We start from the raw sequence: 118,558 nt of genomic DNA on the forward strand, positions 1-118,558 counted from the left end.
TACAACAGCTCCAGAGACAGGGGATTAGATACTCAGCTCAGCAGACAGTGTCATACATGATAGGAACAAATAAAGATGGTCAGTCAGGAAAGGCAGCGATGCCCCCCTGAATACTGCTAAAAAAAAATGTTTTCCCCCCCACACATGATAGGATTAGATACACCAGTCCGGCAGACGGTATCGCACATGATAGGATTAGATACACCAGTCCAGCAGACGGTATCACACATGATAGGATTAGATACACCAGTCCGGCAGATGGTATTGCACATGATAGGATTAGATACACCAGTCCGGCAGACGGTACCAGGTTTGGATACATCAGCTCTGCAGACTCAACGCCAGGGATCGGGTACATGGCGACGCTCGGCACCTGCCCGCATTGTGTGGGTTTCACTATGGAAGGTGATTGGTCACTGATTGTATCTTCAGTCCTTTCAGGTGGTGTCCTCATTCTAGGACCCAGCAGCAGCTGTTTAAATCCCCTGCAGCGCCCCCACAGGGGAGAGAGAGTATTACACCGTTCCCACTGAGCTGGGTGAGGAGTCCGTGTGCTGCTCAGACAGGTCATGTCCTCCAGAATAAGAGCCCCTCTGTAGTCGCCCTCTGTTCTGGGTCATAGATAATGGGGCCCCTAGACCCCTCTCCCCCAGCACTGAGGGGGCCTGGAGCGGTGGTTCAGTACGCGCTCTGCCACCTCACACAATGTACAGGAACTGCTGAGTGTGCATGTGTGGGCGCGATTGTTGGGGTCCCGCAGTAACCCCCCACCAATTCAGTATAAATCATCTATTCAGCCAGCAGCTGGGGGAGCGCCCCCTAGGTACTAATAATAGTACAGAAGTACTGGGGGCTCAGCATTCCTTCCATCATCATCACAGAATCCTGAGGCGATGGATCATCACAGACGGGTATAAATAGCCCCCAGAGACCCATAGGATGAGATGACAGAGCGTCGCCATAATGCTGCTGCACTGACGTCGCCCATCGCTGCCCCTTCTCATAGGATCTCATTATAAGCTTTAAAACCAAAGGAAATGAGATTAGGACAAAGATGAGGAGTGGCGCCGATCAGCGACCAATCAGGACCGCCGGATAAATCATCTGATGTCCATTACTGTGACAAACTGCTCTGACAAATGGCGTGTGTGTCAGTGTATATGTGTGTGTGTCAGTGTACACGTGTGTGTGTCAGTGTATACTTGTGTGTGTCAGAGTGTAGTGTCAGTGTATGTACGTGTGTGTCAGTGTCAGAGTGTATGTACGTGTGCGTGTCAGAGTATATGTGTGTGTGTCAGTGTTTATACGTGTGCGTGTCAGTGTATGTACGTGTGTGTCAGTGTATGTACGGGTGCGTGTCAGAGTGTATGTGCGTGTCAGTGTATGTACCAGGGCTCCAGATGGCGACCAAAATGGTCACCAATGCAACTTAGAATTTACAAATGGCGTCTAGACTTTTTAGTCTTGTCGTCATTCTTGACTAGACCCGCCGCAGCTCTGCAGTTGAACACAGCGGCGGGCACGGGAGATGATAGTTCTCTGCCCCGCCACCGATGTTCTTCTCAGCAGCGCAGTGGAGAAGGAGTCTCTCCCTCCCCCCTGTGCTGCTGCCGTGCGGCACCTGAGGGGTTAACTGCAGCGGATCGCAGCTCCCTGTCATAGAGGTATTTGTATTAACAGGCCAGTTATCTTCATTGGTGGCGCAGTGGCCACAGCCCCTCAGTATTAAAGTCATTGGTGGTTCAGTGGCAGTTCCGATCAGAGCCCCAGAAGTGTAATCGCGGGGCTCCGGTCGGTTACCATGGCAGCCAGGACGCTCCTGAAGCCCTGGCTGCTATAGTAAGCTCACTGCTGCCGTGTGCACAAAGCCCAGAGCAGCAGGGACAGTGTGAGGTCCTCTATAAGGGTGAATAGGTCAAGGGTTCCAGCTAATAGTAAGTAAATGATCTTCATCTAAGTCACAACAATAGACAATCACAGTCGGCTTAAACTAATAACACACAAAGAATTAAATGTTACCATGTTCTTATTGAACACACCATGTAAACATTCACAGTGCAGGTGGAAAAAGTATGTGAACCCTTGGATTTAATAACTGGTTGAACCTCCTTTGGCAGCAATAACTTCAACCAAACGTTCCCTGTAGTTGCAGATCAGACGTGCACAACGGTCAGGAGTAATTCTTGGCCATTCCTCTTTACAGAACTGTTTCAGTTCAGCAATATTCTTGGGATGTCTGGTGTGAATCGCTTTCTTGAGGTCATGCCACAGCATCTCCATCGGGTTGAGGTCAGGACTCTGACTGGGCCACTCCAGAAGCGGATTTTCTTCTGTTTAAGCCATTCTGTTGTGGATTTACTTCTATGCTTTGGGTCGTTGTCCTGTTGCAACACCCATCTTCTGTTGAGCTTCAGCTGGTGGACAGATGGCCTTAAGTTCTCCTGCAAAATGTCTTGATAAACTTGGGAATTCATTTATCCTTCGATGATAGCAATCCGTCCAGGCCCTGACGCAGCAAAGCAGCCCCAAACAATGATGCCCCCACCACCATACTTCACAGTTGGGATGAGGTTTTGAGGTTGGTGTGCTGTGCCTCTTTTTCTCCACACATAGTGTTGTGTTTCTTCCAAACAACTCAACTTTGGTTTCATCTGTCCACAGAATATTTTGCCAGTTCTGCTGTGGAACATCCAGATGCTCTCGTGCAAACTGTAAACGTGCAGCAATGTTTTTTTTGGACAGCAGTGGCTTCCTCTGTGGTATCATCCCATGAAATCTATTCTTGTTTAGTGTTTTACGTATCGTAGATTCGCTTACAGGGATGTTAGCATATGCCAGAGACTGTTGTAAGTCTTTAGCTGACACTCTAGGATTCTTCTTTACCTCATTGAGCAGTCTGCGCTGTGCTCTCGCAGTCATCTTTACAGGACGGCCACTCCTAAGGAGAGTAGCAGTGGTGCTGAACTTTCTCCATGTATAGACAATTTGTCTTACCGCGGACTGATGAACAGCAAGGCTTTTGGAGATACTTTTATAACCCTTTCCAGTTTATGCAAGTTAACAATTCTTAATCGTAGGTCTTCTGAGAGCTCTTTTGTGCGAGGCATCATTCACATCAGGCAATGCTTCTTGTGAAAAGCAAACCCAGAACTGGTGTGTGTTTTTTATAGGGCAGGGCAGCTGTAGCAAACACCTCCAATCTCATCTCATTGATTGGACTCCAGTTGGCTGACACCTCACTCCAATTAGCTCTTGGAGATGTCGTTAGTCTAGGGGTTCACATACTTTTTCCACCTGCACTGTGAATGTTTACATGGTGTGTTCAATAAAAACATGGTAACATTTAACTCTTTGTGTGTTATTAGTTTAAGGCTTCGTTCACATCACCGTTCAGCCTTTCCGTTCTCCTGCTCCGTTTACTAGTAGGAGAACGGAAAGGATGGAGAAGGCACATAACGGAGCCTAAGGACCCCATAAACTATAATGGGGTCCGTTATGTTTTCACTCAGAAGATGATTTTGAAGCGGAGACAAAAGTCCTGCATGCACAACTTTTGTCTCTGCTCCAAAATCATCGTCTGAGCGGAAAGATAACGGACCCCATAGTCTATGGTGTCCTTAGGCTCTGTTATGTGCCTTCTCCATCCTTTCCGTTCTCCTGCTAGTAAACGGAGCAGGAGAACGGAAAGGCTGAACGGTGATGTGAACGAAGCCTAAGCAGACTGGGATTGTCTATTGCTGTGACTTAGATGAAGATCAGATCACATTTTATGACCAATTTGTGCAGAAATCCATATCATTCCAAAGGGTTCACATACTTTTTCTTGCAACTGTAGTGCTGCATCCGAAATGTCCAAACTATTTAATTATAAAAAATATCTCCTATGCGGTGAGCGCCGTAACAGAAATAAATAAATAAAAACCATGCGATTCGCCATTTTTTAGTCACCTTGTCACCCCAAAAATTAGGTTCGGACTGTTCTATTATGGGCCGAACGTTTCATAAAATGCGGAATGCACGCAGCTTTTTTTGGTGTGTTTTTTTTTTTCCGTGTGGTATTGAGTATCGCAATACTTTTTTGTGGTGTCGAAACCGAATAAAAATTTTGGTATCGAAACAACCCTACGCCGATCTGATCGATGTAGAGTTGTCACGTTGTCATGATACCAAAATTGTGATTCGGTTTCAATTTGTCGACTAAAAATTTAATTTGGCTCCTACATTTTTCAGTTCAGGAGCCAATGGATACTAGGTATTTTTTTTAGTCTGGAGCACTGTTGTGTCAGAGTGTATGTACGTGTGTGTCAGTGTATGTACGTGTGTGTATGTGCATGTCAGAGTGTATGTACGTGTGTGTATCAGTGTATGTACGGGTGGGTATCAGTGTTTGTACGTGTGTGTGTATGTGCATGTCAGAGTGTATGTACGTGCGTGTCAGTGTGTATGTGTGTGTGTGTCAGTGTATGTACGTGTATGTGCGTGTGTGTATGTGCATGTCAGAGTGTATGTACGCGTGTGATTCTACACAGTCCATCATTATACTGACCACTTCCTACCACGTGGAGCTCATGAAGGCATTCCCGTGTGCTGAGCTGGCTTGGTGGGTATATAAGGTATGCCAAGCTGGCTCGGTGGTTATATAAGGTGTGCTGAGCTGGATCGGTGGGTATATAAGGTGTGCTGAGGTGGCTCGTGGGTATATAAGGTGTGCTGAGCTGGCTCGGTGGGTATATAAGGTGTGCTGAGCTGGCTCGGTGGGTATATAAGGTGTGCTGAGCTTGCTCGGTGGGTATATAAGGTGTGCTGAGCTGGCTCGATGGGTATATAAGGTGTGCTGAGCTGGCTAGGTGGGTATATAAGGTGTGCTGAGCTGGCTCGGTGGATATATAAGGTCTAGTGAGCTGCCTCGGTGCGTATATAGGGTGTGCTGAGCTGGCTCGGTGGGTATAAGGTGTGCTGAGCTGGCTCGGTGGGTATATAAGGTGTGATCTGGCTCGGTGGGTATATAAAGTGTGGGGAGCTGGCTCGGTGGGTATATAAGGTGTGCTGAGCTGGCCCGGTGGGTATATAAGTTGTGCTGAGCTGGCTCGGTGGGTATATAAGGTGTGCTGAGCTGGCTCGGTGGGTAGTGGGTATATAAGGTGTGTGATAGGCTGTCTGTACACATGTCCCTCGGTGCTGTCAGGGGTAATAGAGGCGATTTATCAGAGTTGCAGGAAGGGATGATTATTGGCTTTCAGGCCCCGGGTGGCGGTATTTCTGACACTGCCCAGTGTGAACTGTTCTCTGCTGCTGTGGTGAGAGTGTCTGGTGAGTGGACAAATGGCGCCATTGTGAATAAGAGACGTGGAAACTGCGGAGAACCACGTGCCACTGATGTGAGAGGTGAATGTCGGTTACGAAGGTGCTCGAGGGTAGAGGACGCTACAGAATGATCCAGGAGCACCAGACGTGCGTCTAACACAACAGGTCAGAGAACTCGACAACGTCTGGGGCTCCGGAGCAGACGGACGGCCACTGCTCCTCTGATAACCAAGCTGCATCGGCAGAAAAAGCTTCAGTTCTGGCGGCGGTATCGGAATCGGACCCCCGCTGATTGGTGAAGGGTGGTCTTCTCTGATGAGTCACGTTTTCTGCTTCATGGAACTGATGGACGTTGGCTTGTCAGGAGAGAAACATCAGAGAGGGAACGCCCTGCAGCCATTGCTGGAAGAACACAAGATGGGGGAGGCAGCGTTATCCTGGCATTCTGTGGGCCACTCATCCATGTGGAAGGCGCTCTCCACCGATTTGGGTGTGAATCCCTCCTTGCAGATCACATGCACCCATACATGCTGATTGTCTCCTCTGGGATGGTTGGGATCTTCCAGCAAGACAATGCGACATATCCCACGGCTAGAAATGTCCGACATGGGTTGGAAGAGCATAGCCAAGACCTCCAAGTACTTCCCTGGCCCCTAATTTCCGTGTGCTGTCCGCATCCGTGGCTCCGTTCCGTGGCGCCACTAAAAAAACATAACATGTCCTATTCTTGTCCGCGCTTTGCGTACAAGAATAGGCATTTATATTGCCGGTTCCGTTCCGCAAATTGCGGAAAGCAACACTGGCGCCTTCTGTTTTTTGCGGACCGCAAAAAATGGAACGGTTGTGTGCATGGGGCCTATGTGTGTGTGTGTCAGTGTTTCAAAGTATGGATGTGTATTACTGTGTGTATGAGTGTTTATCAGTATATGTATCTTTTTATGTATGAATGTCCATAGGTGTGTATTAGTTTCTGTACCTGTGTGTGTATGGGTGTATATTACTGTATGTGCATGTATATATAGGTGTGTATTACTGTATGTGCATGTATATATATATATATATATAGGTGTGTATTACTGTATGTGCATATATATATATATATAGGTGTGTATTACTGTATGTGCATGTATATATAGGTGTGTATTACTGTGTGCATGTATATATATATATATAGGTGTGTATTACTGTATGTGCATGTATATATAGGTGTGTATTACTGTATATGCATGTATATATAGGTGTGTATTACTGTATGTGCATGTATATATAGGTGTGTATTACTGTATGTGCATGTATATATAGGTGTGTATTACTGTGTATATATATATATATATATATATATATATATACAGGGAGTGCAGAATTATTAGGCAAGTTGTATTTTTGAGGATTAATTTTATTATTGAACAACAACCATGTTCTCAATGAACCCAAAAAACTCATTAATATCAAAGCTGAATATTTTTGGAAGTAGTTTTTAGTTTGTTTTTAGTTTTAGCTATTTTAGGGGGATATCTGTGTGTGCAGGTGACTATTACTGTGCATAATTATTAGGCAACTTAACAAAAAACAAATATATACCCATTTCAATTATTTATTTTTACCAGTGAAACCAATATAACATCTCAACATTCACAAATATACATTTCTGACATTCAAAAACAAAACAAAAACAAATCAGTGACCAATATAGCCACCTTTCTTTGCAAGGACACTCAAAAGCCTGCCATCCATGGATTCTGTCAGTGTTTTGATCTGTTCACCATCAACATTGCGTGCAGCAGCAACCACAGCCTCCCAGACACTGTTCAGAGAGGTGGACTGTTTTCCCTCCTTGTAAATCTCACATTTGATGATGGACCACAGGTTCTCAATGGGGTTCAGATCAGGTGAACAAGGAGGCCATGTCATTAGTTTTTCTTCTTTTATACCCTTTCTTGCCAGCCACGCTGTGGAGTACTTGGATGCGTGTGATGGAGCATTGTCCTGCATGAAAATCATGTTTTTCTTGAAGGATGCAGACTTCTTCCTGTACCACTGCTTGAAGAAGGTGTCTTCCAGAAACTGGCAGTAGGACTGGGAGTTGAGCTTGACTCCATCCTCAACCCGAAAAGGCCCCACAAGCTCATCTTTGATGATACCAGCCCAAACCAGTACTCCACCTCCACCTTGCTGGCGTCTGAGTCGGACTGGAGCTCTCTGCCCTTTACCAATCCAGCCATCTGGCCCATCAAGACTCACTCTCATTTCATCAGTCCATAAAACCTTAGAAAAATCAGTCTTGAGATATTTCTTGGCCCAGTCTTGACGTTTCAGCTTGTGTGTCTTGTTCAGTGGTGGTCGTCTTTCAGCCTTTCTTACCTTGGCCATGTCTCTGAGTATTGCACACCTTGTGCTTTTGGGCACTCCAGTGATGTTGCAGCTCTGAAATATGGCCAAACTGGTGGCAAGTGGCATCTTGGCAGCTGCACGCTTGACTTTTCTCAGTTCATGGGCAGTTATTTTGCGCCTTGGTTTTTCCACACGCTTCTTGCGACCCTGTTGACTATTTTGAATGAAACGCTTGATTGTTCGATGATCACGCTTCAGAAGCTTTGCAATTTTAAGAGTGCTGCATCCCTCTGCAAGATATCTCACTATTTGTGACTTTTCTGAGCCTGTCAAGTCCTTCTTTTGACCCATTTTGCCAAAGGAAAGGAAGTTGCCTAATAATTATGCACACCTGATATAGGGTGTTGATGTCATTAGACCACACCCCTTCTCATTACAGAGATGCACATCACCTAATATGCTTAATTGGTAGTAGGCTTTCGAGCCTATACAGCTTGGAGTAAGACAACATGCATAAAGAGGATGATGTGGTCAAAATACTCATTTGCCTAATAATTCTGCACTCCCTGTAGGTGTGTATTCCTGTATGTGCATGTATATATATATAGGTGTGTATTACTGTATGTGCATGTATATATATAGGTGTGTATTACTGTATGTGCATGTATATACATATATATAGGTGTGTATTACTGTATGTGCATGTATATATAGGTGTGTATTACTGTATGTGCATGTATATATATAGGTGTGTATTACTGTATGTGCATGTATATATAGGTGTGTATTGCTGTATGTGCATGTATATATAGGTGTGTATTACTGTATGTGCATGTATATATAGGTGTGTATTGCTGTATGTGCATGTATATATAGGTGTGTATTACTGTATGTGCATGTATATATAGGTGTGTATTGCTGTATGTGCATGTATATATAGGTGTGTATTACTGTATGTGCATGTATATATATAGGCGTGTATTACTGTATGTGCATGTATATATATATAGGCGTGTATTATTGTATGTGCATGTATATATAGGCGTGTATTATTGTATGTGCATGTATATATAGGCGTGTATTATTGTATGTGCATGTATATATAGGCGTGTATTATTGTATGTGCATGTATATATAGGCGTGTATTATTGTATGTGCATGTATATATAGGCGTGTATTATTGTATGTGCATGTATATATAGGCGTGTATTATTGTATGTGCATGTATATATAGGTGTGTATTATTGTATGTACATGTATATATAGGTGTGTATTACTGTATGTGCATGTATATATAGGTGTGTATTATTGTATGTACATGTATATATAGGTGTGTATTACTGTATGTGCATGTGTATATATATATAGGTGTGTATTACTGTATGTGCATGTGTATATAGGTGTGTATTACTGTATGTGCATGTATATATATAGGTGTGTATTACTGTATGTGCATGTATATATATAGGTGTGTATTACTGTATGTGCATGTATATATATATAGGCGTGTATTATTGTATGTGCATGTATATATATAGGTGTGTATTACTGTATGTGCATGTATATAGGTGTGTATTACTGTATGTGCATATATATATAGGTGTGTATTATTGTATGTGCATGTATATATATATAGGTGTGTATTACTGTATGTGCATGTATATATGTGTGTATTATTGTATGTGCATGTAAATATAGGTGTGTATTACTGTATGTGCATGTATATATAGGTGTGTACTATTGTATGTGCATGTATATATAGGTGTGTATTATTGTATGTGCATGTATATATAGGTGTGTATTACTGTATGTGCATGTATATATATATAGGTGTGTATTATTGTATGTGCATGTAAATATAGGTGTGTATTACTGTATGTGCATGTATATATAGGTGTGTATTATTGTATGTATATATAGGTGTGTATTACTGTATGTGCATGTATATATAGGTGTGTATTATTGTATGTATATATAGGTGTGCATTACTGTATGTGCATGTATGTATATATAGGTGTGTATTACTGTATGTGCATGTATGTATATATAGGTGTGTATTACTGTATGTGCATGTATATATATATATAGGTGTGTATTACTGTATGTGCATGTATGTATATATAGGTGTGTATTACTGTATAGCTGTATGTATGAGACGTGCATAGAGCTGTGTATGACTGTGTGTGTATTGTCCCAGTCGGCACAGAAGCTCCTGCTCTAGCGGCCGGTGTGAGATCTGTGATATCTCATGATTTTTTTTTTATGTGAATAGTTACATAAAAAACTAAAAACATATACAGGTGAAACTCGAAAAATTAGAATATTGTGCAAAGTTCATTTATTTCAGTAATGCAACTTAAAAGGTGAAACTAAGATATGAGACTCATTACAGGCAAAGCGAGAAGCTCAGCGAGAGTTCATTAGTGTAAGAGGCTGAATGAATAATATAAGGCGCTCCGCATATGGCAGTATGTCCACCGCCGAGCCCCCACACTGACCTGCCAGAGAGCAGTGACAACCGCCCGCCACTAATGAGCATCGCCTTGGAATAAATGGACTGGAAAAAATGTCAGCACTGAGCGGGAAGCGAGCGATGGGCCGGGGCCGCCATCCCATCCAAAACACGGATGTCTGAGTTTGGTTCTTTGTCTTTCTCGGGCACCTAAAGGGTGTGGTCTCCAAGCTGTTGGAAAACTACAATTCCTATCATCATGTTGGGAGTTGTAGTTTTGCAATAGGTTGTGCTGTAGGCATCCATAAGTCTCAGAATTTATGTTTTACTGCCTAAGGGCTCATGCACACGACCATATATATTGTGCGGTCTGCAAAAAATCCGGATGACGTCCGTGTGCATTCCGTATTTTGCGGAACGGAACAACTGGCTCCTAATAGAATAGTCTATAATGCAGACAATAACAGGACATGTTCTATCTTTTTGCAGAACAGACATGAAAACGGAATGCACACCGAGTAACATCATTATTTTTTTGCAGACCCGTTAAAATCAATTGTTCCGCGTATGGTTCGCAAAATAAGGCAGAAAATGCGGTCGTGTGTGTGAGCCTTTGGGGAGATAAACAGCTGACAGATTCTTCTCCGTTTCCGTATGTCCTTTCCGCAAAAGAGTAGAACATGTCCTATCATTGTTGTGGGGCCCCACTGAATACATTGAGGGTAGGGAAAATCCTTTACATTAGCTACGTATTATGTGTTTTTAACCAACGGGGCCTCAACCAATCTCGATCTGTCCCTGACTACTTCAAATTGTCTGAATTATGTGACTGGGGGTTGTCAGGATCATATATGACAGCACAATATCTCTTCCGCTCTGTTTATTCCATAATTGTTAATAATTGTAACATTTTCCTGATTTCACTCTTATTTTTCTCCAGGTTTCGCTTCTGTGTATGAGACCCCTGACGATCCCCCCTCACATCATTGCATCCCATCTGTCCATGCTGAAACACAGGGGAAATTTTATAGCGGTAAATAAAGCAGATGATGTCACAAATCGCTACATTTTGTGACATGTGCTAATGATCAGCCCCGTCCCTCCCTCGTCCCTGGCACTGTACACAATGTGGCGATAACACTTGTCACGCATGAAATGATTCCGTGTACTACATTAAATCCAACAGCGTAACGGTCAGGATCAATACATCTGATCAGGATCAATACAGGCCGTAGAAAACAGCAAAATAAACCAATCTGTCCGGGAGCAGCAACCAGTGAGCCGTCACCTACCCAGTAACACGTGGTGACATCACTCACAAGAGGCGAAAGCTGCCCATATGCTATGGACTCAGGAAGACTCAATCCAATCGTTTCAGCAGAATCAACCAATGTTCAGATGTGAAAGCCACAACGTCTGGGGGACTAGGAATCAGCATATAGGATTTCAGCATACTGCCCTGTGTACATAGCAGTATTATAGCAGTAATATTCTTATACATAGGAGCAGTATTATAGTAGTTATATTCTTGTACATAGGAGGCAGTATTATAGTAGTTATATTCTTGTGCATAGGAGGCAGTATTATAGTAGTTATATTCTTGTACATAGGAGCACTATTATAGTAGTTATATTCTTGTACATAGGAGCAGTATTATAGTAGTTATATTATTGTACATAGGAGCAGTATTATAGTAGTTATATTCTTGTGCATAGGAGCAGTATTATAGTAGTTATATTCTTGTGCATAGGAGCAGTATTATAGTAGTTATATTCTTGTACATAGGAGCAATATTATTGTAGTTATATTCTTGTACATAGGAGACAGTATTATAATAGTTATATTCTTGTACATAGGAGCAGTATTATAATAGTTATATTCTTGTACATAGGAGGTAGTATTATGGTAGTTATATTATTGTACATAGGAGCAGTATTATAGTAGTTATATTCTTATACATAGGAGCAGTATTATAGTGGTAATATTCTTGTACATAGGAGCAATATTATAGTAGTGGTATTTTTGTACATAAGAGGCAGTATTATAGTAGTTATATTCTTGTACATAGGAGCAGTATTATAGTTATATTCTTGTACATAGGAGGCAGTATTATAGTAGTTATATTCTTGTACATAGAAGCAGTATTATAGTAGTTATATTCTTGTACATAGGAGCAGTATTATAGTAGTTATATTCTTGTACATAGGAGGCAATTTTTATTGTGAAAACAAACAAACAAAAATACAATAAAAATACATTCTTACAATACAAAACCCAAAAAATAACAGGCATTGTACACACAATGACTACTCAGCTAGAATGCCTATAAAATTATATTAAACTGATAAAGTACACATTTGCTGGGGAGGAAAAAGAAGAGGGGGGGAAACGAAAAACAAAACAAACACAAAATAACATATTTTCTGTTTTAAACCAAAGACACATTCCTCCATAATTTCCTATTATTCAGGTTACTCCTTATCTCTAATGACTTAACCCACTGGAGCTCAGACATTATTTGGTTTACGGCTGTGGTGTGGTGGAATGGCTCATTGTGTATAGACACGCGGGTTCTCATGTGCCAATGGTAGTATTTTATGACAGAAATGATCAGGTACATTGTCCCCCTGTCTACATTACTATTTCTGGATGGAACAGCATAGATGATGTCAGGATAAGTCAGGGACTGCAGTAATGGGATGTTTAGCTTTTGTGACACCTCTTCCCATATTCTCCTCCCACCCCTGCAGTCAGATATGAAGTGCTCCATCGTCTCCTCCTGCTGACAACCGAGAGGACAGTTCCTATCTGAAACACTTAAAAATTTTAGGTTACCCCTAACAAATAGCTTTCCATGTAATGACAACCAAGCTATGTCAAAGAATTTGGCGGGGAGACGTTTCCCATTGAGGAGCTTCAGACTTTCTTGTAAAGTGCTAGTCACACAATCCCTCAAGACTAGTGGAGAACAAAAGAAAGCCCTACAGATCCTCACATATAGATCTTTCCTTGGCTTACCCTCAATGTAGGACTTCTCTATCTTCCACCTTCTCACACACTTCAGCCCATAGTCCAGGTACTGGGGGAGGTAGTCACTCGTCCATCGACCCCTCTTGAGACTGCCGCCTCGCACCCAAGATTCTGCAAAAGGCAATATCCAGTCCCTGACACTGTTCACCCACAGGGAGCTGTTCTCTGAGTCCAGGCAACCAAAATTAACTTTTAGAAACATGGAGTCAAAGAACACCCTTGGATTCAGCATATCCAACCCACCCTCTCTCCTCTGTAGGTAGGTGATTCCTCTTTTTATCAGGTTCAACCTGTTCCCCCACAACAGTTGGAAGAACAGGCTAAAGAGCCTAGCGGAGAAAGATTCCGGCAAAGGAAAAACGACAGAGACATACAAGAAGACAGGGACCAGGTAAGTCTTCAACATTTTAACCCTTTCTCTATAGGTCAGCCTCCAGTTCTTCCATCGCTGAACCTTTGCATTTCCGGCTTCCAACTTCTCTTCCCAATTTAGTTTGCCGTTATCATCCCTCCCAAATTTGACCCCTAGGATTTTAATATAAGTGGAGGCTCTCACAAATTGTGGCAGATCAAAATCTGGATCACTGTCTGATATCCAAAGAGCTTGACTCTTCTCAAGGTTGACCAGAGACCCTGAGGCCTCCGAGTAACTTCTGATGGCTGCAGACAACATCTCCACCTCACGAGGCTCAGATATCACTACAGTCACATCATCCGCATAGGCAACAACACTCAGGGGCAGGCAATGGGGGACCGGCACCCCCTGAAAACTACACTCCTGCAGTGACCTCAGGAATGGGTCTAGGGCAAATACATACAGCAGTGGACTCAGTGGGCAACCTTGTCTCACCCCTGCCTCAACCCTGAAGGTATCACCCTGCCAACCATTGACCAGAGGAAAGCTCTCAGCCTCGCAATACAAAGTCTTCAGCCAATCGATGAATTGCCCCGGAATACCGTACTTTGACAAAGTGGCCCATAGATACTCATGATCTACTCTGTCAAAGGCTTTAGCCTGGTCAAGACTCACGACATATCTCCCACACCTCAGAGCTTTACATCTCTCAAACATCTCCCTTATCGAGAGGACTGCTCCAGAGATGTTCCGCCCTTTTACTGTGGCAAACTGACAGCCTGACAACAGTGCTGAGGACAGACAAACTAATCTAGAAAAAATAATTTTTGCCAGAATCTTTCTGTCGACATTCAAGAGGGCAATCGGCCTCCAGTTCTTGATGTCACTCGGCTCTTTACCTTTGGACAGCAGAATCAGCGAGGACACTCTCATTGATGGAGGCATCAGGTGACTTTCTAAACAATTTGTATATACATCCACGAGGATTGGGGCCAAGAGGTCTCTGAATGTCTTATAGAATTCTGCTGTTATCCCATCTGGACCTGGTGCCTTCTTCAGATGTAACTTATCAATGGCCTCTTTAACCTCCGCCACCGTCAAATCTGCTGTCAAAGGAGAAAAGTCCAAATCATTAGTATCAGGGAGCGGAGTTGCCTCCAAGAATTGGGTCATCTTGTCACTATCCAAAACCTTCCTCTGAAACAAGTCAGCATAGTAAGATCTCACCACCCCCAGGATACCCTCCCGAGATTCTTGCAAAACACCCTGGGGGTCAGTGAGACCGGTGACAGATTTATTTGCCACTCGCTCCCGGCAATTCTCAAAGGGATCAGGAGACCCTAAGGTCCCATAATCCCGTTCAAGAACCAGGGAGGTATACCTGCTGTACTGATACTGCCTCATCTCAGATTTCAGCCGGTCAATCCTTTGTTGGTCACCCCCTCCCGCCGAATAGAGTGACTCCAATTCTTTCCGCAGCTTGAGATACTGGCCATACTTACACTTCCCCTTTATAACTGACAGTCTCTTTAAGAGGGATCTGATCTCATCCTTGACATCCTCCCACCAGTCGGCCATATTGCCATAAAAGTCCACTCTCTCTAGCTGACTCTGTATAAGAGAGTGAACATGACTCTGAACCGAAGGGTCTTCTAATAGACTGGAATTAAGTCTCCATAACCCTCTACCTGTCCCAGAACACTTTGTGACACCCAAACAGAAATATAAGGCCAGATGGTCTGAATAAGGGACGATCTTCTCATCTTTCTCACCAATGGTCTCTGTAGGACTCACCAGAGCTAAATCTATCCGACTTCTTCTTTCACCACAAAAATAAGTAAATTTTGGTTTACGACCACCCTGCACAAACACATCTGACAACCCGGCCTGTTGAATGATTCTGTTTAGAACCTTGGAGTCTCTGGTAAGAGGCCTATTAGAGGTCCTGTCACTCGATGCCCTGGTGGCATTAAAATCTCCAGCCATGATGACAGGGATAGATGTGAAGAGATATGGCTTCACTTCATTATAAAGGTTAATCCTTTCAGTCACTGTCTGCGAACCATAGATATTGATGAGACGGAGCCTCCTACCCCGAATAGTAACTTCCAGAATTAGGCACCTTCCCATCAATACCTCTGTCAACCTATGTATAGTTACATCATTGGTGTTAAAGAGGATAGAGACCCCGGCACTTGGTTCTACAGCCAGTGACCAAAAGGATGGACCAGACCGCCATTCACGCTCGGCTTCCCGTAAGAGTCCTAACGTATTTAAACGTGTCTCTTGTATGAAGAATATATCAGCATCAAGAGACCTTAGATGTTCATAAACCGCATGCCTGGTCCTCCTCACTCTGACACTGTTCACATTACTGGAGAACACTTTAAGGTTGAAGTCAGCCATCAAAGCAAAGCAAAGCACAAGTAGCAGAGATATTACCCCCATCATCATAGATCTGAGTCTGAGTCCACCTGCCGACCACCTGTCTCCATGTCTGATTCGGACAGACGTTTAGCTCGCGGGGGTTTCCTTTTTGTGGGGGGGTCGCCCTCTTGGTCCTCATTAAATTCATCTACCACTCTCTTTAACTCTCTCTCCATCTCTTCCTCAGCGTCTGACTCTGATAGGACACCGTACCTATTTGTTATGGTCATGACACCTGACCCGGGGTCTACTTTCTTTTTGGAAGGTTTTTGGACAGTGGTCCATTCCCCCTCAGGCTTACGGCTGGTTTTGTCCTTCTTCCGTCTTTTCTGTGGATTTATTGATGCTGGGGCAGAAGACGACGTGCCCACAACCTGCTCAGTGACCTCCCCGTTCCCCTCAGTGGCTCCTGGCTGGGACTGGTCAGCCACTATGTCACCTATATTATCACCCATATTGTGCTGAGGCTCGGGCGGTGTCACTGCTGACCCTGACAACAACATCTCCTCCTCTAGGTCATCTGCCCCTTCCAGCAAGTCCTCATCAGGGAAGTCCTTACAAACATTATGCCAGGCGTCTGGACAGTCCCTGTGGGAGTGACCGATCCTACCACAGAGGTTGCACCGGATGTTCTGGCAGGTGGCGCTGACATGGCCGATCTCCCCGCATAAATTACATTTTACCAGGGTGCACACACTCGCAATATGACCGGCCTTTCCGCATTTAAAACATTTTCTAGGCTGACCCGCATAGAAGCATACCCCTTTCTCCCGGCCAATAAAGAATGAGTTGGGCAGATGTTGGGTAATGTTGTTAACCTGCCGTAACTTTACCAGGACCTTCCACCCCCCAGTCCATATGCCATCCTCGTCCCTAGTCTTGGTGAGATCTGACATTAGGTCACAGTGTCTTTTTAGCCATACAACAATATCCTGGTATGGTACCGACTCGTTCCAGAATATTATGGTGACGCTTGCTGTGTCTGGTCTAGAGATGGGGATGAGGCTGAACTTATTCCAGCCATCAGCATCTCTCACCCGGGAGAAATGAGCCCAGAAGCGGTCCAGGTCAGACATGAGTTTAAAGCTGACGTCATACCCCTGCCTGTCAGGAAGGTTTATCACTGCCAGGATGTTAGATGGCAGGAAACCCATTTGGTGGCACAGAAGTTCACGGACCACAAACCTCCTGTCAGGCAACTCCTCCTTGGCCCCTCTATGTCTGAACCTGACCACGTTCCTCCTCTTAAAAGCCTGACCTGTATAGTTCACATTAGATGTGAAGGATGGTGACCCACGGCTCCAGGCATTACCAGAGGAGACACCACCAGTTCCACCCTCCTGCTGAACTTGGGGGCGCTGTGGTGGCTGCTGACCACCTGCACTATGGGGGTCTGACACTTCTGGTGTAACTAAAGGGGGGAAGTGCTGTGCATCAGACTGTACAGCCCCCTCCCCACCACCATCCTTTATACTCTGCGGGTCACAAGCCTCTGAAGGCTGACCCAATGGTGGACCCGAGTCTAGAGATGACCCCAAATCCCACACAGACTGTGAAGCGCTCCCCTCTGCAGAAACATCATCAGTAACATCACATGCAGTCATATCAATGCAGTCACTGGCAGTATGATCCTGCTGTACAAAGCCCCGACAGTCCTGCTGAGCCATGACCTGCGAGCTCTCTGCTGCACTGCTGCCTTCAGGCGAGAGTCCACAGTCCTGCTGCTCTCTACTGCCCCCCAGGACTTGTGGTGACTGCACTGCTACTGCAGAGTTACCTTCTGGTTTCAGTCCACAGTCCTGCTGCTCTCTACTGCCCCCCCAGCGCTTGTGGTGACTGCACTGCTACTGCAGAGTTACCTTCTGGTTGGAGTCCATAGTCCTGCTTCACAGTACAAACTGCTGGAACTTGTGGTACCTTTTGAGGAGTCTCTGCAGGTCTTTGCTGGTGCTGGACACTTTCTTCCACTTCTCTGTACAAATTCCCTTTTTCAAAAGGGAAGCTGGCTGGTCTGAGGACTGGTCTTGCACAGGCCTGCTGGGTGTCATCTGGACAGGTTAGAGACCTGGGTTTAGATGGAGATGGTTCTGGCGCAGGTCTTTTCTCATGTCTTTGCTGGTTCCTGAAGGATTCAGCGACTGGTCCCATCTGCTCCAATACAGCCTCCATGTCCTGCACAGTATCAGCGAGCTGCACAGCGAGGGAGCTCAGCTTCTTGTCGTGAACAGCCTGATTGTTGGGGTTTGCTGCCTTTAGTTTATAGACACAATCTATCTGTTTCTGCAGCTGTAGTTTAGTCTTTTTTAATGTCTCTAGTCTCTTGACCAGAGCTGGGATCCGCTCGGCCAGACATAGTTCTGGTGCACGCTGAGTATTGGGGGGCTGTGTCGGCAGTGTACTCACAGAATGGCTCCTTACAGGCGTCCCTCTGCTTGGTCCTTGCACTGGGCTTGGTGCAGCCGTGGTCACTGCTGCGAGGTCACTATCTCCAGATTGGTGACTGGGCCCCTGGTTCTTCCCAGTGACCGCACTTGTGGCCCCATGAAGCCTTCCTGCAGTATTCCCTCTGGTCTCATCTGTCGTGTTGGCGACTTTTGCGCTGTTCCCACTTCCATAACGTGTGCGGTCAGACCGCATCAGGACAGACTGTTGCAGATTCTCCTGCATGGTCTGCTTCTCCAGGGACGTTCTCCTCTGTCTGCCTGCGGGTGGGGTGGATTGCACACCTGCAGCCATGCTCTTACTCACTGATGTCTCCTTCTTTACTTCTAACACTTTCTTTTCTTCTTTGCTTCCTGCTGCACTGGGACTGGCAGCACTCGGAACATTCCTTCCTTCCAAAGAAACTTTTGGATAATTATCCATGGTGTGAGAGGTCTGGGAATTGTTTCCCAGAATAGGCCTTGAAGCCTGGGCCTTGCTTGGGGAGCATTCCCACCCAGAGTGGCCCCGCCCTGGGCTTTCTCCAGACATCCAAAGCCTCAGGAGAGCTACTGACACACGTCCTCACAGCTAGGAGGCAGTATTATAGTAGTTATATTCTTGTGCATAGGAGCAGTATTATAGTAGTTATATTCTTGTACATAGGAGCAATATTATTGTAGTTATATTCTTGTACATAGGAGACAGTATTATAATAGTTATATTCTTGTACATAGGAGCAGTATTATAATAGTTATATTCTTGTACATAGGAGGTAGTATTATGGTAGTTATATTATTGTACATAGGAGCAGTATTATAGTAGTTATATTCTTATACATAGGAGCAGTATTATAGTGGTAATATTCTTGTACATAGGAGCAATATTATAGTAGTGGTATTTTTGTACATAAGAGGCAGTATTATAGTAGTTATATTCTTGTACATAGGAGCAGTATTATAGTTATATTCTTGTACATAGGAGGCAGTATTATAGTAGTTATATTCTTGTACATAGAAGCAGTATTATAGTAGTTATATTCTTGTACATAGGAGCAGTATTATAGTAGTTATATTCTTGTACATAGGAGGCAGTATTATAGTAGTTATATTCTTGTACATAGGAGGCAGTATTATAGTAGTTATATTCTTGTACATAGGAGCAGTATTATAGTAGTTATATTCTTGTACATAGGAGCAGTATTATAGTAGTGGTATTTTTGTACATAAGGGGCAGTATTATAGTAGTATATTGTTGATAATAAGTAATTTTCTCTGTACGGTATAGCCATGATACAGTTTGGTGACCATTGTCCATATTTGCAGTTCAGGGACCTAAGACGTCTTGCTGATCAGTGTCCCTTCCATATATGATATCATACTGAGGGAAGTGAATGTGGTGGATCCACTGTTATGATGAAGCCATGTTCAGTATGTTCAGTGTAGATAATACATTGCTGCATCCAGTAGTAAAGAGGATCATGATTCCAATAAGACTTCTTCGTGTCTGGAAAGTAATCCAGCACTACAACCCCCTCCCTCCTTCCCCTCCACCCCCTTCCTCTCCAGCTGCCTGCGTCATTGCCCCCAGCAGGTGACGTTGCAGACGGGGAGGGAGCTGTCCACAGGACATAGTGCTGAAACTGCAGCAGCAGGAACTGCCAGCCCTGTGCCCAGCTCCTCCACCCTGTCCCCCAGACACTGGTGCACCGCACCCCAAGAACCCTCCAGGAATCCCAGCAGTGCCAGGCACCCAAGAGCAGACTTCCCTCTGCAGACACAGGACTCAGCCCTTCTACAAGGATTCTTCCTCCTCCATCCCAGGAAGGTAGCAACAGCAAATTACACATCATCGTCAGCATCATGAGCCGCTAGGAAAGAGGCCAGCATCCTGGGCAGGACTGGCATTGTACTGAGGGACTGCTCTGGACATGGTTGTATGCCATGCCAAGACAAGACAGCACCCTCAGCAGGGATGATCCTGAGCTACATGGGGGCATCCTGTTCCCTGGCATTGAGGTGGGGTAGGGACTTGGTCTATGCAGCAGGGTTGTTGCTTCTGGCTTGGTGTTTGGGCTCCTGGTGAGGCTGCTGCTATTGTGAATGGATGAGATAGAATTAAGACGTTAGATTTCCTTCTTCTTCTTGGAATTCTGGGAAGTTACAAGCTCTTCTTGATAAGATCTTAAGGTGGCGCAATCTGATGTTGTCCTCTAGTCCTGCAAATATTAAGCAATTTACCCTCAAATGGTTTTAAAGCAGAAATTAGGACGATAAGGAGAACTCTTTCATTCCTCCTATCACTGTAATGTGAATGAACTTGCTTTTGATAATTGATATTTTTTATTTTTTTGCTGTGTACTTTTTACCAGTCTCCATCGGATTTAGGCTTCTGGTTAAGAAGCGATCGATCACCTTTTGCATCCACCCCATCATTTTTTACCAGTGCCCCCCTCTTTGTCAGGCTGATTCACTTTTCCTACACGTTGGGGGCTTTCCATAGGGTTTCTAGGAAGGCTTCTTAGTATCCAGTGAGCACAATCCAGCAAGGTGACATCAGAGCACCCTTCTGGCCTCAGACCTTGGTCTGGCCCTTTTCCCTCTTGTATTTTGGAGTGAAAAGCCTGCACATGTTCTTGAGAACCGTTCTGCTTCTATGGTGCTGTGGATTATTGTGTCCAAGACAGATGTTGCGCCATCAGGGTCTCCTCAAGTGCCGCTGCCGCATGCTTTTCAATGACTTGAAGGTCTTATTACTCCGGCGCCCCCCACAGACGCCTAGTTTGCCCATGAACAGCTCAGAATGTGAGGTGGGCGCCGGAGGCGGCTTGGCAGCCAACAATAATACATTGACAGCTTTGGGTCGAGCTTGGAGGGTTCCAGCAGGTGGGACGACCACTCCAGAAGAGAACTGGTGCTATCCAGCTACAGCCCCTGGACTCCAACACCAGCCGACGTCCATGGTCAGTAGCACCTCTTCAGATGAGTTCTGCAAAGGAAAAGCTGAGGATAGGTACTCTCTTGGCAGCCTGGATAGTGGGATGAGGACCCCTCTTTGCAGGATCTGCTTCCAAGGACCTGAACAGGTAAGTCCTTAACCTTGTATTTGTGGTGTGCTCCTGAACCTTGTACATGTGGTGAGCTCCTGAACATTGTACATGTGGTGAGCTCCTGAGCATTGTATAAGTGGTGAGCTCCTGAGCATTGTATAAGTGGTGAGCTCCTGAGCATTGTATAAGTGGTGAGCTCCTGAGCATTGTATAAGTGGTGAGCTCCTGAGCATTGTATAAGTGGTGAGCTCCTGAACATTGTATAAGTGGTGAGCTCCTGAACTTTGTATTTGTGGTGAGCCCCTGAACCCTGTATGCACCTGAACCTTGAACGTTTGGTGAGCTCCTGAACCTTGTACATGTGGCGAGCTCCTGAGCCTTGTATAGTCGGTGAGCTCCTGAACCTTGTATTTGTGATGAGCCCCTGAACCCTGTACGTTTGATGAGCACCTGAACCTTGAATGTTTGGTGAGCCCCTGAACCCTGTCCGTTTGATGATCACCTGAACCTTGAACATTTGGTGAGCTCCTGAACCCTGTATATTCGGCGAGCTCCTGAACCCTGTATATTCGGTGAGCTCCTGAACCTTTTACGTTTGGTAAGCTTCTGAACCTTGTACATGGGGTGAGCTCCTAAACCCTGTATATTCGGTGAGCTCCTGAACCTTGTATGTTTGGTGAGCTCCTGAACCTTGTATGTTTGGTGAGCTCCTGAACCTTGTATGTTTGGTGAGCTCCTGAACCTTGTATGTTTGGTGAGCTCCTGAACCTTGTACGTTTGGTGAGCTCCTGAACCTTGTACGTTTGGTGAGCTCCTTAACCTGGTACATTTGGTAAGCTTCTGAACCTTGTACGCGGGGTGAGATCCTGAACCCTGTATATTCGGTGAGCTCCTGAACCTTAGATATACAGTGAGCTCCTGAGAGATTTGGTGAGCTCCTGAACCTTGTACGTGAGGTGAGATCCTGAACTTATATGTGTGGTGGGCTCCTAAACCTTTATATGCAATTAGCTCCCGAACCTTGTATTTGTGGTGAGCTCCTAAACTTTGAATATGTGGTGAGCTTCTGAACCTTGCAGTTGTGGTAGGTTTGTGGACCTTGTAGTTGTGGTAGGCTTGTGGACCTTGTAGTTGTGGTGGGCTCTTGAACCTTTTAGTTTTGTTAAGCTCCTGAACCTTGTAGTTGTAGTGAGCTTCTGAATCTTAGATACGCGGTGAATTCCTCAAACGTAGGGCTCATTCACACGAATGTGTGCTGCCCGTTGCCGCAATACACGGGCTCCGTTCTGTGTGCATTCCGCATCACGGATGCTGACCCATTCACTTCAATGGGTCCGCAAATCCGGAGATGCGGAACGGAAGCACGGAACACTACGGAAGCACTACAGAGTGCTTCCTGGGGTTCCGTTCCGTGCCTCCACATTGCTCTATCTTTTTGTGGAATGGATGGATCGTGGACCCATTCAAGTGAATAGGTCCGCGATCCCCATGCGGCTGGGCCACGGTCGTAATTTGCTGTCCACAGCACGGGCTTCCCTTAGGGCTCGTTCAAACGAATGTTTTTGTGCGTTCCGTATACAGAACCATTCATTTCAATGGTTCCGCAAAAAAACTGAATGTACTCCGTATGCATTCCGTTTCCGTATTTCCGTTTTTCCGTTCAAAGATAGAACACGTCCTATTATTGCCCGCAAATCACGTTCCATGGCTCCATTCAAGTCAAAGGGTCCGCAAAAAAAAACAGAACACATACGGAATGTACTCCGTATGTCTTCCGTATCCGTTCTGTTTTTGCGGAACCATCTATTGAAAATTTTATGCCCAGCCCAATTTTTTTCTATGCAATTACCGTATACTGTATATGCCATATGGAAAAACAAAACGGAACGGAACGGAACCGGAAACACTACTGAAACAGAAAAACGGATCCGTTAAAAACTGCCCGCAAAACACTGAAAAAGCCATACGGTTGTGTGAGGGTACTTTCACACTTGCGGCAGAGGATTCCGGCAGGCAGTTCCGTCGCCGGTCGCAAACGGATGGCATTTGTCAGATGGCTCCGGATGCGGATTCGTCTGACAAATGCATTGAAATACTGGATCCGTCTCTCCGGTGTCATCCGGAAAAACGGATCCGATATAATTTTTTTCCCCATTTTTAAAGGTCTGCGCATGCGTTTTGCCACAACACTTAATGCCGGATCCGACACTAATACACTTCAATGTAAATTAATGCCGACAAGTGATCAGTATTTTTGGCCGGAGATAAAACTTCAGCATGCTGCGGTATTTTCTCCGTCCAAAAAACGTAAGAGGGACTGAACTGATGCATCCTGAAGAGATTGCTCTCCATTCAGAATGCATTAGGATTAAACTGATCAGTTATTTTCCGGTATTGAGCCCCTAGGACGGAACTCAATACCAGAAAACAAAAACGCTAATCTGAAAGTACCCTGAACGAGCCCTTAGGCCTCCTGCACACGAACGCGTGCGCCCCGTGGCCGTGCTGCAGCTGCGGGGCCGCAATGCACAAACACCGACAATGGGACACCCGCAGCGGATCGTGGACCCATTCACTTTAATGGGTCCGCGATCCGCCCGTTCCACAAAAAGATAGGACATGTTCTATCTTTTTGTGGAATGGAAGTACGGGACGAAACCCCACCAAAGCACTCTGTAATGCTCCTGTAGGGTTCCGTTCTGTGCTTCCGTTCCGCACCATTGCCGATTTGCGGACCCATTGAAGTGAATGGGTCTACATCCGTGATGTGGAATCCCCACGGTGCGGCGCCCATGTATTGCGGATCCGCAAATGTAGTCCGCAATACGGCAACGGGCAGCACACATTCGTGTGCAGGAGGCCTTATGCGTGAGGTGAAAACCTGAACTTGTATGTGTGGTGGGCTCCTGAACCTTGTATGTGTGGTGGGCTCCTGAACCTTGAATGTGTGGTGGGCTCCTGAACCTTGGATGTGTGGTGGGCATTTCTATAAAGGGCCGTCCGTTCCGCAAATTTCGAAAGGCACACGGGCGGCATCCGTGTTTCACGGAACCGCAATTTGCAGACCGCAAAACATGGCACGGTCGTGTGAACAAGCCCTTATGTAAAGGCCTGTGCCTCTACATAAACTTTGGCGCATCCTCCACCAGCACATGGGGATTAAGACCAGCATGTAAATCGCGGTCTTAATAAATGTCCCCCAAAGCATTTTAGAGACCTAGCCTGGACATCACCTTTAGGCCTCATGCACACGGCCGTTGTTTGGGTCCGCATCCGAGCCGCAGTTTTTGCCGCTCGGGTGCGGACCCATTCACTTCAATGGGGCCGCAAAAGATGGGGACAACACTCCGTGTGCTGTCCTCATCCGTGGCTCCGTTCTGAGGCCCCACAAAAAAAATATAGCATGTCCTATTCTTGTCCGTTTTGCGGACAAGAATAGGCATTTCTACAATGGGCCACCCATTCCGTTCCGCAAATTGCGAAAAGCACATGGGCGGCTTCCGTTTGTTGCAGATCCACGATTTGCGGACCGAAAAAAACTGAACGGTCGTGTGCATGAGGCCTTAACTGCATGACATATGATCCTCCAGGTGACCCTGCTTTGTGGACTTGGCCCTTAAAGGGATTCTCCACAACTGTATAAATAAATTGCTCGGTTTGTAATATATCACGTAGCGTTTCGGTCCTCGTGCTCTGCTGTCAGGGACTGTGATCGCAGGGACCGCGCTGCTGGTTTCTATGCAGCACAGTCTTCAACAAACTCTATGTTCGGTGATGGACGACACCTTAAAGGAGCCACACGCAAAAAACAACTTGAATTCAGGTTTTAAAATGTGAAAAAGATGACTAAAAACAGTATCTAAAAATATAACGGGGGCCTTACAAAAAGATAAAAGGGGTAATCCAGCTCAATCAAAAAGAGATCCCATTCTGAGGATGCCAGGGTCTCCGCTGTGCTCCACTTCCTGTTCCTGTCCTGAATTGGCAGGAAATGGCTGAGATTGCCGCTCAGCCAATCACTGGGGGAGGCGGGTCATTGCTGCAGGCCGTGATTGGCGCCATTTGTAACCATTGAAAAATCAATAAATAAAAATAAAAGGCTGGTAAACCACTGTGAGCGCAAAATAGTTAAAACGTGCTGGTGGTTAACAGGTTAAAGCCGGTCCTGATCATATCCCACAGATACAGCAGCAGAGCCCGGTCAAGGAGGGACAGTTTCCATTCACTGACAGCATGCAGAGATCTTGGGCATTCTCTGTGACAGGTGAGGTTATACATTTTCTCCAGGAAATGTTATGGAAAGAGGGCATTCACAGAACACGTCCTGAAGGGGTGTGGGACGAGCGTGAACGCACTTGTCAGCGCCTCCCCTCCCCCACACTCTGCACACATTACAAGATCGGCTCGGGAACCTCTCCTCTTCCTCTGCCCTGAAGAAAACGGCGGCAGCTTCGCTTGTTTCCCAGATCAGCCCTGGTTCCAGGTCCAGGATCAGCAACCCCCGCACTCCAGACGTTCGGAAACTACAACTCCCAAAAAATGGAAGGTACTCTGTTTGCCTTCCGTATTTCCTTTTTTCCGTTCCGTTCAGAGATAGAACATGTCCTATTATTGTCCGCATAACGGACAAGGATAGTACTGTTCTATCAGGCGCCAGCTGTTCCGTTCCGCAAAAAACGGAATGCACACGGACGTCATCCGTATTTTTTGCAGACCGCAAAATACTGAAAAAGCCATACTGTCGTGTGCAAGAGGCCTAAGCAAGTGATGCCCGGTCAGTGATCCTGCCGCCCAAGACCCTGGTCAGACGGCCATGGATGACATGTGCTCAGCACAAACCCACAGTCTGCAGTCCACCTCATGTCTCATGAGAAGCCCAGGCAGCTGCTTTCTCATTCCTCCATGATTTACACTGCAGCATTAATTGTTCGCATTGGCTGCTGTGCAAAGGCACAAGCTCTGCAGAAAGTCCCACGTTTTTATATAAGATGTCGGTGACTCTGGGTTTCTTTATGTTTTATACTCTAGTCACATCCAGAGCTGCCCTTGGAAACAGATTAGGCTGCTTTCACACTAGCGTTCGCTGGTCCGTTCGTGAGCTCCGTTTGAAGGGGCTCACGAGCGGACCCGAACGCAGCCGTCCAGCCCTGATGCAGTCTGAATGGAGCGGATCCACTCAGACTGCATCAGTCTGGCGGCGTTCAGCCTCCGCTCCGCTCGCCTCCGCACGGACAGGCGGACAGCTGAACGCTGCTTGCAGTGTTCGGGTGTCCGCCTGGCCGTGCGGAGGCGTGCGGATCCGTTCAGACTTACAATGTAAGTCAATGGGAACGGATCCGCTTGAAGATGTCACCATATGGCTCAATCTTCAAGCGGATCCGTCCCCCATTGACTTTACATTGAAAGTCTGAACGGATCCGCGCAGGCTACTTGCGCACTTGCGAATTTTTTTAAAGTTATTAATGCAGACGGATCCGTACTGAACGGAGCCTCCGTCTGCATTAATATGAGCGGATCCGTTCAGAACGGATCCGCCCGAACGCTAGTGTGAAAGTAGCCTTACACATTGTCTGTGATTTGTACAGATTTTCTATTTGACCTGAAACCTGTGAGCTCAGCGCACTGATGAGTTCAGCTTTGGAGGTGACTGGAGTATAAGATGTGATGCATCTGCTAGACCAAGATACTGTATAAAGTGTCTGTTCCGCTGATTTATGGGGGTCCGGTGTCCCTCCATATCAAAGGAGTGGTGGCCGAGCGTGTGCGCCGCCTCCCCATTCATTTCCATGGGACTGCTGAAGAGAAGTCTAAACACAGCGCTGCGCTATGTCTGCAGTCCCATAGAGATGGAGCAGCAACGTGCATGCTCGGCCGTCACTCCTTGTATGCACCAGGACATGATCAAACTAGGCCCCAGCAGTCCGGCACTTATCTCCTTACTCAGTGGATAGCTAATAAGTTTAAAGAGCATCTGTCAGCATGATCAACCCTAACACATCAGGCACAATGCATGGTTGGGTTGGTCATGCTGAGTAAAGGGATACCGTGTTTGTGTCTGTATGATGCACCGTTCCAGAGAAAACTGTTTTAATGAATATGCTAATTAGGTACTTGGAGCATCGAGGGGCCGGCCGGAGCCCTTGAGCACCCCTGCAGCCTGAGCCGCCCCCCCATCCCCTGGATTGCTGGATGGACAGGGCTGGATATCTCACGGGATGGGGGATGGGGAATTGGCAAAGGCTGCACTTGCTTGGCTGTTCTCAGAACTCCATAGAAATGAATGGAGCACGCTGGGAGTTGTAGTTTCACCGCAGCTGGAGTGCCGGAGGGGAGCCATCACTGATCTAGGGGAAGCATGGATCAGATGTGATGGATTCTGTCTTCTCCCCAGTTTTCTGTGTTATTGAGGTATCTGGACTAATAATAAGTTTGGTGACTGCTGATCGGCAGGAGGAGATATGCGGCTACTAGATCCGGCGCTGCTTATCTCTATAGGAAACAATAGTGGATGTATGGGAAGGCTGGGTCACAGTCTCTTTAGTGGTAGATACATTCAGGAACCAGAAAGTAACGGTATACTGAAATTGTCCTGAACGGTAATTGTTAGTGAACTACAACCCCCATGATGCTCCGGATCACGACTTGTCATTAAGCCTAACGATCAGCCCATTCAGCTTCTGAGCTGTAGATGTAATTCATGGATTAGGATCTGAGCAGAGGACCCCTGTATGATGCCCACGTCAGTCCCCGGCCGGCTCCCCTCTGATCCTCCGGGGTTCAGGCTGTGGCGGAGCAGCCGCGCGTCCTTGCCACGCACAGCCATGTTTTCCATGTATTAGGGATGAGTCACCCCGAGCAGCAGCAATTAAATAGCCGCAGCCGAGGAACGTTCGGAGGAATCGGCGTGGAAAATATCACAATCGCTCTCAGCTTTAGCGAACAAAAGGCTGTTAATTATTGAAGGAAATGTTGAAACGTAATTAAATTATTTAGCTTGTAATCGGAATACAGAGCGACCCAGCGAGCGGCGTCCTCACCTGCCGGCAGCACCTCACCCGGGGCATCGGAGAACGGCATAAACAGCAATTCCCTAAGGTCCAGGCGTTATCGGAGCCATCGCTTCAGACGCAGATAGGGCAGCGGTCCTGGAAATCCTCCACTACCCCGAATCTATTGGCTCCGGCGACCTGGACATTAGAGCCTAAAGATGGCGCAGAATGTACTGGCCACGGGGTGGAGAATGCGGCCCGGCCCGGCGGCTGCCCTCGGATTCTGATGAGCAGCTGCTCTTCCTATAGCGCAGTGTACAGGAGCAGCTTGGGTTCATATCACATTTCTAACATCCGTTTAACGTACGCAAAAAACGTATACCGTAAACGGATGGCGTACAGTGGCATCGCTTCACCATACAGTTCCATTGTTAAAAAAAAAAAAAAAAAAAAAAAAAAAGTGGATTTTTTTTTTTTACCGGACTCTGCAGGATACTAGAACGTGGTGTGCTACGTTTTTGGATACATCAAGCGGAGGCATAAAACATGACGTGAACCCCTTCTTATTGGATCAGGTTATTGCGGGGACCAAGAATGAGAGGGGTATCGGCACCTATAGGTTTCTGCAGACTTCGGCCTCATGCACACGACTGATTTTCAGGTACGCATCCGAGCCGCAGTTTTGGCGGCTTGGATGCGGACCCATTCACTTCAATGGGGCCGCAAAAGATGCGGACAGCTCCCTGTGTGCTGTCCGCATCCGTTGCACCTTTCCGTGGCCCCGCAAAAAAAAATATAGCATGTCCTATTCTTGTCTATTTTGCGGACAAGAATAGGCATTTCTACAATTGGCCACCTGTTCCGTTCCGCAAATTGCAGAAGGCACACGGGCCGCTTCCGTTTTTTGCATATCTGCGGTTTGCGGAGTGCAAAAAACAGAACGGTCGTGTGCATGAGGCCTTCTCGGTAGATATGTATTTTGGGCAGATGCTAAATGCTTGGACAGGTCCTCACCTGAAACAACTTGACAAGAGATTACCCATGCTGAGCCCAATTCATACCGCCACACTGTGCCCATAAAATGCTTACCTAATGCAAGCAACAATATCAGTGTCGCTCCTCATATTAGAACTAAACATGTCAGTGCCAATACAATAGTGCCCGCCATAATGCCCATATAATAATGTAATAGTGACTTATAGTGTGCATATATAATATCGCCACCAGTAAAAGACCAACCAGATCACTGCCCATACTGCTCTAACCCTAGCTTCCATACAGCAGCGTGTCTATATGGAGGCTCACATAGTCTCTGTAAACCATAAGCACTCTGTGTACCGCCATATAGTGCCTCCATCTGGCACTGTATTACCAGGATACTCTCCACTAGAAGCATTGTTATGGGATCCAATGGCTCAGGAACTCAAAATGTTTATGGGGGTACAGGAGGGTTTCATGGACTTCTGCGTATGACAGTGTGGACGGTACAGAGCGGTATTACACTCCTGTGCATGCTCAGCGCCTCATTAGTGATAAAGGTGCAGGATGGTGTCGTGTTCGAATGAGGGAAACATCCAAAATCTGCATGAAGGTTGTAGGTGACACTATAGTAAAGGCAATTCTATGCAGAATACCTAAACTATAGTGTGTGTGTGTATATATATATATATATGTATATACTGTATATGACATGAGGAATTTAGATTGTCAGCTCCATGGGTCACAGGGCGGATGTGAGGGCGTGCTCGGTACAGATATGCAGACTATGTTGGCGCTATATAAATAATGGATAATATTAAATAAATGATGATCCCAGCACATTATACTGCAGATGGAAGATTGTTATATTGGCATTATTAATACCGCACTGCACCTGATAGTCCAGCAGCAGAATTCACATTAGATTTTTTGCTGTAAACGTCAGCCGCTAATAAGGCTGCAAATCTACAGCAAAATCTGAAATTTGCATCATAAAAGTCATACTGCCGACAAGAAAATGGAGCAGACCGTGCTCACCTACGTTGTGCTGCGCTATGTGGAATCCACAAGAAATCCACTGTGAACACAGACTATATTATTGCTATATTACGGTTATATTATTACTCTATTATTGTTATATCATTACTATATTACGGTTATATTATTACTAAATTACTGTTTTATTATCACTTTTACGGATATATATTACTATATTATTACTATATTACTGTTTTATTATCACTATACAGTGATCCCTCAGGATACTATTTTTTCACCATACCTGACCCATCGTAAGTTGAAACCAGACTACACATACAATGTCTCAGACTCAGACCCAACCAATCGAGGCCACTTCTCTGGTAAAATAGCTGGATTAGTTACTAGTTAGCAGCTATTCCTGACTGTTATACTTGTTTTATCCGTCTTAGTTATCTGCTTATTCATTTTCTCTTATCCTGCATGACATTTTGGGGTTTTGGAACGGATTACTCAACATACAATGCTCGTCCTGGAACCAATTAATATTGTAACTTGAGGGACCTCTGTATTACGGTTATATTATTACTATATTACGGTCATATTAGTACTCCATTATCGTTTTATTATGACTATATTACGGGTATTATCAACATATTATGGTTATATTACTCTATTAGGCTGGGTTCACACAGGCGTGTCCGGATTAGGTCCGGATGCGTCCCGGTGTATTGCGGCAAACCCGCGCCATTAGGTACGCAATTGCAGTCAGTTTTGACTGCTTTTGCGTTTCGATGTTCAGTTTTTATCGCGCGGGTGCAATGTGTTTTGCACGCGCGTGATAAAAAACCAACTGTGGTACCCAGACCCGAACTTCTTCACAGAAGTTCAGGTTTGGGTTCGGTGTTGTGTAGAAAATGGGGAAAATAATAGCATTCTGAATACAGAATGCTTAGTAGGTGATCAATTGAGGGTTAAAAAAAATTAAAATGATTAACTCACCTTCTCCTCTTGACCGCGTAGTTCCCGGTCTCTTCTTTACTTCTTTAATGATGAACTACCGGCTAAAGGACCTGTGGTGACGTCAGATCACATGGTCCATCACCACGGTGATGGACCATGTGATTGGAGCATGTGATCTGACGTCACCACAGGTCTTCAAGAAGTAAAGACGAGACCGCTGTTCTGCCAGATTTCTATAGCTTGCCGAAAGTCTATAGCGGAAGTCACGTGGTGCGCTGCGCAAGCGCACAAGCGTACTTCAGCGAAGCATTCCTGCTGCCTCCACTGGAGTAGTTCGCACATCGCGCGTGCGCAGACTTAAGGGTATTAGCTTTCTTAAAGTGACAGTCATCTCCATTAATCTACATGAATTTGTACCCTCGCGGGCTCGCTTCGCTCGCCACGCATCGGGCTCGGCCTCGCTGCGCTCGGCATTTAGTAAAACTAGCTCTATGCCGCCATTGATAGTAAAGAAGGAAACGGATGGTAAAGAAAGAGATGGATAGTCTCTTTCTTTACCATCCATTTCCTTCTTTACTATCAATGGCGGCATAGAGTTAGTTTTACTAAATGCCGAGCGCAGCGAGGCCGAGCCCGATGCGTGGTGAGCGAAGCGAGCCCGCGAGGGTACAAATTCATGTAGATGCTGTATTTTACTGGAGGTGACTGTCACTTTAAGGCAATGATTCGGATGATTTATGGAAGTGCGCTTGTGCGCTTGCGCAGCGCACCACGTGACTTCCGCTATAGACTTTCGGCAAGCTATAGAAATCTGGCAGAACACCGGCAACTACGCGATCAAGAGGAGAAGGTGAGTTAATTATTTTATTTTTTTTAACCCTCAATTGATCACCTACTAAGCATTCTGTATTCAGAATGCTATTATTTTCCCTTATAACCATGTTATAAGGGAAAATAATACAGTGAATAGACTGTCTCCTAGCAACCATGCGTGAAAATCGCACCGCATCCGCACTTGCTTGCGGATGCTTGCGATTTTCACTCAGCCCTATTCACTTCTATGGGGCCTGCGTTGTGTGAAAAACGCACAAAGAGGAGCATGCTGCGATTTTCATCACTATATTACGGTTGTATTATTACTATACTATTATTAGAGATGAGCGAATTTCATATTTTAAAATTTGTTCACACTTCGTTTGGCGGTAAAAGCAGAATTGCGTTATGCATTCCGTTACCACGGACCTTAACGCAATTCCATGACAGAATGCCTTTAGAGGCATTCCGGTATTCATTTCGTCATATTAGAAGTCTATGGGCTGCAAAACGGATCCGTCCCGTTTCCGTTATGCATTCCGTCATAGAATTGCGTTATGGTCCGTGGTAACGCAATTCTGCTTTTACCGCCAAACGAAGCGAAAATTCGCTCATCTCTAATTATTATCATTGATTACAGTAGAGTCATGTGCCAGCCAGGGTTAGTTATAGTGACTGGCCACCATTAGATGGCCTCTTGTAGGGGGGAGGGGGATTTTTGGACTTAAGAGGGGCCAAAAGGTCCTGATATGAGGAGAGCAGTACAGGAAATGATACATTATATTTGGGTGACTTGTTAGAGATTTAGCATTTTGTTCAAGGAGCGTCTAGTTACCGCTCCGCCCTCGTGGATACGTAAATGTCATCCTCCTCCATGTTGCATTGTTAGAATAATAAAAGCCTACTTTCAGGCATCATTTTCATGGGAGATTTATTCCCCACCACATTGTACAAACCCCGTCCCTCTTGAGGTCCAGTTCTGGGGATTGTCCCAGGAAAATCCGGACTGTTGCCATGTTTGCAATACCGCTTAAACCCATCCCCCGGAGCTGCGGCGGTGCGATGGTAGAGATCACTGCTCCTTAGATGCATCTTTGTAAAAGAAGTGGCTCATAAGAAAACGGTGGGCTATTCCCTTAAAGGGACCCCGGCACCAGGACCGTCCCTTTTACATGTACTACAGATACCAATAAAGACAGAAATAAAGGGGCTGGAAAGCAGACGTTCATCTATTCCCCCCCCCCCCAATAGACTCTTCGGCCCCTTGCAGACGAGCGTGTCCGGATTAGGTCCAGATGCGTTGTGAATGCGTTCAGTGAAGAATGCGAGATTTCGCAGGCAAAGTCAGTCGGTTTTGCCTGCGATCGCATTCGGTTGTTCAGTTTTTTCCACGCGGGTGCGATGCATTTTGATGCGTTTTTCACGCGCGCGATAAAAAACGGAATCTACACAAACAACATCTCTTAGCAACCATCAGTGGAAAACGCATTGCTTCCGCACTTGCTTCCGGATTTTCACACAGCTCCATTCACTTCTATGGGGCGTGAAAATCGCAGAATATAGAACATGCTGCGATTTTCATGCAACACAAAAGTGATGCGTGAAAACCAACGCACATGTACACAGCCCCATTGAAATGAATGGGTCCGGATTCTGCGTTCACCTCCCTCGGATTACTCGCTCGTCTGCAAAGACGTTAGAGAGGGGCTCACTTTGCGCCCCATGATTGGCTCTATTGGGCAGCATTTACAGGGTATGCAAACTTTTGCAAAGATATATATATATATATATATATATATATATATATATATAAATTTTTTTTATTTATTTTTTAATGCATGTAAAAGGAAGAAACAACTTGAAAAAATAGTATTTTGTATGCAGCCCTCCTGCCAGCCTATACGTTTCCATGGTTACAGCCTGATCCTGCAGTCATGTACTACTCCACTACCTCTGTCCATAATCTGCAGACGGATCACTCCATACAGGGATTGTCTGGAATCTGTACCCATGCGGTCGCATAGGTCTGCATGGGTGCTGTGCACTCAATGCGGTAGGAGATTTTTAATCAAAGGCCACTTACAAACTTGCTTCATTCTTTCTTTTAGATGGAGTGGAGCAATGAAAGAAATTGGTGGCCAATGTGTACATGGGTTGAGCTTGAATGGGGCGTCATACCGGTGCCCTGATCTCTGCGGGTCCGCTGGGTGCACGCTGCACTCTACCAGTCAGCAGCCTCCTGTTTACTACATTCATAACAAAACTAATCCCCATCATGCATTGCTCTGCGCTGGCTTCGGGAGGATCCTATAATCCATTTAATTCCCCTTATTTATCTCTTTTCTGCCCTCTGCATTCACGAGATATCAGCCCGTTCAATAGACGCGGCCGCTCCGCTTTGTGCTGCGCTCTATCCTCTTTAGGATCCTAAACACTGCTATGATAGCTTTCCTTAATCTCCTTTTCTTCTGGGCTGAACATGGCCGTGGCGTCTAATCCTTCCTTGTAGCGGCCGCAGCTCTCCAAGTGGTAAGTCTCCTTTTAAAAAGCAGCCAGTTCCCCCCCCCCCTTCCCCCGGGACTCGATGGCACAGGGTTCGGCAGATCAATGGAAGCCACTGGGAATAATGACGTTGTGTCCGCGTCTCCAAATCAGGGCCAAGAAAACTCTGCTGAATGATTACAGGGTAGTGTTCACATTAGGACGACTGACCTCAGCCGGGAGCCTCCATTAATATACAGATAAAGAAATAAGTGAACCCTTTGGAATTTCCGTGATTTCTGCATTGGTTACTAATAAAACAGAGTCTGATTGTATCTGAGTCGCAATTATAGAAAGACACAATGTAACTGAAATAATAAGGCCTCATGCACACGGCCATTGTTTGGGTCCGCACCCGAGCCGCCGTTTTGGCGGCTCAGATGAGGACCCATTTACTTCAATTGGGCCGCAAAAGATGCGGACAGCAGTCCATGTGCTATCCGCATCTGTTGCTCCATTCCGCGGCCCCGCTAAAAAATCATAACATGTCCTATTCTTGTCCGTGCTTTGCGGACAAGAATAGGCATTTATATTGACGGCCGCCCGTTCCGTTCCGCAAATTGCGAAAGGCACACGGGCGGCTTCTGTTTTTTGCGGACCGCAGAAAAACGGAACGGTCGTATGCATGAGGCCTTACACAAATAGTTGTACCTCTCATGTCCTGTATCAAGGGCATTGAGTAAACAACCGCAGGGCAGAAAAAGTAAGTTGAGTGAACTTTTATGACCTGTAAATCCGTCTTTAGCAGCAATCACTTCTACCAAATAAGATTTGCACTCATTGTTTCCTCAACAATCGCAAGGTGTCTGGGCCCTGTGGAGCAAAGCAGCCTCAAACCATGATGCCCCCTCCACAAGCCTCAAACCATGATGTACCCCTTCATCAGCCTCAAACCATAATGTACCCCTCTATAAGCCTGAAACCATGATGCCCCCTTCACCAGCCCTAAACCATGATGCCCCCTCCACCAGCCTCAAACCATGATGCCCCCTCCACCAGCCTCAAACCATGATGCCCCCTCCACCAGCCCTAAACCATGATGCCCCCTCCACCAGCCTCAAACCATGATGCCCCCTCCACCAGCCTCAAACCATGATGCCCCCTCCACCAGCCTCAAACCATGATGCCCCCTCCACCAGCCTCAAACCATGATGCCCCCTCCACCAGCCTCAAACCATGATGCCCCCTCCACCAGCCTCAAACCATGATGCCCCCTCCACCAGCCTCAAACCATGATGCCCCCTCCACCAGCCCTAAACCATGATGTCCCCTCCACCAGCCCTAAACCATGATGTCCCCCTCTATCAGCCTCAAACCATGAAGTCCCCTTCACCAGCCTCAAACCATGATGCCCCCTCCACCAGCCTCAAACCATGATGCCCCCCTCTATAAGCCTCAAACCATGATGCCCCCTCCACCAACCCTAAACCATGATGTCCCCTCTAGTGTGAAAGTAGCCTAAGTTATATTAACACAAAACCAGACTGATACTTACAGGGGATGTTCTAACATTTTCATCTATAGGGGTGGCAAAAATTCTGTGTCAGACTGTAGGGTATCGCCGATTGGCAGCAGCTTCTTGCTATTAGTAAAGTGTGTGGTAAGGGAACTGACAACCAATTTCTTGCCCAGACTGGTTGTCACGTCTTTGGCCTCTGCAGCACCACCTGGAGGTTGGGGGGCATACTGCAGTTCAGTGTCTGCAATGTGCAGCAAGTAAGACATTCCTTGAGCTGCCGCGTTGTGGACGGTGCTGCTATTCTGACACCTTCTCATCATTATCCTCGCCTTTCTCCATCGTAGAAGGTGCGAGCGTCTGTTTTCCAGCCGGATAAGCTGCACTAATGAACCATCAGTAATCTGGGGTCAGACACAGAGCATGGATTTCTTGTCCGAGCTCTGAAAAGTATCTCTGGAGCCTAGGATCAGCCTTCAAGAGCAGAGGTACCGACATTTCCAGCAGGATCCCCCTACCGTGTGCACGTTCACACTAATAGGGGCGTTTTTGGACAATTGCTTATAAGGTAATTCCCTGCTATGTCAGATGAAGTCCCCATTCACACGACTGTATTTTTGCTCTGCATACGATCTACATTTTTTGCGGCTTGGATCTGGACCCATTCATTTCAATGAGCCTGCAAAATATGTTGGTCGGCTGTCCGCATCCATGTCAGTTCCGCAGTCCCGCTAAAAAAATAAAACAATGTGATATTCTTGTCTGTTTTGCGGACAAAAATAGGCATTGTTACAATGGATCTGCAAAAAAACGGATGTAACACAGATGTTTTTCCAGACTTGCAAAATACAGTTGCGTGAATCTACCCTAAGGCCTCATGTACAGGACCATATTTCTTGTCCGTTCTGCATTTCTTGCAGATTGTACACGGACCCATAAGTTTTTATGAGTCTGCCCAAAAAAATTAAAAATAGCACAGATGGCATCCGTGTGAAATTCGCATCCGTGCGGCCGGACTGCAAAAGATAGAACATGTCCTATTGTCTGTTTTGCAGACAAGAATATACTTTTTTACAGTAGGCTCTGTGAAAATTGTGAGATGCACATGGACCGCATCCATGTTTTGCAGATCCTTGATTTGCGGACAGCAAATCGGATACAATCGTGTGCAGGAGGCCTGAAGTCTGTGATCGAGATGTGAGCTCGTATACTTGGGAATAGACATTGGGATACATATAGACTATATACATATAGGCATTCTTCTATACACTGGGTGTTTTATTGGGGTCCTGTATACTGTATACAGGGGCGGTAACACTTTATACATTCTTATATACACTATTCATTAGTGAAGACCTAAGACTGGGGAGTCCATACAGGGGGCCGCCACCTTCTGTTCAGCTTTGCTCTAAGGAAATGTCAGTGTAAGGGCTCTTGCACATGACCGAATTTTTTGCGGGGTCGATGCGGACCCATTCACTTCAATGGGGCTGCAAAAGATGCGGACAGCACACTTGTGGCCCTATTCTTGTTCTCATTACAGACATAGATAGGCCTGTTCTATAGAGGGCAGGACGTTCCGTTATGCGGAATACACACAGCCGGTATCTATGTTTTTTGGATTAGACCCCTTGCAGACGAGCGTGTGCGTATTAGGTCCAGATGTGTTGCAGATGCGTTCAGTGAAAAATGCGTGATTTCGCAAGCAAATCCATTCAGTTTAGTATGCGATTGCGTTCAGTTGTTCAGTTTTTATCACGCAGGTGCAACACGCGTTTTGCACACGAGTGATAAAAAAAACAGAAGGTATACAAACAACATCTCTTAGCAACCATCCGTGAAAAACGCATCGCATCTGCACTTGCTTGCGGATGCGATGCGATTTTCATGCAGCCCCATTTACTTCTATGGGGCCTGCGTTGCTTGAAAAACGCAGAATTTAGAACATGCTGCGATTTTCATGCAACGCACAAGTGATACGTGAAAAACAACGCTCATGTGCACAGCCAGATTGAAATGAATGGGTCCGGATTCCGTGTGGGCGCAATGTGTTCGCATCACGCACTGCACCAGCGCGGAAAACTCGCTTGTGTGAAAGGGGCCTTACACAATAAGCCCTAAGTGAGGGCCCCTGAGGTTCTGGAGGCCAGAGGCATAGCTTAAAACTCCTGAGCCCCAAAGCAAAATTTGCAACAAAGTCTCAACTACAGAGGTAGCAATCATTAACTTGACACTTAGGCCTCATGCACACGACCGTGTGTATTTTGTGGTCCGCAAAAAACAGATACGTAAAAATGTAGATGACATTCGTGCTCATTCCGTATTTTGCTGAACAGAACAGCTGGCCCCTAATAGAACAGTCCTATGCTTGTCTGTAATGCGGACTATAATAGGACATGTTCTATTTATTTGCGGAACGGACATACGAAAACGGAATGCACACAGAGTAAATTCCGTTTTGTTTGTTTTTTGCGGACCCATTGAAATTAATGGTTCCACACATGGTCTGTAATAAAAATGGAACAGACACGTGAAGAAAACACGTTTGTGTGCATGAGCTCGTAACACGTTACATACCCTGGCCCAGGTTTACTAAACCCCTGGATAGTGACGCCTGTTCAGACCTGCACCACATACAGTACAGACCAAAAGTTTGGGCACACCTTCTCATTCAAAGAGTTTTCTTTATTTTCATGACTATGAAGATTGTAGATTCACACTGAAGGCATCAAAACTATGAATTAACACATGTGGAATTATATACATAACAAAAAAGTGTGAAACAACTGAAAATATGTCATATTCTAGGTCAGTGATGGCGAACCTATGGCACTGGTGCCAGAGGCGGCACTCAGAGCCCTCTCTGTGGGCACCTGCGCCCTGGAAATAATCTATGGTGTACCAATATGCTTTAGACTTTTCCTGCCATTCATCAGCACAGGACGCACTATGTACGGCACAGGCAGCGCACTGATGTAGGCAGGCTATTATCACTAAATGATAAAGTACATGAAAGATACACTACGTATATTGGTATTCAGGTTAAATTGCCGTGTTAGCACTTTGCGATAAATAAGTGGGTATTTGGTTGCAGTTTGAGCACTTGGTCTCTAAAAGGTTCACCATCACTGTTCTAGGTTCTTCAAAGTAGCCACCTTTTGCTGTTATTACTGCTTTGCACACTCTTGGCATTCTCTTGATGAGCTTTAAGAGGTAGTCACCTGAAATGGTCTTCCAACAGTCTTGAAGGAGTTCCCAGAGATGCTTAGCACTTGTTGGCCCTTTTGCCTTCACTCTGCGGTCCAGCTCACCCCAAACCATCTCGATTGGGTTCAGGTCCGGTGACTGTGGAGGCCAGGTCATCTGGCGCAGCACCCCATCACTCTCCTTCATGGTCAAATAGCCCTTACACAGCCTGGAGGTGTGTTTGGGGTCATTGTCCTGTTGAAAAATAAATGATGGTCCAACTAAACGCAAACCGGATGGAATAGCATGCCGCTGCAAGATGCTGTGGTAGCCATGCTGGTTCAGTATGCCTTCAATTTTGAATAAATCCCCAACAGTGTCACCAGCAAAGCACCCCCACACCATCACACCTCCTCCTCCATGCTTCACGGTGGGAACCAGGCATGTAGAGTCCATCCGTTCACCTTTTCTGCGTCGCACAAAGACACGGTGGTTGGAACCAAAGATCTCAAATTTGGACTCATCAGACCAAAGCACAGATTTCCACTGGTCTAATGTCCATTCCTTGTGTTCTTTAGCCCAAACAAGTCTCTTCTGCTTGTTGCCTGTCCTTAGCAGTGGTTTCCTAGCAGATCTTCTACCATGAAGGCCTGATTCACACAGTCTCCTCTTAACAGTTGTTCTAGAGATGTGTCTGCTGCTAGAACTCTGTGTGGCATTGACCTGGTCTCTGATCTGAGCTGCTGTTAACCTACGATTTCTGAGGCTGGTGACTCGGATGAACTTATCCTCCGCAGCAGAGGTGTCTCTTGGTCTTCCTTTCCTGGGGCGGTCCGCATGTGAGCCAGTTTCTTTGTAGCGCTTGATGGTTTTTGTGACTGCACTTGGGGACACTTTCAAAGTTTTCCCAATTTTTCGGACTGACTGACCTTCATTTCTTAAAGTAATGATGGCCACTCGTTTTTCTTTACTTAGCTGCTTTTTTCTTGCCATAATACAAATTCTAACAGTCTATTCAGTAGGACTATCAGCTGTGCATCCACCTGACTTCTCCTCAACGCAACTGATGGTCCCAACCCCATTTAGGCTACTTTCACACTAGCGTTCGTCGGTCCGCTCGTGAGCTCCGTTTGAAGGGGCTCACGAGCGGACCCGAACGCTTCCGTCCAGCCCTGATGCAGTCTGAATGGATGCGGATCCGCTCAGACTGCATCAGTCTGGCGGCGTTCAGCCTCCGCTCCGCTCGCCTCCGCACGGACAGGCGGACAGCTGAACGCTGTTTGCAGCGTTCGGGTGTCCGCCTGGCTGTGCGGAGGCGTGCGGATCCGTCCAGACTTACAATGTAAGTCAATGGGGACGGATCCGTTTGAAGATGCCACAATATGGCTCAATCTTCAAGCGGATCCGTCCCCCATTGACTTTACATTGAAAGTCTGGACGGATCCGTCCGAGGCTATTTTCACACTTAGCTTTTATATGCCAAAATAATGCAGACGGATCCGTTCTGAACGGAGCCTCCGTCTGCATTATTATGATCGGATCCGTTCAGAACGGATCCGATCGAACGCTAGTGTGAAAGTAGCCTTATAAGGCAAGAAATCCCACTTATTAAACCTGACAGGGCACACCTGTGAAGTGAAAACCATTTCAGGTGACTACCTCTTGAAGCTCATCAAGAGAATGCCAAGAGTGTGCAAAGCAGTAATCAAAGCAAAAGGTGGCTACTTTGAAGAACCTAGAATATGACACTTTTTTGTTATGTATATAATTCCACATGTGTTAATTCATAGTTTTGATGCCTTCAGTGTGAATCTACAATTTTCATAGTCATGAAAATAAAGAAAATTCTTTGAATGAGAAGGTGTGCCCAAACTTTTGGTCTGTACTGTATATCACAGGGGCCACGGCTGGAGGATACATCTGATGCAGGGATAGGCACTCGGGGTCTTTTATCATTTGTGGTTGTTTTTATGTCAGTTTTAGGTCTGGCTTTGCTTTCTGTGCCTTTCTCCAAATTTATGAACCGGTTCACCTTAATAATATATGTGGTGTGTGTGTGATGTGGGTCACACCTTTATGTGCACACCAGGGGGTCGCTGGGCGTTGGTTACGACTTTTTTGTGACTTTTGCAAAAGCCTTACATAGTAAATGAGCCATAATCCAGGTCTAATCTTTTAGCGCTTAAACGTAGACACTGTAAAAAGTGGCGAGGATCACGATATGTCGCAGTTGCCATCATTTACGACTTTTACGCCACAAAATCGACATATCCGATTTCATAAATGAGCCCCTTTGATATGGAGTTTTTATGTCAGATTTGCACCGAAATTTTGGTGCAACCTGGTGCATCTTAAAGGAAGTCTGTTGCCTACTTTGAGCGTCGTAGAACATTTATTAACCATTAAAATAATCCCTGTACTGTGTCTTCACCGCGTAGAGACCAATGACGTTATAAAGTTCTGCCAATCAGTTCTCGGTCTAAAACTCTTAAAGTAGGTGACAGGCTCCCTTTAAGCCCCGTCTGTTCCCCTGAAGTCTTCCCACTTTCCAATAAGCCCTCACAGTTTTCAAACAGGTCAGAAAAAAGCGTAGAAACCCTAGATGCACTAATTTGTGCCATTTTGCCCCACGTTTATAGGCGGATTTCTGGAACAGATACATTAGTAAATCTGAGCCACTGTGTATCAAATGTACAGAGTGTGTGTATATAGTGTACATGGCGTATATACAGGGAGTGTATATAGTGTACATGGCGTATATACAGGGAGTGTATATAGTGTACATGGCGTATATACAGGGAGTGTATATAGTGTACATGGCGTATATACAGGGAGTGTATATAGTGTACATGGCGTATATACAGGGAGTGTATATAGTGTACATGGCGTATATACAGGGAGTGTATATAGTGGTATATACAGGGAGTATACAGTCGTGGCCAAAAGTTTTGAGAATGACACAAATATTAGTTTTCACAAAGTTTGCTGCTAAACTGCTTTTAGATCTTTGTTTCAGTTGTTTCTGTGATGTAGTGAAATATAATTACACGCACTTCATACGTTTCAAAGGCTTATCGACAATTACATGACATTTATGCAGAGTCAGTATTTGCAGTGTTGGCCCTTCTTTTTCAGGACCTCTGCAATCTGACTGCGCATGCTCTCAATCAACTTCCGGGCCAATTCCTGACTGATAGCAACCCATTCTTTCATCATCACTTCTTGGAGTTTGTCAGAATTAGTGGGTTTTTGTTTGTCCACCCGCCTCTTGAGGATTGACCACAAGTTCTCAATGGGATTAAGATCTGGGGAGTTTCCAGGCCATGGACCCAAAATGTCAACGTTTTGGTCCCCGAGCCACTTAGTTATCACTTTTGCCTTATGGCACGGTGCTCCATCGTGCTGGAAAATGTATTGTTCTTCACCAAACTGTTGTTGGATTGTTGGAAGAAGTTGCTGTTGGGAGGGCGTTTTGGTGCCATTCTTTATTCATGGCTGTGTTTTGGGGCAAAATTGTGAGTGAGCCCACTCCCTTGGATGAGAAGCAACCCCACACATGAATGGTCTCAGGATGCCTTACTGTTGGCATGACACAGGACTGATGGTAGCGCTCACCTTTTCTTCTCCGGACAAGCCTTTTTCCTGTTGCCCCAAATAATCGTAACGAGGCTTCATCGGAGAATCTGACTTTGCCCCAGTCCTCAGCAGTCCATTCACCATATTTTCGGCAGAAGATCAATCTGTCCCTGATGTTTTTTTTGGAGAGAAGTGGCTTCTTTGCTGCCCTTCTTGACACCAGGCCATCTTCCAAAAGTCTTGGCCTCACTGTGCGTGCAGATGGGCTCACACCTGCCTGCTGCCATTCCTGAGCAAGCGCTGCACTGGTGGCACTCTGATCCCACAGCTGAATCCTCTTTAGGAGACGATCCTGGCGCTTGCTGTACTTTCTTGGACGCCCTGAAGCCTTCTTAACAAGAATTGAACCTCTTTCCTTGAAGTTCTTGATGATCCTATAAATTATTGATTGAGGTGCAATCTTAGTAGCCACAATATCCTTGCCTGTGAAGACATTTTTATGCAACGCAATGATGGCTGCACGCGTTTCTTTGCAGGTCACCATGGTTAACAATGGAAGAACAATGATTTCAAGCATCACCCTCCTTTTAACAGGTCAAGTCTGCCATTTTAACCCAATCAGCCTGACATAATGCTCTCCGGCCTTGTGCTCGTCAACATTCTCACCTGAGTTAACAAGACGATTACTGAAATGATCTCAGCAGGTCCTTTAATAACAGCAATGAAATGCAGTGGAAAGGTTTCTTTGGGATTAAGTTAATTTTCATGGCAAAGAAGGACTATGCAATTCATCTGATCCCTCTTCATAACATTCTGGAGTATATGCAAATTGCTTGTATAAAAACTTAAGCAGCAACTTTTCCAATATTTATGTAATTCTCAAAACTTTTGGCCATGACTGTATATAGTGTACATGGCATATATACAGTGAGTGCACATGGCGTATATACAGTCAGTAAAGTTCAGCTAGAATATAATTTCTAATCCTTCTACGTGATGAGTCCCATTATTTTCCTCCTTTTGCTTCTTCTTTCTTCTTCTTCTTCTTCTTCTTCTTGAAGCTGTTGGTTCCTCTGATCTCATCTCTAGTGTAACGTGGAAACCTGACAAAGCGCTGATTAGATCTACACTGGGAGCGTGGCTGCTGTGGACGTGGTGGAGAACCTGTGGGAACATACCCAGTGGAGCAAAGCCGGGCAGCCATACATGGGGCACAGGGCGGGTCATGGCTGATATTACAGACCCATTTCCAGAGACTTTCTGAGTTACACTGTATCTTCAGTCTCCACATGGAGAGGGATTCTCCGCGGTCTGCATGCAGCAGGGTCCTGATCATCTCCTTCCTCACAGTAGTGATTTAGTTACTTATGGTTTCTAATCGTCCAGTTCTTGCTGTAATGAAGGTCTCCCATTATCTTTGTTATTTCTACCACTTATGGTCAGGCATTCTGGAGTTTGGCTGCTTTTACTGTAAATAATCCTTCCCTATAATATCTGAGCTGCCACAACTCCTCACGCCGTGAACGTTTCCTGGTTCATCTTACAGACCTTTCAATGAATCGTTCTTGCACCAGTTATCTGTATGGACCTTGTGTACATTCATGTCAATAGGAGCCCCGTCTATGGAGTCCTGCCCCTAAGCTGAACAAGAGACCTCCCACTGCGTTTATTAATCTACTCAGGGGTGTAACCAGACAAGCTTGGCCTCATAGCAGACTTTGTGCCTTTAGACTTACAAGTGTAAGCACAGAGTAATCAACAGCTATGCACTCATGTGTTACCCCAGACCAGATCCAGAGATTCATTATGACTCCAGACCAGATGACAAAATTATCAGACCCCACACAAGATTCCTAAATTTAGATCTGGCCCTAAAATTATAAGACCCCAAAACAGATTTCTAAAATTTCAAACCACAGTCCTGGCCCCAAAAATTTTCAGACCCCAGACCAGATTCTTAAATTATCAGATTCTAGTTCTGACCCCAAAATTATCAGACCCCTGACCAGATGCCTACATTTTCACACCCCAGTCCTGGACCCACAATGATCAGACTCCAGACCAGATCCGTGAATTATCCGACCCGAGACCCCTCAAATATCATTGCACAGAGCTCTAAATCACCAGATCCCTGACCAAAGACTTAAATTATCAAACCTCAGATCAGACTCCAGACCCTCAAGTGTTAGACCTCGTACCAGACCAATAAATCATAAGACCCGAGAACAGACCCCTAAATTATCAGACCCCAGACCTCTTAATTATCAGACTTCAGATCAAACCCTTTATTTATCAGATTCCAGACTAGACCCATGAATTATCAGACTTCAGAACGGACTGTTAAAGGGGTTTTCCACGATTTATTTTTCCAAGTGTCTGATCGGTGGGGGTTCAACACCCCCCCAGATCATCTGCTCGAGAAGGCACCGGGGCCCCTATGCTTTTCCTAGGCCATGTGACCTCATGCTCATCAGTCATGTGGCCTAGGAGCATCTCAGCCCCATAGAAGTGAATGCCAAGCACAGACGTTCTACAATGTACAGCGATGTGCTTAGTGAGCAGGGAGAAGACCACAGCGTGCAGAAACTCCGGTCGGACCTCCACCCATCACATACTGATGACCTATTCTGAGGATAGGTCATCAGTAAAAAAAAATCTTGGAAAACCCTTTTAAATTATCAGACACCTCTGTTTATGTTGCCCAAGTTCAGATTTCTTATTTATGAGACTTCATACCAGATCCTTCATTATCTGGCCACTCACCAGACAAAAAAAAATAATCAGACCCCAGACCAGAACCCAGAATACTTCTTAGTCTTGGACCTTATCAGTCCATTAGACAGCATCATCGTGTGCCGGGCTGTCTTGTCCTCTCCATCACCAAGAGCCCCGGCTGCTATGATGGATCGCAGCACCTTTCAACCTCCTCCTGATCCCGTGTCTGTTTTACAGTCCGTTTTTTCCTGCGGTGACATTGGGGGATACTTGGTTTTCTCTCGCTGTAGACATTCTCAGCCCTTCCCATAGAAGCTACCAGTAAATGTAAACATCCATGGCCGAGCCGCTCTTACCAGGGTCTGTCTCTGAAGCCCAGCCAACGTTGCCACCACTTGTAGTGGACTTGGACTGGACTCCTTCTGGCCATGTGGACACTTTTGGACCACAGCCGTGTGGTGGAATACCTGACACGGCTGCCGAGTGCATCATCGATGTATCTGCAGGATCATATTTTTTCTAGTGAAGTGCCATTAGGATAAAAGGAACAAACTGATTCCATTTCGGGTAAATTACCACCATACGAATCTCACGACTCATTACGCTTCTACTGAAGACGTGAAATATTTGTCACCACAGAACTAATAAAACGTTCTTCACCCGAGCAGCGATCTGACACTTCACGTCAGGTTCCAAAGGGATGAAGACATAGAAGCTTTCACAGAAACCGCATCTGAGCGGAAGAAAGTGTGAAGAAGGAGCGTCGACAGTGTGAATAAATAGTAAATACAGGCGCCACATCGCTCCCCTCCCCCACCAGACCTTCCAATAGTAAATTGTGTAGTGAAAACCCAACAAAGGTGACAACCCTGAGACATCACGATGATAAACACCTGCCTAATGAGACACCGCCACCATGAGATCAACGAGAAGCAGCAGCAGCAGATTCCTCCCTGATATTTACTATATAGTTTTATTTCATTATAGAGACTCTCCCACCAAACAACAAGACATGTTACAGTATATTCCTATACATAGGAGCAGTATTATAGTGGTTATATTCTTGTACATAGGAGCAGTATTATAGTAGTTATATTCTTGTACATAGGAGGAAGTATTATAGTAGTTATATTCTTGTACATAGGAGCAGTATTATAGTAGTTATATTCTTGTATGTAGGAGCAGTATTATAGTAGTTATATTCCTGTACATAGGAGGCAGTATTATAGTAGTTATATTCCTATACATAGGAGCAGTATTATAGTGGTTATATTCTTGTACATAGGAGCAGTATTATAGTAGTTATATTCTTGTACATAGGAGCAGTATTATAGTAGTTATATTCTCGTACATAGGAGGAAGTATTATAGTAGTTATATTCTTGTACATAGCAGCAGTATAATAGTAGTTATATTCTTGTACATAGGAGCAGTATTATAGTAGTTATATTCTTAACCATATTTCTTTTTATTGAAAGAAAATCAAGGCCGAGGCCCACACATGACCATACAATGGCCAAAAATTCAGACTAGTCATCTAGCATACAAGTCAAGTGAGGGCATCACAAGTTATCATTGTCAATGAGCAAATCATACAAACATAACATGTAAAAAGGGGATGGGGGGGGAGAAAGAGGAAAAGTCAGGAAGGGGGGGGGGGGAGGGGAAACAGGAAGTGATACATATCTGCTCTATCAAGCAAAGTGTCTATATACTTTCCATGGGGACCACAGTGTTAAGAAGCGAGAGCGTGAGTTACTCTCCCAGTGCGCCAACTCCTCAAAACGATAAATCTGGTCAACCTTATCCGTCCACATTTGGAGAGATGGTGGGGAATCATTTTTCCACAGAAAGGGGATAAGCAGCTTCGCTGCGGTAAGTAGCATTGTCGGGAGGTTATTCTTAGCAGGAGTAAGGGTATCGTTAGGACACCACACCAAAACAAGTTTAGCATCTAATACAATCTTGGTCTTACAGATAGTGTTAATCAAAGACTCCACCTGCTTCCAAAACGGCTGAATCTTGTGACATAGCCACCAAATGTGAGACAGGGATCCAGTTTCTATGCCACATCTCCAACATGTTTCAGGAATTTCCGGGTTCAATTTATGCAGGAATTCGGGCGTCTTATACCACCTGCTGAGTAACTTAAAAGAGTTCTCCTGGACTCTAACACAGCGGTTAAACCCATGCGAATGAGCTAGGACAAAGGCTTTCTCTGGTTCAGTAAAGGTCAGAGATAGCTCCTTTTCCCAAGAGGCCATATAACTGAGCTCTGGAGGCAAGCTGGAGAGCATTTCCTTATACATCAGAGAAAGTTGCCTAATGGGGGGCTTAATCGCCAGGACCTTCTTCTCCAGCCAGGAAGAGGAACCAGTCCCCACAAAGGATCCAGTACACTTAACTGAATCCCTCTTAAAATCTGCCAGGTGAAAAAAGGGAGCAGCTTTAACTTCGGGGCGGTCCAGTATCAAATTCCAATCCAAACTACCATCTGGAAGAAGGACATCTCGCAAAGTGAGATCAGCGAGCTTGGACCAAATCCCAGAGGGGTTTGACACGGAGGGGTGGATATGAGATTGCAAAAATTTTAGTGGCATACAGGAGTTTGGGAAATTGAACAGATGGGATTGGACCATCTTGGACCATTCTACCAACATCCCCTTCAAAAACGGAGAAGAGGCGCAATGGTTGGCTGAGAAGGGCCGAACACCCCACAGGGTAAGCCATTCCTGATTGGAGATCAATGCAGATTCAAGGCGTGAGCATAGTGAGCTAGATGGCCAGGACAAGGCTGTTACACATCTGCATAAGTGAACAGCAGTATAATACAATTTTACATCCGGCATCCCAAAACCTCCAAACCTTCTATCCCTTGTTAGAACATGGTAGGCAATGCGCGGGGATTTGCTATTCCATAAAAAGCGCGTGAACACTCGGCGGACCTCTGTGAAATACGAATTCGGCAACCAGATAGGGAGGGATTGCAGCATATATAGAAATTTGGGGAGAATGAATGTCTTAAGGTAATTTTTCCTTCCGACCCAAGATATAAATGGAAGCTTCAGGTTTTGTAAATGATTACGCACACCTTGCAAAAGAGGAGCAAAGTTGAGAGAGGCTAAATCCTGAACATTAGCCGAGACTCGCGTCCCCAAGAACGTAATGTCTCTGGAGGCCCAGGCAAACGGGGTACGTTGTTTAAGGTCATTAATCACATTTTTGGGGCAGGAAATATTGAGAGCCATGGATTTCCCATAGTTTATTTTAAAATTGGACACGAATCCAAAGTCCTCAAATATATCTAACAATTTGGGCAAGGACTCTGAGGGATTAGAGGTCAGAACTAAAAGGTCATCCGCAAATGCTGCAGTAACATGGTAGCCAGAACCAACCCTTAGGCCTATAATATCTGGATCATCTCTAATTTTACATAGTAGGGTCTCCATCACTAAAACAAATAGTGCGGGTGAGAGGGGACATCCCTGCCTCGTCCCATTAGTGATGCGAAATGGTGGGGACAGTGCTCCGTTGACCTTGACCATGGCAGAGGGGGCCGAATATAGGGTATGGATAGCAGTAACAAACTGGTCCGGGAAGCCAAACCTCGCCAGGGTCCGCGACATAAAGTGCCAGCTGACCCTGTCAAAGGCCTTCTCCGCATCTGTACTTACCAGAACCAGTGGCTTTGAAGTACTCTTTGCCCAATTCACCAGATGGAGAAGCCGCACCGTGTTCTCCGACCCCTGTCTGCCATGGACAAAGCCCACCTGTTCCTCATGAATCACGTCAGGAAGAACATCCTGAAGCCTAGAGGCCAAAATCTTCGCCCACCACTTCACATCATTGTTAAGCAGGGATATCGGCCTATAATTACTGCAGCAAGTCGGATCCTTATTTTCCTTATGGAGGACAGTAATGTGTGCCAACAGGGAGTGGGGAGCAAGCGAACCACCAGTCAGGAGGTAGTTACACAGGTTCTGAAAGCGAGGGATTAAAACATCTTGGAATGATTTATAATACACGATGGAAAAGCCATCAGGCCCTGGACTCTTGCCCGACGGGATCGACATAAGAACTTTGCGGATTTCCGACTCTGAAATAGGCCTGGTTAGTTGAGAGGCCTTAGATGATGAGATGGAAGGGAGGTGAAGGGTCTGCAGGAATTTATCCGTGGCTTCCGCTAGGACACCAGGCGTGGCTCCTGCTGGTGGGGGTAGATTATACAGGGCTTCATAGAAGGAACAAAATGCCTTGGCTATGTCTGGGGTGGACTTATGAGACATCCCCTTGGGATCCTTGATAGAGGAAACAAAGGAGTCAGAGAACTGTTTCTTGGCAATAGCCGACATCAGTTTGTTTCCCCTATTCCCATGAGCATAGGCCCTGAACCTGGATCTCAACACTAATTTTGCAGAGGTGATGTTTAATAAGTTTTTAAGACGCGTTCTGGCTTCGGCCAATTCCGTTAGGGTATGAATAGCCTGTGACTCCTTGTGGGAGGATTCCAAACGAGCAATAGTAGCTAACAAAGCGTCTAAGGCCTTAGTCCTCTGCTTTTTTACATAAGCCCCCAAGGCAATAAGTTCTCCCCTAATGACCACTTTATGGGCTTCCCAAAGTATAGCTGGTGAGGGGGGGGAATCTGGGGTGTCATTAATACTAAAGAATTCTGAGATCGAGGCCTTAAGTTTGGTGGCGTGTGTGGGGTCTAGGACCAAAGTGTCGTTAAGGCGCCACACACGTTCCTTCCTTTGCGGACCTGACAGAGAAAAGCTTATAAAAACAGGGGCATGATCAGATAACGTAATATTGCCTATCCGGGCTCCAGAGACATTACGTATATGTGAGTCAGACATGAATAAATAATCCAATCTATGGAAGGACGTCTTAGCATGGGAGTAAAACGTATAGTCCCGTCCATTGGGATGCATGATCCGCCAGACGTCTAAAACTTTTAGTTTCCTCAGCGAAATTTTTAGCCTTTTTAATAACCTGTAAGACACAGAGGGTCTGCCCGCCGAAGTGTCCACCGCTGGTTCCATGGCAACATTAAAGTCGCCCCCTAAAATCAATAACCCCTCAGAGAAGGATGATAGTGCAGCAAGGGTCTGAACGAGCCATGGGATTTGGCCTTTATTAGGTGCATACAAATTGGCGAGCGTTACCGGGGAGTCCCCCAAGACGCCCTTTACAAACAGGAATCTGCCCTCAGGGTCAGCGGATATGGTTTGGGGCTTAAAAGGAAGGCACTTATGTATAGCAATGCTAACCCCCCTACTAGCCGAATCATGTGTGCTATGAAACCAGTGCACAAATTTCTTAGGGGGTAACTTGGGAATTTTGCCTGTCCTAAAATGAGTCTCCTGTAGGAAGACCACCGACACCTTATCCTTCAGGAGGAGGGAAAGTGTCTGAGCCCGCTTGCATGGCTCGTTCAGACCATGTGCATTAAGTGAGGCTACAGTTATGGAGGACATTTTTGTATACATACAGCTGTATATGAGCATATGGTACACCAGGTCACATAAAGAAGCACCAAGATAAGAAGAGCAGCGGAAAGGAGGGGAGGGAAAGAGGTCAAGGAACAAAAAATAAGGGGAACAACATGTAACCTAGTGGACAGACACATGACCTGCTCGGACAAGCAACCCATCCGAGAGGTGACGAGCGCCTCACTTATCACCAGTCCAAATAGAAATGGACTGGTGAGGGGGCAAGTGAAGCGCTTATGGTCTCTAACATATAGACCAAAAAAGAACGAAAAAAGTGAAAGAAAACACATCCAGCACCGGGATCATCCGGTCATTACCCTGCACATGAGGGGGAAGAGACCCCTTTTTGGAGGCCTGCCTCATCAGGGAATCATCCCATGTAAGACATAACGTTTCATAAAAAACATACATTATAAGCTGAGTAGCAGCGAAACATAGGGCCATTAGGGAAAGGCCAGAAACCGTTAAACAAAACATTTTGCATAGAGGCAGAGGTAATCAACTCTTCACATTAACGGAGTGAGATAAAGCATGGCATTAGCAGTTCATGCTCATACAACCAGCCAAAAACCTTATCACAGGCTCAGGTGAGAGCCCTGTCCGACTTGCTGCGTCCCGATCGGTCCGGTCTGCCTGCAGATGCCGTCTGCCAGGCAGATACCCGCGGTGGTGAAGGCAGGGGGCCATCTTGGTCGGCTGGCAGCCACGAGGGAATTTCCACCGGAGGGACATCAAGGGACCTCCAGACCGATTCCAGATCCGCAGGCGACCGTACCGTGAGCAGTTTTCCATTTCTGGACACCGACAGACCGAATGGATACAGCCACCTAAATGGAGTAGACGTCTTGCGGAGGACATCCAGGAGAGGCCTGAACAGGCGCCGCTTCGCCAGGGTAGATGGCGCCAAGTCCTGGAACATCTGCAGCGGTACGTTGTCATACTCCAGCACTTCCATCTCTCTTTGCCTTTTCAGAAGAGCAACAGTGTCCACGTAGCTCAGTAGGCCGCAAATTACATCGCGTGGCGGATCTTGAGGTTTAGGCCTAGGGCGCAATGCCCTATGAATGCGCTCCACCACTATCCCCTCCGCTCTCTCAGGCCCAAGCATCATGGAGAACAGTTCTCGCGCCACTGTCGGCAAGGCCTCCGCCGCTAGCGATTCAGGTAGGCCGCGAATGCGTATGTTGCGCCGGCGACTCCGGTTCTCCTGATCCTCCAATTTCAAGAAGGCATCATTCAATAGTGCTTTGTGAGAGGCAAGCACCTCCGCTGCTTTGCCCTCATAGGTCAATATGGCTTCTTGCGTGCTTTCTAGCGTGACCACTCTCTGGCCGAGATGTTTTATATCGTCCTTGATGTCCGCCAAATCCTGCTTGAGTGGCGTGAGGGCAGATTCAAGAACCCGGCGAAGGGTTCGTTCCGACAGCGGTGGATCCCTAGGCCTCCTATCCGAAATATCAGAGCCGCTGCCCGCATCCGATAGGTCTCCTGCGTCGGAGTCTGGAGCAGTAGCCGCCGCCATATTGGCGCCTTTCTGTGCGGCAGCTCTCGGCGTTTTTCGGAGAAATTTCTCCATCTCAGGCTGTCTGGCGCGCTGTGGGGTAGACTCTGAGCTTCCTCTTGTCTTCTCTTTGCCAGGTTTCCCCATAATCAAGTAAAATTCAAGCTTTTATAGGGTAAATGAGCCGGAATGCTGGAGGAGCTCAAGCTCGTGCGGCCATTCAGCAGCGTGGCTCGGCTCCGCCTCTCTATAGTAGTTATATTCTTGTATGTAGGAGCAGTATTATAGCAGTTATATTCCTGTACGTAGGAGCAGTATTGTAGTAGTTATATTCTTGTACATAGGAGCAGTATTATAGTAGTTATATTCTTGTACATAGGAGGCAGTATTATAGTAGTTATATTCCTGTACATAGGAGTAGTATTATAGTAGTTATATTCTTGTACATAGGAGCAGTATTATAGTAGTTATATTCTTGTATGTAGGAGCAGTATTATAGTAGTTATATTCTTGTACGTAGGAGGCAGTATTATAGTAGATATATTCTTGTACATAGGAGGCAGTATTATAGTAGTTATATTCTTGTACATAGGAGCAGTATTATAGTAGTTATATTCTTGTACATAGGAGGCAGTATTATAGTAGTTATATTTTTGTACATAGGAGGCAGTATTATAGTAGTTATATTTTTGTACATAGGAGGCAGTATTATAGTAGTTATATTCTTGTACATAGGAGGCAGTATTATAGTAGTTATATTCTTGTACATAGGAGGCAGTATTATAGTAGTTATATTCTTGTACATAGGAGCAGTATTATAGTAGTTATATTCTTGTACATAGGAGCAGTATTATAGTAGTTATATTCTTGTACATAGGAGCAGTATTATAGTAGTTATATTCTTGTACATAGGAGCAGTATTATGGTAGTTATATTTATGTATATAGTGGCAGTAGTAGTTATATTGTATATATGGCAGTTTTTTGTCTTTACTATGTAATTTTTATGGTAATAGTTACTGTATCTTTGGTTTTAGTATTAATAGTGACTGAAATTCCTCTGAGTTAAGCTTTTAGGCATTGTACCATACTGTGACACATCATCTCGGTGTTGTATCCAGTGTATTACAACCATTTTACTTGCTTTATAAAATTCAATATGATGTAAGTTCATTTTCCATGTGAATTGCTTCTGTACTCTTGCAGCAGAGAGCAGCGGCACGGCGAGGAGAAGCCACCTATTTGTCTTAGATCAGTTAAATTGCAATGAACAGGTTTCCCTGGGACGCTGAGCACATTGTGATAATTAAAACGCCGGTGTTATTTCTTCTGCCTCAGTGTTTTGTCTCATTCCAGAATTTCAGAGATTTTCGGGAGAGTTATAAAAACCGGAACTTCTGCTAGGGCTGCGGCTCGCACAGCTGGGATTAAATAGCCAAGAAATATGACATAAAACATTCATAGAAGCGGATTTTGCTGTTAGAAAGTGAAATGTGCAGAAAGCCAGACTATGAAGTAAAACTGGGCAGAGAGAAGTGATGACCCCTTTCCCTTTAAATGAATGCATCTGTACAGCATGAGGTTTGGTGCAATTGCACCCACTTGATGGCACCTTGAAGTTAGGATCAAGAGGAAGAAGTAATAGCCTCGTCCTTCCCCCAAGGGCAGACATTGGGGCCCTGGAGAGAACCTGCAGTTTGGGCTCATCTCCTCTTTCCAGGATCCCCAATGTTCATCAACAGGAATGTGGGAATGAATCCAATGATCATAACAGGAGAGCGATCGGGGGTGGCAGTGTGAACATGGACCTTGTGTCCACTGGCGCGGGGTGGCAACTCCTCTCCCTGCCTTCAGTGGGGATGATACAGGGGCAGAGTCTGAATTTGGGATATCTGTATTTCAGTCCATAAAATACGGACACCTCCTGTAACTTTCCCATCACTAGGAATGAGTATTATCGTCCACAGTACGGAGAAGAGCGTTCTTGTACGTGTTCTGTAATTTGCGGAATGGATACACAGAGGCATTCAGTTGACATCCAGGTGTTGTCCATTTTTTTGTGGACCTACAGAAATGAACGTGTCCATGCGCGATCTGCAAAAAATGTCTGTTGGACATGGATGCAAAATATGGTCATGTGCATGATCCTGAGAAATAGGAAACCTGAGCGCAGTGAAATATCTCCGCCAGTCTGCTCCACTGTATTGACCGAGCGCACACTTACCTGCAGCCACTAAAGGGGTGGAATTAGTATAAACGTGGCACTTGTAGCTGGCGTCTCGGGCAGTTTGAGACTGTTCGTGTTACAGGAGGCCTTGATGGGGTGAGGGCTGCAGTCAGCGGACGCTCACCCTTCTCCTGAGGCCTCATGCACACGGTCGTTGCCCCCTCGTGGCCCGTATTGCGGGTCCACAATATGCGGGCGCCGGCTGTGTGCTCTCCGCATCACGGATGCGGATCTTTTCACGGACCCCATTCACGGAGGCATGTTTCTGTCCATGCCTCCGCTCCGCAAAAAAATAGAACTTGGGCCTCATGCACACGGCCGTGTCGTTTTTTGCGGTCCGCAAACTGCGGATCCGCAAAAAACGGAAGGCGCCCGTGTTGCCTTCCGCAATTTGCGGAACGGAACGGGCGCCGGCAATATAAATGCCTATTCTTGTCCGGACAAGAATAGGACATGTTATATTTTTTTTGCGGTGCTGCGGAACGGAGCCACGGATGTGGACAGCACACAGAGTATCTTTTGTGGCTCCATTTAAATGAATGGGTCCGCATCCGAGCCGCCAAAACGGCAGGCTCGGATGCGGACCCAAACAACGGCCGTGTGCATAAGGCCTAGTTCTATTTTTTTTTTTTTTTTTTACACAGTGCGGACAGATCACGGACCCATTCAAGTTGAAAGTGTCTGGATCCATCGCGGCTGCAGCAGGATGGGGCCCATGTATTGGGGACTGCAAGTTGTTCGGTGGATGGATAGCTCTGGCTTCACATACAGTACAGACCAAAAGTTTGGACACACCTTCTCATTCAAAGAGTTTTCTTTATTTTCATGACTATGACAATTGTAGATTCACACTGAAGGCATCAAAACTATGAATTAACACATGTGGAATTATATACATAACAAAAAAGTGTGAAACAACTGAAAATATGTCATATTCTAGGTTCTTCACAGTAGCCACCTTTTGCTTTGATTACTGCTTTGCACACTCTTGGCATTCTCTTGATGAGCTTCAAGAGGTAGTCACCTGAAATGGTCTTCCAACAGTCTTGAAGGAGTTCCAGAGATGCTTAGCACTTGTTGGCCCTTTTGCCTTCACTCTGCGGTCCAGCTCACCCCAAACCATCTCGATTGGGTTCAGGTCCGGTGACTGTGGAGGCCAGGTCATCTGGCGCAGCACCCCATCACTATCCTTCATGGTCAAATAGCCCTTACACAGCCTGGAGGTGTGTTTGGGGTCATTGTCCTGTTGAAAAATAAATGATGGTCCAACAAAACGCAAACCGGATGGAATAGCATGCCGCTGCAAGATGCTGTGGTAGCCATGCTGGTTCAGTATGCCTTCAATTTTGAATAAATCCCCAACAGTGTCACCAGCAAAGCACCCCCACACCATCACACCTCCTCCTCCATGCTTCACGGTGGGAACCAGGCATGTAGAGTCCATCCGTTCACCTTTTCTGCATCGCACAAAGACACGGTGGTTGGAACCAAAGATCTCAAATTTGGACTCATCAGACCAAAGCACAGATTTCCACTGCTCTAATGTCCATTCCTTGTGTTCTTTAGCCCAAACATGTCTCTTCTGCTTGTTGCCTGTCCTTAGCAGTGGTTTCCTAGCAGATATTCTACCATGAAGGCCTGATTCACACAGTCTCCTCTTAACAGTTGTTCTAGAGATGTGTCTGCTGCTAGAACTCTGGGTGGCATTGACCTGGTCTCTAATCTGAGCTGCTGTTAACCTGCGATTTCTGAGGCTGGTGACTCGGATGAACTTCTCCTCCGCAGCAGAGGTGACTCTTGGTCTTCCTTTCCTGAGGCGGTCCGCATGTGAGCCAGTTTCTTTGTAGCGCTTGATGGTTTTTGTGACACTTTCAAAGTTTTCCCAATTTTTCGGATTGACTGACCTTCATTTCCTAAAGTAATGATGGCCACTCGTTTTTCTTTACTTAGCTGCTTTTTTCTTGCCATAATACAAATTCTTACAGTCTATTCAGTAGGACTATCAGCTGTGTATCCACCTGACTTCTCCACAACGCAACTGATGGTCCCAACCCCATTTATAAGGCAAGAAATCCCACTTATTAAACCTGACAGGGCACACCTGTGAAGTGAAGACCATTTCAGGTGACTACCTCTTGAAGCTCATCAAGAGAATGCCAAGAGTGTGCAAAGCAGTAATCAAAGCAAAAGGTGGCTACTTTGAAGAACCTAGAATATGACATATTTTCAGTTGTTTCACACTTTTTTGTTATGTATATAATTCCACATGTGATAATTCATAGTTTTGATGCCTTCAGTGTGAATCTACAATGTTCATAGTCATGAAAATGAAGAAAACTCTTTCAATGAGAAGGTGTGTCCAAACTTTTGGTCTGTACTGTATGTCAGTTGTGTCCGGCCACTTGTTTCATGGCATTTTCTGCACTTTGTGCACCGATCCATCGTCCATTGCCGGAGACCGCCATATATTATAATGCCGCCTGATGGCGTTTCTGCCCGTCACAGGGAGACGTCCGGTGACCAATGTCCTGGATACGAAAACCAGGAGATCAGCTTCACTACTAGAGGAAAACCACCATGGGCGTCACTAAAACTATAGCAGCCATAGCAATTGCTATGGGTCCCAGAGGTTGGGGTGGGGGCCCTTATCAGGGGCAAGAAGATTGGGGGTCATTTACAAACACTGGCATTTTACGCTGGTCTCTGTTTCCCCCTGCTTCTGGAGAAAACGCCTAATTTATGACGTCATACATTAGGTGCACCTCTGGCAGTCCATGCGTCAGGAGTAACAACTACTCCGACCTCTGACTGGAGTCGTTTTTCGCCAACATTGACACCTGTTTCCAGTAAAATTGCCTGAGCCAAAGTCCTGGCCTCCCACGTGGTGAGCACGGAATAAAAACAGGGTCTTGTGGGGGGGTTTTACGCCAAAAACTGGTGTAACGCTGATGGTGAATAACTCCCATTGTACCTCTTTGTGGGAAATAACAATATGGCGTTTCTTTTTTTGCTATAATGTGGGTTTTCTGATATATGGCGCTATTATACGTACCTGTATTGTCTTTCTACTTACGCTGCTGTTTTCATTTTCTGGCACTAGGTGGTGGGGCCCCATCCTATTTAGCTATGGGGCCCTATGCATTATAGTTATCACGGCTGCCGGGTGTAAGTGACCGGGGCTGTGGACGACTACACCCGGGTACCCCGCTCAGGGGTAGATTGGCGCTATATCAATAATGGGAATTTAATACAGAAGGAGAGCTCGTGACACGCGCCCGGGTCCCTCCTCCCGCTCTCCGGATCGGTTCATCGCCCGCTAACGACCCTCCTCTCATCTACTCCATGTCAGCGTCGTTTCCGTGACAGATGGCGCCTCGCCCGCCGGCAGGGCAATCACTTCACACAACAAATCAGTGATTGGCCTCTGGTCTCATTCACCGGACGCCAGGCTCATAATCAGCTCATGTCAGGCAGGAGAACGGTCCCGGGATGGGGCAGAATTAATCCTGTAATTACACATCACAGTCCCCCCGGAGCAGAAATCCACCACTGCCTGCAGGAAGAACACGCTCCCCTGTAACCAGAGGACAGACACAGGGAAGCGCAGCGCCATCCGCCCATCAGAACGATTTTTATGTCCTTGACTCGTCAAATCTCCAAAAATCTATTCATTTTTTCCTGGGAGAGCTGGGTGACAACCAATATGGCTGCCGTGCTGTTCCCCAGTCTGGCTGTGCAGGAGCTCTGGAAGCTTCAGGAGTTGTCGTATGTGACACATCCAGAGCTGCTCTGGTGCATGTTGGAAGCCGGGGCAGACCGGCTATAGACCCTACAGGGAAACGTCCTGGCGGGCTGATGCCCAGGGGGCCGCTCAGGCCCTCCTCACAGCCAGGTACATAAAGATCTGATGCTCTCAGCATTAATTAATGGGGGGACATCAGGCACTTATGCACCTGGCCAGCGCCCGCAGGTGTCCTCCTGCCCTCAACTGTATCACCGTCCTCAGTATGCCGTTCACGCTGCTGACACAGGAATAGCGCTCAAACATTCCTCCAAGCCCGGGGGCCGCAGTCCTCCACTCCGGCTGTGTGTGTCCTTTAAGAGTCCAGTTGAGGACTGCTGATGGGTTCCTTCTTAAAGGGACAGTACACCCACAGTCCATCATCTCCACAGTACAGCTCAATGCACTACAACTCCCAGCATGCCAGAACAGCCTACAGGTATCAGCCTACAGCAGGGCATTGTAGTTTTACAACAGCTGGAGGGCCGCAGTTTGAGGATGCCTGCTGTAGGGGATGCACAGTACGTGCGTTTTGTGTTGTGCAGCTATGAAGCTTTTATACTTTACTGTATCGTCTCTTCAGCAGATGATACATTTTCATTGTTTCTTGTTAAAGTTTATACATTGTTGCAAAAAACCGTCCCATCCATCCTGTAGGTGTATATTCGGTGTCGTGCAGCCGCCTGTACATTTGTCAGCTGCAGAATCTGTACATTTTCACGCAATTCTCTTTGTATCCTGCAGGGGGAGCTGCTGAGTCCGTGTCGCTGTGACGGGTCTGTACGTTGTACGCACCAGCCCTGCCTGATCAGGTGGATCAGCGAGCGGGGGTCCTGGAGCTGTGAGTTGTGTTATTACAAGTACCACGTCATCGCCATAAGTACTAAGAACCCTCTTCAGGTAAAGGTAGGTGATCCCAGCCCAGGATTATTGTGTCATGACTGCTGGTAGGAGTTTTTTTTTTTTTTTACATAGTTTTGTTGACTTTTCTTTTAAAGGGGTTGGTCCATCAGGGTCCTTCATGACATATTGCTAGGATATACCATCAGGCAGGTGCTGCTCCCACCTCTGGGACCTGCTCCGACAAGAATGAGCCCCTCGAAGTGAACAGACAGCAGCCGCGCATGCACGGCCACTCTTCGTTTACCGCTATGGTTCTGAAAATAGCTGCGCACTGGCGGTCCCATAGTGGTCCCATGTGCGGCTTATGTCTGTTCACTTCGATGGGACCCCTTCTGCAGATATTGTAGGGACCCGTATCTGTCTGCCATCAATGTCCCAGATGGACCAACCCCTTTAAATGTTCTTAATTTCAACGCAAAGTTTGAATTGACTTTTTTGCTGTGAGATTGCACAAAAAAGTAGCAAAAAGCATATTTGTCACATTTTATCACACACAATGTTGCTTCATGTAACGGTTTCATGACATTGTACGTTCGGTTTTCCATACCCTTTATATATGATGCCTCATATTGTATTCTAGTTTATATTGCACCGCTATATAATGATAGTGTGTTATACCTTATAGCATTTGATGTCTTCTGGGCCTATGGCTGGGTTCAGGTAGGACATTAAAGGGGTTGTGCAGGATTAGGAAAACATAGCTGCTTTCTTCCAAAAACAGCACCACCCCTGTCCATGGGTTGTGTCTAGTATTGCAGCTCAGTTCTATTGGAGTCAATGGGGCAGAGCTGCAATACCGCCTACAACCTGATGACAGGGCTGGTGCTGTTTTTTAATCCTGGACAACCCCTTTAAATTAACAACCCACAAAAAAGAAGGAAATGTAACATTAAAGTAAATCTTCAGCACGATGTGTTGTTTTAATACTGATTAATTTCCTATTCTATCCTTTTAGCAGTTGAAATTATGTTTTTCTGATACAGAGCTCTGAACCTGCTGCATAGAGGAACGTGATAAAATGCAGCTGCCTGTAGTCACCACTAGGGGGAGCTCACCACATACTGTGCTGTCATAGAGGTCATTGTATACACAGTATGCAGTGAGCTCCCCCTAGTGGTGGCTGATGGTAGCTAGGCTTTTTTTCTGGCAACTCCATGTCTATGCAGGGGATTTGGCGCTCTGTATCAGGGAAGCAATGAGCCCCACAGATGTATAGAGCAGCCAGCGTTTCCTCTGCTCTTCAGCCATGTCTCCTTCTTCTGTTTCCAGTGGCAAGCCATCTCCCTAACCGTCATTGAGAAAGTGCAGATTGCAGCCGCCATCTTGGGCTCCCTCTTCCTTATTGCCAGCATCTCCTGGCTCATCTGGTCCACCTTCAGTCCCTCAGCAAAATGGCAGCGTCAGGACCTGCTCTTCCAGATCTGCTACGGCATGTACGGCTTCATGGACATTGTGTGTATAGGTGAGCAGCGCAGGCGATTCTGGGCTGAGACCCGAGCTTTATGCAGTAGGATAATTTTGCAATGCCGTGCCCAAAACTAGTGCTGAATCATCAGAATTTCATACGCCAGATTAAGGAAATTGTACTGTGTGCACATAGTGGTTTCAGAAACAGCGCCACACTTGTCCAGGGGTTGTCTGGTATTGCAGCTCTGCAACATTAAAGGGCATCTGTCAGCAGTTTTGTCCCTATGACACTGGCTGACCTGTTACATGTGCGCTTGGCAGCGGAAGGCCTCTGTGTTGGTCCCATGTTCATATGAAGTTTTATTATATGCAATTCAGCCTCTAGGAGCAACGGGGGCGTTACCATTACACCTAGAAGGTCTTCTCTCTCTGCAACTGACAATGCATAAGGCTGGTTTCACACGGGCGTTGCGGAAAAATGTGCGGGTGCGTTGCGGAAACACCCGCGATTTTTCCGCGCGAGTGCAAAACATTGTAATGCGTTTTGCACTCGCGTGAGAAAAATCGCGCATGTTTGGTACCCAAACCCGAACTTCTTCACAGAAGTTCGGGCTTGGGATTGATGTTCTGAAGATTCTATTATTTTCCCTTATAACATGGTTATAAGGGAAAATAATAGCATTCTGAATACAGAATGCTTAGTATAATAGCGCTGGAAGGGTTAAAATAAAATAAAAACGTTAACTCACCTTAATCCCATGATCGTGTAGTTCCCGGTCGGTCTCTTCTTTAGCTGTGGGCTTGGGCTGAATGACCTTTGGTGATGTCAGATCACATGCTCCAATCACATGGTCCATCACCATGGTGATGGAGCATGTGATCTGACATCACCACAGGTCCTTTAGCCACAGCTAAAGAAGAGACCGACCGGGAACTAGGCGATCATGGGGATAAGGTGAGTTAACTTTTTTATTTTTTTTAACCCTCCCAGCACTATTATACTATGCATTCTGTATTCAGAATGCTATTATTTTCCCTTATAACCATGTTATAAGGGAAAATAATACAGTGAATAGACTGTCACCTAGAACCCATGCGTGAAAATCGCACCGCATCCGCACTTGCTTGCGGATGCTTGCGATTTTCACGCAACCCCATTCATTTCTATGGGGCCTGCGTTACGTGAAAAACACAGAATATAGAACATGCTGCGATTTTCACGCAACGCATAAGTGATGCGTGAAAATCACCGCTCATGTGAACAGCCCCATAGAAATGAATGGGTCAGGATTCAGTGCGGGTGCAATGCGTTCAACTCGCGCATCGCACCCGCACGGAAATCTCGCCCGTGTGAAAGGGGCCTAATGGTTACAGGCCCCCAAATGCCGTGCACCTCATAGGCCCGAAGTCCAGGTGTAATCGCACCCTCTGCTATAGCTATACCCCTGACTACCTCTGCTGTAAACTGCGCGATGGTCACTAACCTAACGCACCTGCCGAAAACACGGCTTACCCTGTATCACTGTATGGTACATTGTGGAGGAGGGGGCGCCTATAGAAGGTTCTGCACCGGGCGTGATCCATCCTAATACCATAATGCCTCATTGTATCATAATGTCTCAAGCTGCGACAAATGTCTCGCAATGTGTAAGCGAATCGTCTTTTTTCTATGCATAAAGTCTAAACATGGAGGCCTTTGGAACAATTGCGCTCTCACTGTTCCTCTTAAATCAGTAAGGGCGCGACTGATGCAAATGTGACGGACGTTAGCTGGTCATATAGGTTGTGTGGATTTGGGTGATTCCTAAAACGCGTTGGTCGTGTTGAGTTTATTTTGTTTCGGGGCCCTCCCTCCTCACCCTGTGTATTGCTGTTACCATTTTAAAAAACCGTGGGCCTGTTGAGCCCCACTTCTACTCTTAGCCGCTCCCATGGCCTGAAATGCGTCGGGCACTATTTCCATTTTGCACAATTTTTTTCATCCTACGACTCTGGCAGTTTACAAGTTGTAGGGCAGAATGTTTCTGATTTGTCACCAAGCGCCCGCAGCCATAATATTTCCTCTACCCAAAACGGGCAGCGGTCACGGAGCTGCGTTATTATAGGCGCCGCTTGGAAGCCCCCGCGGCCGGTTAATGTCTTCACTAGTAAATGAGACAGAAAGCGCCATAAAAATCCTCACAAATCTTATGCATTTCCTATTTTTTTACCGTCACCCCATCTGCATGAGAAAGGAACAGAAGGAAGCGTAGCGATGACTCATCGGAATGATCCCCCCCCCCCCCATCGGAATTTACTAATTGAGCGTATCTGCTTGGCGAGGACATTTTTTGCCAAGGGGGAGATGCAGCCATTTTCTCTGCTCCGACGCCAGTGACAGCAAAGGACGTTAACGGAAGCCGCAAATCATCGAGCTCTTAAAGCCAATCAGACGCCGATGCGTTTTATGATTTATTTTCCAGGGTTTTATAGGAGCCTGAGCAGAATTAACTGGAGTAGCTGCGCTCCAGCGCTGACATGCTAATGAGCGACAGATCGTAATGTTCACCGCCGCCTGTGGTCGTAAAGACGCCGCCGCGCCTGTGCCTCTCGTTATGTAGATTGCAGCCTCTGCCGTCCTCGCATCCCTCTGATCCTGACAGACGGGGATGATGGGTCTTATTCTGTGGGGTCGGCGCTTCGCCCTTCCATGTTTCGGTCAAGAAGAAACTTCTCTTAGGCCTAGTTCACACTTCAGTGTTTGGTCAGTGATTTCCATCAGTGATTTGTGAGCCAAAACCAGAAGTGGAGCCTCCACAGACATGAGGTAGACGGGAAAGATCTGCTCCTGTTCTATGTTTAGAGCTGCACCTGGTTTTGGCTCACAAATCACTGATGGAAATCACTGACTAAACACTGAAGTGTGAACGAGGCCTAAATCTTTTCCGTATCAGCAGAGAACTTGTTTCAGGGTGCGGTATGTAGAGCACGGACTTAGAGCAGGGATCAGCAACCTGCGCACTCCGGCTGCTTCGAAACTACAACTCCCAACATGCACATTTACTCGGTTGTTCTTGTAACTCCCATTGAAGTAGAAGGAGGATTCTGGGAGTTGTAGTTTTGGAACAGCTGGAGGTTGCTGACCTATAGGATCGCTGCTTTACATCTGGAGGCATCAGGGGCAGAGCTTGTTAACGGCGCATTTCCATCCCTTCCTCCCAGGATTCCAGAGGAGCGTCGCCGGCCTAGAAGACTCCTCTGTATGACCCAAAATCTAGAGCAGACCGTATCACATATGCCAGACCTAGATACAGCAAATAAGCAAACTGTATCACACATGCCAGACTTAGATACAGCAAATAAGCAAACTGTATCACACATGCCAGACTTAGATACAGCAAATAAGCAAACTGTATCACACATGCCAGACTTAGATACAGCAAATAAGCAAACTGTATCACACATGCCAGACTTAGATACAGCAAATAAGCAAACTGTATCACACATGCCAGACTTAGATACAGCAAATAAGCAAACTGTATCACACATGCCAGACTTAGATACAGCAAATAAGCAAACTGTATCACACATGCCAGACTTAGATACAGCAAATAAGCAAACTGTATCACATATGCCAGATGTAGATACAGCAAGTAAACAAATTGTTTAACAAATGCCAGACTTAGATACAGTGACTGAGAAAACTGTATCACACACGTCAGACTTAGATACAGAGACTAAGCAAACAGTATCACATATGCCAGGCTTAGATACAGAGAGTAAGTAAACTGTATCACACATGCCAAATCTAGATACAGCGAGTAACCAAAGCATATCACACATGATATAGGCTTAGATACAGCAACTAATCACACTGTCACATATGCCTGACTCGGATACTGCGACTGAACAAACTGCATCTTACATGATAGGCTTAGATACAGCAACTTAACAAAACTATCACAAATTATAGGCTTAGAAATAGTGACGAAGCAAACTACATATCACACGATATAAGCTGAGATATTGCAAGTTGGCAAACCGTATCACTAGTGATAAATTTAGATACAGCGACTAAGCAAGCTGTATCTCAAATTATGGGCTTAGGTACACAGTGACTCAGTTAACTGTATCACATATGATAGGCTTAGGTACAGCGGGTTGTCACATAGTATGACACATGATACAGGCTTAGATACAGTGGTTCAGCAGACAGTATCAACATTATAGGCTTAGATACAGCAGCTGAGCAGACAGCATCACACCTAACAGGCTTAGATACAGCAGCTGAGCAGACAGCATCACACCTAACAGGCTTAGATACACTGGCTCAGCAGTACAATGGTCCTAGAGATTATTTTATGAGGAAATTCAGTTACACTACATGATGGGGGTTGTAGTGCCTAATAATAAATGATTATTAGACGTCACGACTAATTGTTTCTCAGACCCCCCCATCTCTTCGGACCCTCATGGTTTCTCCGTATTCTGGAGCGTTTGTCCTGATGTGGCCCCTGAGTCACCCTCCACCATCTCCCCGTCCACCTGATTACTCTGCAGCGCCTGCTTCCAGCTCTGAGGGCGCAGGCAGAGAACATCTCTGCGGTAACAGACATTCATACAGTGACAGTTCGGTGACAGTCTGCGCGCCTGCTGACAGCTCTGTACAGACACATTAGCACCCAATTACATCCGAGAGCGCCAGGACCGATGAGAGAGACGGCGGCGCAACACAGAGGAAGGACCAGAACAAAGAGCAAGCATTGCATAAGGAAAACTTCTGCAGCCTCCTGATGTACTTTGTGTCTCAATTCCTCATCATTTTCAAGATATCTGCTTGTTGTCGGAACATTCTGGTTACATATTTTGGCTGAACTAAGGCAACTCACAGCTGAGGGTTTGTTACTGTTTGTCCTGTCTAGACAATCCTGTGAGGGAGAAATGCACCTGTAGCAATAAATCTCTCCCTTGTCTTGGTAGTTTGTTACATTGTATCAGCCTGGAGATCAGACTGTTCAGCTCACAGAGGATTGTCTGGACTGGATACAACTGTACCAAACCCTCAGCTGTGAGGGGGATCAGGTCAGTTAGGCTGCATTTACAAGAGGCAGATTTGCACAGAAAATTTCTAGTGAATGCAAGTAAATGGAGCCCGAATTTTAGTTCACTAACGGTTTTTAAAGGGTGAAATCCACAGGCAAATCTGCCTTGTGAGAATATAGGGGTTGCTGCCACTGGATTTACACAAGAAGGTTCACATTCACTGACAGCAAGCAAGGATCTGAAAACACCTTAAAAATCTTATAACGTGGCATGCACTATATCTATATGCAGCACCTTGCTGGCGCTGTACTGGGCACGTTAACCCCCTATACACTCATTGACAAAAACTAATCTCGCAGCAAGAAGGAAGTGATGGGATGAAGCGTTCCCAGTGTGACGGCAATGATGGGAAATGTGATCATAACATTAGAGGAAAGGAGAAAATGATTGGAAAAAACAGTACAACGGAAAGGAGGCTTTAGGACCATGTTAGACGGCCTCTAGTCTGGATACAAGTTGAGATACGGCCTCTAGCCTGGATACAAGATGAGATACGGCCTCTAGCCTGGATAGAAGATGAGATACGGCCTCTAGCCTGGACACAAGATGAGATACGACCTCTAGTCTGGATACAAGAGGAGATACGGCCTCTAGCCTGGATACAAGATGAGATACGGCCTCTAGCCTGGATACAAGATGAGATACGGCCTCTAGCCTGGATACAAGATGAGATACGGCCTCTAGCCTGGATACAAGATGAGATATGGCCTCAAGCCTGGATACAAGATGAGATATGGCCTCTAGCCTGGATACAAGATGAGATACGGCCTCTATCCTGGATACAAGAGGAGATACGGCCTCTAGCCTGGATACAAGATGAGATATGGCCTCAAGCCTGGATACAAGATGAGATATGGCCTCTAGCCTGGATACAAGATGAGATACGGCCTCTATCCTGGATACAAGATGAGATACGGCCTCTATCCTGGATACAAGATGAGATATGGCCTCAGGATACAAGATGAGATACGGCCTCTAGCCTGGATACAAGATGAGATACGGCCTCTAGCCTGGATACAAGATGAGATACGGCCTCTAGCCTGGATACAAGATGAGATACGGCCTCTAGCCTGGATACAAGATGAGATACGGCCTCTAGCCTGGATACAAGATGAGATACGGCCTATAGCCAGGATACAAGATGAGATACGACCTCTAGCCTGGATACAAGATGAGATACGGCCTCTATTCTGTATACAAGATGAGATACGGCCTCTAGCCTGGATACAAGATGAGATACGGCCTATAGCCAGGATACAAGATGAGATACGGCCTATAGCCGGGATACAAAATAGGATCTGATACAAAGTAAGGCTACTTTCACATTAGCGTTTGGGGTTCTGCTTGTGGGTTCCGTTTGAAGGCTCTCACAAGCGGTCCCGAACGCATCCGTCCTGCCCTAATACATTCTGAGTGGATGCGGATCCGCTCAGAATGCATCAGTCTGGCAGCGTTCAGCCTCCGCTCCGCTCAGCAGGCGGACACCTGAACGCTGCTTGCAGCCTGGCCGTGCGGAGGCAAACGGATCCGTCCAGACTTACAACGTAAGTCAATGGGGACGGATCCGTTTGAAGCTGACACTATATGGCTCAATCTTCAAACGGATCCGTCTCCCATTGACTTTCAATGTAAAGTCTGGACGGATCCGTCTGAAGCTACTTTCACACTTTTCTACAATATAATGCAGACGGATCCGCTCTGAACGCAAGTGTGAAAGTAGCCTAACAAAGCGAATGACTGTTTTGCTGTTTGATACTCCATCTTTGCTTCTGCTTTTGCTGCTACTTTCAGACATATTCACCCAGTGAAAGCTGAGAGGTCCACAGTCCCCATTGCTGGTGGCAGCAGATTACTTACCACTGATCGGCAGTGGTCTTTTCCCATTATAGGATGGTATAACATTATGTTATGGCATCAACTGGGATCTGATTGCCAGGACCCTCCGCCCCAAACAAGGGGAACTGCAGCATGTCCCAGAGATCAGACCCTCGATCACAATCACATATGTAGTAATAAATGGCCACACAGCGTTACCAGTGAGGTCACTTGTCCCAGCTTTTTGCTGGTCCTGAAGTCGTCCCCTTCTGATGTCACGGCCAAAGAATTCTCTGTAACCGTCTCTTATTTTACTCTGCTCCTAGGAAAGCTGGGTGACAGCTGGCTCTGGCATTTGCCTAGTTATGCTGTGATGTATCCCTGAATTACTTAGCATATCAGCCACTCAGGAGTCTAGGAAAGCTGGGTGGCAATGTGAGTGAGAGGTAATGGCGGCCATAACAAGGAGAGAGCCGATTGTAAAATGTAAGAACCTGGCAGAAGACAAAGAGCCCAAGATTTCTATTCACTGAGTTTACAGGTCTCATTATGAGCATAGCAAAGGTTTATATCAGTGCAGATATTTCCAGGGCTGCTCTCCTATAGTCTTCATTCAAAGGGTGAGAAACGGCCGATCCACAGAGACCAATATTTTTGATGAATTGTCACCTCTGTCCCTGCTCCTCATTTATTGCCTCAATACAGCACTGCACCCGCTCCTGCCGCCCCATCCCTCATCTCCACCACCGATACAACCAATGCTGATGTATAATGTATGATGTCTACTCAGTGTGCGAGAAGATTACATAACACTCCTTCTCCTGCCCCTTCTTATAAAACTGATATAATAATTCACCAGAAGATGCCCAGGTTATACCAGCATGCTCCATATCACTATATACAAGAAGATGTATAACTTATACCAGCTGTACATATATAATTATATACAGGACATACCCAGGTTATACCAGCATGCTCCATATCACTATATACAAGAAGATGTATAACTTATACCAGCTGTACATATATAATTATATACAGGAGATACCCAGGTTATACCAGCTGTACATATATAATTATATACAGGAGATGCCCAGGTTATACCAGCATGCTCCATATCACTATATACAAGAAGATGTATAACTTATACCAGCTGTACATATATAATTATATACAGGAGATGCCCAGGTTATACCAGCATGCTCCATATCACTATATACAAGAAGATGTATAACTTATACCAGCTGTACATATATAATTATATACAGGAGATGCCCAGGTTATACCAGCATGCTCCATATCACTATATACAAGAAGATGTATAACTTATACCAGCTGTACATATAACCTGGGTATCTCCTGTATATAATTATATATGTACAGCTGGTATAAGTTATATATCATCTTGTATATAGTGATATGGAGCATGCTGGTATAACCTGGGTATCTCCTGTATATAATTATATACCAGCATGCTCCATATCACTATATACAAGAAGATATATAACTTATGTAACGGACCGTTTCAGAAGACCAAGGGGTTAAAATCCGTTTAGGCGATATGCCCCTTTCTGAGAGACAGGCACAGCTACTGCAGAACACCAAACTCCCGAACTGGATACAAAATAGCACTCCAAACTGGAACCTCGCGAATAGCTGGTAGCAGACGAACAGGAAAAGCATACAATCAGCTTACACTCCTGGCAATCAGTCTCTAACAGCATACAGGGAATTCCCCCAATAACGAGACAAGGCTCCGTGTTGAGGGTCAAGCAGTGGTCTGTGAGTTAAAATGGCCCCTATCTATTGTTCTCATCATGTGCTTCATCCATTGTTCTCACCATGGGAATAGTAAAATCCAAGCAAGTAAGGCAAATGATGCAATCCAGGGACAGAGGGCTCTGTCCCAAGTGCCTTAAGACCCAATAACTTAAGGGACCATAATCCCAAGGCAGGAGGCTGGCAAACAGCCCCCTCCAAAACACTGTGGCAAGGTTGGTTTCGCCACAACTTATACCAGCTGTACATATATAATTATATACAGGAGATGCCCAGGTTATACCAGCATGGTCCATATCACTATATACAAGAAGATGTATAACTTATACCAGCTGTACATATATAATTATATACAGAGGATACCCAGGTTATACCAGCATGCTCCATATCACTATATACAAGAAGATGTATAACTTATACCAGCTGTACATATATAATTATATACAGGTGATGCCCAGGTTATACCAGCATGCTCCATATCACTATATACAAGATGATATATAACTTATACCAGCTGTACATATATAATTATATACAGGTGATGCCCAGGTTATACCAGCATGGTCCATATCACTATATACAAGATGATATATAACTTGTACCAGCTGTACATATATAATTATATACAGGAGATACCCAGGTTATAGCAGCTGTACTTATATAATGTACTGTGTAATGAATCTTTGAGTCCCCTGTCCCCTTGTCTGGGGCTATAATGAGGAGCGTCAGTGTGTGATATGATCTTCCCATCCTTTTCTCTAATTATATTTGCCTCCTGCCGGCTGTGAAGCCGTCACATCTCTGTCCAAAACATCTGTACGCTTCGCTCACTTGTATCCAAATCACTGCCATTCACATGCAGAGCAGGCGCGCTCTGTGCACAGAATAACCCAGCGAGCTTCACGACATTCTGCAGGATCAGATCCCGACCTGCTGGTCCATGGCACAGAGTGCGGGCAGGATGCCAAAGAGCAGCACACAAGCCGCAGAGGTCTTATAATGGGGCCCCCTCCTGCCTGGGCTTCAAAGCCGAAGCTCATTCTCCAGCTGCTCAGCTGCGTTGTCCTGCGCTGGGCTCAAATGATGCGGCTCGAGCTGGCGAAGCGACAGATGTTGATAGCTCAATAGCGGTGGATCATATAGCGGGAGGGGAGTCGGGGCATCTGGATTGGTTTATCAAAGTGGCTGTGAGGACGCTGACTCTCAGCAACATAGACACCATATTATCCCATAATATTAATCTAAATATCTCCAGAATTCTGCATTGATTCATTTCTTAACACATCTTCATAGTGGTCCGGGCTCCAAACCCTGTACATAGAGAAACTCTATCTGCCTGCGGTCACCACTAGGGGGAGCTCAGGAGTTTACTGTGGATACATGAAGTTCTTTACAAAAGCAGTATGATCCCTTCAGTGCAGTCATAATGTTATCATTTAAAGGGAGTATCTGGCTTTTCACCATTAATCCCCCACTGATCCAGCATCGGCACTAAAGTAGTCTCCGCAGTCTTGGTTTCCAAGCAGGCAGCATGTGACCACCGCAGTCAATCAATAGCTTCCACAGCCACATACCGCAGCCACATACCGCCCTACTGGTGTTACTGCTCAGCAGTTGTATAAGACATGACCACGGAGGCCACTGATTTGCTGCTTCAGCCACATGTCTAAACACTTATAAACAAAGATCAAGGGATCATCAGAGAGCGGCATCTGAAGGATAGAAGAGGTGAGATTTATTTATTATTTCAGAGCATTTGCTGCTGTTATTTATTTATGTTAGAAACCAGATATCTGGATCAGAAAAATTGAGCTATAAAGATATTTATTTGTTTAACCTAAAAATTGCATAATATTAGAATGCCACTGGGAGATTTACCAGAGCTGCACTCACTATTCTGCTGGTGCAGTCACTGTGTACTTATCCTGTACTGATCCTGAGTTACATCCTGTATTATACTCCAGAGCTGTACTCACTATTCTGCTGGTGCAGTCACTGTGTACATACATTACTTATCCTGTACTGATCCTGAGTTACATCCTGTATTATACTCCAGTGCTGCACTCACTATTCTGCTGGTGCAGTCACTGTGTACATACATTACATTACTTATCCTGTACTGATCCTGAGTTACATCCTGTATTATACTCCAGAGCTGCACTCACTATTCTGCTTGTGGAGTCACTGTGTACATACATTACTTATCCTGTACTGATCCTGAGTTACATCCTGTATTATACTCCAGAGCAGCACTCACTATTCTGCTGGTGGAGCCACTCCACTGTGTACATATATTATATTACTTATCCTGTACTGATCCTGAATTTCATCTGTACATACTCCAGAGCTGCACTCACTTTTCTGCTTCATATTTACATTACCTATCGTGTACTAATTCTGATGTACATCATGTGGTATAATCCAGAGCTGTACTCTCTATGCTTCTGTTTGCTTTTGGAAAAAGTCAGCAAGTTGGTTGAAAGTCATACCGCTAACAGCTTACCTGAGCTCCTATAATGCGGTGGGCAGTTATGTTCTCAGATCTCTGCATCCTCTTTATTACATCTCTGCATCCATTTACATAGAGTTTACATCTTGATACAACGCAGAGCAGGTATTTGACAATCTTATGCTGGTCTTGAATTACTTCATGTCTTCTTCTTCTCTTGTCCCATCAAGAGCTGTATTCATAATGCTTCTAGTATTCTGTTACCCAGGTGCAGAGTATTGCGGACGCTTAGTGAGCCGGAGCAAAGCTGTTGGGTCGTGTGACTGTGTCCTTGTAGTGCAGATCAGCTGCACAACCATTCCATGCTGCAAACAGAATTCTGAATGCAGCTCTGAAGGTGACTGAAATATAAGACAGCTCAGTACTATTGTTAATTGATACAAGAAGTTGACTTATCTCACTGCAGTTGTCATTCTGAAAGGCAAATTCTATGTGGCAGATACAAAAAGGCTGGTATTTAGTTGTCAGGTGTCAGCACCACGAGGTTCACCGGTGACAGGGCGCTGCAGAAAATTCACAATTACTGTCACTTCATGTGCTCAGTTATGGCTTCTCATTAGTGAGATCCACATTTATGAAGTCAATTTAAGTTAAAGGGGTTGTGCAGGAGCAGAAAAACATACATGTCGGCTGCGTGCGGTATAGCAGCTGAGCCCCATTCCCTTCAATAGAGCTGAGATGCCGTACCGGACACAACCTGTAGAAGGGCGTTGCTCTGTTTCTGGAAGAGGGCAGCCATGTTTTTCTAATTATAGACGACCCGTTTAATTACATTGGCCAGTGTTGATGTCGTGTCTCGTGTGTATGGCCGACTTATGGTTAATGTGGAGCAATGCCCCATTAGTGATAGACACGCACTTGTGTTTTAAAAGGCCAGTGCACAATGCATGTGACTCTCTGGTTTGGGCTGGTGTACTCTTGGCATTGACTTTGATGCTTGTCACCCCTCGACCTTCTCTTGTTCCTTACTCAACTTTGTCACCTTTGACCTTGCTTCAGACCTGACCAGTGGTGACCTCTGACCTATTCTTCATTCTGGATCTCTCATTCAGTGACTCCAGATCTGGGATTATTGGAAATCCAAATCCTTCCTCATTAGAAGCTCAGTCTTCTCTACCATGCTTTACACAGCAGCCCTGCTTGATTAGGGAATAGCTATGATAAGTGATTGCAGCTTAACTGTTCTGTTTGATGGAGTCTGAGCCAATGAGGTATAGTTATATAGTTGCATGCTATATAGTATGTCATCAGTACTGTGATGTCCCTAGGGGGAGGGTACCACTCATATAGATGCTATATAGTATGACATCAGTAGTTGTGATGTCATAAGGGGGAGGGTATTGCTAGTGTGTATAGATGCTATATAGTATTTCAGGGACAGCTGGAGATGAGCCTACTCCTTCACACGCTGTTCCCTTCCCTCGCTCCTGCTTCACTCGTCTTTCTCATATCCGTCACATTGTCTTTCCCAGAGACAGAGAGACGCTGAGATTTTGAATTGTGGCTCGTACCTCCTGATGGCCCTAAGCCTCATAGCCTTAGAACTCGCATGTACGGATAAATGACCAGGAAGAATGGAAACTGTCAGCAATAATGAATGGAGGACGAGGAGAAACCATCCGATAGATACTGTAGATAGATAGAAGCACAGTGTGGGTTTCTCTAGGCTGTTACGGCATTATCCCGTGTATATGATATTGCGCTGACCTTCCATGTGATCTCCGGATATTAGATTTGCGTGTAATATTTGCGGTGTATAACCCGGGGACGCCGCTCCAGATGCTCGGTGTTTGCCGTAGAATTTACTGAAAATTGCATGTGATGTAAAAAAAACAAATCACGTCCTCTCCAAGCAAAAGACGACCTGGCTCAGTATCATGGTTATCTACCTCCAGTATCATGGGGATCTACCTCCAGTATCATGGGGATCTACCTCGAGTATCATGGAGATCTACCTCCAGTAGCATGGGGATCTACCTCTAGTATCATGGGGATCTACTTCCAGTACCATGGGGATCTACTTCCAGTACCATGGGGATCTACTTCCAGTACCGTGGGGATCTACTTCCAGTACCATGGGGATCTACCTCTAGTAGCATGGGGATCTACCTTGGGTAGCATGGGGATCTACCTCTAGTATCATGGGGATCTACTTCCAGTACCATGGGGATCTACTTCCAGTACCATGGGGATCTACTTCCAGTACCATGGGGATCTACTTCCAGTACCATGGGGATCTACCTCTAGTAGCATGGGGATCTACCTTGGGTATCATGGGGATCTACCTTGGGTATCATGGGGATCTACCTTGGGTATCATGGGGAACTACCTCTAGTATCATGGGGATCTACTTCTAATATCATGGAGATCTACCTCCAGTACCATGGGGATCTACTTCTAGTATCATGGGGCTCTACCTCCAGTATCATGGAGATCTACCTCCAGGACCATGGGGATCTACTTCTAGTATCATGGGGCTCTACCTCCAGTATCATGGAGATCTACCTCCAGTACCATGGGGATCTACTTCTAGTATGATGGGTCTCTACCTCCATTCCCTGGTTGTCTACCTCAGTATCTTTAAGGGAGCCTCCTATTCTCTGATGGAAGTCCTCCGGCACATGGGTGAGGGCCCCTGCAATCTGATGGGGAAGTATTCCTCTAGTTTCTTGGTGTGTCCTACAATCAGTGATCTATGGTGAGATGCCTACAGACCATCCCTTCTGTGCTCCACACTTCTGGGGGTGTTCCCCTTGCATTGTAAGCCTCAGACCTCAGGCGGTGACTCTCACTTCTTCCATCAGCAGCGGCTTCCTCCTCCATCGCTCATTCCGCAGCTTCCTGATCTCAACACAGAAAATCAATAACCAATTTTAAGTAGTGAAAGGAGAGGAAATAAAAACGAGACGCCGCTCGTGTCTCCAGATGGATGAATTCAGGGACTTGACTGTGACTCCTCTTCATTCCCTCACAACAACGTCTGATTATATCCTGTACGGGATCTGGACCTGATCCACTGCTGATCGAGGAGGATGAGGGTTATACAGACAGACGCTGCAGGAGACTGAGAAAGGCTGTTGGAATCTAAGTGCTATGTATATAGAGGGGCGGCCATATTGGAGACATTTACCTCCTTCCTGTATTTCCAGTAGACACAGTGCAGCAGGTTGTGTAGACTTTGTCACAGCTGAAATGAATGGGGGTCAATTGACAGAAACATTTCATAAATAATTGGTGATGGACAGTGAGCGACAGGGGAGCTGCATACACAACTCTGTAATAACATACAGTAGCTATCACTGACTCACCTATAATGAGATAACTCTGCTGTCCCAGTCTACACTGCAAAGCTTACAAGTGGCCTGCAAGAAACCGAAAGCAGCAGCCTAAGGTGTGCTCCAGGATCCAGGGTAAAAAATGTGCAATATTTCAAGCCCTCTTTTAGGCTACTTTCACACTAGAGTTTTAGTTTTCCGGTATTGAGATCCGTCATAGGGGTCAATACCGGGAAAAACACTTCAGTTTTGTCCCCATTCATTGTAAATGGGGACAAAACTGAACAGAACGGAATGCTCCAAAATGCATTCCGTTGCGTTAAGTTGCGTTCCCAGACCGGAGAGCAAACCGCAACATGTTGTCGTTTGCTTTCTGTCCTGGGATTCGGAGCAAGACAATGGGGACGGATCCATTTTCTCAGCCACAATCTGCCTGTCACGAGGGTGTCAAGAGCCACGTCTGACTCCGTTATACCCGGGGTCAGGAAGTCGCAGCGGGTGGCTGCGCGCTCTATGTCTAAAGATCACGTTGTTTCTTAGTGATTGTTTTCTGTGTTTGCCTTGCAATCCTTTTTGTCTCACTCAGGGATCCGTAGCTTCTCCTCCTCAGCTGTTTCTTGTCTGCCACTCCCAACCTCCTTATATTCTCCTCTCACACTTCTCTAGTTGCCAGTTATAGAGCTTCCTGCCTGGACTTCTATACTGACCCACTGGAGCTGTGAATCCTGGTTGTTGTTCCAGAGTGCTACCCTCCGGATCCCTGTTGGGCTTTTTGTTGTCTCCTGCTGTCGCCCACCTGGGATTATATGTTGAGTCTGTATTGTCTGTCCTCCCCTTGGTGTTTTCCTTTAGAGCTAGTGGTGCAGACTAGTGTTCCCACCGCCCTGTTCACTATCTAGGGCTCATCTTAGGGAAAGCCAGGGTTTTAGGCACGTGATCGGCGTACGGGTGAGGAACCCGTCTAGGGACGTCAGGGCAGCCAGGTGCCAGCCGCAAGGTGAGTCAGGGGTCACCACCTTCCCTCTCACTTGGGCAGGGCCTTACTCTTTCCCTCCCTCTGTGTCACGTATGTGATAGTCACGCCGATCGTGATACTGCCACAATAGAAAACTGATCCGTCCCCCATTGACTTGCATTGGGGATCATGCTAGATCTGTCTTGGCAATGTTAAAGATAATACAACCGGATGCAATCATAACTGATGCAGACGGTTGTATTATCAGTAACAGAAGAGTTTTTGCTGAACCCTGCCGGATCCAGTAAAAATGCTAGTGTGAAAGTCGCCTTAGTCAGTTGTATTTTCACATATGGGTATACTATTAAAGTAGTAGGAGCAGTATTATAGTAGTTATATTCTTGTACATAGGAGGCAGTATTATAGTAGTTATATTCTTGTACATAGGGGCAGTATTATAGTAGTTATATTCTTGTACATAGGAGCAGTATTATAGTAATTACAAACCGGATTCCCAAAAAGTTGGGACACTAAACAAATTGTGAATAAAAACTGAATGCAATGATGTGGAGACGGCAAATGTCAATATTTTATTTGTAATAGAACGTAGATGACAGATCAAACGTTTAATCCGAGTAAATGTATCATTTTAAAGGAAAAATACGTTGATTCAAATTTTCACGGTGTCAACAAATCCCAAAAAAGTTGGGACAAGTAGCAATAAGAGGCTGGAAAAAGTAAATTTGAGCATAACGAAGAGCTGGAAGACTAATTAACACTAATTAGGTCAATTGGCAACATGATTGGGTATAAAAAGTAGTGTTGAGCGCGAATATTCGAATATCAAATTTTTTTCGCGAATATCGGCACTTCGCTAATTCGCGAATATTTCGAATATAGTGATATAAATTCGATATTTCGAATATTCATTATTTTTTTTTTTTTATATTTTTTTCTTTCCCACTTCCCTAAAGTTGTTCTTACCTGTCCTTTTGGATTCCTGGCTTCCTGGCTGCTCCAGTCAGTGCCCATTGCCGCTTCTGCCGACTTGCGTGCTCATGGAGCGTCCCCATCACCATGGGAACGTCTCCATATACTAGAATGTACTGTCGGATTTGAGAATTACGTTGAAATCGCAATTCGATTATTTCAAGTTATAATAATCGAATTTCGATTTTAACTTAGCACTGCTATATTCCATATTCGTTAATTCTAGCCTAATATGGAATATAGCAGTGCTAAGTTAAAATCGAAATTCGATTATTATAACTTGAATTAATCGAATTGCGATTTCAACTTGGACCTGGTTTACTATGGTTGGCTTGGTAGAATTAGCGAATATGACGAATATATTCGTTATATTCCACAAAACGAAGATAACGAAATATTCTCCATCTTCGTTTTAGCTACCTATTCGTCAACTTCGCTAATTCTAGCAATCATATAGGAAAGTTTACTATAGAGACAGCTAAGTTTTATTCGCTATGCGATTATATGACTGCTTTTTTAAAAAAAAACAAATGGAATAGTTATAATACCTGATAATTATTATAATTATTCTATTTATAAAAAAAAAGGAAAGTAATATAATCGCATAGCGAATTAAACTTAGCTGTCTCTATAGTAAACTTTCCTATATGATTGCTAGAATTAGCGAAGTTGATGAATAGGTAGCTAAAACGAAGATGCAGAATACTTCGTTATCTTCGTTTTGTGGAATATGACGAATACATTCGTTATCTTCGTTTTGTGGAATATAACGAATATATTCGTCATATTCGCTAATTCTACCAAGCCATTGAAGCCAACCATAGTAAACCAGGTCCAAGGTGAAATCGCTATGCGATTAATATAACTCGAAGTAATCGCATGGCGATTTCAACTAGGTAATTACATTCCTCCGCTCTCACACTCCTTCATCCAGCATAGGGCTGCTTCCCCAGGCTGTCAATCCAAGTCACCTCCCCCTCCTAACCCTACTATCCACAGCAAAGACAAAGACTTATATACTACCGGCACATACTGCAGCGCAGTGTCCGGCTCCACGTCTCGCTCTGCCGATTCGGCTGTGTGCAGAGCAGTAGTTATGATTGCGATATTATGTCCCAGTTGTATATTCAGATTGTTACACCAAGGGGGGGGGGAGAGCTTGGACATAATATCGCTATCATAACTACTGCTCTGCACGCAGCCAAATCGGCAGAGTGAGACAAAAATTTGCAAAGAAAGATAGCCTAATCCCTAATTAAATAAATAAAAATACATACAGTACAAATATATATTACTGCATATGGTCTTACTTTACTTTATGAATAAAAATGAATAATTTATATACATGTATATGTGCGTGTATATAAATATATATTATAATTATTATTTATATTATAATATAACTTGTAATATATTTTTATATTTGTAAAAAATGCATTGCTAGTTATCAATAATATCAGTATTTACATTTCTATGCAGTCATGCATTGCGATTGGTAGTGGAACTATGTATATACACAATATACTGCTGCACTGGATATAAATATAACATAAAAAACTTCTGGGGACTTAAGCTTATATTAGCAAATGTATATCAAATGAACTTTACTGAGGCTCTGAATAAGGTTGCACCCCATCCCCCCTCCCCTACAGGCAGTCTGTGAATGAGATCGCACGCTATCTCTCTACACACTGATGCCCTGCCCTCCATTCACTGAAAGCCCGTAGACAAAAGGAACTCCCTGTTTGGGGGAAGGGGGGTATTGTCTGCAGGCTGAAAGTGCAGGTTATTTTCTGGCTGGAGACCCTTTCACTGCGCTTCTGGTGGAGTACATGTTTATTAACTAAAATCAGGACAATAGCTAAAATAATGACCAGCAATAAAAAATAGCAATACATATAAATAAGTGATAGATCCAGGAGCATACACAAACAAATAAATGAATATCCCATAAATACTGTAGGTCCTTCACTAACTGCCTGCTGTCTCTGTTATATGGCAAATTCCATTAAAAGGTTGAAGCGCTGACATTGATAGTTACTTACCAACTTACTGCCACCTTGTCTATACTGCAACAAATTGCTGTGAACTTTGATACATATATATATATATTCTCTATTCTCCTATTCTATGCTGCTACAATTATATTAGAATATGGAAGTGTCTTATTCCCCTCTGTGAATTGGAACACTATCTAACTCTGCTACATAAACTATGATATTTATGGGATATTAATTTATTTGTTTGTGTATGCTTCTGGATCTATCACTATTTTAAATGTATTGCTATTTTTTATTCATTGCTATATTTTATTGCTGGTCATTATTTTAGCTGCTATATTGATTTATTATATGTAAATATATTTTATATATTTATATTATATATACATTTACATAAAGTATAATTAGTGTAATATTGTATAATTATTTTTTTAATACAGAGGTTATCTATATATGTCCATTATACTGTACAATACATTATATCTAAATCACCATACCTCATATGGATCATGGAATAAATAATTATACAATATTACACTAATTATACTATATGTAAATGTACATATAATATAAATACTGTATTAGCATTCAGCCACTATAGGAACATAGTTAATAAATACACTGTATCCACTACTTCAGAGAAAAACAAATAAATAAATATGGAAAACTCCATCAAGATACAAAACAATATACACTTGAAGGATAAAAAAAACAGATGAATGCAATAATATTGATAGTTTGCTTTAAGTATGTCAGATACACAATCAATATTATTGCATTCATCTGGTTTTTTTTTATCCTTCAAGTGTATATTGTTTTGTATCTTGATGGAGTTTTCCATATTTATTTTTATTTATTTGTTTTTCTCTGAAGTAGTGGATACAGTGTATTTATTAACTATGTTCCTATAGTGGCTGAATGTTAATACAGTATTTATATTATATGTACATTTACATATAGTATAATTAGTGTAATATTGTATAATTATTTATTCCATGATCCATATGAGGTATGGTGATTTAGATATAATGTATTGTACAGTATAATGGACATATATAGATAACCTCTGTATTAAAAAAATAATTATACAATATTACACTAATTATACTATATGTAAATGTATATATAATATAAATATATAAAATATATTTACATATAATAAATCAATATAGCAGCTAAAATAATGACCAGCAATAAAATATAGCAATGAATAAAAAATAGCAATACATTTAAAATAGTGATAGATCCAGGAGCATACACAAACAAATAAATTAATATCCCATAAATATCATAGTTTATGTAGCAGAGTTAGATAGTGTTCCAATTCACAGAGGGGAATAAGACACTTCCATATTCTAATATAATTGTAGCAGCATAGAATAGGAGAGTAGAGAATATATATATATATATATATATATATATATATATATATATATATAGCAAGTTAAAATCGAAATTCGATTATTATAACTTGAAATAATCGCATTGCTATTTCAATAGGAGAGTAGCCTTTAAGTTAAAATCGAAATTCGATTATTTAAATCGCATATTAATCGCGATAACAAGAATAATGACGAATATTCGATTTCGACGAATATAAAACGAATATTCTATCGAATATTCGCGAATTTCGTCAAAATCGAATATGGCACCTGCCGCTCATCACTAATAAAAAGAGCTTCTCAGAGCTGGCAGTGTCTCTCAGAAGCCAAGATGGGTAGAGGATCACCAATTCCCACAATGTTGCGCAGAAAGATAGTGGAGCAATATCAGAAAGGTGTTACCCAGCGAAAAATTGCAAAGACTTTGCATCCTATCATCATCAACTGTGCATAACATCATCCGAAGATTCAGAGAATCTGGAGCAATCTCTGTGCGTAAGGGTCAAGGCCGTAAAACCATACTGGATGCCCGTGATCTCCGGGCCCTTAAACGACACTGCACCACAAACAGGAATGCTACTGTAAAGGAAATCACAGAATGGGCTCAGGAATACTTCCAGAACCATTGTCAGTGAACACAATCCACCGTGCCATCCGCCGTTGCCAGCTGAAACTCTACAGTGCAAAGAAGAAGCCATTTCTAAGCAAGATCCACAAGCTCAGGCGTTTTCACTGGGCCAGGGGTCATTTAAAATGGAGTGTGGCAAAATGGAAGACTGTTCTGTGGTCAGACGAGTCACCGATTCAAAGTTCTCTTTGGAAATCTGGGACGCCATGTCATCCGAAGAGGACAAGGACAACCCAAGTTGTTATCAACCCTCAGTTCAGAAGCCTGCATCTCTGATGGTATGGGGTTGCATGAGTGCGTGTGGCATGGGCAGCTTGCATGTCTGGAAAGGCACCATCAATGCAGAAAAATATGTTCAGGTTCTAGAACAACATATGCTCCCATCCAGACGTCATCTCTTTCAGGGAAGACCCTGCATTTTTCAACAAGATAATGCCAGACCACATTCTGCATCAATCACAACATCATGGCTGCGTAGGAGAAGGATCCGGGTACTGAAATGGCCAGTCTGCAGTCCACATCTTTCACCTATAGAGAACATTTGGCGCATCATAAAGAGGAAGGTGCAACAAAGAAGGCCCAAGACGATGGAACAGTTAGAGGCCTGTATTAGACAAGAATGGGAGAGCATTCCTATTTCTAAACTTGAGAAACTGGTCTCCTCGGTCCCCAGACGTCTGTTGAGTGTTGTAAGAAGAAGGGGAGATGCCACACAGTGGTGAAAATGGCCTTGTCCCAACTTTTTGGGGATTTGTGGACACCATGAAATTCTGATTCAACATATTTTTCCCTTAAAATGGTACATTTTCTCAGTTTAAACTTTTGTTCCGTGATTTATGTTCTATTCTGAATAAAATATTAGTTGGCACCTCCACATCATTGCATTCAGTATTTATTCACGATTTGTATAGTGTCCCAACTTTTTTGGAATCCGGTTTGTATATTGTTGTACATAGGAGCAGTGTTATAGTAGTTATATTGTTGTACATAGGAGCAGTGTTATAGTAGTTATATTCTTGTACATAGGAGGCAGTATTATAGTAGTTATATTCTTGTACATAGGAGCAGTATTATAGTAGTTATATTCTTGTACATAGGAGCAGTATTATAGAAGTGATATTCTTGTACATAGGAGCAGTATTATAGTAGTTATATTCTTGTACATAGGAGCAGTATTATAGTAGTTATATTCTTGTACATAGGAGCAGTATTATAGTAGTTATATTCTTGTACATAGGAGCAGTATTATAGAAGTGATATTCTTGTACATAGGAGCAGTATTATAGTAGTTATATTCTTGTACATAGGAGCAGTATTATAGTAGTTATATTCTTGTACATAGGAGCAGTATTATAGTAGTTATATTCTTGTACATAGGAGGCAGTATTATAGTAGTTATATTCTTGTACATAGGAGGCAGTATTATAGTAGTTATATTCTTGTACATAGGAGCAGTATTATAGTAGTTATATTCTTGTACATAGGAGCAGTATTATAGTAGTTATATTCTTGTACATAGGAGCAGTATTATAGAAGTGATATTCTTGTACATAGGAGCAGTATTATAGTAGTTATATTCTTGTACATAGGAGCAGTATTATAGTAGTTATATTCTTGTACATAGGAGCAGTATTATAGTAGTTATATTCTTGTACATAGGAGGCAGTATTATAGTAGTTATATTCTTGTACATAGGAGGCAGTATTATAGTAGTTATATTCTTGTACATAGGAGCAGTATTATAGTAGTTATATTCTTATACATAGGAGCAGCATTATAGTAGTTATATTCTTGTACATATGAGGCAGTATTATAGTAGTTATATTCTTGTACATAGGAGCAGTAATATAGTAGTTATATTCTTGTACATAGGAGCAGTATTATAGTAGTTATATTCTTATACATAGGAGCAGTATTATAGTAGTTATATTCTTATACATAGGAGGCAGTATTGTAGTAGTTATATTCTTGTACATATGAGGCAGTATTATAGTAGTTATATTCTTGTACATAGGAGCAGTAATATAGTAGTTATATTCTTGTACATAGGAGCAGTATTATAGTAGTTATATTCCTGTACATAGGAGCAGTATTATAGTAGTTATATTCTTGTACATAGGAGCAGTATTATAGTAGTTATATTCTTGTACATAGCAGTATTATAGTAGTTATATTCTTGTACATAGGAGCAGTATTATAGTAGTTATATTCTTGTACATAGGAGCAGTATTATAGTAGTTATATTCTTGTACATAGGAGGCAGTATTATAGTAGTTATATTCTTGTACATAGGAGCAGTATTATAGGAGTTACATTCTTGTACATAGGAGCAGTATTATAGTAGTTATATTCTTGTACATAGGAGCAGTATTATAGGAGTTATATTCCTATAGATAGGAGCAGTATTATAGTAGTTATATTCTTATACATAGGAGCAGTATTATAGTAGTTATATTCTTGTACATAGGGGCAGTATTATAGCAGTTATATCCTTGTACATAGGAGGCAGTATTATAGTGGTTATATTCTTGTACATAGGAGCAGTATTTTAGGAGTTATATTCCTATAGATAGGAGCAGTATTATAGTAGTTATATTCTTGTACATAGGAGCAGTAATATAGTAGTTATATTCTTGTACATAGGAGCAGTATTATAGTAGTTATATTCCTGTACATAGGAGCAGTATTATAGTAGTTATATTCTTGTACATAGGAGCAGTATTATAGTAGTTATATTCTTGTACATAGCAGTATTATAGTAGTTATATTCCTGTACATAGGAGCAGTATTATAGTAGTTATATTCTTGTACATAGCAGTATTATAGTAGTTATATTCTTGTACATAGGAGCAGTATTATAGTAGTTATATTCTTGTACATAGGAGCAGTATTATAGTAGTTATATTCTTGTACATAGGAGGCAGTATTATAGTAGTTATATTCTTGTACATAGGAGCAGTATTATAGGAGTTACATTCTTGTACATAGGAGCAGTATTATAGTAGTTATATTCTTGTACATAGGAGCAGTATTATAGGAGTTATATTCCTATAGATAGGAGCAGTATTATAGTAGTTATATTCTTATACATAGGAGCAGTATTATAGTAGTTATATTCTTGTACATAGGGGCAGTATTATAGCAGTTATATCCTTGTACATAGGAGGCAGTATTATAGTGGTTATATTCTTGTACATAGGAGCAGTATTTTAGGAGTTATATTCCTATAGATAGGAGCAGTATTATAGTAGTTATATTCTTGTACATAGGAGGCAGTATTATAGTAGGTATATTCTTGTACATAATATCCAGCAATTATGGATAAATTTATTAATAAATGGGTCAACGAAACAGTATAAAGTCCAGCTAGAGAATTAACCCTTATATATCGTAGTTACTTAAATATTTTATTTTATTTCATATCTCAATACACATACTGAATGTCCATAGTAGGTACCAATACACATATGGCTAGGTAAGTTTAGTTTTGAGTGGGGACGGTATCCCTATATTAAACCCTAATCTAGACCCTATGCCCAGGGACGGCCCCTGATGGTGGGGACTCCCTGTCCTCGAGCCTAATGCTAACACCTCCTATATAGCCCTCGTTGTTAGGGAGCGCCTATATAGTAAAGGACCTACCTGGACAGCTACACAAAACAAACATTAAATAAGTGTGCCATGTATACAGCCCTAGTGATAAGTGACTATCAGAAGGTACACGCCGCACCGGACTAACTAGTTAAAAAACAAAACAAAAAACACCCTATTATAAGGATGTTTATGGTCACTCAGGTATATGGACCAAAACGATACACTTAGGAACCCCAACGCGTTTCCCCCACGGTGTGGGATCATCAGGGGGCAAATGGAACTCTCAATTTAATTAGATAGTATTGTATAACAAATAGCTGCAAAAGTTAGGCAGCATGTAGCCGATGTGTCACACTGAGAGAGTGGAGGCCCAGATCATGAGGCCACTCTATTAGTGAAAGTTTCACATCCTCATCAGTGTGATGGTGTCTGATACCACAGTAGTTTGAACTGGACCCTTACAGTTTACACAGTGGTGTTATTAGGAAGGTTTGGAGGGAGCTTTAGGTGTATTCTATCACTTAACCACGGTCACTAAGTACCCGGATGTAGGTTTCTGTGAAAAGAAAGCAAAAAGCAAAAAAGGGGAGCTCAATGTATGTATGGTAGTATAACATATTGGGCCTTGACCCATCACCTGATAAATGTGCACCCACCACCGCGCTAATCACACAGTAATAATGGGTAACTCACTCATTTCAGGTATTAAGATATCACTCCTCCAGTAATACGCTAAATGTCAGCCAGGCACAGACTGTTATATGGGACCAGCGTCCACGTATGACATAGAGCTGCAGACATGAGACACATAGATATACATACTTGTTTTAATGTCTCATTCAAACTTAGGAGACCACCTTCATTTATCTCTCATGGTTATAAGTGCCACAATACCTTGGATAGGTCCTTAATTATGTAGGTCTGAGCCCGCAGATATGGCTATTGGGACCTAGGCATTAAAAATATATATAAATATAAACCCAAATGCATCCGTACATTTTAGGCCGGTTTGTGGGTAAACTCAGGTAGTTACTTACATTTAGGTGGTCAAGATGTCAGGTCCCCCCATGTCTTTCCTCCTGGGGTCCAGACTAAGTGTCTAGCTGTCCTATCCCCTTATTTATAGGGGCCTCCTCGTTCCCTCTATTGGAATCACAGGTCTCATTGATTGCTGCAGATGGCGATGTGGGCGTGCGTTCCAGCGTGGAACGCATCCCGCCGTCGCAGCTTCCGCTCATGTGTATGGATGGATAGTATGATATGCGCGTGCGTTCCAGGGTGGAACGCACGCGCACATCCGCCCATTCATATGACTATTTCCGGTTTATTTTTCTCAGCCTACTTACATGTGGAGCGCAAGATACTTCCGGTGATTGAACCGCATCTGGCTCACTCTCCGCTGATATAGGAATGGATGTATGAGGTAAAGGACGTTTTCCTATTATCTCAAAGTACATATAGGACAGAGATTATTATGGATATTTAAATGTAACAAGGTCAATTACTTAATAATGCAGCAAGCAGTGGATCTCCGTTCTTCATTATATTATTAGTTGTATATATCACCGCACATGAATATCTGAGGAACATCTTGTAGGTAATAAATAGTGACGACACCGGTATGTATATTTATCAAGGTTATATACTCACTCGGTAATTAAGGGAACAAGAAGGTGGGGTAAGGGTATACAGTTATGTATATGATGATATTGATATGGTTATATGTCAGTTTCCCCCTGGAAAGATGTGTCAGGGGAAATAAGAATATACACAGTGAGTCCGTTATTAATCCTGTGTTTTTGATAATACAATTTCGGTGCTTTTCGCACCCGGTCCAGTCAAAGGGACAGTGCGAGTCATCAGAGCCTCAATAGCTGTACGGGATATACATACAGATACATATGGGGAAAGGGAAAGTGGCAAGGGAAAGGAGAAAACGCAGATTAGGGACGTACCAAGAATGTGTCAGGAGGCCAGTAATTTCGGTACGGGTGGGTGGTAATGTGGGTACGACATAGATGCTTCTCAGTAGAGGTTATTTTGTGTTGTTATTGTTCTTTGAGAGGGTTACAGGAAGCAAGAGAAAGTCAATCTTTCGTTAAGTCCACCGGGGGACTGGGACCTGAGTCTATGAATCCATTGACTCTCCTTTTGCAGGATCCTTTTGTCCCAGTCACCCCCACGTGGAGGTGGAGGGATCACCTCAAGGACAGAAAAACGTAGTGACCGCGGGTCGCCCCCATGTACGGTGTTAACATGGGTGGCGACAGGTGTCACTTCACTGTTTCTAATGTCACCGACGTGCTCCAAAATCCTTTTCTTCAGTTCCCTAATTGTCTTGCCCACGTAGTCCATGGGGCAGGAACACTGACAGATATAGACCACACCTTTTGATCTGCAGTTGATAAAGTCCCGGATATAAAATGACCGACCTGTTACTGAGCAGATGATTGTTTTGGCCGTTGAGAGAAACTCACAGGCTTTACAGCTACCACATCTGAAAATACCCACCGGTTTTCTATCCAACCAGGTACCCGTTTTGACGGGTGGTACGAAATGACTGGTAACCAGACGGTCTCTCAGGCTTCTGCCCCGTCTATATGAGACAGCTGGGTATTCAGTAGGTTATCTCCGTGAGGTCATGGTCCATTCTAAGGATTGGCCAATATTTCCTAAGAATTTGTTTTATATCGTCATTTGCTGTATCAAAATTTGAGATAATCCTTAGTATTTGTGAGTCAGTTGTTGTTTTGTCTTTAGGGACTAGTAGGTCATTACGGTTTTTGGTCACTGCGTTTTGGAATGCATCTTTCAGTACTGATTGTGGATACCCTCTGTCTTTGAATCTAGACTGTAGGGCCCTCGCCTCACTGTAAAACGACTCATCATTGGAGCAATTTCTTCTAGCTCTGAGGTATTGACCTCTGGGGATCCCCCGTTTCAGGGGGGTTGGATGGTAGCTCCTCCAATGTAATAGGGAGTTGGTAGCTGTCGTCTTCCTATATATATTAGTCGTCAATCTGTCCCCCACCCTACTTACTTTAACGTCCAAAAATGTAATGGTAGATGGGTCATGTTCAGAAGTAAACCGCAAGCCTATCTCGTTTATGTTCAGATCACCCACGAACCTTTTAAAGTCTGTCGGCCCACCCTTCCACACGATGAAAATGTCGTCGATGTATCTGGTCCAGAACTGTATGTTACTTGACCACCACACATCTACATCCGGGAATACATGCGTGTCCTCCCACCAGCCCAGGAAGAGGTTTGCATAAGTAGGGGCACAGGGACTGCCCATAGCCGTCCCCCTGAGCTGGTGGTAGAATCTCGAGTTATATAGAAAATAGTTATGGGTTAAGGTAAACTCCATTAACTGTAATATAAACTCATTATGTGTGTTATATTGTATCCCTCTCGTGCGGAGGAAATATCCTATGGCCGAAAGCCCATGTTGGTGAGGAATAGAGCTGTATAATGACTCTACGTCAATACTTCCCAGGATACAATCTGGTTCCAGGTTCAAGGCATCAATCTTATTGAGGAAGTCCATTGTGTCCCTCGTATATGCCGGGAGGGACACAACGAACTCCCTCAGAACCTGGTCCAGATAAACCCCACAATTCTGGGTCAAGGAATTAATTCCCGATACAATCGGGCGACCTTTCAAGGGGGTTGTCCCCTTGTGGATCTTAGGAAGCCCGTAGAATGTGGCTATGGTGGGTTTTGTTGGTAACAAAAACTCAAACTCTGAGGTATTAATCACCTTATTTTGCAGACCATCCACGAGAATCTGTTTCAGGTAAAGCAGGAACGATTGGGTTGGGTTAGCTGATAGGATCCTGTATCCTTTTTTATCCTTCAGGAGATCCAGGCACATATGGATATAGGAATCACAGTCTAGGATAACAAGGTTACCACCTTTGTCGGATGGTTTGATTATAATACTATGATCTTTTTCCAATGACATAAGCGCCTGCATCTCCGTCAGGGAAAGGTTAAAGGACCTTGGACCCATCTGTTCCAGTCGTTCCATGTCGCTGATGACCATTTGTAAAAAGATGTCGACATGTTCATAATTTGCCAATGGTGGCATTCTTTTGCTTTTGGGCCTCAATGTCGTAAATAGTCCAGAACCTGTAATCCGATTATGCTCAGTGTTAAGGTCTGTGAGGGTTTGTAAATCATCAAAATTGCTGCATTATTAAGTAATTGACCTTGTTACATTTAAATATCCATAACAATCTCTGTCCTATATGTACTTTGAGATAATAGGAAAACGTCCTTTACCTCATACATCCATTCCTATATCAGCGGAGAGTGAGCCAGATGCGGTTCAATCACCGGAAGTATCTTGCGCTCCACATGTAAGTAGGCTGAGAAAAATAAACCGGAAATAGTCATATGAATGGGCGGATGTGCGCGTGCGTTCCACCCTGGAACGCACGCGCATATCATACTATCCATCCATACGCATATCATACTATCCATCCATACACATGAGCGGAAGCTGCGACGGCGGGATGCGTTCCACGCTGGAACGCACGCCCACATCGCCATCTGCAGCAATCAATGAGACCTGTGATTCCAATAGAGGGAACGAGGAGGCCCCTATAAATAAGGGGATAGGACAGCTAGACACTTAGTCTGGACCCCAGGAGGAAAGACATGGGGGGACCTGACATCTTGACCACCTAAATGTAAGTAACTACCTGAGTTTACCCACAAACCGGCCTAAAATGTACGGATGCATTTGGGTTTATATTTATATATATTTTTAATGCCTAGGTCCCAATAGCCATATCTGCGGGCTCAGACCTACATAATTAAGGACCTATCCAAGGTATTGTGGCACTTATAACCATGAGTGATAAATGAAGGTGGTCTCCTAAGGTTGAATGAGACATTAAAACAAGTATGTATATCTATGTGTCTCATGTCTGCAGCTCTATGTCATACGTGGACGCTGGTCCCATATAACAGTCTGTGCCTGGCTGACATTTAGCGTATTACTGGAGGAGTGATATCTTAATACCTGAAATGAGTGAGTTACCCATTATTACTGTGTGATTAGCGCGGTGGTGGGTGCACATTTATCAGGTGATGGGTCAAGGCCCAATATGTTATACTACCATACATACATTGAGCTCCCCTTTTTTGCTTTTTGCTTTCTTTTCACAGAAACCTACATCCGGGTACTTAGTGACCGTGGTTAAGTGATAGAATACACCTAAAGCTCCCTCCAAACCTTCCTAATAACACCACTGTGTAAACTGTAAGGGTCCAGTTCAAACTACTGTGGTATCAGACACCATCACACTGATGAGGATGTGAAACTTTCACTAATAGAGTGGCCTCATGATCTGGGCCTCCACTCTCTCAGTGTGACACATCGGCTACATGCTGCCTAACTTTTGCAGCTATTTGTTATACAATACTATCTAATTAAATTGAGAGTTCCATTTGCCCCCTGATGATCCCACACCGTGGGGGAAACGCGTTGGGGTTCTAAGTGTATCGTTTTGGTCCATATACCTGAGTGACCATAAACATCCTTATAATAGGGTGTTTTTTGTTTTGTTTTTAACTAGTTAGTCCGGTGCGGCGTGTACCTTCTGATAGTCACTTATCACTAGGGCTGTATACATGGCACACTTATTTAATGTTTGTTTTGTGTAGCTGTCCAGGTAGGTCCTTTACTATATAGGCGCTCCCTAACAACGAGGGCTATATAGGAGGTGTTAGCATTAGGCTCGAGGACAGGGAGTCCCCACCATCAGGGGCCGTCCCTGGGCATAGGGTCTAGATTAGGGTTTAATATAGGGATACCGTCCCCACTCAAAACTAAACTTACCTAGCCATATGTGTATTGGTACCTACTATGGACATTCAGTATGTGTATTGAGATATGAAATAAAATAAAATATTTAAGTAACTACGATATATAAGGGTTAATTCTCTAGCTGGACTTTATATTCTTGTACATAGGAGGCAGTATTATAGTAGTTATATTCTTGTACATAGGAGCAGTATTATAGTAGTTATATTCTTGTACATAGGAGCAGTATTATAGTAGTTATATTCTTGTACATAGGAGGCGGTATTATAGTAGTTATATTCTTGTACATAGGAGCAGTATTATAGTAGTTATATTCTTGTACATAGGAGCAACATTATAGTAGTTATATTCTTGTACATATGAGGCAGTATTATAGTAGTTATATTCTTGTACATAGGAGCAGTAATATAGTAGTTATATTCTTGTACATAGGAGCAGTATTATAGTAGTTATATTCCTGTACATAGGAGCAGTATTATAGTAGTTATATTCTTGTACATAGGAGCAGTATTATAGTAGTTATATTCTTGTACATAGGAGCAGTATTATAGTAGTTATATTCCTGTACATAGGAGCAGTATTATAGTAGTTATATTCTTGTACATAGGAGCAGTATTATAGTAGTTATATTCTTGTACATAGGAGGCAGTATTATAGTAGTTATATTCTTGTACATAGGAGCAGTATTATAGCAGTTATATTCTTGTACATAGGAGCAGTATTATAGTAGTTATATTCTTATACATAGGAGCAGTATTATAGTAGTTATATTCTTGTACATAGGAGCAGTATTATAGTAGTTATATTCTTGTACATAGGAGCAGTATTATAGCAGTTATATTCTTGTACATAGGAGCAGTATTATAGTAGTTATATTCTTATACATAGGAGCAGTATTATAGTAGTTATATTCTTGTACATAGGAGCAGTATTATAGTAGCATTATTCTTGTACATAGGAGCAGTATTATAGTAGTTATATTCTTGTACATAGGAGATGGTAGATAAATACAGACCTACATTCTTATCTCTTTATTGATGACTATTTTTCTGATTTCTTTCAGGACTGATTATCCATGAAGGACCTTCCGTTTATCGGATATTTAAACGGTGGCAAGCAGTGAACCAACAATGGAAAGTTCTCAACTATGACAAGTCTAAAGATTTGGAGGATCAGAAGTTAGGGACAAACCAACGTACTATCCAGCGCACTTTAACCCAGACTAATAACTCCACCACTACCACTGCTGGCACAGCAAATAATTCCACACCCGGGGACAGTGGTGGACACGGAGCTACCATGTCTGACCATCACTGTGCTTACACTTTTTTTCACATCCTCAGCCATCTCAGACCACACGAACATAGGAGCCAAACTAGTACTAACAGAGAGTTTGTCATGAGAGTGACCACTGTCTGAGGTCACCTGAAGGCCTTATCTGGGAGATGTGTGCCTTGTCCTGAAAATCAATGCCTCAGCTAAACCTTCTCAAGGGCAGGAGGTGTCAAAGAGGTCATGGAAGCTAATGTGCTGGTCCAGCCTGGTCCAGGGTTTAGCCTAACGTGCAATATGGCCTGTAACCTGATTAAAGACCTAGTAGCATGACTATTGCACCCACCTGGAGGATCTTGCAGTCACCAAATGCACATGGGGAGAGTAAAAAATGCCCTCATGCAATGTCCACCATTTATCAGTTTCTGTATGCGGGCTGAGAGTCTCCACTTTTACAAGTCTCAGCAGAAATGCCGCGTAAGCACAAAGGTGTATTCTGTTATGTGTTTTTATAAAAATAGACTCTAAGCTCCAGCTTTTATTAAGGAGATTCTGTCTATTTTCATGTGAGTACCCTCCTTGAGGTTTCTAATGATTGCAGCTCAGAATCAATGTGCAGCAGGTAAAGCCGGTACATTTCTGTGTTACTATCTTTTTTCAGGAATGCATATAAGGAATCTGTCTGGATTCTTGCTCTCACTTTCTTCGACTTGGCGGACAGAGCCGAAAACCCTTTTTACCACAATTGTTCCTAGAGTTAAAGAATCAAGAAAATGATTATTATTTCTAGTAGAACTGATTTGCCCACAAACTGATGTAAAGGCAAATTATTTATACCCAAGCTACTGCCCTATCTCTAGCACAACTGATTTATTACAGTTTAGTGGAATTTACAACTACAAGAACTGGTGATTTAGTCACTTATCCTGATTCCCTCCATTGTTGTGTCTCAGAATCAGGCGGCAGCAAGTAAAGCCCCTACAGTTCAGTCATTCACACAAAGTATTCTTCACGACAACACTTAAGGGTTTCCTCGTTCTTCCTATCATTAGGGTTCTTGATCAATAGAGGAGATAATTCTTTAATCCATTTCTATTACTGTTACAAATTACTCTCTATCTAGCACAATTGATTTTTCTAGTCACATGTAAAGGTGGAATAATCCAATTCTTTTTTACAATGGCAGGAATTTGGGGTTTTATCCTCTGCTCCTAATCACCAAAACCTCATTAATTACTTTTGTTTCTACCGTAGGATCCTTATCAGAAGCGCCCATCATCCCCCTATGGACCATTAATATGATCCTTCACATTGCGATGTAAGAGCAGAAGATACAGCTCTGTCCTTACATTGACCAGAATTGGTGATTTTATCCGCTTTTCCCCAGAATTTATACTAGCCGATACTCAGTGTCAAGATGCAGCAGGTAAAGCCTGAACAATCTTGTATAAGAACCAGAATTCATCGGACAGTGGTGATCGAGTTCCTCCTGGCCTTGAATTCTTTATCTCGATGGTTACAAGTGAAACATATTTTCCTTTTACTCCATTGTTATTGTAACAAAAAACTTCCTCTTCACGATACCGTTGATTTTCCCATAATCTGGTGATTACTGAGAAGGTATCTCAGAACAGGTGCTGTCATTCTTCTGGTGTGGTGTGAGGCGTCCATAATCGGGGGTGACCACCACAATTGCTAGAGCACAAAAGCAACAAAATGATTAATACTAAGTGTTAATGGAGACGTTCACTCCAATCAATGATAGATAAGATGTTAAAACCTAAGTCTGAGGACAAACCTTAAAGGACCAAGTCCTCTGCAAATCGCAGAGCTCAACCCATTTCAATGTCATATAGCACAAGTGGGGGTGGGGGTTAAATTATTGCAATATGAAATTAAAACCAACAATTACTGGACCCAACCGTCTATTGGACCATGTGAGTGGGTGAATTAGCAGATGGGAGTAGTCACCGAGTGGATTGGTTCACTGATACAGGAACGCTGGAAATTGGAGGGTTGCACCACAAATTTCATACTGAAAAATATACGGAAGAAGCAGCGCTGAGTTTGTCCTACGGATATCACGTTTTATTTTTTTTATATTACAGCCCATTCTATTGAATGGCAAACTCAGCTCTGCTGCATCTGCCGTATATGCCTCCATTATGTGGACGGACAGCAGTGCATTCTCTGCCTCGTTATACGTGGAAGGCCTAAGCTACACAGGAGATTTTTGGTACAGTGATACAAAAAAATGGAATTTCGTCAATCTGCATAAAAAAATAATAATATTGATCAGTTGCTATGGCAATAAAAAATTAAAAATTGATCCACTGTTACCAAATGTGACACTGCTCATAGTTCCCTTACTTTTTTCATTTGCTCAATTAAAAGGTTATTGCGCCAAATTCACAGAAATGTCGCACTGCGGGATGATGAAATCCCCGTTATATGCATCTAGTCTGACCGGTGTAGCTGCCATAGAAAAACTTGCAGACGCTTTATATATTTGGCATACAAATTAGACCACATCCTCCAAAAAACAGATACCAGGAGCGTCATGAGTTTGGTGCAAGTGCGTCTGCGTTTTTCAGTTCCATGTAGTTCAGCCTGGCTACAAATCACTTGGTGTAGCTTGGGCCAAAAGTGCAAAATGTTAAAATGTTTCATCATTTACGGATGGAAATACTGATCTGCGTCCGTTTATATATTTTTTCTGTTGGCAGCAGGTTGAACATTTTGTGCTTTTACCGTCACATTAAAATCTGTGACGATGATGCAAGGAATCTGTCACATGTCTGGGACGTTCGCGCTCATGGAAGCTATAATTCTGGAAAAAAATAATTTTGCCATAAAGAAATATAAACTGGAGAGTAAAACAGCCACAGTCTCCTTTAAGAGTGAAGTGTTTGTGTCTTCTTGGGTGATGAGTGGAGATTCTTCTAGAAAGAGTCTATTGGACTGATGAGTAAGTATCCTCTGAAGAGAGTATGTTCTAGAGCTGGGGTCTGGAATCTGGGGTTCTCCATCTCTTAGAAAACTACAAATCTCAGCATGATTTTGCAGCCTGTGATTCTTTTTGTTTGGAGACTGCAGCTCCAGAGTGTCTCCTAGATTGAATAGTTAACGTTTTATGGAATGAGCACCTTCTAGAGTAGTGGTCTCCAACCCTGTGGCTCTACAGCTGTTGTAAAACTACAACTCCTCATTCTATCAAGGCATGCTGGGAGTCGTAGTTTCACAAAAGTTCTAGAAGGATGAGGAAAGGCCTTCCAAATTCAGTATCTTCTAAAATGACGCAACTTCTGGACTATCATGGGTTTCTTCTAAAGGTTTAAGTATGTATTGTCTAGAGCAGGCATGCTCAACCTGCGGCCCTCCAGCTGTTGCAAAACTACAGCTCCCAGCATGCTCGAACAGCCTACAGCAGGGCTTTGTGGGAGTTGTAGTTTTACAACAGCTGGAGGGCCGCAGGTTGAGCATTCCTGCTCTAGAGAACCTTCTAAGACACAGGGTCTGAATGTCTCCACACATGCATCCTCAGGAATAGGGAGCACTTTCTAGAGGAACGGGTAGTGAAGTGTGTGGTGTTTTTTTTTTCTCGTTTTTTTTTTTGCTAAAGACGTTCTAGAGCAGGGATCAGCAACCTCAGCACTCCAGCTGTTCTGAAACTACAATTCCCAGAATCCTCCTTTTACTTCTGTGTGGGAGTTACAAGAACAGCCGAGTAAGTTTGCATGTTGCGAGTAATAGTTTCACAGCAGCTGGAGTGCCGAAGGTTGCAGATCCCTGTTCTAGAGGATTCCTTTTGATTTAATTACATTCTGGATATGTTAATAACTTTTATATACTGAATGCTTTCTTGAGTGACGACCTTCTAAAGGAATGAATGTCTTCTGAAGTATGTACTTTCTAGAGATGGGTTAGTCAATGTCTTGGTTGTAGAGTAGATAACTTGATTTACCTTCTGGATGTTTTCTGGAGTGACAATTTAAGAGGTCATTTCATGAGCAACTACCTTGCTTTTCCTATTTACTAAAGTGAGTTCTTCTGGATGGTGCTCGTAGTGTCACATCTTCTGAGGAGGACATTTCTATTGGGAGTAATTATTAGAGTATATATTTGGTTTCTGCTGAACTATTTTGGGGATGGATGAAGATCTGAGGTGACTACATATAATGCTTAGTGTTCACCAATGATTGTCTTCTCAGTAAGTACATTCAAGAGACTTTAACCTGAAGCAATTATCTCTTTTAGTGAAAATCTTTGTGAATGTTTTCTGGAGTAAGCGCATGTACGTGAGCGAATAGCTAATGTCCTGTAGATTTATATACTGGGTATCTTAGTACATAGGTCTGTGCTTTCAGGAGTATTTTAAAGAGGGATCTTGAGTTGCCTTTTAGACGGCTTTTTGTAGGGACTTCCTTCTAGAGGGACACTCATATGTCATCTGTTAGGGACATAAATATTTGTGTCAGGAAAAGTCTGGGATGATTCAGAAATCAGATTCTTGCTTCTAGATAGATCAGTGTCTTCTACAATGTCCTCAATACAATTTGGAGAGATTATGACTTCAGTGTCTGGTTCAGGGAGCATTTCCCAGACTGGTCAGTTTTCTGAAGTAAATCTTATTACAAAAATATGATTGACTCCAAGATAAAGAGATTCAATATCTCAGGGAATGATTGCACTGGTGAGACATTCATGTGATGCCTGAGGGCTGTCTTGAGTGTATGTGTCTTGGAGTAATCGGTGGATGTTTCGAGTGATTTGTGAATATATTCTAGAGAGATAAGCATATACCCTGAGGTCTGAATGTATCCTAGAGCAATCAGTGACCTGAGTGAATGTCGTCTGGAGAGTGAGTGAACTTATTTTAAGGATATGTGTGTGTTCTAGAGCAATGAGTGAATACACTGAGGACTGAATGTCTTTGGGTGATGAATGAAGGTATTTTAGAGCTACCGGTGACATGAGAAAATGTCAAAATATCTTCTAGAGCAATAAGTGAATATCTTCTAGACTGATTAGTGAATATATTCCAGGGCCATGAGTGAATGCACTGAGAAGTGAATATCTTCTACAGCCACGAATGAATGGTTTCCATACGACTATGACTGAACGGCTTGTGTGATTGCCTTTTAGGTCAATGTCTTTAGATGTTCTTCAGAAAATAACCGGTGAGCTTCATATCAGCGTTTCTCCTTCTGAATGCTTCTAGAATCAGGCCTGCCCTGGAAGTCCCAGGGAGAACTTGCTTGGAGCCATGTTGATGTCAACTGGCCAAGTCAATTGAGAGGTTTGATGAGCCTCCAAATCTGCTCTTTATTGCGGTGTTTGCCGGATATACCTATCCTAGGGTATCATGGTCCTTTCTACCCCACCCTACAGGGCTGATGCGTCAATCTTTATGATGGTGCAAAGTTGTCAGAAGTTACCGAACCTAAAACGCGTTGCACTCCTGTCATCATACTGAGCTTCTACTTAACCCAAACGCCAAAAGCCCCAAATCTATGTTCTGTTCACTAAGTCACCAAGGCTGATGTTAGGGCCTCATCTGGAATCCACTTGCCTTCTTAGGCGGTGACACATTAGCCACCTCCTTTGAGGTGACAGATGTGACGGTATTTCCCATGTAAATGACTGAAATGTGATGTATGGATGATAATAAAGAAAAACATAACGATAGTAATAAAGAGACATCTGAGCAACCTGATTGGAAGCGTCTGCTAAGCACCAGCCGGATACAAGAACTCTGCATGACCCCGGCTGAGACGAAGAATCGGAGCCGAATGTTTCTAGTCAATGACTTATTTATAGAAGACGCTGAACATGAAAGAGAAAACTCCAAAATTTACATAAAAGACAGAGGAGAATGTAAAAGAGCATTTCCCCTATAGTCAGAAAATCCCAAAAATGTAAGACTCCGAGTAGTGTTGAGCGAACTTCTGTTTTAAGTTCGGCGTCTAAAGTTCGGCTTCCGGTTAGCGGAGAATCCCGATATGGATTCTGAATTCCGTTGTGGTCCGTGGTAGCGGAATCAATAATCGTCCATTATTGATTCCGCTACCACGGACCACAACGGAATTCGGAATCCATATCGGGATTCTCCGCTAACCGGAAGCCGAACTTTAGACGCCGAACTTAAAACAGAAGTTCGCTCAACACTAACTCCGAGTCATCTTTTGTCAGATAGTTAAAAGATCTGTCTCTGGGAAAACTGGGTGGACAGCAGTAGAACATCTGTCATTGTCACTGAGCTTTCCAATTGCAAATTTGCCATAGGGTTCCGTTAAAACACAGAGTCACCAGCAATTCTCTACTCCCAAAATTCTGCTGTGTACATACATTACATTACTTATCCTGTACTGATCCTGAGTTACATCCTGTATTATACTCCAGAGCTGCACTCACTATTCTGCTGGTGCAGTCACTGTGTACATACATTACATTACTTATCCTGTACTGATCCTGAGTTACATCCTGTATTATTCTCCAGAGCTGCACTCGCTATTCTGCTGTTGCAGTCACTGTGTACATACATTACTTATCCTGTACTGATCCTGAGTTACATCCTGTATTATACTCCAGAGCTGCACTCACTATTCTGATGGTGCAGTCACTGTGTACATACATTACTTATCCTGTACTGATCCTGAGTTACATCCTGTATTATACTCCTGAGCTGCACTCACTATTCTGCTGGTGCAGTCACTGTGTACATACATTACTTATCCTGTACTGATCCTGCATTACATCCTGTATTATACTCCAGAGCTGCACTCACTATTCTGCTGGTGCAGTCACTGTGTACATACATTACTTATCCTGTACTGATCCTGAGTTACATCCTGTATTATACTCCAGAGCTGCACTCACTATTCTGCTGGTGGAGTCACTGTGTACATACATTACATTACTTATCCTGTACTGATCCTGAGTTACATCCTGTATTATTTTCCAGAGCTGCACTCACCATTCTGCTGGTGGAGTCACTGTGTACATACATTACTTATCCTGTACTGATCCTGAGTTACATCCTGTATTATACTCCAGAGCTGCACTCACTATTCTGCTGGAGCAGTCCCTGTGTACATACATTACTTATCCTGTACTGATTATGAATTAGTGACACTACTCTGGATACTCTGTACACCCCAGATCACAAGAAGAGATAAGCGATGTAAATTAGTAATGATGACAGTTCAGAGTCATTGTGATGTACTAAATAATGATGGGAGTTTTAATCCTCGGTGAGCGAACTCTTGACTGGTGATAATAATCCGATCGCTGTGATGATGGCGTTGCGCTCACTGACTGCTCGTCCAGCCCTAGCAGCTCCGACAATTATCACTTATTTTGGGAAGCTGTTATGTGGTGACACAGCAGGAAGCGCATTCACGGAAGATTTTCACTTTGTTCTGCATTTTTTTTATGTTTTCCCATCTTCCACACTTCTGGTTATTTAGGACTAGAGTCCTCCACCTTCACATCGCAAAATTACCTTCGCTGAGTCTTTAACATCTCACAACCTTGGAGATTGCAGTTTAAAGTCTCATCAAGGCTTAAAAGGTTCTGCAATTTTCTCATAGACTTAGGGGGTCATTTATAAAGACCGGCGTTTTAGACGCTTGTCCTAATAAGCCCCTGCACTGGTGAAGGATCTGCCGAAGTTATGAAGAGGCATCCAGGGCCAGTCTAAGGGTCCATTCACACGTCCGTAGTGCATTGCGGATCCGCAATTGACCCAGCCGGCAACCCCATAGAAATGCCTATTCCATTTTTTTCTGGAGCCGCGGACCAGAAGATCGGCAGCACGCTCCGGAAATGCGGATGCGGAGCAATTTGCGGAACAGATGCGAACCCATTATTACGGACGTGTGAATGGAGCCTAAATGTAAGTTTCTTTGCCTAAAACAGGCGTAATGAATGGTAAAGGGCCTGCTGACCCGTCCCCTTTCTCGCCCAGGCCACTCCCTCTTTTGTAGACCTGGTGTGAGCGAGGAAAAGTCGCAGATTGCTGCGCAAATAACCTTTGTGCCAGAATCTCCGACAGAAATACACTTAATACAGCATATTTCTGGATAGTAAATAACCCCCTATGTGTTTCAAATCCTCACCATTTTCAAGGTCATTGCTTTCTGTCAGTGAAAGAGAACACTCTTGTTTCCATTCAGATGCAATAAGCCAATACACAGCTATTCCTGCTCTCAGCTGGGAAGTGGATACAATTGTATCAGTCTACAGTCTGGACTCTATAGTCGACAATGCTCTGTGAGCAAAACATCCTTGACTCTAGACTGACACATTGTAACAATCTAGCGAGGTGTGTTCGGCTCATTGTCTACACTGGATACAATTATCTCCACTTCTCAGCTGAGAGAAAGAGCTGTGCACAGGATTACTGCCTCTGAATGGAATCTGGTGTGCTCTCATTCACTGACAGCAAGAAGAGATCATGATGGGGATTTGAAAGATATTGTAGTCTTATTAGGAAGTTGCAAAACTTCTGATTTATACAGAGATTAGACTTTATTTATAGAAAACCTTGAATTCTCACCTGGGTCACTTCATGCAAGGTACCAGCGCATTTCCTGCCCATTTCGATAAAAGGGAGCTGAAATGCGTGGGATACTTTATTTTTAACATAGGAACAATTTTATGTTTCAAAGGTTATTTATTGAAGTTTTGAAACAGTATATCATAAAATACAGAAAAATAAAAAGATAAATGAAAAGAAAAAGGAGTGGATAACATTCCGATAAGTGTGCAGATATGGGTACATAGGAAGATATTGGGGTTACATAGTCACGTAAATCACTGGTCAGATGCACTAGATATAAATAATAACATAGCACTTATAGCCAAAATCGGTAGAGTAGGAAGAAGACAACCAGGGCTCCCAGAATTTCTCAAAGGCGGCAAATGTGCGGATGGCATTAAGCCCTTCAGATAGGAATATCCTATTGGTTCTATCTAGTACCGCTTGGAAACCGAGCGTAGTAGAACGCAATTTGAAAGCTATATGAATCCGAGCAGCTGGGAGTATGTTACTGTGATAGCTTGAATTTAGCAAATGTTAACCAAGAGGGTTTATCTCCTAGCACAGTGGACAGTAGGGCACCAATTCGGCTCCAGAACCTATGCACAACTGGTCCAGCAGGTCCACCATGTATGAAGCATTGTGCCTTCCTCGTCACATCCACAGAAACACCAGGGAGAGACTTCGATGTAATTTGGCTGGGACCATATAGGTCCTATGAAGTATTTTGATCGATGTTTCTGCTCAGGTGGTTCGCCAACTGCCTTTAGTCGAAGTCTGGGAGCGCTGGTGCCATCTGGAGGCTGGGTAGGCTAGATCCAGATCCTCCTCCCAAGCCTTCATATATGGTAGCTTAGCTCCCTCAGGAACAGCATTAAGAGTCCCATAAATCCTAGACAGCAAACCCCGTTTATATAAAGAGTATATAATAGAATGTTCAAAGGGTGTAAAATCAAAAGGGGTGTTAGATGGTTGTAGAGAGCGTAAAAAAAAGAAAATTCTGATTAGCGTTGAACAGTTCCCTCATAGGGAGGTCATGTTTTTCCTTAAAGTCATCTATAGATGTAAGTTTACCTCTGGATAGGAAATTGTGTAAAGAACAAAGCTTATGGGGGATCCACCAGGCAAATGTGTGTGTTTGGAGTCCAGGAGGGAACACAGGGTTTCCCGAATATAATCTAGCGGGGAGTTGTTAGACTGGAAAGAGGATTTAAACCTGACTGATCACCAGAGGAGCAGCGAATAACGGGAGAAGAGGGACCTTGTGCGGACAATAGGCGGTAAGGCGAGTCAGGACCAAGTCAGGGCCCTCCAAGTATACTGGACAAACAATGATTGCTCCAAAGGTATCCACAGAGGATCGGCCTTTGGTTCAAGGTGTGTCGGAAACAGTTGTGCCAATCGGGCCGCTTTTTAATATTTAAGGAAGTCAGGAACGGAAAGGCCTCCCTGGGACTTGTGGCGACACATTGTTTGCGGAGATATACGAGGACGCTTATCAGCCCACACGAACTTCAGGACCTCTGCTTGCAAAACCTTCAGATCAGTGCTGGGTACCGGGACAGGGAGGGTTCTAAATAGATAAAGAAATCTGGGGAGGACCGCCGTTCTAATAACGTGAATCCTGCCTATCCGGGAAACTGCGAGGGACCTCCAGTCCTGGAGCGCCTCGCATACTCTGCGATAAAGAGGAGGACAGTTTTATATATTGTATCGAATCTACTGGTCAATGATATTCCCAGACACGGGATGTAGTTAGGTTTGATCTGGAATGGGATAGGAGAGATCTAATCTGGGGTGTTACAAAGAAGGAGCTCCGATTTGGAATGATTGATGGAGAGCCCTGAGACCGTGGAGAAAGAGTCTAACACCGTCAATAGGGATGGGAACGACGGGACGGGTTTAGTGATGGAGAGGACGAGATCGTCAGCGAAAAGATTAACTTCTGCTCACTGTTAGTACAATATATGGAGCTACTGTCGAAGTAAGTCCCCACCATATAATCAAATCCTGGAAGACAAAATCACTTTGTGAAGTAGGAATAGAAGTGCACGGCGGCACTTTGGATGGAAAACCATGTGTCATACCGCTCCTTAGATTGATTCTTCTCGGAGGCTTGATGTGTATAATCCTCTGGAAAGTGGAATTGCTGCAAAAGGATAGGGATCCGGACTAGATCTCCCTAATAATGCCCTACAGGGGGGTGCTATACTGGCCCTGATGGCCTAACCACGGAGCACCCGCCCTGACAACAGCGACCTCGTCTGGAACCTAACCCTGGAATTGATAGACCCTGGTTAGCCCTCTCCTACTGGATCCCTACATGCATGTTTCGCTTTAAGATGAGTACAAAGCTCATCAGGGGAAACATAGGGGAGCTAGGCAAATCACCAAAAATAAAATGGGTTAGCCGAGGTGCAAACAATAAGATACTAGCGTGCACCTTGGACATCAGAATGATAAGCCCCGAGTCCTGATATGGCTCGTGTTGGCAAATCTTAGAGGAGGGGACAATAGATGAATGCCCTCTTCCTCCTAACAGGGAATTGCAGTCTTCGAGCCCACGGATGACTGCGATTCCCTGTAGTTTTATTATTAAGTAACTACAGATCACTTTTTTCAGTATATTTTGAGTAAGACTTGTGGTCTATTGAAAATATTTGTATCTTGATTTCCAATTTGTACTCAATGTTACCCACAGAAGGACGAGTAAAACCAGGGTGAGATCTGACGTGAATAGCAAGAGGTTCCATTGCAAAAGCAAATAAAGCCGGGGACAAGGGGCAGCCCTGACGTGTACCCCTCTGGATCTGAATGGGTGAAAAATGAGTGGCAGGGAGTTTCAAGTATAAGCTTCAGGAGTGGAGTATAAAGATTGGATTGGCCTCAAAAAAGATCCCCTGAGGCCCATAGCGCCTAGAACTTGTGAAAGATAATCCCAAGCCGCGGTGTCGAAGGCTTTTTTCAATATCAAGATCTAGGACTGCTCGTGGGGTATGAGTCCTATTGGCCTCTTGAATTAAGTTCAAGATTTTTCGGATGTTATCTGCCGCTTCCCTACCCGGTATAAAACCAACCTGATCTTTATGTACAAGTTCTAGCAACAACTGGTTAAGGAACACTGGGGGATAGGGGGGCGCATAGCTCCTTGTAAAAGATGGTTGCAGTAACGGACAATATGTGGGATCTATAGGGGGGCACATTTTTTATAATAAAGTGCTGACAGACCATCAGGTCCAGGGGGGCCTCCCCACCTTCAAGGCTTTGATGGTGTATTTCACCTCCTCTGCGGTGACCACTCCGTTAAGACTAGCGTGTCAGGAGATACCTGGAGGAATGGGATAGATGTTAAAAAGTCACCCTCCGCGGTCCCAGGGACCACCGAAGGCCTGGTATATAGCTTCTGATGGAACTCCTGGAAGGTATCATAAATAGAATCAGGATTAGCGGTAGTATGTCCTGATCGGGTACGGATTCGGAAAACCTGATTAATCTTCTGCCTAGCGTTCAACTGATGGGCCAGTCTTCTAATAGTTGGAGGCCGTCCATCGGAGAGCCTTTCCATGTTCAGCTGCAGCTTAGTGAAGGTAGCGTGATGGACCAGTCTACACAGTTTAGATTCCAAAGCAATCTGAGTGGAATTCCGTTCCTTCTTAAGTCGGGACGCCACTCCTATGCGTTTCCCTCATATGGAAGCCTTATGAGTGAGCCATATAAACATGGGGTCTACCTCTGGAGTGACATTCTCAGTAAAGAAGGTCTGCAGCTGATCATGTATAGCGGGGCGAGTTAAGAGAGACTCATTCAGTCTCCAGGAGAATGGAGTGCAGCCCGGACTCGAGAAGGCGAGCTCCGCCAGAGCCATATCAGGATCAGACCATGGCGACACAATGTGCCTGGAGTATAGCAAGTATGGCAAACAAGAGGCAGAGGCCAGGATCATATCGATACCAGCATATAAATGGTGGGCCGGAGAATAGTGAGTGTCACTCCTTTGGGGGCCATTATGTTCTCTCCATGTGTCAGCTAAGGGTAGAGATTCAAATACCTGGTGTACTTGGGCTGAGTGGGAAGATGGGCGAGGACGAGGGGTAGAGCGATCCAAAAGGGGATTGATGACCCCTAGAAGTCTATGGTATGTAAGGGATTCAACAAGCAGCTTCATATTACAAAAATAGGAAATGGGGTCGTCCGTTGAGGCATAGACATGAGATACCATCCCTATAGGTTCCCACCAAAATTACATATGTACCATCAGGGTCAATAATAGACTGGAATATAGAGAACGGGAATGAGTTTCTAAGCATAGTAACACACCCCGGCATTTAGAACGGTATGTGGAGGAAGAAAATCTGGTGTACTGCGGAGGAAGGTATTTCGGGTGAGAATTAGGAGTGAAGTGCGACTCCTGGAGGCAGACGACGTCGGGCGCATGTTTCACGTAAGTGGAAAAAGCCATTTTGCGCTTCTGCGGGGAGTTAAATCCCCTTACATTATGGGTTAGGATCTTACACATGATAGAATAATAAGAAAAGTTGTGACTACACAATATAGTAACAGAAAAAACTCCAGGGGAACAGTAAAATAAGAAAAAGTTAACACATAACAACATAGAAAAAAGTAGTGCCTAAAGCCTGGCGGAATATAGGACATGGGCCAGATGGGGCGAGGCCGAGGGCTTCACCTGTCACCGGCTCCACCCCAGATAGCCCAACATGGAAGTCCGCCAAATCCCTGTGAAAAATTGGGGATGAGTCTAAAGAGAAAAAGGAAAAGAAGGGGAGAAAGAAAAAAACTAAACCCAGTAATAAAAAGGAAAAGCAAACACTTGCAACGGGTGTTGCAGACCAGTCCAGCTGTCCTTGTAGTCATGAAGAGGTAGTAGATGATCCTCAATGGTTATGCCTCAGGGGACAGGTGAACGAGGTGTAGAGGAAGCGGCAGCTGGCACCTTGGTGCAGACTCTGGCCGGTCGCTGTGGTTTCGGCGGTGCGGTAGGTGTTGGTGACTGCTCCAATATCCCGGCACGTTGTAGAACCTCACAGCCTTCAGACGGTGAGTGCACCGGGTGGGTACAGGAGTTCAGTTGGAAGGAGAGGGCAAAAGGGAACCCCCATCTATAGCGCACCTGCACCTTTTTTAAGGCTTCTGTTACCGGTCTCATCTCCCTCCTTCTGCGGAGTGTAGACGGTGCCAGGTTAGCATATAAATCCATGAGGAGGGGAGCCCGGGTAAGGTGGTCAAGTTCCGGGCTGCAGCCAGGATCTGGTCTCTCCCCTCCGGATAGTGAAACTTAAGTACAACATCTCTCGGGAGATCTGAAGCTCGGGGTTTTCCCAAGGCCCTATGAACTCTGTCCATTTGGAGCTGGCTCGTATCCGCTTGAGGAAGCAGGGCCGCAAACAAAGTGAGCGGGGTAGCAGATAGATGGGAGAAAGTCTCTGGGAGGCCCCTGACCCTCAAATTACCTCTGCGTGACCTACTTTCTAGGTCTTAAATTTTCACTTCAAGGGCAACCAACTGGGCCGCGTGGGAGTTGATGTCCTCCCTGTCTGCACCAATGGCTTCTGAGATATCATCTCTCCGCGTCTCCAGGTCAGACCCTCTGCTTCCTAAGTCTTGGATTTGGCGGGTAAATTCCGCAACAGCCTGCGAGAGTTCAGTACGGAACAGAGAGGCGATGTTCTTGTACAAATCTGCCTGACCTTGGTCTGGAACGGCTGAGTCAGACCGGAGACCGCTTTCAGTGGAAGAGGCAGAACTTGCAGGAGACACCATGGGGTCCGCCATGGTGGGGTGCCTGTAGCTTTTGTGTTGCCCTTGGTGCGGCTCATCCTCAGGGTCCCCTGAGTAAGAAAGGGGTGCTGGTGGAGCCGTGAAAACGGCGCTAAGAACGGGATTACTTCAGTGTGCGGAGTGGAGGTCACAGAAGCATGACCTCCTGGTGAGCCGCGCGCATGCGCCCCATCCAATTTTAAACCCTAATAATGAACTGCAACACATATTATACTCCAAACACACCCAGAGCTGCATTTGGGATAGAAATAAGGAGAAACTCAGCTCTCTGTATGGCTCTGTTCACATTATAGACTGTGTTCACACTGTTAGATCAGTCAATAGATTAATATTGGAAGGAATCAAAAAAAGTGTATCCCCGACCGTGCAATGCAGCAGAAGACAGAGCGTCATGGGTTCTCACAAGAATGGGGAGTGTTGCACAGTGCTGACAGACCTCCAATGTCAGGCAGCAGAATTGTGAATGCAGCTCTGAATGTGACTGGAGTTAGTATTATTATTGCTATATAAATGGTAAACATGTGGGTGATCCGGTAGGTTTGGGGGTTTGCATTGCAGATAATGGTGACTGATTAAGTGTATGGGCAGAGGACGCGGTGGATGGGGATGATAATTGATAGACATTAGCACAGATATTGAAATATAGAACAATGTTAGGAAGCAACCCCCCTTCCCCCGCCAGGAGCCCTATGAAGGTGGTAGTGTATATTAATCATAGTATAGAATGCAAACCCCCATCATTCCTCAGTTACAGCTCAGGGGATCACTGCCAGGGTAAGTGCATGGACAAGGTGTGAGAAGATATGAATCTGATAATCTGTGAATTCACCAGCTGGTCCTGGGGATGGCGGATTACTGGACTTGGTGATTAATGGAAAAGAAAGGGAACAATCACAGTGTAAGGGCAGCTTCATATGCAGCAGATTTTGTTGCAAAAAATGTCTGCAAGTGAAATTCAGATCCATTCATCTGAATGGGACGTGCAGAAATTCACGTGCTCTCCGCCAGACCAACCCCATCCTGGTGATGGAACTGATTCTTGAGTCACAGAAAATTTCTGCCAAAAATCTGCCCCATCTGAAGGCAGCAGAACAGAAGAAGGAGCTGACGACTTATTAGGCAGAAGAAAAGAGTCTGGAAGTGAAATTAGAAGGAATGGCTAGTATTCTGTTATCTGTCGGAGAAGAAATTGAGAAGGGGGGGGGGGAATTGGGGACTATAAGAGTCTTTAAGACTTTCTCCCCGACAGCAACTTATCAAAGGCTGAAACTATGGATCCTGAACCCTGAACAATCTCCGGAGTGCAGATAATAATCAGCAGCCGATATGTGCAGAGCGAGCCGATAGCCTCATCAATGAGAGGAAACATAACATGTAGAGAAACTAAACTGCTGCACCTTCCTACAACCCTACACCTTACTGCAACCTTACACCATACTGCTGCACTACACCTTCCTACAACCCTACACCTTACTACAACGCTACACCTTACTGCAACCATACACCTTACTGCAACACTACACCTTACTGCTACACTACACCTAACTGCAACCCTACACCTAACTGCAACCCTACACCTTACTGCAACCCTACACCTTCCTACAACCCTACACCTTACTGCAACCCTACACCTTACTGCTACACTACACCTTACTGCAACCCTACACCTTACTGCAACTCTACACCTTACTGCAACCCTACACCTTACTGCTACACTACACCTTACTGCTACACTACACCTTACTGCAACCCTACACCTTACTGCTACACTACACCTTACTGCAACCCTACACCTTACTGCAACTCTACACCTTACTGCAACCCTACACCTAACTGCAACCCTACACCTTACTGCAACCCTACACCTTCCTACAACCCTACACCTTACTGCAACCCTACACCTTACTGCAACCCTACACCTTACTGCAACTCTACACCTTACTGCAACCCTACACCTTACTGCAACCCTACACCTTCCTACAACCCTACACCTTACTGCAACCCTACACCTTACTGCTACACTACACCTTACTGCAACCCTACACCTTACTGCTACACTACACCTTACTGCTACACTACACCTTACTGCAACCCTACACCTTACTGCAACCCTACACCTTCCTACAACCCTACACCTTACTGCTACACTACACCTTACTGCAACCCTACACCTTACTGCTACACTACACCTTACTGCTACACTACACCTTACTGCAACCCTACACCTTACTGCAACCCTACACCTTCCTTCAACCCTACACCTTACTGCTACACTACACCTAACTGCAACCCTACACCTTACTGCAACCCTACACCTTCCTACAACCCTACACCTTACTGCAACCCTACACCTTACTGCAACCCTACACCTTACTGCTACACTACACCTAACTGCAACCCTACACCTAACTGCAACCCTACACCTTACTGCAACCCTACACCTTCCTACAACCCTACACCTTACTGCAACCCTACACCTTACTGCAACCCTACACCTTACTGCAACTCTACACCTTACTGCAACCCTACACCTTACTGCAACCCTACACCTTCCTACAACCCTACACCTTACTGCAACCCTACACCTTACTGCTACACTACACCTTACTGCAACCCTACACCTTACTGCAACCCTACACCTTACTGCTACACTACACCTTACTGCAACCCTACACCTTACTGCTACACTACACCTTACTGCTACACTACACCTTACTGCAACCCTACACCTTACTGCAACCCTACACCTTCCTACAACCCTACACCTTACTGCTACACTACACCTTACTGCAACCCTACACCTTACTGCAACCCTACACCTTACTGCTACACTACACCTTACTGCAACCCTACACCTTACGGCAACCCTACACCTTACGGCAACCCTACACCTTACTGCTACACTACACCTTACTGCAACCCTACACCTTACTGCAACCCTACACCTTACTGCTACACTACACCTTACTGCAACCCTACACCTTACGGCAACCCTACACCTTACTGCTACACTGCACCTTACTGCAACCCTACACCTTACTGCAACCCTACACCTTACTGCAACCCTACACCTTCCTACAACCCTACACCTTACTGCAACCCTACACCTTACTGCAACCCTACACCTTACTGCAACCCTACACCTTACTGCTACACTACACCTTACTGCAACCCTACACCTTACGGCAACCCTACACCTTACGGCAACCCTACACCTTACGGCAACCCTACACCTTACTGCTACACTACACCTTACTGCAACCCTACACCTTACTGCAACCCTACACCTTCCTACAACCCTACACCTTACTGCAACCCTACACCTTACTGCAACCCTACACCTTACTGCTACACTACACCTTACTACAACGCTACACCTTACTGCAACCCTACACCTTACTGCTGCACTACACCTTCCTACAACGCTACACCTTACTGCAACCCTACACCTTACTGCAACCCTACACCTTACTGCTACACTACACCTTCCTACAACGCTACACCTTACTGCAACCCTACACCTTACTACAATGCTACACCTTCCTACAACCCTACACCTTACTGCTACACTACTCCTTACTGCTACACTACACCTTACTGCTACACTACACCTTACTGAAACCCTACACCTTACTACAACGCTACACCTTACTGCTACACTATACCTTACTGAAACCCTACACCTTACTACAACGCTACACCTTACTGCAACCCTACACCTTACTGCAACCCTACACCTTACTGCTACACTACACCTTACTGCAACCCTACACCTTACTGCAACCCTACACCTTCCTACAACCCTACACCTTACTGCTACACTACACCTTACTGCAACCCTACACCTTACTGCAACCCTACACCTTACTGCAACCCTACACCTTACTGCAACCCTACACCTTACTGCAACCCTACACCTTACTGCTACACTACACCTTACTGCAACCCTACACCTTACGGCTACCCTACACCTTACTGCTACACTACACCTTACTGCAACCCTACACCTTACTGCTACACTACACCTTACGGCAACCCTACACCTTACGGCAACCCTACACCTTACTGCTACACTACACCTTACTGCAACCCTACACCTTCCTACAACCCTACACCTTACTGCAACCCTACACCTTACTGCTGCACTACACCTTCCTACAACGCTACACCTTACTGCAACCCTACACCTTACTGCAACCCTACACCTTACTGCAACCCTACACCTTACTGCTACACTACACCTTACTACAACGCTACACCTTACTGCAACCCTACACCTTACTGCTGCACTACACCTTCCTACAACGCTACACCTTACTGCAACCCTACACCTTACTGCAACCCTACACCTTACTGCTACACTACACCTTCCTACAACGCTACACCTTACTGCAACCCTACACCTTACTACAATGCTACACCTTCCTACAACCCTACACCTTACTGCTACACTACTCCTTACTGCTACACTACACCTTACTGCTACACTACACCTTACTGAAACCCTACACCTTACTACAACGCTACACCTTACTGCTACACTACACCTTACTGAAACCCTACACCTTACTGCTACACTACACCTTACTGAAACCCTACACCTTACTACAATGCTACACCTTACTGCAACCCTACACCTTACTGCAACCCTACACCTTACTGCAACCCTACACCTTCCTACAACCCTACACCTTATGCTACACTACACCTTACTGCAACCCTACACCTTACTGCAACCCTACACCTTACTGCTACACTACACCTTACTGCTACACTACACCTTACTGCAACCCTACACCTTACGGCTACCCTACACCTTACTGCTACACTACACCTTACTGCAACCCTACACCTTACTGCTACACTACACCTTACGGCAACCCTACACCTTACGGCAACCCTACACCTTACTGCTACACTACACCTTACTGCAACCCTACACCTTACTGCAACCCTACACCTTCCTACAACCCTACACCTTACTGCAACCCTACACCTTACTGCTGCACTACACCTTCCTACAACGCTACACCTTACTGCAACCCTACACCTTACTGCAATCCTACACCTTACTGCTACACTACACCTTCCTACAACGCTACACCTTACTACAACGCTACACCTTACTGCTACACTACTCCTTACTGCTACACTACACCTTACTGAAACCCTACACCTTACTACAACGCTACACCTTACTGCTACACTACACCTTACTGCTACACTGCACCTTACTGAAACCCTACACCTTACTACAACGCTACACCTTACTGCTACACTACACCTTACTACAACACTACACCTTACTACAATGCTACACCTTACTGCTACACTACACCTTACTGCTACACTACACCTTACTACAACGCTACACCTTACTGCTGCACTACACCTTCCTACAACCCTACATTTTACTACTGCACTACACCTTTCTGCAACCCTACATCTTACTGCTACACTACACCTTACTGCAACCCTACACCTTACTGCAACCCTACACCTTCCTACAACCCTACACCTTACTGCTACACTACACTTTACTGCAACCCTACACCTTACTGCAACCCTACACCTTACTGCAACCCTACACCTTACTGCAACCCTACACCTTACTGCTACACTACACCTTACTACAACGCTACACCTTTACTGCAACCCTACACCTTACTGCAACCCTACACCTTACTGCTACACTACACCTTCCTACAACGCTACTCCTTACTGCAACCCTACACCTTACTACAACCCTACACCTTACTGCTACACTACACCTTACTGAAACCCTACACCTTACTACAATGCTACACCTTACTGCTACACTACACCTTACTGCAACCCTACACCTTACTGCAACCCTACACCTTACTGCTACACTACACCTTACTGCTACACTACACTTTACTGAAACCCTACACCTTACTGCAACCCTACACCTTACTGCAACCCTACACCTTCCTACAACCCTACACCTTACTGCTACACTACACCTTACTGCAACCCTACACCTTACTGCAACCCTACACCTTACTGCTACACTACACCTTACTGCAACCCTACACCTTACTGCAACCCTACACCTTACTGATACACTACACCTTACTGCAACCCTACACCTTACGGCAACCCTACACCTTACTGCTACACTACACCTTACTGCAACCCTACACCTTACTGCAACCCTACACCTTCCTACAACCCTACACCTTACTGCAACCCTACACCCTACTGCAACCCTACACCTTACTGCTACACTACACCTTACTACAACGCTACACCTTACTGCAACCCTACACCTTACTGCTGCACTACACCTTCCTACAACGCTACACCTTACTGCAACCCTACACCTTACTGCTACACTACACCTTCCTACAACGCTACACCTTACTGCAACCCTACACCTTACTACAATGCTACACCTTCCTACAACCCTACACCTTACTGCTACACTACTCCTTACTGCTACACTACACCTTACTGCTACACTACACCTTACTGAAACCCTACACCTTACTACAACGCTACACCTTACTGCTACACTACACCTTACTGAAACCCTACACCTTACTACAACGCTACACCTTACTGCAACCCTACACCTTACTGCTACACTAAACCTTACTGCAACCCTACACCTTACTGCAACCCTACACCTTCCTACAACCCTACACCTTACTGCTACACTACACCTTACTGCAACCCTACACCTTACTGCAACCCTACACCTTACTGCAACCCTACACCTTACTGCTACACTACACCTTACGGCTACCCTACACCTTACGGCTACCCTACACCTTACTGCTACACTACACCTTACTGCAACCCTACACCTTACTGCTACACTACACCTTACGGCAACCCTACACCTTACGGCAACCCTACACCTTACTGCTACACTACACCTTACTGCAACCCTACACCTTACTGCAACCCTACACCTTCCCACAACCCTACACCTTACTGCAACCCTACACCTTACTGCTGCACTACACCTTCCTACAACGCTACACCTTACTGCAACCCTACACCTTACTGCAATCCTACACCTTACTGCTACACTACACCTTCCTACAACGCTACACCTTACTGCAACCCTACACCTTACTACAACGCTACACCTTCCTACAACCCTACACCTTACTGCTACACTACTCCTTACTGCTACACTACACCTTACTGAAACCCTACACCTTACTACAACGCTACACCTTACTGCTACACTACACCTTACTGCTACACTGCACCTTACTGAAACCCTACACCTTACTACAACGCTACACCTTACTGCTACACTACACCTTACTACAACACTACACCTTACTACAACGCTACACCTTACTGCTACACTACACCTTACTGCTACACTACACCTTACTACAACGCTACACCTTACTGCTGCACTACACCTTCCTACAACCCTACATTTTACTACTGCACTACACCTTACTGCAACCCTACATCTTACTGCTACACTACACCTTACTGCAACCCTACACCTTACTGCAACCCTACACCTTCCTACAACCCTACACCTTCCTACAACCCTACACCTTACTGCAACCCTACACCTTACTGCTACACTACACTTTACTGCAACCCTACACCTTACTGCAACCCTACACCTTCCTACAACCCTACACCTTACTGCAACCCTACACCTTACTACAGCCCTACACCTTACTGCAACCCTACACCTTACTGCTACACTACACCTTACTGCTACACTACACCTTACTGCTACACTACACCTTACTACAACGCTACACCTTACTGCAACCCTACACCTTACTGCAACCCTACACCTTACTGCAACCCTACACCTTACTGCTACACTACACCTTCCTACAACGCTACTCCTTACTGCAACCCTACACCTTACTACAACCCTACACCTTACTGCTACACTACACCTTACTGAAACCCTACACCTTACTACAATGCTACACCTTACTGCTACACTACACCTTACTGCTACACTACACCTTACTGAAACCTTACTACAACGCTACACCTTACTGCTACACTACACCTTACTGCTACACTACACCTTACTGAAACCCTACACCTTACTACAACGCTACACCTTACTGCTACACTACACCTTACTGTTACACTACACCTTACTACAACGCTACACCTTCCTACAACTCTACACTTTACTGCAGCACTACACCTTACTACAACCCTACACCTTACTACAACCCTACACCGTACTGCTAATCTACACCTTCCTACAACTGTACACCTTCCTACAGCTTTACACCTTACTACAACCCTACATCTTACTACTGCACTACAGCTTGTATTACACCTGCCATCCTAAATCACAAGTCCAGCGAGGCACAGGTAAGTCCTTACCTGTTCCTGTGCCGTGAGCCGATCTGAAACAAATACGGTCACTGGGAGCAGGCAGTTCTGAGAACAGCCCGATGAAGGCCCCCGGCGGCTGTTCTCGGAACTTCCTGCTCCCGGTGACCGCATTTGTTTTAGACCGGCTCGCGGCGCAGGCACAGGTAAGGACTTACCTGTGCCTCGCTGGACTTGTGATTTAGGATGGCAGCCCGCATGTGTTCGTGGGCGAACACGGCGAACTGGCCATCACTGCTTACTGCAACTCTACACTTTACTGCTGCACTACACCTTAATAAAACTCTACACCTTAATAAAACTCTACACCTTACTGAAACCCTACACCTTACTGAAACCCTACACCTTAATGATGCACTACAACGCTACACCTTACTGCTACACTACACCTTACTGCTACACTACACCTTACTGCTACACTACACTTTACTGCTGCACTACACCTTAATAAAACTCTACACCTTCCTACAACTGTGTTACACAGGATAGGGGATAAGTATCTGACGGTGGGGTATCTGTGTCCCAGTACAACTGAAGCAGCATTTCCATGTATCTCTATAACCTGAGTACAGCGCTCATCTCTTTCCATTAATGCCATAGACAATTTTCACAGCTGAGATTTTGCTACAAATGTATCTGATTTAGATTTTCAGCCAAGGAAAAAAACTCAGGAATTTCTTTTCATTTTTCTTTCTTTAAATATGAGATTAGATGAAATTCTAAAATACAAAGCTTTACAAAGTAAGGCTACATGCACACGACCATGCTGGTTTTTGCGGTCTGCAAACCGCGGATCCGCAAAAAACGGAAGCCGCCCGTGTTTTCTTACGCAATTTGTGGAATGGAACGGGCGGCTTATTGTAGACATGCCTATTCTTGTCCGCAAAACGGACAAGAATAGGACATGCTATATTTTTTTTGCAGGGCCACGGAAATGTGCAACGGATGCAGACAGCAACAACGGCCGTGTGCATGAGGCCTAAATCCCACATTTACTTGTTGCACAGAATCCATGACGCTCCCCATCTGCTTGATGCATCCACGTATCCTGCTAATCATGAGGATGGATGCAGAGCGCCAAATGGCAGCCGCTCCGGGCTGATGAAATGAACAGCTATCGCAGCCTAGATGAAGCTCTTTGTCACTTACGGGGTTTAATAGGTTCCCAGAGACGATCGTCTGAGCGGCTAGAAGATCTACCCGTTTCTTTGCTAATATCTGCTCCTTAATGGGGACGTTTTCTAGTAGAATGAAATATAAGCACATCAGTGTCCATGATCTATATATGGGAAGGGTTAACACGAGCCGGGATGTGACAATAACGAGCGTCAGGTCATCAGACCTGAGGATGAGTCATTAATGAGCCGGTTATATTGTCACCTCCACTAATGAGCACATCTAGCATTGTCCTGATCGCCTCCCCCATGAGACACAGAGCGCAGTCAGCCCAAGTCACGTATACTGCACTAATACACACAGTTATACCTGCGGCATGTAAGGAGTTAATCATCAAATGAACATTAAACACCACAACCATCATGTATTCCATTGTTACAATACGGCTTCAACATGTGCTATCCTGTTACATCCTATGCCTTCCATATGGTAGCACCGGGCGTCTCCAGCTCACATCTTTACCTGAACAGTCAACAGGTACAAATAAGACTCCACCCAGTCATAGTGTCTTTTCTGCCCTTCAGAGGTGCTGACTGGTAGGTGCCCCTGGACTACTTTCCATAGATCACTATGGGACCCATGGTTACAGGGGGCCAACACCAAGCAGTGGTAGCTGATATCTACAGCCACCACCAGGGGGAGCTCACTGCATACAGATTATACAGCCACCACTAGAGGGAGCTCACTACATACAGATTATACAGCCACCACTAGAGGGAGCTCACTACATACAGATTATACATACACCACTAGAGGGAGCTCACTGCATACAGATTATACAGCCACCACTAGAGGGAGCTCACTACATACAGATTATACAGCCACCATTAGAGGGCGCTCACTACATACAGATTATACATCCATCACTAGGGGGAGCTCACTACATACAGATTATACAGACACCACTAGAGGGAGCTCACTGCATACAGATTATACAGTCACCACTAGAGGGAGCTCACTATATACAGATTATACAGCCACCACTAGAGGGAGCTCAGTACATATAGATTATACAGCCACCACTAGGGGAAGCTCACTACATAGAGATTATACAGCCACCACTAGAGGGATCTCACTACATACAGATTATACAGTCACCACTAGAGGGAGCTCACTACATATAGATTATACAGCCACCACTAGAGAGAGTTCACTACATACAGATTATACAGTCACCACTAGAGGGAGCTCACTACATACAGATTATACAGTTACCACTAGAGGGAGCTCACTTCATACAGATTATACAGCCACCACTAGGGGGAGCTCACTACATACAGATTATACAGCAACCACTAGAGGGAGCTCACTACATACAGATTATACAGCCACCACTAGAGGGAGCTCACTACATACAGATTATACAGCCACCACTAGAGGGAGCTCACTACATACAGATTATACAGCCACCACTAGAGGGAGCTCACTACATACAGATTATACAGTCACCACTAGAGGGAGCTCACTACATACAGATTATACAGACACCACTAGAGGGAGCTCACTACATACAGATTATACAGCCACCACTAGAGGGAGCTCACTACATACAGATTATACAGTCACCACTAGAGGGAGCTCACTACATACAGATTATACAGCACCACTAGGGGAGCTCACTACATACAGATTATACAGTAACCACTAGAGGGAGCTCACTACATACAGATTATACAGCCACCACTAGAGGGAGCTCACTACATACAGATTATACAGTCACCACTAGAGGGAGCTCACTACATACAGATTATACAGCCACCACTAGAGGGAGCTCACTACATACAGATTATACAGCCACCACTAGAGGGAGCTCACTACATACAGATTATACAGCCACCACTAGAGGGAGCTCACTACATACAGATTATACAGCCACCACTAGAGGGAGCTCACTGCATACAGATTATACAGCCACCACTAGAGGGAGCTCACTACATACAGATTATACAGCCACCACTAGAGGGAGCTCACTACATACAGATTATACAGTCACCACTAGAGGGAGCTCACTACATACAGATTATACAGCCAACACTAGAGAGAGTTCACTACATACAGATTATACAGCCACCACTAGAGGGAGCTCACTACATACAGATTATACAGCCACCACTAGAGGGAGCTCACTACATTCAGATATATACAGCCACCACTAGAGGGAGCTCACTGCATACAGATTATACAGCCACCACTAGAGGGAGCTCTCTACATCTGTACATGTAGCTGGATATAAGTAGTGGTCACCCAGACAGGTAGTGCAAGTGGGGGCTAGGAAAATGTAGTTGTACTATGAGAACAGGCGCAGGAAGAGAGGCACACAGATTTCGGCAGAGTCCCATAATAGGATATAATAATACAGTGAAGCTCTATTTACATCGGCCTACTGAACGGCCGATTGTCGGGAAAGACATGTTTCTTTCTGACAGTCAGCTGCTCGTTCTATGAAGGAGACGCATTTACTTGCAGCCATCTCAGATTCATGGTTTCTGGGCAGATCACTGTTTAGAGGGCACGATCTGCTGCCCAGAAGCCACGATTGGTGGTGCCTGCATGAACGACCGGATCACCCGAAGAACAAGCGTTTCACTCATTCCTCAGGTGAGCTGCAGCACATTTACATGGGAAGATTGTTGGGAATGACCATTTGCAGGAACGGTCGTTCCTGACAATCTTCCCAATTC

The 118,558-nt window shown here is 44.6% G+C and overlaps 1 protein-coding gene across 2 annotated transcripts; it reads left to right on the forward strand.

Annotated features, from left to right (window-relative positions):
* The first annotated feature begins 20,949 nt into the window (after nt 1-20,949).
* On the forward strand, nt 20,950-94,870 carry MARCHF4 (membrane associated ring-CH-type finger 4). 2 transcript variants are annotated; one of them, XM_044304160.1, is made up of 4 exons: nt 20,950-21,405; nt 59,311-59,472; nt 60,739-60,931; nt 91,785-94,870. In XM_044304160.1, exons 1-4 carry the CDS (start codon nt 20,950-20,952, stop codon nt 92,138-92,140), a joined length of 1,167 nt encoding a protein of 388 aa, XP_044160095.1. In that variant the 3' UTR covers nt 92,141-94,870. The 2 variants fall into 2 exon arrangements, with proteins under 2 accessions (XP_044160095.1, XP_044160096.1); XM_044304161.1 differs by having other exon boundaries at nt 20,983-21,405; nt 59,311-59,466.
* The last annotated feature ends 23,688 nt before the right edge of the window (nt 94,871-118,558 follow it).

The sequence above is a fragment of the Bufo gargarizans genome, chromosome 8 (assembly GCF_014858855.1).
Source record: "Bufo gargarizans isolate SCDJY-AF-19 chromosome 8, ASM1485885v1, whole genome shotgun sequence".
Taxonomy (NCBI): Eukaryota; Metazoa; Chordata; class Amphibia; order Anura; family Bufonidae; genus Bufo; species Bufo gargarizans.

Bases quoted from the DNA above. Each gene is read 5' to 3' on its own strand.
- MARCHF4 (XM_044304160.1), top strand. From the start codon at position 20,950: ATGTTCTTGAGAACCGTTCTGCTTCTATGGTGCTGTGGATTATTGTGT. The intron at 59,473-60,738 runs GTAGGTGATCCC...TTCTGTTTCCAG, and splicing joins AGAACCCTCTTCAGGTAAAG to TGGCAAGCCATCTCCCTAAC. The intron at 60,932-91,784 runs GTGAGCAGCGCA...GATTTCTTTCAG, and splicing joins CATGGACATTGTGTGTATAG to GACTGATTATCCATGAAGGA.